This window comes from Pteronotus mesoamericanus, unplaced genomic scaffold (genome assembly GCF_021234165.1).
Source record: "Pteronotus mesoamericanus isolate MK-2021 breed Mesoamerican mustached bat unplaced genomic scaffold, CSHL_Meso_final contig_130, whole genome shotgun sequence".
Classification (NCBI taxonomy): domain Eukaryota; kingdom Metazoa; phylum Chordata; class Mammalia; order Chiroptera; family Mormoopidae; genus Pteronotus; species Pteronotus mesoamericanus.
This window is the reverse complement of record NW_026555060.1, coordinates 21,809,981-21,954,159: the sequence shown is the minus strand read 5'-3', so window position 1 is coordinate 21,954,159 and position 144,179 is coordinate 21,809,981. Positions and strand designations below refer to the sequence as shown.

Genomic DNA, 144,179 nt, shown 5'->3' with positions numbered 1-144,179 from the left:
ACAATTAAAAAAATGAAAAGGTAACCTACAAAATGGGAGAAAATTACTGCAAAAACATATATCTGATAAGGGGTTAATATTTAAAATATACAAGGAACTCATATGATTCAATAGCAAAAATAAATAAATAATCCAATTAAAAACTGGGCAAAGAATCTGAGTAGAAATTTATCCAATGAGGATATACAAAGGCAACAAGTATATAAAAAGATGCTCAACATCAGTAATCATCAGGGAAATCTAAATCAAAACCACAATGAGTTATCACCTCACAGCTGCTAAAATGGCCATTATTTTTTTAAAAAAATGAACAGGTAACAAATGGTGGCAAGGATATAGAGAAAAGAAAACTCTAGGACATTGTTGGTTAGAATGTAAATTAGTGTAGCCATTATAGAAAATAATATGGAGCTTACTCAAAAGAAAATTAAACTGCTATATTATATATCCAGCAACCTCACTTCTGGGTATAGAGCCCAAAGAATTGAAATCAAAATCTCAAAGAGATGTCTGCACTTCCATGTTCATTGAAGCATTATTAAAATAGCAAACATATGAAAACAATCTAAATGTCCATTGACAGATGAATAAGAAATTCCAGTATATACCTAAAATGGAATATTATTCAGCCTTAAAAAAGATGGAAATTCTGCCATTCGTAACAATATGGATGGACCGGCGAGAGGGGCATTATGTTAAGTGAAATAAACCAGACAAATACTGTATATTCTCACTTATCTACAGAATCTAAGATAGATACTCATAAAACAGAGTCAAATGGTGGTTGTCAGGAGCTGGGAAGATGAAGAAATGGGAAGGTGATGGTTGAAGAGTAGATTTCAGTTATACTTGTTAAGTTTTGGAGATCTGTACAGCATAGTGCCTAGAACTAACAATGCTGTGTTGTATACTTAAAATTGCTACGAGAGTAGACTTTTTTGTAAATGCTTTAGTGAGCTATAATTAATGTACTATGCAATTCACCCTCTAAAGTATACATTTCAATGGTTTTTAGTGTATCATACATTTGTGGAACCATCACCATAATCAGTTTTTGAACATTTTTATAATCCCTGGAAGAAACCCCATACCCTTTAGCTGTCACACCTCAAGGCTCCCTCCAACCACTAATTTACTTTCTGTCACTATAGATGGTACGTCTTATGTTAAATGTTCTTACAGAAAAATAACAACCAAAATAAGGAGAGAAGGGCACTTTGGGAAGTGATAGATATGATTATGGTCTTGGTGGTGATGGCTTCTCAGGCGTATACCTATTCTGAAACTCATCTAGATTAATAGATTACATATGTATTTTTATATATCAATCATACCTCAGAATGGTTTTAAAATAACTACATTTTAGAGAGTAAATAAATTTTGAAATTCAGAATCCACTAATAATGAGGATTGACTCTATTATCCTCATTTATAGGAGAAGAAACAGAGGTAACCAGGGTAAATATTGATAATTTGCTTAAGGTAATATAGCTAAGAAGACAAATAAAAGCCAAACTCTATAGCTTTCTGGATCCAAATTCTACATACAATATAAGCTATTATGCCACATGCTTCCCATGTCTTTCATCATTATTACACTGTCCTGTCATGTGACATCCTTTGTTTGGTCTTGATGAAAAGTAAAAACAAGCATTGGATATCCTGACACCCTCCTCACTTAGAGGCATGTTCTAGGTCCTTCCTTTTGTATTCTATAGACAGAGGAAACCTGTCTTCTGATGAATCTAAACTCCTGGTAGTGTGTTCAGAATTGCCATTGCAATGAATTAAGGGTTTTAGAATCACAGGTTTGTTTCTTAAATTAGCCCTTCTCCACACCAGTTGTATGATCCTGTGTCTCTCACCGTCCTCTGTAGAAGAGGAATTGTAATGCTGATTTCATTAGATTTTCCTAAGGGTTAAGTGCGGTAGCTAGTGTAAGAAGTCTAGTTCATAGCTTGAAAATTAGCATAAATTACTTACTCTTCAGTATTTGTTCTTCAGGAGCTTCCCAGAACCTGTTCACCAAAGGGACTTTTCATCACTTGGTTCTGTATACAGGCTCTTAAAAATTAAAAGCAAAACCAGCTGTCACTACTAATGTGGCTGTAATAACAGCAGCCACATTGCCGTGCCAAATTCCAGCTCTGCTCTAGCTGTGCTCCCCTCCTTGCCAAGGGCAATATATGTGTGTGACACATGTAGATAGCTCAAGGGTGAGGGTTCCAATATTCCATCATCAAACACGGCTTGAAAAAAACCCAGGCTCACTTAGAATTAAAGCTAAGTCTGCCACGAACAGTTGTTTCTAAACTTCCACCTCTTTAAAAAGAACTTGTGTTTTGATTTTCATTTCTAGTTCAGAAATCACTCCATCTGGCCTGGCCAATCAGGATGCACAAGAAGCACTGAATTTAGTTTATTTTATTTATATATATATAAAACCAGAGGATGTGTTAATGTAAAAAAATGAAACAAGGTTTGAAATAACACAGGGGACTAGATGGGAAGATTACGTGAACACTTCTCTAAACCGAGAGGGTTTAGGGTGAGACGGCAGACTCCTGTGCCTTAGAAAGAAAGGCCTCGATAGCCTCTTAAGGTATGCCTCAGGAACTTTTACTTCATGGCAGACAAGTTTAAAATAAGAGCAATGATGCCATTTTAAAGTACAAATCAACAAGACAAGGAAAGACGCTTAAGTCATCTGCTTTACCTATGTCTTCTGCGTAATAGAAAGATCATGAGCCTTGGATTTGAATCACCCCTCTTTTACTTACTGGGTGACCTGCAAGTTGCTTCAGTAGTGGAGCTGAAGATTTTATCCAGAAACATGCTGGGAATAATATAAGCCTCACTGCATTGCTGCAAGGATTGAAGTTAGAAAATATATGTGAAATTTTCTATAACAGAGATCTTAATTAATCTGAGTTTTGTTAAATTCATGAATTGTTGACTAGCAGTATGTATTTGAGATTAATTTTTTCATCAAAACATTTCAATACTTTATTCAACTTTTACTGACTGTCTTCAGTGCCAGGCACTGTAGGAAATCCCATAAGTCAAAAATCCTTGCTCTTTGTGTGTGAGTATGTGAGTGAGAGTGTGTGTGTGTGTGTGTGTGTGTGTGTGTGTGTGTGTGTGTGTGTGTGTGTGTGTTGATGGGGAACGGGGGGAGGTTGGGAGCACAGGAGAAGGTAGCATGATAGTGCACGTGGATGTCTCTTCAGAGCTGTATAAATCTTGTACTTTCCTATGCCATGAATTTGATGTATTAGCAAGGACTCTACTCATAATAATCTCAAAAGGAAATCAAATATTACTTCTTCCATAAAACTTTCCCTCATCACCCCAAGGAGAAGAGATCACTTCATACTCATAAGTTCTTATTATAACTCTCATTTTACTCATCTTACTCATTTTACAAGAACCCCATTTTACAATTTTCATTTGATAAATCCTTATTAGACTCCTACTATAGGTAAAGCATGAAATAGGCACCAGGAAGAAACAAGATGCCTAAAATTACTTGCTACCCTCCAGAAGTGTTACCACTATGTAAGGAAATTAAGATATACCACAAATAAATATTTTAATTCCATAAAAGTAGTAAATATTGCCATAAAACTACAAAAGGAAAAAAAAGTTCATTCCTCAGCAAGATCCAAGAAGGCTTCTTGGAGGATGGGCTTTCAAGGATGGATGGCATTTCAATAAATAGCACAAAATAAGGGTAGAAAAACAAGATCTTTTGGTTTCAACAGACATTGATTAAATATTACCTGTGTTGTTCATTATCTATTCATGCTCACATCTTATCTCTCCATCTCCTTGAAAGCCACAGGGATAATGCATTATTCTTTTCTGCGACTCCCACATCACATCACACACAAGGCTTTGCATGTATTGAGTGACTGAATTTTCAGTCCAAGTTGGACTAGCCTAGTTCAAAGAAAACTTGAAGGCAAGAATCTCTTTGGCTTTCTGAGATCCAGGGAAGGACATCCTACAACGTCCTTAAAGTCAGAGTACCTACATTGGGGTCATACAGCTACTCCCAACAATAAAGGACTTAGTTACCAATCATGACATGTCTGCATGCCAATACCAGAATATGTTCATATTATAGATGTGACATGCACCTCTTCTCATATTCTATGTTCTTTGTGGTCTCTTCTTTCTTTTGAGACTGACAAAATGCTTCAAAGGGATGTTGTTCACCACTGACCAGGAGATGGAGTCCTGGGCTCAGCAGGTCAAATTCAAGCCCTGTTTCAGGGCTGACTTCATTTCTAAGGCAATATCAACTCATGACGTTACTACAGCACTGAATTAACATACGCTGTTGCAAATTTTTGGCATAAACACAGTTTTCATGTAGTTAGAAAAGGTTATTACTATGGTTTTTGGAAGGGAAAAATAAATGGTTGGGGAAATAGGTCTGATATCTCAGCACAGAATATATGGCTCTGAATTTCAATGCATTTAGAACGAGGGCCCCGGCTCTCCGTGTATCAGCAGCCTTAAGGTCACGTCATCTAGTCCACTATCATGTGTTTAGAGAGCTGGAAAATACTTGCCACTGCTTCTTGGCATGCTCTGGGATTGTTTCTGTTTTATTATTTTCACACTTTCACATTGTTGTTCATTTCCTATTAGGGAGGCTAGAGATGAGAACTGATCTTTAAGCCTCAGGAAAATTATTTTGGAGTACAAACCAACCAATTTCTACATGTTCCGGTTTTAAGCAGAAAGAATGATCTCACTGAATAATTACAGACCAAGTTTCTAGCAAAGTTAATAGAGGTTAGTAGGTAGGTTTCCTAGGTCAGGTCAATGTCACCATTATCTCTGGTCCAATCAATTGATCACCATAGCTCTAGGACTGAACCTGTGGCAGCTAGTGTTGAAAAGATATTGGTATACATTGATCATAAATTTTTAATCTTTTCTACTGAAATCATATTTAAATAAAAGAGATTCTTGCCCTCTTTTAAAGTACTAGAATGTAAAGTGTTTCCTTTACATATTAAACAATCACTGTTAGAGTTAGAAGAAACTTTAGAGCTTCCCCACTATAACCCTTTTTTTCTCTAGGTCTCATGACTAGTTGGTGGCAGAGCAGCTCTCACGAGCCATGTGCTCTCTCTAATTTAAAGTCCCTGAATGCCTAGGAACACTCTCCATCCTGGCTCTCTGTTTGTGTAGTGATAGAAGCATAATTGCTGTTTTTATAGAGTAGCATCAACTTCTAGAGTCTCTATCTCGTAGGCAGAATAATGCCCCCTCTCCCAAAGAAAGGAAGGTCTGAGTCCTCAGAACCTCTAAGTCTGTTATGTTACATGGGAAAGGAAAATGAAGGTTGTAGAAGGAATAAGGTTGCTAATCAACTCACCCTGAGATGGGGAGATTAGCTTCGATTTTCCAGGTGAGCCCAACGTCATCATAAGCATCCTTGTAAGTGAAAGAAGGGAGCAGAAGGGATAGAGTGAGAGTGATGCAGTGTGAGAAAGACTCAACCTGCTGTTGTTGGCATCCAAGATGCAAGGGAGCCGTTAACCAAGGAATACAGCCCCCTCTAAGGATAGAACACCTGGGAAATGGTTTTTCTCTTACAACCCCCAAAGGAATTCATGCAAGCTGTCATGATCATTTTAGTCTAGTGGGGCACATTTTGGATTTTTGACTTCCAGAGCTGTAAAATAATAAATTTGTGTTGTCTTTAGTCACTGGGCTATATTCATTTCAATTTCTTCTTTGGCATGTAAGAAGGTAACAAATATGCTTCCTTCTACCAGGCACAGGAGAGAAAAATCCCCATCAATTATTCCCACCAGCAAATTCTCTGTAGAGCTCAACAAAGTCAGTCCCTAGGATATGAGTCCCATTTAGCTGCATCACAGTCATTCAGTCTCTCTGCACCCACCCTTTGCATCATAGCACCCAGAAAAAAGTTACAAACCTACCCTGTATCAGTCAGTGGCCGAGCGGGGGACAAAGGACTCATTGAAATATGGCAGTTGAAGACAGCTTACCAAAGTGACTGCGTGCAAAAAGGAAGGCAGGATTAAGAGTAACAAGAAGGGCTGATAATGCATCAGGGACAAGCAACAGAGAAATTGATCCTAGGACAAAAGGGGCAAAATGTGAAAGTGGTTCCTGTAACTTAGTGAATGCTGGTGCTGTAGAGAGGGACATCCAACAGGAGCTGTAGGCTTTTACAGAGAATAAAACCATTACCAATGACGATCAGTGGAGAGAGGGAGGCAGGGGAATAAACACCCTGATCTTTCTCTCTTCTTATACTGTAATTTCCTTCCAGTAACTCCCATTGGCTGAGACCTAATGGAAGTCAGAGGGCAAGCAAACGTGGTTGATAGAGACTATGAAGGTAAGCCTCTCTGAGCACAGACTATGGAGAGAAGAGGGGGGTATGAAACTAGAGAACCAAACAGAGAAAATACAATACCCACTTTACAACTCACTAGACCCTTCTCCACTTTCCCAAGTGTATTATATATCAAATTGGCTTGCTTATTACCTTATATAGCAGAAAGAGAATGTGATGGTAAATGAAAAAATATTTCAATAGAATTTAGAAATAAATCTCTCTCCTTTCATAAATTCATAAAATGATTTCAGAAAAAATAGGTAGCAATGAAACTCTCTTAAGCTAAAAACTTTTGGTACATATCAGATTGGTTTAAAGAAGGGGCACTACCCTGCACTACTCACAAAGAAAATGTGGGTTAGAATCACAACCAAAACACAGTGTTGGCTGGATGCTCCACTGGTCTGGCCCAGCCTGGCATTTCTAATGGTGCTATGATTTATGGGATTATGATTTTTTTTGGCCAAGAAACAGCAGAAAATTTACTAAAAGTTGTTCATTTTGCCTTTTAATGTTGTAGTATGATAGATTTCCATGGACTTGTTCCTGTTACATTTACAGAAAATAAAAGATAATGAAATTACCTAAGGACCAAAAATAAATCCAAGGCAGTAAGCTTAACTCACTTACGAGGAGTCTTAAATGGATCTGAAGACACTTATCCTTCCTAAAAAAAATTAATTTAGACAACTCTTTAGTCAAAAGTACCACTGATCTAAAGAGACTGCACAACTTCTGACCAGCACTTCTGGGTCCACATCCATCTTAGTATAAACACTGTGCCACGGCATAGGGAGGCAGATATACTAACATTGGAGTCATCCTGACTTCTGTCCCCCTTGAATACGGGATCCTGTTAACATTACTAATCCATACAAAGAAAAGCTCAAGGTGTGGGAATATAAAATCAGTGTATACAGCACCATCATACTAAAACATGAACCCTGAAATGCAATCCTTTCTTTTACAGATCCTCGATGGAGGCAGGAAGCGCTGCTGCCTTTAAGCCCTCCACTCATCCCCTCATAGATTTCATATTAACAGACACTAGTGAGAAGCAGCATCAAGGTCAGCCTGATCCCTGAACTCTTGGAAGCCTTTAATCATCATCCAATGGTCATGGTGATGACTGAAACCTTGTCTCATAATGTGTAAACAGACCCTGTGGGTTGCAGCCAGTTTTCTATCAATTACTCATGTTCTTGGTTTGAAAGGCTATAGCATCAGGTGCATTTACACATAGTACCAAAGGACCCAGTTTTGGTGGTGAAAATTGTATAAGGGTCATTGAGGTCAGGATTTGGCCTCGTATCAAATACATGCAGAGAGCCAACTTTACCAATATTCAATTTCCTAATTACCATTAGTTTCCAAATTGTTTATATTATTTACATACTGTCTTCCCATGTAGAAGAACCAACAATATTTATTGTCATATAAATGCTACTTCTAACCACACTAAATTTTATTTAAATCTTGATTTGACAGTTCCACAAGATATTAAGTAATGTCCAGTACTCTGTAAAATGCCTCTATTTGTCATTGCAAAAATGTTTGTAGAAGGTACTCACTAACCAAATATACAATGTAGTGAATGAGCCAGAAAACAATGTTCTGTTAATAAATACATAAACTGATATTAACATTAACATGTTCTGAAGGCATTATGAACCTCCGCTTTCTCCCACACATGTTTTGGCATAATTACAGATATAAAAACTTTGACATTTAATCTGCTTAGCAAAAATCTCAATTTTCCTATTAAAATCTTGGTATTCATTAGTGCTATTCACTCTTATTTACAGCTCTCTTCATCCTGGGTACATAGCAGGGTACATGTCTCCTTGAAGTCCGATAAAACCATCTAATTTATTTTTGCCAATGAAGAGTGAGTAGAATAATGCCTATCAGTTCTGGGCAGAGGCCTATATAATATATGCAGGGCCTTCTTTATTCCCATCCTCCTGCCATAGGTGTCAGTGAGACTCCAGTGGCTGAGGTCTTCCTCAGTCTGAGTCTCAGGGTGAGGACTATATGAAACAGGTCCCCTCTGACCTCAGATGAACATATAGCGTAAATGAGAACCACCCTACCTGCATTCAGCCTACTCCCTCTGCTCCCTCTAGAGAAAGATTAAACCCTTCTAAGAATCATCCAAAAAAAATGGCCCTAATACCTAAACGCCCTTCCACAGAAGTACTAAATTTCATAAGCCTACATTGTCACTTAATGTACTAGAGATAACAGGGTTATTAATACAGCAAAGCCATTCCTCTTGTGATGGATAAAAAGGCAACATTAAAATTGTCAGAATTAGCATCTCTCACAACAAAGGATCAATTTAGAGTGAAGTGGTGTCAGTGCATTTTAGTGAAGAAAGCATGAGTTTTGTAGTCACCTTGATCTGACTGAAATCAAGATTCATCACTTATTGTTTATGTGATCTTAAAAAGCCACTCAGATAGTTTGAACAATTTACTTTTCTTATCCATAAATGGGATTATGCTATATATTTTGCATAGTGCCAGAGAGGAATAAATTAGATAACTAATCCCAAGTAAGCTCAGGGTATATGATAACCATGTGTCTATTCTCTTGTTCTCATCTGATGCCTTCTGAAAACAGGGCAGTAGAAGCACTGACTAGATAAGTGATAGACAAGTTACAGCCCATAGGCCAAACCAGGCTCACTGCTTGTTTTTGTAAATAAAGTTTTATTGGAATACTACCATACTCATTCATTTATGAATTGTCTCTAGTTTCTTTCACACTACAAATGCACAGTAGTGGCACCAGAAACTGTATGGCCTAAAATATTTACTATCTGGACTACCTCAGAAAAAGTTTGCTGACCTCTGGACTAGATTGATTCATAACCTGGACAATTCAGTTCAATTTCTCATATGAATCTAGTCTTGGACTTATTTCGCCAGAACAGGTCAATATGGTATTATGTATAGTTGTAGATTACATTTCCCCTGCAAAGTGCCAACTGGAAACTTGAGGTCAGATTTCTGCCTTGGAGTGACATTGCCTGAGGTTTTCCAGTGAATTATGCAGCAAATGAAAGGACAGCCAAAAAGGACACTCTAAGTCTACTCCTGAATGTCCTAAATAAGCAGTTGTATATTTACTTAATTCATTCCACAAACATTTGTTCAAATGCCAGCTGTATGCCAATGAATTGTGCTGGGCACTGAGGACATGAAGATAATAAGATATCCTCTTGTACCAGAAGCTCACAGTCTAGCAGAGTGGGGAAATAAGGCAATAAGTAAGGAATTACAATATAGTGAGTTAACAGCTAATAAATATGTAAGCATACATATTGAGGAAACTGCAGGAAGAAGATAAGAGGAGGTGATATCTGAGCAGAACATATTTGAGCCTTTGACATAAAACATCCCAGAGTGGGAAGGTCAGAATATGGACATGTGGAAGCAAAAACCAACTGGAGCATCAACAAATCATCTAGCAGACCTCAGCGTAAGGGGTGTATACAGTTTCCCCACTCTTGTTTGAGATTCCAGACAGTGCATTGGTCTGGATCCTGTTTGGTTCCCAGCCTTTATTTCTGGGAATAGCATATGGCATCTCTTTTGACTTCAAAATTTGCTCCTTGATAATACCACAACTTGTTCTTTGTTAAACAGGACTTGCTTCTTGTTTCCAGGTCCGGAGCCATGCCTACTTTTCCTTCACCGCAAGCTTTAAACTTTGTCTTATCCTATCCTGATGTGCTCACCCTCATACTCACTCATACTCCCTCAGAGGTGCCAGTGAGCTTTGCTTTGCTTCTCTTACCCAATCCCAGCTTGATTTCGTTGAAAAGAAGGATTTCTCCAAGGAGCAAAAGCTGACAGTTACAGTTATGTAAAATAGAATGTTTCAAGTTGCAGAGGTCTCAAAAAGTAAGGGGTGTTTACTAACCCCCCAAAAACTGATATGGATTGTATATAGAGTACAGAGCAAAGAGAGGCAGAAGATTAAACTGAAAAACAGAGAAGGGCCAGATTGTGTAGAACCTAAAACAACATGGAAAGGAACATGTACTTCATTCTGTGGTTAACAGAAAACAATGTCAGACTTTAACCATATAAAGTACTATACTGCATATGTTTACTATGATGTAATTGGCTGAGTCATGTTTACTGAGGAATCACAGGGGTTGGGCAAGTTGTTTTGACTTCTATATATTGTATTACTTTTTATTTGTAGCCCATAGTCTTCTAGGAGAAGAAAAATGAATCTGCCTTTTACCCAAAGTTGCATCTAAATAGCTGGGGTCTTACAGAGTTGCTGGCATGGTGTGGGCTTCTCTGATTGTTAATGGACAACTAGCCTCCCTGCTCTACACTCAGTTCCCTCAATGGCCCTCATTCCTCAAGTCTCAATCACCCATCCACAGTGTTTGCTGCTGTAGTGTCCCTTGTTCTGAAGTCACAGTCTCTCAGACTGAACTTTTTTCCAGCCACTTCTGGGCCTGCCTCCACGCCTACCCTGGTCAGAGAACCCCATGGGACTAACCTTCCACTACAATTGTGTTACTTTTAAGTGCTTGAGAAATCATTGCACTGCTTCCTACAGTATACTATGAAGTAACTCATTCAACAATCTCAGCCAGAAAATATCTTCTGCATGCCAATTATGTTCCAGGCCCTCTACTAAATTCTTGGGAAACCTCAGTAAACAAAACCGACAAAAATCCTGGCTTCATGAAGCATGCATTCTGGGATGAGGAATAAATGATAAAAAGTAAGCATAAAAATAAGCGTACCATATTTTTCTGTATATAATGCATACTTTTTGCCAAAATTTTTGAGGGAAAAATAAGGACACGCATTATACATAGGTATAATAGTTCCATATCATGGGTAAAATAATCCTGCATATAATGCACACAAAATGTGGGGATGCAATATACATGGCAAAATATGGTAATTATATAGCACACTAGAAGTTTCTAAGAGCTGTGAACTAAAGTAGAGCAGGGTAAAGAGAATTAGGACTGCAGGCTAGAGGTGGTGGTTTGAAATATCAAATAGGCTTGTTGTCAGTATAGAGCTCACTGAGAAAATAATATCTGAGCAAAGACTTGAGAAAGGTGAAGAAGTTTGTCAAGTAGGTAGTTGGGAGAAGGATATTCCAGGCACAGGAAACAGCACATGCAAAGGACTGAGGGCAAGAGTGAGCCTACTAAAGGAACAGCAGAAATCACTGAGGCAGAGTAGAGTGAGCAAGAGTGAAAAAAGCAGGAGATGCCTTCAAATGTTGACTATTGTAAATAACACTGCAATGAACATAGGGGTGCTTATGCAACCCCTATGTTGCACTTTGCAACAGCCTAGATGGACCTGGAGAGCATTGGGCTAAGTGAAATAAGCCAGTCAAAAAAACAACAACAACAACAACAACAACAAAACAAAAAAACCAGTACCATTTGATTTCACTCACATGTGGAATCTAATAAACTAAATAAACAAACAAAATAGAAACAGACTCATAGAGAACAGACTGACAGTTGTCAGAAGGAAAGGGGCTTGTGGGCTGTGTGAAACATCTGAAGAGATTCAGAAAAAAAAAAACAACAACAACACATAGACACAGAAAACAACATGGTGATTACCAGAGTGGAAGGGGAGTGCAGAAGGTCAAAGAAGATAAAGGGGGATAAAAGGTGATGGAAGGAGCCTTGACTTGCAGTGGTGAACATACCATACATTATATAGTTGGTGTATTATAGAATTGTACACCTGAAACCTATATAATTTTATGAGCCAATGTCACCCCGATAAATTCCATTAAAAATCGAAAGTAAAATCTTTTTAAAAAGATGTATTCAGAAAGACAATGGGGAGAGTGAGGTTGGTTTGGGCTTTTACTCTTAGTGAAATGGGGAATTTGCGGAGAGTTTTGAGCAGAATGGTGATATAATCTGACTTAGATTGAAAAGGGACTGTTCTGGCTGTTATGTTGAGAACACTCTAGGAGGAGGATTGGGACAAGGAGCTACGCATTGGGAGCCATTGTGGTAAGAGTGGAGGTGGAGAGAAGTATTTGAATCTGGATAAAATTTGAAGGTAGCGCCAACAGGCTCTCTTGTTGGATTGGATACAGGGTTTGAGAGAAAGATGAGTTATAGATGATGACAAGGTTTTGTCCTTAACAGCAGAGGGTTGGAGTTACCATCAGCTGGACTGTGGACAAAGAGGTTTATTGAACAATCACTTTTGCCGCTAGGCCAATGTTTCCACACATTGGTATTCCCAATGCCTAACACTAGGTAGGCAAAAATACATGCTGAGCAGACAAATGAGTATATGGATGACTAAATGCAACCCCCACAGGGCAGGCAACCTGAGGTCTTGCTGCTTTCTTGGGTTCTAACCAAGAAGCACAGAGCAAAATTCCTCCTTGCTCACAGATTCCCTCAAACACTCTAATGACCTTTCATCCCATTTCATCCTCATCCAGGGAAGTTTGGCCTGGCATAGGCTGAGTAATGGCCCCATCTCAGAGACACATATCTCCGCTCTGTCGCTCTCATTCCAACTACCTTTTTTCATCCCTCAGTCCAGGCAACACTGACTATTTCTAGGAATAAGAAAAAGTGAGTAATTGTATCTTTTTCCAAATCAAAAGATTTTAGGGCTTTAAAATGCCCACATTAAGACATGTACTCTTACTCTCAGAGTTTAGATCAACTGACCCAAGTGTGACAGGACAATATTTTACCTTATTAACCAGTGGCATAGCACTGACTGAACCAGGGAAAAGCACGAGGTGCAAGGGAATGCCGGGAATGAAGCACACCAGTTAACGTGTCAAATATTATGCTGCTACTTTTTGATTGTTTAGATGAAACCCCTGTAATAGGCTTTGTCTACACAATCATCTTCTAATTGTTATGAGCTTGCCCATTGATCCAGAGTAAATTAGCCTGATGGAATTTAATTAAAACACATTGTGTCCATAAAATTATGCAAACTGGGACAGTGTTGACACTGGTCACACTGTGCAAGCTAATAATTAGACATTGTGTCATTTTCTGAACTTTCAGAGAGAACATTAAACAATAAGGCATTTATTAATGGAAGAACATTTCCAGGGGAAAATGGCTGGCAGGAGGATTGAGCGGTAGGACCAACAGTACACAGTGGTGAGAATGAAATGTGAAGGGCATTTCTGAGGGAAGAGAGGAGAAATGGGTACTTCAACAACAGGACAGTCCTCTCCTTTTAAATTCTGCCAGTGTTAATATCATATCTAATTAATTCTTTTTTACAGGTTGATCTCTATCTCTTGTTTGTGAAGGTGCCAAGTCTTTGTGAGTTCAATAAATAACAATAGATTCTTTAATACATGAAAGAGAATTACTGAAATGCTTGAAAATTCCATAAAGACCATTATAATACATAATTTTCCCTTACAGTGTAGTTTCATATCACTGCAAAATTATATGTAATGCTCCAACTCTCACTTGATGAGCAGCTTCTGTCCTGGCTGAAATACGTATTGAATCCATTTCACAAATTTTGCTTTTACTAATTTTTATAAAGAACATATGGCTGACTTGTTTATATCATAGATTATCATCACCATTGAATTTAATATTTTACTCTTTATCCCAAAAGTCTATTTTCTGACTAAGAACAAATACTTTTTATTCTCCTTCACTTACCTCATCATTCTACAGTAGAAGTTGTCTTCATTTCAGGCATCAGTTATCTATTTTATGGCAGAAGAAAAACTTTTTCATACACACATGAGATCATAAGTTGAGCCCCATGCCACCCCTCAACGCACACATCCAGGGCTGTGCAATGACTCTTGGCCACGTCAGTCTCTACACGTCTGCATCCTGTTCACCAGCCTCTAGAATTCAATTAATCCCTGCGCAAAACCGCAATTTCATGTCATGAATTTTTATATCACCAGCAAAGAGACAACCACAAATGTTAAATTCATGAAGAAAAGGCTCTATTCTTCTTTCCTCTGAAAATAAAGCAATTTATTTGAAGTGAGTACACACAAAATCCTATTAGCACAGGCTAAATTTGAAGAGCTCTTTCATTCATTGAACAAAAGTTCAAGATAATTTTTTAGGTACTAGGAATCATGCAGATATGATTCTCTAATGGCTCCTGTCCCCAAGAAGCATATAGTCTGCCTTGATTTAGCCATTCATTCACCCATCAAATGTTTGCTGAGCAACTGCTATGTGCCAACCATACCCATTGGTACTAGGAATATAGCAGTGAACAAGATAGGCAAAGCTCCTGCTTTACCTCAGGCAAACGATAAACAAACAAATGAATAAAAATAGTTGGTAGTGATAAGTATTATGATAAAAATGTAGCAGTGTATTGTAATAAACAATGACCACTTAACAATACACAATAGAAAATACAGATGACGTGTTATAGAATTGTATACCTGAAACCCATATCATTTTATTAATAAATGTCACCCCAATGAATTCCACTAAAAATAAATAAATAACTAAAAATTAAATATAACCCCTCCCATGAACTTTCTGGTGATAATTAAAATTTAAAAAACAAAAATCCAAAATCTTTCTGTTAAAGACCAAAGGGGCTAAAGTGCAGAATGTCCTGCTGTTCTTGTGCATTATTAATCCAAAAAATTAAAGTCCAAATTAAAAAAAAAAAAAAAAGAATGACCAGAGAATCTTTTAAAAATTAAATCAGAAATCAGGCAAATTATGGTCTATGCCAAACCCTGCCTGTCATCTTGTTTTTATATGGCCCATAAGCTAAAAATGATCTCTACATTTTTAAATGTAAAAAGGATCACAAGCTTTCCATAACAGTTGCTCGAAGCATTAAAGACATTGCCTCTTGGCCTACAAAGCCCAAATTCTTTGCTACCTGGCCCTTTACCAGAAAAGTTTGTAAACCCCTGGCTTAGGTGGCCAGCCAGGATAGGACTTTCTGTGGAGGAGATGCTCAAACAAAACTGAATGCCAAGAAAGAATCAGCCATGGGGAGACATGGGGAGAAACAATGCCAGTTCAAAACCTCATGGTGGAAATCAGATTGACATATTTGAAGAAGAAAAAAAAGGCTGATGTCGATGGAGGGTAGACAGAGAAAGAATTCAGAAATAAAGTAGAGCTAGAGTGAGGAACTAAACACTGCAAACCAGACAAGATAAAGGGGGTAAGATAAAATGATTCAATCCAAAATATGCAAAGGGAGAAAATGGAAATCCTTGATGGCTACATGGCATTTCATCATGTTGATGTTCCCTAATTTATTTTAAGAGTCTTCACTGGATGGTTCTTCAGCTGTTTTCGTATCTCTTAACCTACAGACAATGCTTCTATAATACCCCCACGTAAATGTCTTGACAAATTTCTGGAAGTCAACCTGTAAGGTCAATTATTGGCAGTGGGTCAAATACTATGGACGTTTTTAAGTGTGTTAGTAAAGTGGGTGTTATGGAAAAGACTGGGAGAAGCGAAAGAGGAGGGCATCTCTGGCAAAAATGATGTGAGCAAAGGGAGTGGGAACTTCATTGACATGCACAGGGCAGTGCCAACACTGGACAGGCTGGTGCAAAGAACGGGTAACGTAGGTAACATTGGATTATAGAACATAGAGATAGACCTGATCTCTATGGAACCAATTCAGAGAGTAGATAGCCATAACCATAGTGTTTACATGTTCCCTGCTTCTGTGACTAACCTGAAATTAGGAAGGAAGAAGTAATTATTCTTTTGAATTTCCTGATACTTTTCTTTCTCTTTTAAAAGGTGTCTTTTTTAAATTTTCATATTTTTAATTTTAATTTTAAATTTTTATTTAATTTTATTTACTTTTTTATTTTATTTTAATGTAGAGAGAGAAAGGAAGGAGGAAAGAGAAAAACATCAATTTGTTGTTCCACTTACTTATGCATTTGTTGGTTGCTTCTTGTAGGTGCCCTGAATGGGGATAGAACCCGCAACCCTGGGTTCTATCGTATTGGGACAATACTCTAACCAGATGAGCTACCAGGCCAGGGCCACCTGGTACTTTCCTTAAGAATAATCTTATCATCAGAAGATGTGGTAATGGGGAAAAATGGGAACTGTTCTGAGTAAAAGAACAAGTAGAAAGTGCTTAGATTGATTATGTAAATGTAAATGATGACATTTCTTACTCCTGACTTCCCACTTCCGCAGTTTGACACACATAAATTGAGTTCCTGTTGTGATATGGAAGTATAGTTCCAAAAGTAGGGAAAAATAAAGAAAGTGAGCTGCTGTCCTGGATTAGCTTACAGTCTAGTCGGTTTCCCCAGGAAGTGTTAGTGGCCTCCTCCTTGATACGGCCTCAGCCCATTTGCACCCCTCTGTTACAGCACTTCTCACACACATTTTATAACTATTGTTCAAAAGATCAACCCTCACTGTCAGCATCTAGAGGGTATTACTTCCACTTTATATATGTCCTCTTCCCAGAGCCAAGCCTAGTTGTTGCTACCTACAAGGTAGAAGATACATATGTACTCAATGAATAAATAGGCAAGCAAGTGATTAAATATGATCCATAGTCATTCTATGGATGCCACAGAAAATATACACACACTCACTTATTTCCTATCTACCTGGATTTTAGGTGACAACAAAATAACCTGTCAACTTTGCTCATCCTGTGGGGGCCAGATTGGTGGGGGGAATCAGTTTATCAAACTTGTCAAAGTTGATCAATCTGTACACTTAAACTGCTAGTCTGGTTTCACCAGAAGATAAACCTCTCTGGGCTTCAGTTTCTCATCCTGAGAAGCCACAAGAGGAGTTGGAAAGCAAACACTTTGGAGCCCGGGGCCAGGCCTCTAAGTGCTGCCCACCTCTACCCCAGGCAGATTTCTCTGCACCTCATTCTTAAATAAACTGAGGATAAGAACATCGACCTCACAAAACTGGGGTCTGATTAAAAAAGAATATGATTAACATAGAACCTACAATGTAAGAGACATGAATATTTAGTACATATCATTTGCATACTCAATACCTATGCCCTTCTCCATTTCTTAACTAGATGGGCAGCAGATCACAACTTTGTACCTTGTTTCCCTTCTGAGTACATGAAAGATGGTAGGTATTCAGTAACATTTGCTGAAGGTTAGAAGAAAGGACTTCAATAGGCTAAAGAGTTTCCTTTGTACATTTCTTTTACAAAATGAAATTTACCATCTTCCAGTCATAAAACATGTGATCATTGTAGGCAATTGAAAAAACAGATAAGTATACAGAAGAGAATTATAATCACGTATCATCCCAAACCATAACATAGAAATAATATCTGAAAACATCTTGGTCTATTTCTAGTCTTGTTTTTTTTTCATTATACATTTTTGCATGTATATATTTCTTTCTTTACAAAAATTGTCATATTTTTTCTATTGGCTTGTTATGTGATTTTACTTCTCTACTTAGCATTATATTATAAGTACCCTTGAATGGATCTGTTTTTTTTTTAAAAATATGATTTTTTACTGGTGGAATAATATATTGTTTCACCATATATTATTTACCATTTTTCACCTATTGGACATTTACTCTGTTTCACTAACTTTCACTAAGTATTTGAAATAATGCTAAACTGGCTAACCTCATTTATAAATATTAAACCACACCTCTGATTATTCTGTGATATTTTTGCATTCCGGGAGGACCACCTAGTATAGTGGTAAAATAAAAATTCCAGATTCTGAAGACACTTTACTCTAAGTTTAAAATGGATCTTTACTAGGGGCTACATCTGTGTCCTTGGCAGTTCCTTAATCTTTGTGAGCCTCAGAATGTGTGAAAGGAGAGGACATTTCTGTGGGTTCATATTTATGAGAGTAAGTTTACCATTGGATGATGTAATTAAATAAAACAAAAACCAGTGAATAGATCATGTTTATATATGCACACTAGGCCAGCCCTTGTTTTAAATATGAGAACATCTTAATGTAGTTGAAACATAAATAAGTATGCATTTTAGAGGTTTTAAACATTTTCTTCAAGGCGACAATTTCTTATGTGTTCAAATTAATGAGGACAGGTGAGACACAAATGGTATATTTCAGCCAGCCCTGGTAATTGAGTGATTTTGCCAATTAACATACTACATCTTAACTGTGGACAGAGATGTTGATTGTCTTCGTTACAAGATGGGGTTAATGCCAACGATTTGAGACAAATAGCACTTAGCCCCCTGAACTCTGGGTAAAGAAGGAGATGGATATTTGCTTTTGATCATTCCGGCCTTTTCATGATCTGAATCAATAATTACTCCTTATAGCTTTGAGTCATTGTTCTAATTAGTACTTCTCCTGGCCCTGGCTTACAAAGCAAAATATAATTCAAATTATATTTGTAAATTGCAACAAGCTTTCTGGGCTTATGCCATCTCGATAAAATAGTTTAAATGTCACTGCTTGTTAAAAATGCTTTCCATATGCCAAAATATTTATACTAGCAAATTTAAATTACATTTGAAAGAAAAGAATATTTTTAATCTATGAATATATTATATAATGCTATTATAAATAATGAGGGTATATGATAAGTAGTTCATAACTGAATAGAGAAAACATATCCATATATGTTAAAAGCTTCAAAATAAAAATTAATAGCAGAGTGTGATGATTATGAAAGGAGAGTGAGGTGACATGTTGAATCCAAAAATAATATATTCAGAAGAAAGTTACCCACAAAAATCCCTTGCTTTGCCAAAGCACTGAAATCAAAACACAGCAAAGTGAACATTGGCCCTGATTTTGCCAAAACATCTAAAATAACCACACAGTATTAAAGAGAACTTTTAAACCCCAAATGGTGAACTCCTGTATGTGAAATAGAAGAGTCTCTATAAGGGGTAGGGTTAGTGAGGGATCTTCTCTTTTGTTTGTGCAAAGCAGGTGGGACACTTCAATTGGAGGTAAACACTTCAGTCTAAGAATCACCAGTTCTCTGTTCTGGGTAAAACCGCAGTGCCTATTCAACATGTTGCTTGCATGAGTCATGCACATCTTTTGATTGGTTATCTGCTGTGCTGTCATGATTGCCCCACTAGGCTGTAAATGCCAAGGAAGCAAGGACAGGTCATTCACCTCACCTCTGTAATATCACCATCTGGAGCACAGTAAGTGTGCAGTGTATATATGCTGCCCAAATGAATGAATGACTGAGTTGGTGTGTGCTCCCCTTCACCCTCCCACCTGTGTATGCCAATGAGAAGATAATTTTTATTTGTCTCCTAAAGGTTCTTATCAAATTTAGACTCCTATTTTCTAAAATAGTCTCCTGAGTTTGTCCTGGTATTACCCCATTCAGTGACGGGCCTACAGTCTGCTTCTGAATGGGAGTCAGAGCTGGGATCAAAACGACTGGTCAGCATTTGATTAAACTTTTTTGGTTCTAAAAATAATATTGGGTATTGCAGTAATAAACTATGTGTGCAGTCCTTGATATAAAATAACAATATTGTATTATATGTGTATGGAGATATATATATATATATATATATATATATATATATATATATATATATATTGAACACATGTAAACTAACAACTCATTAATACAAACAATTAGTATCTTATGTCTGTTCAGTATCCACAGTAAAGTCTCTAGACTCCTGTGGGATCCTGAAGACCCATGAATTACTGAGCGCTGCCTCCTCCCCAGGCGGGAGATTGCGCGTAAGCAGGCAGTACATGCTTACTCTTGCTTGGTGTGTGACTCCGGAAGCCCAGAAGCATCAATTGCATGGATGTGTAAGTCAGGAAGACTGAATGGGCTGGCACTATGGAGTCCCCAGAGCTGCACAAAGCAGAGGAAAACTCCAGGATCCTCTTTAAAAAAAAAATCAAGTCACCTCCATTTTAGTAGCAACACATTTGCTTTCAATTCTTCACAGTCTTTACCCTCTTGTTCTGAACAAAAAGAATAATTAATGTGAATCTCAGCACAAGAAAAACTATTATCTAATCCTGGATATTTTGTTTCTCCTTTTCTCTTGTGTCACAGAGACCCACTTATTGCTATAAATGGTTTCTTTCTTTTTGATGCAACTTCATTGGCCAAAACTGCATAGTTACTTTATAAATATGCACTGTTTTTATTTAGAAAAAGATTATTAACTTTATCAGTAAGTAAAGAAATCATAATTCTTGTTTGTGGTAAAAACCCATTAGGAATCCTCAGCTTCAGCATGGGGGTGGGAGATGGAGGAAGAGTTTCTTGGACTCAGGATGGTGAAGAGAGATCTCTAGATCTCTAGTTTTGTTCTTATTTCTCCTTTTCTTGTCACCATGAAATCACACATCGCAAAATCACTGGACTCCTTTGTATCTCAGTCTCATTATTTCTCATATGAAAATAAGTTTACTTCTACTTATTTCACAACATAAGAGCCTAGAGAAAAAGTTTCTGAAAGGGGCTACTTTGTACTTCCAAGGGGTGCACCATGGCCTAGGGACAGTCTAGCAAATCCAGCTGAACGACTGTGTAACCATCCCACCTCCGTGACCATAGGTTTTCAAGTCTCTGAACGCTCTGGCTGTGTTGTCTCTGCCTCATCCTAACGTATGACTTCTCACTTTCAGTTTATTTATATAGGGGGCTGTATAGCCTAGGTTTTGAAGTTAACCAACCCATATTTAAAGTCGTATTTCTCATCACATGTTTGTTGTGTGATGTTAGACACATGGCCAACCAAAACTTTAGTTTCCTCATCCATTAAATGATACTACTAACACTGCATAGGAGTACAGAGGTTACCTAATAAATGATGACTTAATATTAATGTCTTTTAGCTAAGTGACACAGGTATAAATGATCTAAATACTGTTGGGATAATGAAGGGAAAATCAAAGATATTTTTGTTACTACTTGGGCACATGTACTACAGGTGTTTCTGGGTGAGTGAAACAATTATATGCTGCATCATTACAGGTTAAAGTCAGCAACAATGGAAAGATTAAAACTGCAACTAACAACTGGAAGTAGGTTTCCTTTTTTTCTGTCTACTTTTCAAATGGTCTAATCCATTATCAGCTGCATAATTAAAGTCTTTACTATATCCTGATGTCATGCTAACTGTAATAAAGAAATCTCAACTGGTATAAGACAGAATTTTACAAAAAGAGAAGGCAGATACACAAGCTATTAGAAAAAAAAACAGTACCTACAATAAGGTGGCTAAGAGTTTAGAACAAATTATAGCAGTTGTAAAGGCCTTTCAGTTTTAAAGCTGGCCCTGAATGGGGCCGGAGCTTCTTAACAAGAGAGAAGAAGGAGAGCTTTTAGCAAACAACAAACAAACAAACCAACAAACAAAAAACATTATGACCATAAACTTGTACAGAAACACCAATATTGAATATTTTGAGACATTGAGGCAGGAGACTCTGGCTATGCAGGTTGAAAGTACCGTTGTAAGGTTGTGGGACAACACTTAGATGCATGGGCTAAGGCAGTGTCACTAAATGCCTGCCTTTGATACACCATTAATTAAGAAAAGGGAGTCACTTCAGTTGCTTGGATGGAACAAGAGTTATTATCAAATATTTTAAGAATTATTTAATATGCAAAATGGGGTAGTAGCAGAAGAGGCAGAAAGTGGGAATATTTAGTAGTAGAGCTATAATTTTTTAGCTCACATCATAACTCATTAATGCAGAGAATATGTACTTCTAAATTTGGTCTTACTTAATTTGGCCTTTCTCCTGCACCCACAAGTTAGTGAAGAAAAGAAAAATTAAATGCCTAATCTGGTTTAAACATAGTCCCATCCAATCATCTGAACAGTTCTTACTAAACAGTTCTTAACAGCTATTGCTCAGTATTTCCTGCACAATGGCACTCAGTCTTTGAGACAGTCTCCCTTTCCCCTGCTTTTATAAGGTGGATGTTGAGATGCAGGAAGAGAGGAGGGTGACCTATGTGTCCCCCTGGCACTGGGGAAGAGAGAAAGGGCTCTGTGTTGGTCCTTGGGTGGGCACTGGCCCCACCTACTGATCTCAGTGCCAAAGTCTTCTGTCTACTATCTGTATGTCACTTGCCCAGCTAAATTTGCAGCTGACGTTTGCCTCTCATGTGCCTTGCAATCTGCTCTCAGCTTGCTCAAAAACCAGGAAGACGTGCCAGCTGACTTAGCATCATCTCTGACTAGCTGCAGAATTCTCAATGTCAGTTACACTGTCTATCAATCTACTTGCCTAGTGACCTGCCCAGAACCTCTGCTGCCCGGTCCTTCCTCCCCATCATGGTCAGCACAGTAGCAGGCCTTGACTTTCTTATCAGGGTTTAACAAAGCAGAAATTGAAAATGCTATGGAAGAACCATGAAAAGGCATGAGAACGCTAACCCTCAGATCTTCGCTGTCTGATATGTCATGCACCTTGTTTAATTTTGGTGGCTGCTCTCCAGGTTTACTCAAAGATGCTCAGTCCAGACTTAACTGTCAGAACCTAAACAAGACAATAAAGTATATGGACCTCAATTATTTTTTAATGGGGAAACTTACAAACTTTATTGGCTGACATTAGAGAAGACTAAATACATGGCATACCAGTCCATATTCATGGATATCAGAAAGAAATAGCATGAAGATGTTAGTAGTCGCCAAATTGGTTTATAAACCAGTTTATAAAATGTAAATAAAAATAAAGTGAAAATCCAAATGGAGCAGTTATTTTGTAAAACTTGAAAGCTCATTCTAAAATCAAACTATCAATGAGATACTACCACAATTGCCACATTAGCTAAAATTAAACTTCCTGACAATACTAAGTGTTGGAGAGGGCATGGAGACATTGGGCCTCTCATAAACCACTGGTAACAGTGTTAATTGGGACAGCCATTTGGGAAACTGTTTTCGTACTTTCTACTAATGCTAGATGAGTAAGTATGGTGGGTTGAATGGTGTTCTGGGGGAAAAGTATATTCAAGTCATCTCCCTAGGTATCTGTGAATGTGCTCTTACTTGGAAATAGGGTCTTTGCAGAGGTAACCAAGTTAAAATGAGGCCATCCAGGATTAGAGTAGGCCCTAACCAGTGACTGGTATCTTTATAAGAGAAAGGAGAGGGAGAGATATGGAGATAGAGATGCAGAGACACCGGCATGCAGGGGAGAAGGCCACGAGACAGCAGAGGCAGAGGCTGGAGTTACGCTGCTATAAGCCAAGGAATGCAAGGATTTCCAGTACACACTGGAAGTTAGGAATAGGCATAAAAGATGCTTTCCCAATGTCTTTTGGGGGGTCATGGCCCAGCTGACATTTTTATTCCAGACTTTAAGCCTTTAGACCATAAGAGAGAAATTTCTGTTAAGTCACTCAGTTTGCGGTACTCAGTTACGAAAGCCCTAGAAAACTAATATAATGCATGTACCCTATGACCCAGCAATTCCACTTCTTGGGAAAACTGTACAGAATAAGCTGATGTACATGTATACCAGGATATATTTAAAATAATGTTAATGACTCCTTCTTCCTAAGAGCATCAAACTGGAAATAACCCATATGTTTACTAACAGGAAATGGCTAAATTAATTTCATCAATTCATTCAACATAATGTATGAAGTGTTTACCATGTATTGTACTAAACACTGCATTTAGCCCTAGTAGGACATTCCTCCCATACATTCCAGTGGAGAGAGACAGACCACAAATACATATATCAAATTTTATACTATGGCAGTTGATCAGAACTATGGAAATAAAATGTAGCACAAGATGATAGAGATTGGAAATGCCATGTTGGTGCAAATTTCAGCTTTATATTAGGTGGTCAGGTGTTATAAACTTAATTTTGTCCCCCCAAAGTTCGTATGTTAAAGTCTTAACCCTCAGTTATCTCAGAATGTGACTGCATTTAGAAATAGAACCATCAGAGCGGTAAATTAAAATAAAACTCTTCTGACTGTTGTCTTTTAAGAAGAGAAGATCAGGTCATGCAGAGGACACACCTAGAGAGACATCGGGGATGCAAGACCTCTGGGATGTGCCCACATAGTGAAGAGGCTGTGTGAGGACACAACGAGAAGGTGGCCACCCGCAACCCGAGAAGAAAGGAAACCTGCTGATACCTTGACCCTGACATCTGGCCTCTAGAACTGTGAGAATAAATTCATGTTGTTAAAAACAACCAATCTGTTTTATTTTGCTAGGGCACCCCTCCCCTCTGACAGCTGTCATTCTATTCCATGTATCCATGCCTCTGTTTCTATTTTGTTCATCAGTTTATTTTGCTTGCATTGCATTTTGAGGAGCAGCAAGAAAGCCAGGCATCTGAAGGAGAGTCAGAGTATGAGCACAGGGGGAAATCATAAGAGTTGAGGAAATAGGATAACAGGCAATATTCAGGTAGGGCTTAGAATATTATTATGAGGACGTACGCTTTTATTCTCGATGAGGTAGGGAGCCATTTCAGGAAGTTATGGAGGAACGGTATGCCTTGTCAACTAATTATGGCAATGCAAATTGTTATAACCATTTTGATATAATTTAGGATTCAAAAGAATCATTCTGTGCCTTCTTCTTCTTTCCTTTTCTCCCTGAACAATTTCGTCAGAAGGCCATCAGGTAGCACAAAGCAAGGTGGCATTTATGACAGCAGAATAGAGAGATAGAGCCATGGTGACCCAGAATGGGTGTCAGGGCCCAAGTGAGAGGAAGAGGGCACTGGTAGAAGCCTGCCCAGCACAGGGTGTCAGAGCCTGAGTAGGATGAGGAGGACCACCTCACGTGTGGCCCAGTATGAAGAATCAGAGCCTGAGGGTCTGTAGAAAGCACCTAGAGGTGGTCTGGGGTAGGGAATCAGAGCCCAAGCTGAGTGAGGAGAGCATCTGCGTGTGGGAGGCGTGGGGTGCAGCTATCAGAGACAATTTGGGTGAGCAGGGTGTCTATGCAAGGGAGTGAGTGGTGGTGCAGATGGAAAAGTGGTTACAAATAGTGAAATATATTAGAGATAATGGGAGCCAAGTTTCTCATGGTTACAGAATGGAGTTATAAATATAAAAGAGAGAAAATTGGAATAAATCCCATGGTATTAGAAGATAATTGGTTAAAAACCAATTTTATATATATATATATATATATATATATATATAGTTATGAAAATAATCTAGATGTGGATGTGTCTGTATATATATGCATATGTGTGTGTATACACAATTCTATATACACAATCCCTAGTTCTGTCCACTAAGAGGGCTGGGAACAGTGACCGCACAGCAACGAACACTCCTAGCACCCAGATCATGACTTCAAATACTATATTTCACTATAAGGAACTAGGCCTCCTTGAAGAAATGGCTGATTCCAAAGCTAGTACAAGGAATATATAAGACGAGCCTGGAATAACTTGTATTAGAAATCACAGAAGTGTTAAAAGAATGTTAAAGAAGCCAGCTTGAAGGGGTTTGCGTTGGCCAAACATGGGGCAATTTGAGCATCACAGCAAGTAATAGGAACCGATTATAACGCATTGAATAAAATAGAAAATTATGTTTGTACAGATATATATAATTAATAAATGGAAAATTTGATGATAAACAGAATTTTTATACTTTAAAAGTACCTTCTCCCTGCACAGGTCTTGTTAATTGCATAGGAATGGAGCGCACACTGCCAGCTATTGAAACCATGTGTCATCTGAGAGGACACAACACTGTAATGTCCTTGACCATCATGAAGAAACATTGGATGCGCCAAACTGAGGGACTTCCTAGAAAATCTCCCTCCTATAATCTTTAAAAATATCAGTGTTAAATGAGTCAAAAACAAAGGAATTGTTTTAGACTGAAGGAACCTTAAAAAGATATAACAAGTAATTGCAACATGTGAATCTGCGCTGAATCTGTTAGCTGTAAGAGATATTATTGGGACAATTGACAAAATTTGAATGTGGCCTGAGGGCTCAATAATAGTAACATATTGATTCTAGTGACTGTGTTATGGTTACTGAGGAGAACGTCCTTGTTTGTCAGAAATATACACTAAGGTATCAGGCAAGGCTGGAGCATAAGAATCGCATACGCTCAAATGATTCAGAAAAATAAATGTTCTTTGTAATTTTCTGTAAGTTCATAATTTCTTTCAAAATTTAAAAATTATTAAATGTTAGTATTGGAAACAGGGACTCGGAGACTTCTGGTCAAGATGGAGGTTTAGGTAAACATAGCTCACCTCCTTGCACAACCACAGCAAAAATTACAGCTAAACTACAAAACAACTATCACCCAGAACCGTCAGAAAATTGAGCTGTATGGAAGTCCAACAGTCAAGGCGTTAAAGAAGTCACATTCATTCAGATGGGTAGGAGGGGCAGATATGTGAGGATGTGTTTGGGCTGGTCCCACAACCATCTGTGGTGGATAAATATTGGGAGGGATATCTCAGGAGCAAAGGATCGCAGTCCCATACCAGACCATGCTGCCCAGGGTTCCAGTGCCAAGAGGAGAAGTCCCTATAACTTCTGGCTACAAAAACCAGTGTGGTTTGGGGCAGCAGAAGAAACTTTGGGATTCTCAGCTGTCTCCTCTTAAAGGGCCCTCAACAGACTTAGGACTTACTCAGATTCACTGCCTCTGGGCTCCAGCACCGGGGCAACAGCTTGAAGGGCACCAGTGGCACACAGGGAGGAACTGAAGTGTCTGGCATCAGGGCAAGTATTAGGGGACAGCTTCCTCCCAGACAAAACCCAAGAAGCCAGGCAATGGCCACGGTTTGTTTTCTGATCACTCCCCCACACAGAGCCACAGAGTGACGGGACCATATCTGACAATCCATCAACCTGGTTCACATGGGTTGCCCCACCCTGGTGATTACCTAAGGCTTCTAATATTATCTAAGATTACCCCATCCAACCCACTGGTGTGCTTTTCTACATTAGGCCACACTACTAAGACAGAGAATCAAAGCAGCTCTACCTAATACATAGAAACAAACACGGGGAGGCTGCCAAAGTACAAAGACAAAGAAATATGGCCCAAATGAAAGAACAGAACAAAACTCCAGAAGAAGAACTAAATAAACTAGACATAAGCAATCTATGAGATGCAGAGTTCAAAACACTGGTTATTAGAATGATTAAGGAACTCGTTGGGTACTTCAACAGCATAAAAAAGACCCAGGAATAAATGAAGTTTTCACTGAGTGAAACAGATAAAAATTTACAGGGAATCAACAGGAAGTGGATAAAGTCGAGAACCAAATCAATGATTTGAAACATGAGGAAGAAAAAAAGCATTCAAACAGAACAGCAAGGAGAAAAAAAGAATAAAAAAAAATGAAGGTAGTGTAAGGAACCTCTGGGACAACTTCAAATGTACCAACATTTGAATCATAGGGATGCCAGAAGGAGATGAGAAAGAGCAAGAATCTGAAAAGTTATTTGAAAAAATAGTGAAAGAAAACTTCCCTAATTTAATGGAGGAAATAGACATACAAGTCCAGGAAGCACAGAGTCCCAAACAAGATTGATGCAAAGAGGCCCACTCCAAGACACATCACAATTAAAATGCCAAACGTTAAAGATAAAGAATATTAAAAGGAGCAAAAGAATAGCAGAGAGTTATCTAAAAAGGAGTACCTATAAGACTATTAGCTGATTTCTCAAAAGAAACTTTGTAGGCTAGAAGGGACTGGCAAGAAGTATTCAAAGTAATGAAAACAAAGACCTATAAACTAGATTACTCTATCCACCAAAGCTGTCATTTAGAATCTAAGATCAGATATAGTGTTCTCAGACAAGATAAAGCTAAAGGAGTTCATCATCATCAAGCCATTATTATATGAAATGTTAAAGGGACTTATTTAAGAAAAAGAAAATCAAAATTATGAACATTAAAATAGCAACAAATTCACAGTTATCAACAATTGAATCTAAAAAATGAACTAAGCAAATGAGAACAGAAACAGAATCATAGATACAGAGGTCATTTGGATGGTTACTAGTTGGGAGGGGGAGAATCAGGGAAAAGGTGCAGGGATTAAGAACTACAAACTGGTAGGTACAGAACAGGCAGGGGGTATTAAGAACAGTATAGGAAACGGAGTAGCCAAAGAACATATGCATGACCCATGGGTGTGGACAAAGGGGCAGGGTTGCTGGAGGGAATGGAGGCATCAGGTAGAGGGGTGCAAAGGGGAGAAAATGGAACCTCTCTACTAGCCTAATCAATAAAATATATTTTTAAAAAAGAATGAAAAACAGGGACTCAAATAAAAACTTTTACACAAATGTTAACAGCAGCACCTTTCACAATAGGCAAAAGCTGGAAACATACCAAATGTTCATCAGTGGATATACAGATAAATAAAATGGGGTATATACAAACAATGGAAGGCTATTCAGCCATAAACAAAGGAAGTACTGGCACATGCTACAAAATGGATGAACCTTTAACATTATGATTACTGAAAGAAACAGTCACAAAAAGTCATTTGTTGTATGATTCCACTTCTATGAAATATCCAGAATAGATAGATAAATACAGAGGCAAAAGGAACTGGGGGATGCCAGGGGGTAGAAGGAACAGGGAATGTAGAATTGTTGCTTAATGGGTATTGGGGTTCCTTTGAGGATGATTAAAATGTTTTGGAACTTATAGTAGTTACAGAACATTGTGAATGCATTAAATGGCACTGAATCTTACAGGTTAAAATGGTTAGTTTTAGGTTATGTTAATTTCATCCCAATTTTTTAAAATATTAAAAATAAGCAAATATAGAAGTAGTCAGTCTTGGGGGGAAAAGGATCATTCTAGCTGCTATATTGAAAAGAACTCTGTGTGGTGGATATAAGTGTTGACTTCAATTAGAACCCTACCATGGAAAGCCAGTTCAAGCTCATGATATACTGTACCAGAGTGCTAGCAAAGAACTTCATAAGAAATAGTTGGATTCTGAATATATTTTGGTGGCAGCACCAACAAGAATTCCATAGGGCCTGGACGTGAGATGTGAACAAGAAAAATGAACCACTAATAATTCTAAGGATTTTGGACTCAGCAACCGATAGAATATAGTTGCCTTTAATTAATACGGTAAGTTTGCAGCAGAAGCTGAATAATCATAGTTTAGTTTTGGCCAAATGGATTTTAAGATGATTAGAAGATAACTGAGTGGAGATTTGAATAGGCATTTGGATATACAAATCTAGAATTAGAGAAGAAATCTAGGATGCAGATATGAGATTTGGAAGCTGTTACTAGATACAAACACATTTAAGGGTGTTACAGGGTTTTTAAAAACAAAATCACTGTTTTATTTTGACATGTCCTTTATTTCTGATGTCTTCTTGAAGTGTGTCATCTGATATTAATATGGCCACATCAGCTTTATATAGTAGGTGACTGCACAGTATAATCTATTTAATCCATTTAACCTGTCAGTGCCCTTATATTTAGAGTGTATCTTATAAACAGCTTATTGTCAGATTTTGTTTTGTTATTCCAATAAAATCTGGCAAAGGAGTACTCATTCCTTTTGCACATACTGTAATTACTAATATGGTTTGTTTTAAGTCTACCACTTTACTATTTATCTAATTGTCCCTTCTGTTCTTTGTGCCTTTGTTCAAACTTCTCTGCCTTTTTTTTAGATTAAACAAATATTTTGTTTTTTCATTTTACTTCTTCCTTTTAGCTCTACATTTCTGTGTTTTGTTCAATGGTTATTCTTGACATCACTATATGCCTGCCTAACAGTGTAAGATTCTCACCCACAGCCCTGAGAAAAAACCAACCATGCCAAGACCTTGGTTTTGGACTTCTAGGCTCTAGAACTGCTGATAGAATAAATTTCGGTTGTTTTAAACCCACAGATTATGGCAAGTTGTTAACGTAGTCTTGGGAAACTAATACAGTAGTTAGTAAAACAACCCAGTGAAAGAAAAACAGAAAAATTTCTGGATTTGTTTTTTTTTTTCTTTATCTGATACTAATAATGATTTGTAGCAAAGATTTTTGCTTGCTTGTTTGTATTGGGTTGGCCAAAAAGTCTATTTAGTTTTTCTGTAAAATAAAAGACACATTTTTTTCATTTTAACCAATAACTTTATTGATTTGGATACTTTGAGTATGTCAGCTATCTTCTGCTATTGGCTTCTAGTGGGTAGAGGCCAAGGTGCTGCTCAACATCTTCCAATGCATGAAAGTCCCACAGCAAAGAATTATTTGGTCAAAAGGTCAATAGTACCAAGAAACTTTGAAAACCACTTTTGACATGTTCAATCAGTCACAGCACCTTCTCCTTACACTGTACAAATCTTTTCTTGCATTTTAATTATGTTTTTACCTTTTTGAAATAATAAAGCATAATAGGCCAAAAATATTGTGTATCTTCTTCCATGTTCAATATTAAAATGGCTGCACAAAAATTTACCAATTCTGATTTTTTAAAAATGCATGCTCATATGACAGCTGTCACAATACAATCTAACAAAATTGTTTTATTTTGTTTTTTTAATTTAATTTTAATTTATTTTTTCAAATACATTTGTCTCTGCCTACCCCCCACCACTTTCCCTTGCCCCCTCCCTCCTTCCCTCCCTCAGCTCTTCCCTTTTGGTTTTGTCCATGAGTCCTTGCTATATGTTCCTTGACTTTCCCCTTCCCTTCCTTTTCCCCGCCCCCCCCTTCCCTCTTGTCTCTGTTGATTTCTTTTCCTTTCAGTGTTGCTGGTCTTATTTTCCTTGCATCTTTGGATTGTTGGTTAGGTTCCGCTTATAGGTGAGATTATATGGTATTTGTCTTTCGCCCCCTGGCTTATTTCACTTAGCATAATGCTCTCCAGTTCCATCCATGCTCTCGCGAAGTTTAGTAGTTCTTTTTTTCTTTCTGCTGCGTAGTATTCCATTGTGTATATGTACCATAACTTTTTGATCCAATCATCTGCTGATGGGCATTTAGGTTTCTTCCAACACTTGGCTATTGTAAATTGTGCTGCTATGAACATTGGAGTGCATAGGTTCTTTTGTATTGGCATTTTGGTGTTCTTAGGGTATAGTCCCAGCAGGAGAATCACTGGATCAAAAGGCAGTTCCATTTTCAGCTTACAAAATTGTTTTGAATGAAGTTAAAGACAACTAAGCACTACTAGAGCCTTTGCATGGAAAAACTAAATGAACTTTTTGCCCTACCCAATATATTTAGTTATCATATGTATTTATACAAGATAATCAAATTTCTAACTATATAAACAAAAACAAATAAACAACAAAGAGTCAAAGGTGATACTAACATGTTTTGGTCGAACAATGTGACAATAAGAAAATATTCCAAAATATTAGGTCAAGGAGACTGACAAAGAGATTAGCTGGTTAATGAGTGCATCAAGCTTGAAAGGGCAACAAGATGTCAAGTGAAGAAATTGTACATGTAGTTAGAATAATACAACTCCAAATTACTACTGATACGTAGATACCATTTATTGAAAACTCACCAGCACTCTGTTAATTGCTTTACATCATCAAATTTGAAACAACTTTATGCAGTAGGTACTATCCCAATATTTGAAAGAGAAAAATTGAAGCTCTGGAAGTTTAACTTCAGGCATATCACACAGGCAAAGGGTGAACCAAAGATTTAAATTTCAAGTCTATAAATTGCAAAAACTTTGATCAAAGTCCAAGCTTTAATGCTCCACTGTCCCATTTCAAGGGGGGAAAAAAGCCCTGGATTATTGGTTTAGGTGGAAATGTAAGACTTTTCTAATTTTCTTTGGAGAATATTAAAATTATTTATATGATTTTTCCCTAAATCTTTCTTGAAGCTATATTTTACTTGATGTTTACTTTTTAATTTCTAATTCTCTTATAGAAATTGGAAACTTTACTTATTATGGGATATACACAAAGTGCTTGATGGGTCTGTCCTTAAGGATAATGAGAGACACAATGAAGCTTCTTTAGGAAAGTTAAGTAAGTAATGACAAATTGATAAAGTCAACCATTCACAACCATATCTTTTCATCAGAGAAAAGAAAGTCTTTGCAAGAAAAACTACAATACTTTGAGGCAAGAAAAGACATTAATTAAAACTCAGTTAGTTATCAAGCAGCAAGTGTTGAAAATGTTATTTTGAAAACCAGATATTCTTGCTAGTAGATTTTTTTCTTTGGTCTGATAAAGAAAAATATGGAGCTTAGTTTGGATTTCTTTAAAAATCCTTATCTTTTTCAAGGGAGGAAGAATATCTGTTAAAATTGTACAAATTACTAAGTACAACTGTGTATCCTTCCACTGAGTGTGAGGCCTCCTTCGGTCTGCCAAGATTTCCCCCGCATGGCTAGGGTCACTGATTATGGGTCACACAGCCTGGGGCTCCACTGATTCAGCACCTCAATTGACCAGACGTTGATATCTGCCACCATCCAGCTCTGACGAAGAGAAATAAATAGCTGAGTGCAGTCAGTGAGCCAATGAGTCTATTGCCAACAACATCTCATTTCTTGAGTGGTATCATAGCACATTAAACAGGAGAGGCACCTGAAGGCAGATCCCCAAAACACTCACTAAGACAGAGGCCACTAGACCAGCATTTCCATTGTTGAATGTTGTAATGTCCAATTAACTCTGGCAATTTCTCCAGAGTTGCTATTGTCACGATACCTAGGTGAATAAGCAATTCTACTGGCATGAAGTTCTACCATTCTCCTTGTATTTATAGAGATGACAGAATTGATTGCCTGAGCTCACATGTAAGGTCAACATTCAACAGTCACTCCACAAATATTCAGACATTTGGGATGAAGTCAGGGGAGGAGTAAATTGAAAAGTACTGGTTTCTGTTGGTCTAATGCTTTGCTCAGACTTTGAAACACACTTCTCTCTGGAAGCACAGAATGAAAAATACACCTCCATACAATTAAAAGACAATAGCCAGTGAATCTACAGTATCTAAAAATAAAAAGTTAATTTAAACAGATAATTTTGAGGCCCTTTTTGTTTCAGTAGTTGTTATTGTAGTTTTGGTCATTTGAAGTAGCTAATCAAGACTTTATTTTTCTTTCTGAATTCTTTCCTGCTCATTTGACATTTACTGTTGTTGATATAAATGATGTTTGAACAATAGTACATGCCTGGTCTGGTTTATAGTTATTTATAAGAATTTACAGTACTATAAGAACAGAGAGTAGCCCTATAAAATGATAATTAAAAATAATATGACTGGTTATGAACTGATTACTCATTCCCAATAAGTAAATTTTAATAAGTGCCTATGAATTAGTTAATGACTATAGGTGAAAGGTTTAAAATTAAGAAGAGCACATTTAAAAGGCCCTTTCTGCCCTGGCTGGTGAGGCTCAGTGGATTGAGCACCAGCCTGTGAATCAAAAGATTGCTGGTTTGATACCCAGTCAGAGCGCATGCCTGGGTTGTGGGCCAGGTCCCCAGTTGGGGGCATGTGAGAGGCCAGTTGATCACTGTATCTCTTGCATGTTTCTCTCCATCTCTTTCTCACTCCCTTTCCCTCTCTTTAAAAGTAATAAATTTTTTTTTCAAAAAGCGTCCTATCTTCCTATTAATATAGCACCAGTCATTTCTATTGAGTCTTATTTAGAATAAAATTCCTTGCTTACAGGTCATTTAGGCTACTTTGAGCTTCATGAAACACAACGCAACTCAGAATGGCATAAACAATGAGGATATTTATTGCGATGATTCAGGTACAGGTGCAGGCCTTTTGCAGAGCTGGTTAACTAAACAGCTTAATGATATTGCCAAAGACCCGGCTTTTCTTTCCAGGGATGACCAACTCATCCTGGTTTGCCCAGAACTTTCCTCATTTTAGTGCTTAAAGTTCAAAGACCTGGAAACACCCTTTGTCCCAGACAAACTGGGATGGTTGGTTACCTTATTGCCACTTCCATCCTTAGAGTGTTAGCCTTAGTCCTCAGGCTGTGCTCTGGTGGCTAAACATGATTACATTACTTCTAGATCTCATTCTAATGCATTCAGAGACAGAAAAGGGTTTTTGTCTTTTTGTGCCTCTATATAAGAGCCAATAAACTGTTCTAGAACCTGTCCAACAAATTTTTCCAGTGTCCTATTGGTCAGAAGAGTAGGATATCCCCTTTCCATAACCCCTCATTGGCAAAGGAAATGGGACTGACATGACAGGCTTCACCTAGTCAAGATTCAGCCCCTGAGGGTGGGAAGTCATGTCCCCTAAGCACAGTAGTGAGGACAAGTAAGAAAGATAGAGGGTGCTGACGGACTTGGGTAGTGTCTGTGTAGTAGATGTAGTTGGATTCCTATGGGTCTTGTTTCATAGTTGATGCTTGTCTCCCCTCCCCTGTAGATTCCTTGGGGTGCAGGGATCTCTTCCCCATCTACATTTGAGGATGTCTGGGGTGAGTGAGAACTGAGACTGCCCCAGGTGATTCTGAGGCTCCTTCTCCCCTCTCTGCATTTTGATGAGAAGCCACAGCAATACAAGCTAGACTTTCATGACTCAGACAAATGGTGCCAGTACTTTTAAAGCTTCCACGCTCCAGGAAAATGAGATTCTAGCTTTGCAGACCTGAGATTCTTTATAAATGAAAGCCTGTTTGCTTCCTTACACTGCACCCCTCATATTTTCTTAGTCAGCAACATCATTACCTCCGCCCATATCAAGGAGTTAAAGTGTCACCATTTAACGTGGTCTCAGAGACAGAGCAGCAAAGTGAAGTGGGTGTGAGTGCCACAGGGGTCTTTCACATGGTCTGGTGTTTATCTCATAAGCGACCTTAATATTTGTATCAGGGACAGGTATCAACAAAAGGCTCACAAGTAGACCCACCAATTGAAGTATGAAATAACCCTCAACTGGAGGAAATATTCAGTATTGTCTTCCGGAGCCAACAAGACTCATTTAGAATTCATTTTCTATTTTTTCCCGTATTTTCAATAGTCAAAAATGTTGAATTTAAGCTTCAATGCCTTTGAGCTATAGTGTTGCAAAGATAGACTGAAGTAGCATCTCAGTTAAAGGTGAAAAAAAAATTTTATACCAAACGTGTCAAATATTAAAGTAAGTCATTTTTCTATCTAAACTGGTAGATGTCTTTGTGAGACTTAAAATTGACTGAAGTAACACCTTCAATATTTTCAATGAACTGCAATACAGTGACTCTATTAGGTGCTTTTTCAGAATGTCTATGCTGAAGATTTTTACGGCACTTACCCCCCGTCCACAGAGGACCTTACATACCTCATCAGCCAAATCACATCAATGTCCTTTGCAATTGCAAATATTTGCAAAATATTCTTAAAGTAGGTGGGGACAGAGTTTGCAGCCAGTTTAGAATAATTAAAGAAGCTCCATGTGCAAATGTCAAAATAGAAAAATATTTAGCAGAAAATGGGGCAAAGTGACAATACAAGTGGCCAGATCTCCCTATTATCACTTGCTGTACATCTCACAAGACAGCTGACTCCCCGCTCTGTATGGGTTCCAGCATCCAGTGATTTATTGGGTAATTCAGCATTTGCCAGTATGTCTTGTGCTAATTAAATGCATCGCACTCTATTCAGAAATGTCACAATTGATTTGTCTTCTGCAAGCACTGACTTTATTTCAATCTTCTGAAAAAGATTTTATGAGCCCCAGATAACTTATCCTGGCACATTCATCTCCCGGGGTAACATCTGTGTGTGAGGGCAAGAGGAGAGGAAGCCCTCAGTGAACATTTGATACAAAAACATCTTATTTATCCATTATGTGCCATATATCTGAGAAATAGCATAAGTATAACAAAATTACAAACTGCCCCATTAACCTATAAAAGCATTTAAACGTGACAGAAGTTAACGTAAAATGATATTGACAGATCTTATTGGATGATGTTAAATCAATCAAAAAAGCATGTAATTTGAGAGTGTTATTTATTATGAGGTATTTACTTATTCACAAATTGATTTTGACTGAATTTTAGCTATTAACTAACTTGCATACAAGGGGAAATTGCATAGCATCGTTTCAGACACAGAGAGGAGAAAATGCAGCCAAGCAGAGTTTTTAGGAGACGTTAACACATCTCACACTTGTGTAGGATAACAAAGGTCAAAGACTGACTACCAGCCATTATTTAATTCCAGGTAGGTTTTCCCACCACATTTCACCTGTTGAACCCAGTTATAGCTTCCATGTTCAATGTCTTCATTAAGGATGAGCCACAAGAAAAGTATCTAGCTTAGTCCTGGGAAAATCAAAATTCAGCCCCAAACAGCCACTGCTTATGAATTGGTAATCAGAGGCACAGCAAGAGAAAGCTAGACCATATAAGTCCTATTGAAAAGAGCGATCACTGCACCTACGTGACCGGGAAAAGATTACTTAAAGAGGAGACATTATTCAGCTTCAGCAGGGAAATTTTAGAGGGCATTTTTCCGGAAATTAGTAACTCACTAGCTTGTATTATTTCACTTTTCTCCTTGTTTATATTAACATTTGGGTTTGGGTGCAAAAATGCACAAATGAATAGTAATAATAACTTGCAGAACCCATTTGGTCTTTTGGTAAAGATATACTTTTCTGCTGGAACTAAATGTAAGGCTACTCATAAGGACACAGCTCTTTATAAAGTTCAAGTAGGTGTTGTATTGAAATGGCCATTGCCTGTTAGCTGCTATCTATTTTAGGGAAAGTCATGTCTATGTAATACTAATTAATTTATTCAGAGGTCCCTAGAATCAGCTACTTCATCCTGCTTCTAAAACAGTGCAATCAAATATTTTTTAAAGTCACTCCATAGAATGTGGTTTGTGAATAGCTAAAGTTATTCTGAAAATGACTATAGAAAGTTCTTTAGCACAAAACACAAAAGGACTATGCAAGGTAACAGTTTATCACCTAATTTCTTATGCCTTTAAACTTTAAGATTCATGATTTTTTTTCCCATTGACTAGAATAGGAAACTGAGATGCAGATGTATTAAGTGTCCTTACCGACAAGTACACAAAGAGATGCACAATGGGAGAACTGAAATTCAAAACCAGACTTCTGTCTCCAAATTCCTTCTCTTTCTATCAGAGCACAGTTGACACCATGTGGTAGGGCACCAGGTAAAGAAAGTGAAAACATTCTCAGGAAAAATGGATTAACCCAGTTTTAAATTGTTTGGTTTAATAATGTATCTTCTTTTTTATTTAATACACTTTTTATTTTAGAACAGCCTTAAATTTACAGAATTATTATGAAAGAGTTTCTGTATACCTTGCACTCAGGTTTACCTACCTATTGTCAATATCTTACATTAGTATGGTACATTTGTCACAATTAGTGAACCAATATTAACATATTATTATTAACTAAAGCCTACACTTTATTCAGATTTTCTCATTTTTCTCCCTCACAATGTCCTTGTTCTGTTCTAGGATCCCATTCAGGACACATTTAGTTGTCATGACGACATAGACTCCTTTTGGTTGTGACAGCTTCTCAGACTTCGCTTGTTTATGATGACCCTGAAAGTTCTGGTTAGGACTATTCAGGTATTTTACCAAATTTTGCTCAACTAGAGTTTGTTTGATTTTTTTTTTCATGATGAGATATACTCCAATTAGATAATTTGAGGAGAATGTATTAAGGATTTTTTTTATTAAATAAAAGTATTTAAAAGACATGAACAGATTATTAAAAGAAAAAGAAAAGGGAAACATAAGAGAAAGTGCAGTTACCCAGAGGATTATCACCTTAAGACCAAAGGGACAAGAAGGGAATGGTTATCTAGATGTAGAAGAGAATTCTCTGGACAGGTTTGCCTTGCTAGGACTTTAAAGAGGGATGCCTCCGGCTAGGAACAACCTGCAGGAAGTGGTAAGGTAAGGGCAACAAAGACCCAGACTCACCCTTTTCCTTTCCTCCTGTCTTCGCTAGGGTTCCCCTTTGCTGAGCCCAGCTGGAAGCCAGAAGGTAAGGATGTTCAGTGATAGTTTGTACAAATCAGCCTCTTGGGTACAAAGCAGAGTGGAGAAGACTGAAGCATGAATGAGGACAGGCAAGTGGAATGTACATATAGCATGACTTCCAGGTCTCCCAAATCCTTCCCACTGTCCTCCAATTTTTATTTGGTAGGGCAACAGTGGGCCAAGAAATCTAAATTTTTAAAAGCTATACAGGTGATTTTGATAACCAGTAAGTACTTGGATCATTGCACAAAACTACCTCTCTGCACTAATCATCAACACATAAAATTTATAATATGGACACACAGACACTAATTTCATGAGATTTCACCCTTAATTATACTTACTTCTTAATACTTATTTGTATGTTCCATTTACCTAAGGATGTAAAAAGGCAATGACTATTTGCAATGCATGTTTTCTAAAAGTCTGAGTGAGCCAATACACAGGCGAAAAAGAAGTTGCTTCAGGGACTATTAGAAAATTAAAGTATTATGTCCTGGCTGGTGTGGCTCAGTGGATTGAGTGCTGGCCTGCGAATCAAAGGGTTCCCAGTTCAATTCCAAGTCAGGGCACATGCTTGGGTTGCGGGCCAGGTCCCCAGTAGGGGGTACATGAGAGACAACCACATGTTGCCGTTCCTCTCTTTTTCTTTCTCCCTCTCCCTCTTTCTAAAAATAAATAAATAAATAAAATCTTTTTTTTTTAAAAGAAAATTAAAAGTATTGCAACTGGGATACCTGGAAAAGTGGAATGAGGCTCCTTCCTCTGTGGGAATTAAGGAGCTTAGCTCTTTATCATTGAAACTTCCTGGAGAATGGCCCTAAAGTTCACAAGAAGCAAAAGAAGTCAGCAGTGTCAAGCTACTCAGCTGTTCAAGAGATAAGACGATAGAGTCATCAGATAGGGGCAGGGGCATCTTCTCTTAAGGAAGCAGATGTTGGGTTTAAAGGATTAATTTTGCTCAGGGCCATCCTTTAACATTTCTTGCAAGGGAAACAAGGGAGTGTCCAGTAATAACTAGGAGGCATCAAATCACTTCCCAGAGTTGTTCCAGAGCTCCCTCCATCCCTAGCCCTTTCCGGAATGAGGAAAGCAAAGAAGAGAAGGCCAAGTGCTTTCAGGTGCTAAGCGGAAAAGTTCAAGATATTTCCCTAAAGGCAAGCCACATGACCTGCCTTAGGACTCTCCACATTAATTTTACTGACAACATAGAGTAAGTAGTAAGATGAGAAAAATTCAGCAGATCTCACAATCAGCACAGACGCAGTCACATTTTCACAGATGTACTTTTTCTATAATACCAAAAGCCCTGTTTTTACTTTTAAAGTGCTCAAAAGGAAAAAAAAATAGAACTGAAATTATAATATGAATTTTGTAAAGAATGCACTTTGAATGTATTTTTATCTTGAATTCGCATAGTAACATTATGATTCGCATATCTCATATGAGAAGACAGTTACGCATCTGTAGCCTCAAAGATTCCTTTTTTCATTTAAATACCACGGTAGGTAAGAGCATCACATTTTTGTAAAGGAATAGTACATAAATATGTCCATTCCCAAAATGACACAAAATGTAAGCACCGTTTTAGGCAAAATGACATGTTTTAAACATTTCTAGCTTTTCCTACAATATGACATCAATTCCCCTTTTTCTTTTTTAGAATAGTGGGTATTATTAATTCTACCCTCTGACTCCTTTTTGTTCCCTAGATCAGTATTTGATGCAGACTACTAACAAAGGTTCTGTTTCTGTAGACAAGAGTTTCCAGCTAAAGAGGGCAGCTACAAAAATTTCTAAAGATCAAGTAATATGAATGTGGAAGCACAATTAACTGACAAAGAGAGATGCATGAGTCAGCTTCTATGAGGTCAGTATAGAGAAAGCAATGTCTGTCATGTGGCCATTAAGAACTTCTCTATAGCCATCTCTAGAACTCAGCAGGGAAATAAAGTAATTGTTTTCCTGTGGATGTACCACTTTGCCCTTAACCTTTGAGGTATTAGGGGTTAACATGACAAATACAGACATGAAGTATTATATTTGTCTAATATTTACACATTAACAATCAGGCTAAAACTATGAAATATGTTCTTCCACCTTAACAAACATTATTTTCAAATAATAAAATGGAAAAATGTAGGTAAAACTATGGCTTCTATAACACTAAAAATCAGTAAAACAGTAAAAGACTAAATTTAATTATTTTTGTATGTGTCAGGATATTTTGATGATGCACCAGTGAGTAGTAAGATAAAGACATATATCTCAAAAATAGAAGTAATTCCAGAAAGTTTTCTTATTTTTTCTTTCTACAAAGTCTATAATTATGTTGTTATAATGAAGATATGTATATAGTTTTTGTTCAAATATCAGTAATCATCTTAAGTTTTATTTACTGTAGTGATTGTAAGTGACATTTAAATATATTTTCATCCAAAATTTAAATTAGTATAAATGTATATAATTTAAAGCCACTTTTCATATGCTTTTTAAAAGATATTCTCTTCCATAATATTAACTAAAATAAAGGGAAAATACTAATTACATTGACTGTATAGCAAAATTTTTAATTTCATCAATTTAACTAAAATTTTTAAGCAAAATTACTTAAACATTTTTTGATAATTCAATGAAATCTCATTAAATATATTAAAAATGAAACTATTCATAATCCAGGGTTCAATGATCATTTAATTGTCATCATAAAGAATTGATACCATGCCTCACATACCTAGACCTACATATCAGCAAATTTAAGAGTGGGAGGAACTATCTAGTGTTGTCCCTCTGCCAGCACCAGCAAAAAACTGCGAATATTTAAAAACCTCGTGAGTAGCTCCAAAATCATGGATTGGAAAAGGACAGAAAGTTGAAAACTGGACTGTAGGTACTACTGGAAATTATACTTGTTATTCAAGAAACTATTGTATTCATGGAATCTTAGAGAAAAGATTTGGTAATTTAATTAGCCTTCTCCTCGATTAAGGGCTTCCACTATTCAAAGTGAACCCCATGTCCCAGCTTTTTCTCCAGCCCAGCACTGCACAGCCCACTCCAAAGCTGCAAACCCACAAACCTCCAGGGTATGCAATACAATGGCTTTTGTTTCCAGATGAAAAATTAGGAAATGTGGACAAATTTTTCCTCGGGTGTTAGCCACAATGACAAGTGTTTAGGATTTTATGGATTTAGCCTTGTTAAGATTGAGCACAAGCATTTGTCTGTGGTAGGTATCTGCAATTATATGGGGTATCCTAAAGTTCAGGGATGTGATTTAGACTAAACAACCCCACCCTTCTACCTACCCCACCACCACCATCACCACAAAAGTTTAAATTGAGGTGTTTGATAAAATTCACAACCTCTTTTTGTATGAGTACATCAGCGATTGGATAAACATGGAGAACTGAGTGAAGGGTAACACAGTAGGAATGGTGGGATTTGGGACAAATTACAAAGGGCATGCCTTCCTAAAGGCTTTACAAGTAAAAAGTGATTTGTCAACACTTTAGAATCAATCCTGAGTGTTCTTACCACACATACACAAATGGTAACTATGTGAGGTGATGGATGTGTAATGTACTTGATTGTGGTATGCATTTATTAAATCAACACATTGTATACCTTGTTAAAAAATCACATTGTACAACCTAAGTATATATAATTTTGTCAATCATATCTTAGCATGGCCAGAAAAATAAATTTCTAGGACAAATTGTACTGTTGGCAGCAGGCTTGAGACCACTGCAAGACCCATCCAATGAGATTGTCACAAAATTTTACAAAATAATTTGTTCTAAAATAACAAATATAAATGCTACAGATATAATGCTTATAGGTGCTTCTCAACTCCCAATCTCAGTTGAAAAACACAATTCAGTGAAATTCCAAAGCTTGCATTATGACTGCAGTGTTTTCTTGTCAAATTCAACAGGTCTCCAGTAAAAACAAAAACAAAAACAAAACACACACACACACACACACACACACACACACACACACTTCAATATCAATTTCTGCTTATTTTCGCCTGCTTGTATTTCCAGACATGGGGGCAATGCCTATGCTGATTTACTCTAAATTTTTTTAATTCGAAGCTAACCCAGGTTGAACTTAGTTTAAATATCACATAGAGTCAATGGAAACAGTGCTTCCTATATACCTCAGGACTGAGTCATGTTTCTGACTCTTTCTTGAGTTGTGTCCTTGACTCCTAATGAGCTTTCTAAACAAACCAGAAGGCTTTTATCTAAACCTCAACAAAGTGTAGAGTGAATAATAACCCCCCAAAATGAAATATTAGTAATGTTATATGCCAAGCATACTGCTAAACACTCTACTCATTTATTCCTCAGAAGCACACTGTAAAACTGTGAAGTATCATTATCACCTTTATTGTACAAGTTAGAAGGACAGGACAGTGTTAACTTACCTGTCCAAGGTAACACAGCTAATGTGGTTTAACCAAGACTCAAAACTATGTCTGCTAGATTTCAGAGCTCATTCTCATCTTTTCTTTTTGCCTGGTAGTCTACCTGGTGCTTCCAATTTTCTACTGAATAGGCTCTCCTCCCTTAACTTCATCTCTATTTCAATTCTGCCCATTCAAGTTATTCTTTTTTGTAAATTTTAATTTGAGTACAATATTTAAGCCTATTTATTAAAACCAATATGGCTTCATCTCTGATATAGATTGTTTTTAAAAAAGGATGATAAACTCTTTTCCACATCCTAACATTTTAAACATTTTTCAAGAGAAATTACCAAGGAATTTAAACAGAGAAATAAACATATTTCTCTGCAGAAAAGAGTTCATAATAATAGTTTGTATCTCTTAAGAAGATCAAGGAATGACTTGGAAGATTAATGGAATTAACTTTAAAAAGTGGTGAAATTTTCATAAGGTGAAGATTCTCATCATAAAGCATAAAGCAAACTTTAATGTGATTTAATGAATTTTTAGAGGTGAAACTTGAGGGCTATCTTGAAGCTACTCTTAGTCCAAAGAATCTTTTGATAAAGAAAAATAAAGGTGCATTTAAAAAATAAAACTGACTAAGGAACAAAGATCCAGGACTACAAAAAAAACTATTTTTTAACCACATTTCTGACCCATTTTTGCCCTGCCCATGACACTCTGCAACTTGACTCAATCAAAGTTTTAACCCAGACCAAACAGTTGACCTTTACTTGAAAAGGAAATAATAATGTACACAAGTTGGTGATTCAGAAATGACTCATTGGTGACCACTGTCCATGAGAACTGTCCCATATGGATGGACACCTGCTTCATGATTAACTTCTGCTATGGGCTCAGTTGACTTGGAAACTGAGCAATTGATTAATGACTGAAGAATGTTTTTTTTCTTCCTCTGCTACTTACAGTGTCTGCACCAAGAGAGAATGCTATGGCAACCAGAATATAAAGAAGTGATGGAAGGATGTTGCAGGGTCATGACAAAAGCATTTTTCAGGAAGTACTGAAGCTATAAAAAATAAATATGAAACATAAATTAAGTCAGAAAAAAACAGAAAATGAAAGAAGAAGAAAAATTCAAGAAACCTGGACCTTTAGGAGAAAGAATAAAACTTTACAGACATTAGCCCTGGTGGTGTGACTCAGTGGATTGAGTGCAAACAGAGAGGTCGCCAGATGAATTCCCAGTTGGGGTATGTGCCTGGATTGCGAGCCAGTTTCCTTGTTGGGGGCATGCGAAAGACAACCAATGTTTCTCTTGCCCGTTGATATTTCTCTCCCTTTTTCCCTCCCTTCTCCCTCCCTAAAAATAAACAAACAAAATATTTTTAAAAATATTTACAGACATTAAATGAGAGAAATTTGTAGATAACACAGAAGCAGTAATAGCAACAGAGTCCACTATTTAAAGAATGTCTTAAGGCCATCAAATAAAATTAGGTAATTTTTCAATCACATTTGAGCAGGTATAATTTGCTTACCAAATGTCATAAATCATCACCATCATCTTCCAGAAGCATCTAGTAAATGTCAATCGTGCATGACTGGGGAGGTTCTGTTTACTTTATCTTTTTTTTTTTTTACAAGAAAGTTGTATATTCTTAGTTTTTACCAAGCACCTCACTTTGGTACACATAAGTGCATAATAGTTTGCTAGTTGTTTTGTTAGGCTGACAAACGTTATTATGTATAGGTATATTGTATGTGAAAAAATGATCAAACATGGTCCAGAATATGTCACTGAGTAACTATTCAGATGAATGTATCACAGAAAGTAACCACTGAGTTCAACATGCTCACCTGAGAGGAAATGGTGAGCTTTATTCCCATCTCTGGGATGAGGGGAGGAGGAAATTGAAGAGCATTTCTAGTACTGGGTGAGTAAGAAACAGTTCAGTGTCTTGGGAAGAAGAGGACCCTAGGCGGGATCTCAACGGCCAGTTTAAGAAGGTGTGAATGCCTGACACTTTTATATGTGTCAGAGATAAGTGGAAGCCATGGCTGAGGTACAGGAAGGTATCAGGGAAGATGGAGGTAAAATGACTACAAAAGTCCACATTGGGGGTAGGGCTTTGGCTCTGTGGGTTAGAATATTCCAGAATGTGGTACTCTTTTTTTCCTGACAATCTTATTTTGGGGGGGGGCATGGAAAGCCAAATGGGAAAAAAGCATTTAAACACAAGAATCAGCAGAGTTGGAATTGTGTATTACTAGCCTAATCCATGTTGAAGTTGGAAATCTCAACAGAAAAAAATAGCAATCAAGGCAAATGCAATCCTATAGCCATTATGTGCACCTGATTTAAGGCAAAAAAACAAAAAACAAAAACCAAAAACAACAGAAAAACAAAAACAAACTTAATATCAGTCTTACTCCTTTCTCTAATTGGAGCCCCGCCCTGGAACAGTCTGAGAGGACCAGATTCTTGACTTGTGCAGGAAAGAATTCAAGGATGAGTCCAGGTGAAAGTAAAGGTAAGTTTATTGAAGCTGAGGAAAGTGAGGGAAAGGAAGTGCCCTTGGAGACAGGATTGGGGGTAAGCCCGAGACAAGCCACCACTGTCAGCTGTTCCCCTGGTTGCAAGTCTTGTTGGAACCCCTACAGCTTAGGATAGAGGAAGCAGACGTACGTGTCTGAGAAAGGGGCATTGGTGTGCTCAAAGACCAGTGCACACTGATGTTCTTTGTCCTGAGAGTTTTTATCTATTTTCTATGGGTGGGGTTTTTAGGGGTGGTCTCAGGGGAGGGTCTTAAAGGAATATTAACTAGATTTCCAAGAAAGGGGTGGAGACCTCTCAGAAGAGCTCTGTCAGCCATCTTATGACCTTTTGTGGATTTTCTGCTTCCAGTCATGGTACATGGGGTGTGTTAATGTATTAAAATAAGTGTATAATGGAGCTTGGGGTCATTCTCTGGCCAGTTTCACCTCCATCTTGAACTAGTTTGATTCAAACTAGATTTTGTTGTCTACCTCCCCGACTATGGTGATTTAAATCATCTGCTCTTTGGCAACTTTGGTTAGGGAGGGTAGGCTCTTGTGATTTATTAACTAGCGGTTGGTTGCTCAGCCATTCTGGCCATCCAAACACTCTTCTGTTTCAGTTTCCTCATTCCACTTGCCAGGGAATTTTTCCCAGTTCCTTATAAACTTGCTTCAGGATGACCATTCAAGGCAAGTCACTGATGACTTTTCCTTCAGAGTCTATAGATAGCACATAGAACAGCATGCACCAAATGGTAGAGAAAGTAATCAATTCATCAAGCCTATGACCCCACCTAAACTCTTATTAACAGCATAAGTATTCGCCCCGAAATCAGTGTTTGAAGACTGCCGTAGGAGCTCACGGAGGGCTGTGGAGCTCAAACCCATGGTGGATTTTCTGGTATCAGAACACAGTTGATTTGGTAATGTTTGAAAGGATAGGGGTGAGGTTTCTAAGGTCCAGAACAGTGTTCCTGAATAGTGAGTTCTCTATGGCAGGAGCTCAGCCAGAACTGAGCAGGGAGGCAATGCGATCTCCAGCCGGGCTGATGTCTAGTAATTGGTCTCAAAGAAGCAACAATTACTTTTCAGGTGTCCTGTCAATGAAGACCTAAATACACACCGTACTAAAAAAATGTCCCAACTATTTGTTATCTGCAAATCCATTACTTGCAAATAGCCTATAGCTTTTGGACCTAAAACACTGAGATTTACCTCCTTCTTGTTAAATACCTTAAAAGAGAGGAAAAGGACAATGGAGCAGAACACGACTAATCCATCAGTCAGGTTGCTTCTGTGACTATTTCTGAAGACCCTTTGTCCCCTCTCAGTCAGCATTAACTATACAGTCCAATTAAACCTAGCGCTGGCCGTCCACAGGGATTCCTTTCATACAAAAATGCAATTCTCTCCAAGGTTCTCGGCATTACCTAATGGCCTGCATAGAGTCAGTTTGATGGTCTCTGGCTGGTTCCTGGGGGACAAATTGATCACCACGGCAATAATCAGAGCCTCTCACCCTATAGAGGGGCAAGGTAAAATTCACAGCACCATGGAGGAAGCTTATCTGATTATCTCCAAAGGGCTGCCTCCTTGGAGCAGGCTGTGATTGCCATTAGGCTGTACACACACACACACACACACACACACACACACACACACACACACACACACACACACAGTCCCTGTGCCAGAACATGGAAGGAGGCATATGGTTGGAAACCGAGAGGGGAAAACATGCCAACTTCTGACTTGGGCCAGCTGTCCCTGCTCAGGCGGCCCGGGTCAGTGCTCCACAGATAAGACCTGCTCAGCCCGAGGAAACGGTACTGATGATCCCTGCAGAGCTACAACTGCATTGAAATCAGTAAAGCACTTGGCTAGCAATACAGTAGGATGCAAATCCAAGAAATGTGAACCTTTGAAATTGTTAGAAAAAGTGATGTGAGTCTCACTGAAATGCTACTATAATTACAAATTGTTATCTTTTGTGAGAGTTTACAATACTTTCACACAGACTATGACTACTAAAGGATGAACTATATCCATGTAACTATTTTTCTGCTATATTTCCCAAAAACAGATTTGTAACTTTAGTTTGAGACATCCTAAAAAAGAATAATTAGAATATGGATGAGGGAGAAATAGAGAAGAAAAGACACACCTGCATTACATAATGTCTATATTGTAACTTAAATGCCCAGTGGGCCAAACAAGACCAAAAATCTACTTTCCTACTCTTGTGTGAAGCTGGCCTGTTTACACTGCACAAAGTTGGGATCAAATTTTTCCAGGAGGAAGTTAATGTTTGCATTCTCATATTACCTATTGTTTTTCTTTATTACTCTGTGCCTTCAGAGGCCTTCAAACCGTGCATTCCTTCCCTTTAGTGTTGAGAGTGATGTAGGGAGAGTTCTCTATACATTCCAGGGAGAGAAATATTTCCTGAGGCCTCATGGGAAGTTCCCACACTTGCGAGGTCGGAGGCTGACATGCATTCCCATGCAATAGCAGTCCGACTGCTTCTTGCGGGGCTACACGCAGTGGGTTCTGGGTAGAGGTGATGCCTCACAGGACTTTAATGAGCTTGCTGAAACTCGCACTGAACCCAAACACAGAATGATTTCACACTTAGAAGCTGGACTGTCTGTTCTCTTACTATTCTGTCACTTTTTTTTTTGCACTGGATATTAAGAGGTCCGGTCCTTTCAACTCTTTAAGCTAACCCCTTAAATAGGCTACAGTTAAAAAATTACGATGGTGCTATACCACATAGGATAAACTATAGTTTGTATCTGTGAAAATAAAACTCTTGGTTTATTTTTCTTTTTTAGAAAGCCACTATTCTGAGTGAATTTGTGTTCAAATAAATGTGGATTTGACATGGTATTTTGCAGAAATTCTCTTTATTTTAAATTTCTGCTTCTTAAAATAAGTAGCAGCCTCTTCTTTGATGTGATACTAATAGAGATTTGTCCCATTTACTTAATCTCTGATTTTCAGTTTCCTCAATCGTTGAAGAAACTGAGATTTGTGCCTCTACACCATGGTTTGCTGTGAGGATTACGTGACAGGCATGTCACAGCTTCTCAAAAAATGTGAGTTACCTATCTCTTCTGTTCACTAACAATCTTTCTGTCAAGACTTTCTGTTAAATATTCTTAAATAATATGATTCTATTTTAGTTCTATTTGCTATTTCATAAAAATAAAATGCAAAAAATGTAGTTTTTAAATCCTTGGACTCAAAATTTAGTGAGTCTTTGGGAAACTGGTTAGAGGGACAAAGGCAGAAAACAAATGCCTATGAATCTCATCAGTGATATCTCTTCCAAGTCAACTAACTGTCCTTTCTCACTTCAAATTTCTTCGTTGTTCCTTGTCCTCAATTCAGGGTACAGAAGGACACTCTAAAACAAGAGGCCACCAAAACCAAGAGCAGCTGGGACCCATGAGTGCATTTTATTTGAAGAGATCCATTGTGACTTGGGGAAGTGTAACCACTGGAGTGGGCAGACCTAGGTTCAAATCCCATTCTACCCTATTTGTTTGTGTGATCCCCAGCAAGGTGTCCAAACTTCCTAAATCTCAGTTTTTTCAACTGTGCCACAGGTCATGGGAACTTATCTGTTAGCATTATTGAAGACCCAGGTGAATTCTCAGTGGAGCTTATGAAGCTTAATTAACTCCGGGACTGCTCACTTGCCTGGGCCTCTTCAGAGCCCTGTATTTGTGCTGTGTATTCCTTTTCTGAAACAGAGCTTCCAAACTTATACAAAGTTTATACCATCCTAAAGTATGCCACACCAAACCCTGCTGAGGTGCCTGATCCAACCGCTAGCAACCCATCGGGTTTCAACCTTGATATCCAATGTGTAACTATATTTGGATATATTAAGAAGTTAGGCTGCGAATGAATTTCAAGATAGGACAACATAAATGTTGAGAAAGAAATGTAAAAGTCAAGAGCAATGATGCCATCTGCAAGGATCCCAGGAGGAGACCTCATCATGGAGAGAGTGGAGAGCTAAGGAATAAGAGCCATGACTGGTGCTCTCCATGGATTCAGTGGGACACTATTTGTCCACATGTATTCTGTCATCCATCCCAACCAAACCACCTAAAGCACCTCGAGGAAAACACAAACTCTTCCCATGCCCTAGCCTACCACATTAGGACCTCTGGAGGTGGGGTCCAGGGTTCCGGACAAGCTACTCACCCAGATGATTCTGAATTCCAGTTAGTTGAAGATCCCATGCTTACACATTGAACCCAAAATAAGCAACTGATTCCATACAGGGTGGGGCAAAAGTAGGTCTACAGTTGTTTGTATGGAAAATAATATAATAATTAATAAATAATATAAGAATAAACTCTGTATGTCACATACTCAAAACTGTAAACCTACCTTTGCCCCACCCTCTATATGTTCCTGCCTGGCTCAGAAGATGACCAATTTTCTACTGACAGTATAACTCCTCTCTTCCCAGTAAAAGGCGAATGTCTGGTTTGTCCTTTCTCTGTCTTGACACGTCTTCTACAATTGTAGATAAAGAGCATGCCAGTCAGACATGTATCACAATTTCAGCAAGATCAGGCATTTCTTTAACATACTGTGGATGAAATGGTTTAATGTTAGCTGAAATGTGGAGCTACTGAACAGAAGGAAACAGTTCTTCTGAAGCAAGTGGATTACCAGTCACGAAAATCTAACCCACGGTTTGTAGGGCAAAGTCAAAATGCTTGCTCTCTGATTCTGACACCTTCAATCTTGTTGTCAATAATTAGACAAGACCTAGGAAACATGCTTACAAGTATGCGGACAATGCAAACTATGGAAGGAATAAATGTCCAGAAAAGGGTAATGATCAAGCTACAAAGGAATTCCAGCAGGCTGGGATGAGAACAAAAACAAGTAAGTTCTTGGAAATGGTAGAAACTAGGGCTGTTTCAGGATGGTATCAGGGATACAGCTTTTGTTTGAGGCAGTGGTAAAATACTGTTCATACTGTTACTGCTACTCTTACACAGGTATATTTTTTTCATTTCTTAGAAGAGAATAGCTCTATTCTGTGATGGTCAAACTATACGTTTTGGAATATTCATTTCTGAGCTTGACATTTTAAGAGACAACTCCTCAAATCACCATGCAGCCAAAAGGGGACTGCTAAGGCAGTGAGGAGGCTAGGAACTAATGTCTATTCCCTGTGATAACTTGAGGGAAAGAAATACATGTCTTTCTTCAAAGAATGAATTGTCCATAGAAATACTGCTGCTAGAAAAAAACATGAGAATGTAATAGTTGTAAGAAGGTATATTAAGTTAACTATTAAAAAAACACAAAACAATAGAACAGCTAAATCTTCCAAAATGCAATGGAAAAATTCATATGGAAGTGAGCTCACCATTCTGAAGGTAATCAAGCACATACTAAATGATGGCCCAGCCAGAATTGTTACAGAATGAATTCTTTCTACTGATATTATTTGCAGAGGGCAGTGGATACATCTGAGGAGCTTTGAACTCCATAGAAAGTTTTCTATGATTTGTTTTATCTTAGCTAGCTCTGGGTTTTGGCAGCAAATTGAATAGGAACCATGAGCAGAAGGCAACTAGGAGGGAAAAGAGAGAAAAAAAAACCCAGAAGGAGAATATAGACATTCAGTAAATGTGTATAGAGCCCTTGGTAAGTACTAGATCCTATTCTAGGCACTGGGGATACATTAAGAAAACAAATCCAATCCCTCCCCTCATAGAGATTCTATTCTATTAAGAGGCAATGACGGCAGGTGGTTTGTTAATTTCCTCCTGCTATGAGAATGCAGAATAAGGTAAAGAAGATATGGAAAGTAAAAGGGTATCATAATTGTGCCAATGAGGACTTCTTTGAATGAATATTTTTCAGTCTAAATAAATCCCAAATTGCATATTAATGAAATTTATCCCATATTAAGATTTCCCTGGATTTTCCAAAGCACTGCAGTCTAATAATCCTTTAGAGAGGACACATTTTCTGGCCACCTGCCCTTTTTGAACATTCCCAAATGACTATTTGACTCTATCAATATTGATTTCCTTATAGGAGGTCACCACCTACCAGATGTTACATCCATCACTGCAAACAAGTTCCCCTTGATATATTGATTATTTCATTTTTCTTGTCTTTTGGCCTGAACCTCCTTTCTAATTAACGTATTCTTGGTTCTATCAGTGTGTACACCTTTGATGTTCCCAAGACCATATGGTCTACCTGAATCACATATTCAGCTGCCTAACTCTTGCAGCTGCTGTTTCCTATCTCCTACTAAATGATTTTCTTGAACACTGGCTCTGTTACCTTGCTTTAGGAGAACTTCAAACACTTGCCAGATCCCAGTTGTAGTATTGTTTCAATTTCCTTTTGTATTTTCTAAGGTAGACTGTTCATTGTCCACAGGCACCTTTGGCAGTGAATGGCTCTAGCTCTAAGAAATCTTATATAATCAGATAAGCTCCCTACTTTCTCTCTGCCTTTCTTTCTGGTTTCTGTGCAGTTCTTTTCACCTCCAGAAATCAAGTTGCTGGGCCCTGAAGGTCAACTGCGAGGGCGTTGAGTTAACAACTCCAGCAAGCAAGCCACTCTACATTGATCTCTAGTCCCCTAATACACTCATATTTCTCCCCCTGGAATTAGATGCTCAGCTCTCTGCCAGGGGACCTCTTCCCAGACAGGCCCTGATTTGAACTGTCTAATGGCTCCTCACTAAGCTGTTATAGAAGACTAACAACCCACATAGCTCATGCTATGTACGCCACTCTTGGTGAAGGGCGCTGCATTCTTGCCGACCAATCAAACCAATATCTCAATCATAGAAGATTAATGTCCCTTTGCTTCTATCCTTGAGAGGGAAAAATAGCTAATGTGATTCTCTTTCATAAAGGCTTCTATGCAGTAAGTGGCTGGGATTAAATTATACAATCACGTCATCTATCTGTTCGAAAGCCTGTCACTCTTCTGCTGCATTTGCCAACTTGTCCCTCTAGCAAAGGGACTCAATACAGTGGGGAGTGGAAAGGGAGCATCATGGCGCAGGGTAATATAATTCTAAATACCATCAAGGCCATAAAATGGGACGTAAGTGATAAATAATTTATATTTATCAGAATGACTGACTCCTATTACAAGTTCAGCAATATGATATCCTCCCATGCAGCACAGACATGGATGGGGAAAGAGATCTGAATTTCAATAGTTTGCAGGGGTTGGATTGAATTCCTGTTTGAAGCCCTATGAACCTGGTGTGAACCTCATGACTTTGTTTTCACCAGTCCCTAGAAAAGAGAGTACTAGGATTCTAAGAAGGGAGTAAGCAAGTGGAAAAAGGAATCCAATTCAGCAAGCTAATTTGGAAAAGATAAAATAATGGCAATAAGCAACAGGGCTAAAATGTTATCATTGCTTCCATTCCTTTCTCTGTCCCAACTCCACCAGCATAAAGCAGAGAAATCCCTTCATTCCTTTACTAATTCATTTGTTTACTGTGTTAAACACCTACAATGTGTAAGATACTGCATTAGGGATTGCGGAAGATGCAACAATGAAGACTAGATAGCATTCTCACCCTCAAGTATTTTATCCTCAAATACAGCACCCTGGACTAAGATTGGGGAAGCATAACTCTAGCTTCACAAAGGAAAAGTGAGCATATGTGTGAGTTTAATAGAAATAAATTATCTTTTTTTTAATCCTTCTATTTTGATGGGATCTGCTTAAATCAGAGATGGTCCCACTTGAAAATGTTCTCCTGGAACCAGGTTCATGATTTGAAATGCAAAAATCCAGGTCCTCTTTCATTTAAGTGGTATAATCAGAGCAAAGTCATTTCTCAAATGATCAATTAAACTTTAACACATCATTTATCACAGACACAGAAATAACCAAAGGTCAAAGAAGCATATCCCCCTGAAAATAAACTCATCTCTACACACATGACCAAAACTCCAGAGTGCCTTTTTTTTTTTTTTTGGCAGGTTATATCTCATATATGAGCACCATGTAAGAAACAGTTATTTTTCATACAGGTATACCTCAAAGATACTGCTGGTTTGGTTCCAGACCACTGCGCTAAAGTAAATCTTGCAATAAAGCGAGTTATCATTGTTTTGCTGGTGGAGGGTCAGGACTTTAATTTGTAAAACATGCAATATTTGTGAAGTGCAGTAAAGCAAAGCTAAGGAGGTATACCTGTAAATACCTGCTAGTGTACTTGCTTGAAGATACCAACACCATTTTGCTTTTCCTGCCTAAGCAGCAGTGATCTGCTTTGAGCTGTGTATGCACTTTCCTGCCACCTGGCTATCTTTTCTTTTGCAGTTGGTTCCCAGAGTTTCTGGTCCAAAAGGGTTGATTCAATAAAGTAACACTAACATCAGAATACATTTTTTGCAACATTTATCCCCATCCCTGATGCTGCAAGGTGCTCTTGACAGACAACCGAGATGGGAAGACACAGCAACAGCCTTTAGGAACCAAATTTCAGTGACAGTGAGCAGAGGTGCTGGGTTGGTCCCCTTCTTTTAGGCAGGACACTGAGGGCTTTGGGGCACCTGGGAGAGGAAAGTAGCACTTTACCACCACAGTGACTTACAAATATACCCGCTTCTCCTTCACACCCATTCTACCTCATTCTCTCTCTGCAGCCCACCTGGACCAGAATCCCAATGTTCAACTAGCAAGTGAATTAGCAAATATCTCAAACTTGCTCAAACACACCAAGCTCTTTTGCACTTCCAACTCTGTTCTTACACTGTTTGGAATGGCGTCTCCTTCCCCAACCTTTCCCTGACTCCAGACACTAACTTATCTTTCAAAAAGCAGCTCAGGAACCACTCCCCATGATCCTTTCTACATCCCACTTCACCGCAGAGGTATGAACTCTTTCCCGCAGTTAGTTTCCTATTGTGGCTATAACAACACAGACTTATCATCTTACAGTTCTGAAGGTCCAAGTCCTAAGGTCCTGCCGGCAGGACTGTGCTCATCCTGCCGGCGCTGGAGGAGAATCCAATTCCTTGCCTTTTCCACCTCCTAGGGGCTGCGGGCATTTCTGGGTGCAGGATCCCTTCAAGAGCTCTGATCTGTGTGTCCCTCACGTCTCCCTCCCCATCACCAAGTTACCAAATCTCCTGCCTTCCTCTTCACCTTGTTAGGACCTGTCTGATTACATTGGGCTCACCTGGGTAATCCAAGCTACTCTCCCATCCCAAAATTCCTTCAATTAATCCCATCTCCAATGTCCCTTTTGCATGTAAAGTAACAACTCACAGGATCTGAGAATGAGGAATGAACCTCTTCTCAGGCCATTGTCCTGCCTACCACACCTCTTTTTGAAGGCCCACTCTCCTGTTTCACACGTCCATGTTAGCTGCATAACACAGGGATACATCTTGTTTATAAAAGTCACCCTCCAGTAGGTTATTTTCTCCCAGAAGGAGCTACATTGAGTCTACATCTTTTCTCCAGTGCCAAGAGTTTTGCTTCTTTGCAGTTGTTCAAAAAATCTAACTAATCTGTTTGTGGAAAACAAAGTCAGAAAAAGAACAGTAAGGACAATTTAACTGTAACACTATTATTTGACTATAAAATATAATAAATGGATTCTTGCATCTACATGGACATCAAAACAAAAAGTTAGAAAACTGCAGTCAAGTTCAGCATGTTGGCATAATGTTTCATAGCTAACAACAGAACAACAAAACCTGGTCTAGGTCAGGGATTGGCACATCACAGCCTATGGCCACCTTTTTGTTTGTTTGTCTGTTTGTTTGTTTTAAATCCTCACTGAGGATATATTTACTGCTTTTAGAGAGAGAGAGAACGAGAGAGAAACATCAATGTGTGAGGGAAACATCCTATCAGTCGACCCTGATCAAACCTGCAACCTTTTGGTGTACGAGGACAATGCTCCAACCAACCAAGCCACCCAGCCAGGGCCAAGGCGACCTGATTTTGTAAATGGAATTTTATTGGAACAATTTTGTCCATTTGTTTACTTTTTGGGATGCTTATGTGTGTCAATGGCAAAAATGTGTTGAGTTCTTTTGACAGAAATAGTATGTCCTGCGAGTGTAAAATATTTACTATTTGGATTTTTACACAAAACATTTATCCGACTCCTGGTTTAGAAAATAAAGAAGATTAAACCAGAATTTTGTTCCACGTAGGCAGGATTAAATCATTCTGAAACCTGAATTCACATATTCAACCATCATGGCAGTTGAATGCCTACCTATTTAGCTGGGCTTCCTCTGACCTATTACATTAGTAGGATGGTATTCTAATCCAGCCATGAAATTATAGAGCTTGTCAGTTGATTTCTTTTTAATATATTAATAAGAGCAGAGATAAGCTAGGGCTGTGGCATCCAATTTCTAAAGAAGATCAAACGCCAAATTTCTTAACTCCTACCTTATGAATGTGGACTGACTCATCTCGTCAGTGCTCAAGAGCGGCTCCCTTAGAAAATTACTCCAGCACTCAAGAAACATCATTTCTCCTTCTTCCTGCAGGCATTCACAGACATTGGGGAGAATTCACTCAATTCTCTTGAGTAGAAATTAACCCACTTGTAAGAGGAAATAAAATGAGGATAAGAAGTATAGTTCAGGAAATGTTTTCTAAAACATCACATTGTAACAAAGATGTCTTTGTATTTTATTTTTTTAAACCATTATTTTTGGTTGGCATGAAGTTAGAATGTTTAGTATATTTGGTTTGAGAGAAAATATTTATCGGTCAAATCATTTTTGCTATATCACTTTAACAAATACCCCTTTAATTTTTTGTTAAATGTAAGATTTAATTCAGAAACCGCTATTATAAAACTAACATTTAACCTAGTTCTTAATTCTCAGGAAGTAAAATTAAGAGCCTTGGTTTATAATTACAGTTCTGTCACTTGTTGTGTGAACTACAAGTCACATGAATTTCTGTGCCCTCAATTTCCCCATATGTGAAATTATAACAGTATCTTGCTTGCCTAATTCATAGTACTGCTGTTATGATAAAGGTGAGGTAATGTTTGTGGATTTGTGCAAACACTATACAGGTAAAAGATGTTATTATTTGATTGTTGCCTATATGTCTACACAAGTTATCTATGGTATTAAAAATGTTATGGTCATAAACACCTATAATAAGGCTCCATAGTTGACTATGTAATTCTCCTTGTGAATTTCATAGTTTAGATTTTATTTTGATGTAATAAATGGGCATAATTAACTTTTACTGCATGCACTATTTGTGGGAATGTCTTAACACATTAAGCACAGCCATCTTTCTCAGCAATACACAAGGATTACCAAACCGAGAAGTGCTATCTTTAAAAATGGGATGATTTCATTTGGAGATTTAAGTTTGGCTTTATTGCTGAGATTAACAAAATGTTGCTGTTTAAAATGAAACTGTTTTCTTTTTAGCACTTCATATTTTTGCTTGGTTAAAGAAACAGCCGTAACATGATTAGATATCAGTAATTAAATATCTTTGTAGGACAGTATCTTAATAGCTTATATTTAGAACACAACCATTCCAAATACATTCAATTACATAGATGCAGCTTTAATATTTAACAGCTTGTTTCTTAACTACCAGCCTTCTGGTGAGCTGATGTTGACTATGCATAAAGGAAAGCAAGCAGCTTAGTGTCAAATTAAGAGAAGTGGAATATATTATAATGGTACTTTTTATGTTTTGCCATTCTCACATTCAGCCAAGTACAATTTTTTCTTTAATAAATTTAAATATCGATTCATCTCTCTTATTTTTAGCAACAGGAGCCTTCAGTTTTCTCTCAGCAAAATGAAGGTTTATCTAGGAAACAAAGAAGCCAAAAAAGTTCACTTCCCTTAAGCATCACGAGCAAACATGTCTAAGATGCAATAGGCAGTAAACCAGGCCACCCCCCAAAAATTCACAGAAAATAAAGTGTTGATACCCCTGGAAAGCCATCTCAGGAGTGGAGATAAAGCCACCTATACCTCTCCCTTAGAGACAAGAATTGCAAGGGAGCCTCTGTGACTCTCTTTTACCCACCGCTAAGGATGAAGCTGTAATAAATAAAATCACCCCTAATTTATTTATGGTGCACTTTGTTTTTGAAGAAATAAAACATTTCCCCCAAATTTTGAGTTTGATTCCAGTTTCTCAACTTCTTACTGTAAGTCAGTGCTCACTTCTTTTTACTAAACAAAATTAAAAAAAAATAAAAAATGGAGAACTATCCATTCACTATAGGAAGTAGGGTGATCTTCAACAATCATGAGGGTAGGGACATGGCTCATATAAAGACCAGGGTGGTTCAGAGAGCAAGATGTCCATCTAATATGGCTTCATTTTTCTGGTTGGGTAGAATAAGCCTACCTGTCAGATAGCGTAGACATAACTGCGTCCAAAGTTAAAACCATAGGGGTTCAAAATTTAGTGCCACCACCGACTCCTGGTGTAACTCTGGGAAAGTTGCTGACTATCAAATCACAGCCTCTCACCTCTGAAATGAGAGCTTAGTAATAGTAGTACGCACTTCCTGGAAATGTCAGAATGCCTAAGCCTAGCATGCAATTAATGCCCAATACATATTAGAATAAAAAAGGTGAAACATTGTAGAGAAAGGTCAAGCAAAGGGGAAACATTGTATGGAAAGGAAGTGCCTGTTGGGATTAGAGCAAATCTTTTGGAGGAGGTGGGTAGGAGGGAGATGGAGAGGTGAATTTTACACAAGAGCAAATGAGACAATATCTCATTAGCAGGCCCTGCCTCTTTTATATTGTTTCAGCTCATGGGGTTACCTGGAAATGAGAAGGTTTGAATTTAAGTGCTTCCTCTTTACCTTTGATCCTTAAAATGGTATTCCTGGCCTCTGGCCTTTTGCACTTAATTATGACAACAATAACAATGGCTGTAGGTCTGGAGCAACCACATCCGTTGCAAGGGAACAACTGGGCACAATCCTCATTGTATTGTGCCTCATTATTACTGAGCGCTTTGTAAATATATGTTGAAGAGCTGATCTTCCTGGCCATTCCCCTCCATTATCTGTGGAGCACCAAGTACCTTGTCTAGGGATGGGGAAGGACAGAGGAGCGGCTCACCTTACTTGTAGCAAATGAGGACACGAAGCCCCCAGCGACATGCCACTGAGTGACTCTGCTTTGTGAAGGCATCAACTTGTCAGAGGAAAATGAGCAACGCAGCCAACGGCTCCCCTCTGTCCTGCTCCATTTTCTACCCAAGATGATAATCAATATCCGTTAGCACTGAATGGCATATCAATGGCCGAAATGGGGAAAGGAAAAAAAACAAACAACAACTTTATTTCTGATTTGTCTTTCAAGATCTCCAGAGGAGAGGATTTTGATAAAGAAGACCATAAACATCCTCCGTGCTGTGGAGCCGGGAGAGAACAAACACTGTTCTCATTCAATCTGTTAGGAGGGAGAAGGAAAGCTGTACTGGAGAAGCAATATTTCTACGAAATCCTCCCTGATCATTTCCACCAGGGGCTGCCTAGCTTAAAAGCCACACTATTGAAAAAAGAGAAGTGTGGGTATTGCTGTGAATAATGTGGGCATATTCAAGGAATAGCACGGGAGAATGTCAGAGAGATAGCATTAAAATGCCTTTTCTTATTTGACACAGAAGAAACCTTATCTTCAATAAAAATGTCTGATGAATATATGAGTTGCTAATATGCTACTATATCTAAGATTCCATCTTGAAAGGAAAAGGCATGATTTCATTATGTTGTTTTGAAAAGAAACCTCCAAAGAGTAAAGAGGAAGTGTCTCCACTTAAAGACTGGAGATGTGATATCACATTCTGAGAAGTTGTTTTCTGTCACCAGCAATAATAGCATCCCAGATATCTATAGGACTCGACACAGACAGAAGACGGGGTTGCAAAAGAAGCACTTTTTTTTTTTTTAATGTTTTTACCTCTGGTTTAAAAACAATGGGAAGAGTGAGGATGTTCCTTCTATTACAGGCATAGTGGAATGCTATTTTTAGGTTAGTAGTAACTTCAAAGTCATTAGAGTCAAAGAACATTTGGAGAAGATAAACTACTAAAGACTTTGCCTCTGTAGTATAACAGAGAATCAGCTATCAACCTGTTAGAAACGAACAGCTGAAAACTGCTTCATTCATTTTAAAATAATTTAAATCCAACTCATTAGAAATAATTAAGTGAAAATAGTTGGCCCCACCGAGAAAAATCAGTGGAGTGAAAAGGACCATATTGAGCAATATTCTCCCACTCGGATGCTTTCAAATCACCCTAGTCCAGGGTTTCTCACTACTGACATTTTGGGCCAGATAATTCTTTGGGATGGGGGGCAGCCCTATGCATTGTAGGATGTTTAGCAGCATACCTGCGCTCTAACCACTAGATGCTAGTAGCACCAAGCCCCACCCCCAAAGTTGTAACAACAGAAAATGCCTCTAGATATTGTCAAATGTTCCCAGAGAGGGAGAAGGGAGGAACCCAAAATCACCCCAATCTGAAAACCACTGCCCTAAACTGTATCTTGCTTCTCTTTGATCCATAGCCTGTTTTTTCGCTCAGATACCCAATAAGACTCATCTGACATCATCACCAACTTCTCAAAATATCTCAGGCCTGGACTTCAAATGTGCTAACCCATCCTATCCCTACAGACGACCTTTTATTTCTTCTTAGATGATCCTTGCAGAGACCATTTTGCTTTCTTAGGCACTGGCTGATAACCCCACCAAACTGCTTTAAGGCCTCTAATGAATATATGAAAGTTGCTGAGCCCTAGTTCAAATCCTGCCTCTGACACTTAGGCTCTGTGAAACATTTAGGCGAGTCATTTTTTTCTGGGTGTTTACTTTTTATATGTGCATATAAAAAAGAGAACAATTATATCTACCCTATAGCAATGTTGCTCATTAATTGATATCATATGTAAAATCCCTACTAGCATCTAGAGGTACTTATTTTATGATAGCTTATAAAATTGGAAACATATTGCCTAGACACAAAGAAATAACGTGAGGGTATAACAGGAAGCCAGTGGAGCTGAAGTAGTATTTGATCGTCAGCAGTGCTGGGGGTGAAGGTAAGTGCTGGGGGGTCAGGAAAGATAGGCAGGAACACAAGTGGGTACAGAAAACCCGGGCACTGGCAGGCAGCTTAATGGTTATGATAATCAGGGTCAGGAAATATAAAATATGATGAACAAAGATGGAAATAAAAGTAGCTAGTGTTGAGAGAATCAGGGGATATAATGGTGATCAATACCTTTTTTTTGTTGTTGTTTTCTTGTTTCACTAGCCAGCTACTTTCATCTCAATGGTTTTCTAACTAATTTGGAAGTGGCCAGCTGTTTGTAAAAGAACTCTATTTCCCTAAGATTAATTTTTAGCTGGTCAGTGTTTCTCTGATTGGTTCATTACTCAACATCAAAACAAAATCATAAGAAATGTAACATTTCTATAGCACCTATTTTTGTAACAATGCAAAAATAAGGTGACTGAAAATGTCTTAGTCACATATAAAGGTATTCTAGTCTCTGTTTTTAAAGGGAAGGTAAGTATTAAAAACTCAAAAGGTTTAGAGAATTAGGATTTCAGAAAAATATAAAATGCATAGCATTGTTAAATCCATTTGTAAAGTAGATTTATGTCTAGAACATTACACAAACAATAATTAGGTAAGGTTTAAAGATAAATGCATTTTCAGTCTTCCCTTTAACTCCAATATTTGTATAAAATTTTACTGTTGCTTAATGAGGGGCTTGAGCTAGTAGGCCAATATTTTCTTTTATGTAACAACAGTCAGGAGAGAAATTATTGGATAGCATCAAAATAATAGAGCAGTTGCTGGCAAATGAATTTTTCTATCAGATGCAATTCTAATAGCTCTATACAATCACGATTAGACCAAGTCTCAGTGAAGAGAGTCAGGAAAATTAAATCAGACAGGCACCTTTTTAAAGCACTTGGTACAATTTAGTTGGACTTAATAGGGTCTTTCACTGGGACTCTGAATAGGAGTACAAGCAGTTCCACCAAAATTTTCAGATCTTATTTCTATGAGAAATGTCAGCTGCTTTTGATCATATTAGTCACAGGGGCCTTTAATTTGACTTGTACAGAAGGTTGGACTCCTACAAGGTATTATCTTTTTTCTCTACACACCTAAATGTTTCTCTGCTTTCATTTCAGTTGAAACAAATGCACATCTGGTAACAACCCACCAAACTGTGAGGTTCCTCAAGTCAGTATTCTGTGCACATCTTTTCAGCCATGTCTTTGGCTGCTATGTACAGCTCTCCCTGTATCCATTTTTAGGTGTCATATATGTTATCTCTGTTATATCCTGTTTTATCACTCCATTTTTGAACAACCAAAGAGAACTTGCCTCTATAAAAATTACAAATAGATATAACTTATTTTCCATCTTAATAGAAGAGAAACCCTATAAATTTTATGATCAAATGCTACCTCTATTTTAAATGTTAAAATGACGAATTTCACTTTTATTACAGTGTCTGTTTCATTTTTGAAAATAGTTTAGGGTGTATATCCAGACTGTGAAACTTTCCATAGCAACAAGATATGAGAAAGGATATGGCTTTCTTTTGCATTTTCTAGGATGAACGGCTGTGTACTACTTTGATTTTTGCCTTTTAAAAGCATTCCTGCAACATTCACAGATAGGACTGGCCCCTAAACTTGTTGTGTATACTTCAAAACCAACTGAGTCAATTATTTTTATTTTCTAACTATATGTTTAACTATGACCGGCATTCTAGTGAATTTCAGGGAAGTAAAATTCCTGTACTAAGTACTATAAGACATAAGATTATTTTCTTTTTATAGAATCTGGAATCTGGGGGATAGAGAAGTTAGGTTTATGCTTAAGAAAGCTGATACCTCTCTCAGTCTTTCACACACACACACACACACACCCACCCACACACGAAGCCATATGACCTCCAGGATCTCAACCATAGCTGGGATTTGGTGAAGGGAGATGTGAGGAGTAGTGTGTTTGTATACTGGGTAAGATGGTGGCCATTGTTGATAGTCTTTAGACATAAGGAAAATTTCACAAATTCTAAAATCTCAGACCTCACTGTTTTCCCTACCTCACTAGATGATTTATCTTCTATGAGCCAAAAAACCTGGCCAGCTTCAGTAAGGGGGCACAATGACTCATTGAACATTTTCTTAAGCCTCAAAAGTCACTCCTCTACTAGTGGGAGACTCCTGAATTCAAGAGTGTAGACAAGAAATACAGACTCAACAGTCACACAAGCTGGTGTTGTTTTGAAGAAGAGTGGTGACTGGATAATGATATTTAAAAATGTATAATTGCATTTGTGACCAAGGAGACAGGAGGAATATGCGTTACTCAAAGGTAAGGAGCCAATAATGGCTCTAGAGGATGACGCTTTGGCAATCTGGCATCACATCTCTCTGTTTGCAGAGATGCGCAACTCACAGTCTGTGTTTACACAGTTCTGGTTTACTTTAGCAAAGGTACCTGTTACATATTTGTTGATGTTCTCTTACCTTGTGTTGTTGATGCTGTTTTGCTTTTATATGAAGAACTACCAAAGTACAACGTTCTGTTCCATGTTCCTTATAAAACATCTATTTACTTAAACACATAAATCTGTAAAGAAATAGAGAGAGTGGGGCAACACATACATACAGGAGGAAAAGTGACTATATATCAAGATATGTATGTTCTCAACTTATTTTTAGTTTTTATTTATTAAAAATTGAACAGATACGAAAGAATAACTATAACACATATAAAGTATGATGAATTATAATAAAACTGACAGCCATGTGCCCACCATGCAGGATAAAAAATAGAGTGGTTGTGGCACCTGTGAGGTCTCCTTTGTACCACCCCATAATGTCATCCTGCTTCCTCCTGGAGGACACCACGGCCCTAAATTTTGGGTTATCATTCCCTTGCTTTTTCTTGTAGTTTGGTGCATATGTTGGTATCTTCAGTCTGTAGTTCTGAATGTCTTGAATTGCTCTAAACAAAATCACTATCTGAATTCTTCGGCAACTCCAAGCTTTCACTCAATATTATTTTCTGAGATGCATCCAATTTGATGTGTGTAGCTATATTTTATTCTTTTCTACTGCTGTATAATATTGTTTCATTAAAAAAGAAACATAAGAAGGAGACTTGGCTGTAAAAAGGCATACATCTTCGGTATTTACTGTTTAAGAGAATTTCTATCTTCAGACGTACTGATTTTTAAGAAAAATGCAAGGACTTGATTGTGTAATGCATATTCATACTCTTAACAACAGTCATCCCCACTTATCTGTGGCTTCTCTTTTCCTACTTTCAGTTATCCATGTCAACCACAGTCCAAAAATATTAAATGGAAAATTCTAGAAATAAACAATTCATAAGTTTTAAATAGCGCAACATTCTGAGCAGCGTGATGAAATCTAGAGCCATGTCACTCTGACTCAACCAGGACTTGAATCATCCCTTCATCCCATGTCCGCACCCTGCAGACACTCCCTTGTCCATTAGTCACTTAGTAGCTATCTCGGTTCTGCGTGTGTGTGTGTGTGTGTGTGTGTGTGAGAGAGAGAGAGAGAGAGAGACAGACAAACAGACAGAGAGAGAGGTCACATTCACATAACTTTAATTGTAGTATATCATCTTAATTGTTCTATTATTTATTATTAATTTCTTACTGTGACTAATTTATAAAACTTATCATAGGTATGTATGTATAGGAAAAAACATAGTATACACGTATAGGGTTCAGTACTATCTGTGATTTCAGGCATCCACTGGGGACTTTGGAGTGTATTCCTTGTCATAAGGGAGGATGACTGTACTTGTTTCATTCTCTGTCATCCAAAAAATAAGCAATTTGTGGGTTGCAAAGTTCTTTTTTCCTATTTGCAATATAAGAATCTAGTGAGAAAAGTATGTTTTAAAAAATAGTATTTGAAACTTCAGTATGCATGAGGACTTTCTGAATATTTGGTATTGGAGGCCACACTCTGAGAAACTCTCAGATACAGGAGGACTGTGGAGGGGCCAGGATCCTTCGCTTTTACCAAGTCCCCGGGCAATCAAAAGAGCCATCCAGTAACCTTTGTGAGAAAATATACAGAGGAAAAGAGCTTGTACATTGTATTGGGAAGCATAGAGCTTCTTTTTTAAAAAAGAGAAGCAAAAAATAGAAAATAAGAGCAATTACAAATTTAAGTTCAGCAAATGTATGAGGAAGTAGAGAATAGCAACAGTGTAAAAGTTATTATTTTCTTTTTTATTGATGTTTAATTGACATATAACCCTATATTAGTTGTACAATGTATTGATTCAGTATGTGTACATATTGAGAAATAATAGTCACAATAAGTCTTGTTACATCCAGCATTATACAGTTACAAAATATTTTTTCTTGTGACAAGAACTTTTAACATTTATTGTCTTAGCAACCTTCAAATATGCAATACGGTATATTGTTAACTATAGTAAAGATACTGTACATTTTATCCCCATGGCTCATTTATTTTATAACTAAAAATTTGTACCTTTTGCCCCTTTCACCCATTTTGCCCACCTCCTCCCCAGCATCTCTGGCAGCCACCAATCTCTTCTCTGTATAGGTGAGCATGGGCTTTATGGGTTTTTTGTTTTGTTTTTAGATTCCACATACATGTGATTACATAGTACTTATCTTTCTCATTTTATTTATAATAATGCCGTCAAGGTCCATCCACGCTGTGGCACATGGCAAGATTGTCTTCTTTTTTATGGCTAAATAAGATTCATACATATATATCACTTTATATATGTATATATATATTACTTTATACGTGTGTGTGTGTGTGTGTGTGTATCACTTTTTAATGCATTCATTCATCTGTGGACACTTAGTTTTTTTCCATGTGTTGGCTATTTGTAAAACCAGAACAGATCACCCATTAAACTGGATAAGGAAATCAATTACTTACAGATTGAGAAGGCAGCTAGTCACACAGTGTGGCTTTAGAAGTATTGAAAGACTCTCTTAACTCCAAAATGCTCACCCAAGGTGCTGCCGTGGTATCTAAAATTCACACCATTACACAAATCACTACTTTGGATTAAAGAAATGTATTTTTAAGTGCGTTTGCCATGGAGCATTAATAGGTATTATATTAAGAAAAAAAACACACACAGATGATGTTCATTAATGTCCATTAATTTTTAGAAGAATCTCAGGTTTAAACAAACAGTTGTCTTCACTGTAGAACTTAACCATACTTCAGAAAACTACAAAGTGTTATAAATCGTCAATAATGGACATAAATAGGCAGTATCTTCCAAATGGGAGTGACCATGGGACACTTTTCTTTCTTCTTTTATAGTGCACCTTATGAGACTGGTTTTTCTCAAATCAGAAAATGCATCTTTCCCAGAGGACACTTAATAGTATGCAAATGTCCTAACTAGAGGGACAACGGCATGAGCCCATTATCATACATAAATACTTGAGTGTGCATTTCTTTTCTGTCAAAATAATTAGCTTCAGAGAAGAGAAGCTTGCAGGAGCAAGGGACTTACATTCTGGAGGGAGTGAAAGACCACGGGGGATGCTGGGAGTGGGGAGGGTGATGGGCAGGTCACCCCAGCTGCCGCCCAACCCGGTAGGAAGGACGGCAGATCTCAGAGCCCGAACAGAGGGCATACAGGAAAGTCCAGAGAGCATGGGTGCCAATCACCAAACAAGCTAAAATGGAAGTGAATAGGGAAAACGGTGGGAGGCATCACAGGCAATTTTTTGATCATGGTAATCTTTTTCCTAAGATTGCCCTCACTGGGGAAAGAATTCACCCTTGCATGTTTCCAGAGGCAGCCAAACATTATAGCCCTCCCTGCCTCTAAGTCCCTTGAATGTAATTCTTTCCACAAATATAAATGAGTGAATTACAGTGTGCGAAATAGGGGAGACTTTCAGGAATACAATGTTAATGCCTAATATTCAATATACTGTGATTCTCCAGTGCTCTGAAGTTTAACATCAATCACGTTTGAACTTCTCATTTCTATGAAAAATGGATTCATTTCATTATTTTAAAACTACTACACTAAGTCCTTACTTAACGTCGTCCATGGGTTCTTGGAACCTGTGACTTTAAATGAAAAGACCTATAATGAAATCAATTTTACCCAAGGCTAATTGATAGAAACGAGTTAAATTTCTAGGGCATATTTCAGGCCATGAAAACTGTACCAAATATCTAAATAAAGAACCCAAAACACTTCAATTAAAACTTTGTAGTAACTGTAAACTATCCATACATTTAAAGATTAATAAAAACAAGTAAGAATGACATTCTGATTCACTTATCCCAGTTCAGCGTCATGTGTGGCTAGAGCCTGGCCAGGCAGCTTAGGGAAAGACGCAGAACCTCCCCTGGACCGTGGTCCTCCCACTGCAAAGCTATGCACACCCACCCCCACACCTTGACTGCAGCGACGCAGACACGCCTGTGACCCTCACGTGCCCATCTTTGGGATGAGGAAGGAGACCAGAGTCCCTTGAGAAAACCCAGACCAGACATGGGGAGAATGTGCCAACTCCATAGACAGCAGCCCAGCCAGAAATTATTTGGGGTTTTTTTTTTCTCATCAACGTTATAGCAAAACAACTTTGAAGGAGACGACATTATTCGAGTACTCAAAACCACACAGATTTTACTTCTGTATTTTGAATGTATTCTTATGACAAGGGTTTAAGGTTCACCTCCTAGGAAAAGCACCTATAATAGTTCCACACTGGATACTAATTTCTACCGTAAAGTGAAGTTTAAGGCAAGACTCGGAACCAACATATAATCACCATTCTAATTGGAAAATCGAAGTTCTCAAATATTTTAAATAATTAGGGATCACTTTAAAAGCAACTTTTATACGTTGCCTGCCATTATAACTAAACACAGTTCAGAAGAAAGTGGTGCCCGAAGTTTTATTTTGGGAGATGAGCCAATCACGTCAGCACCACCATTCCGTGGAGGCAGGACACGCGTGTGAACGGTTACTCTGAACTGTGTCCTTTTCTGACGGAAGATTAAATGTGTCTTGCTTTAGCGATGGTTTTTTTTCTTCTTCTTCCCAATGAAAGTCATGTCTTCCACCTTAATATTCACATTCTACGAACTATTTTCATGTGAAGTTTCTACAGCCTGTCAACAGGCGCAATCTGCCTGTTACATGATATGCTAAGATATTTGTACCCTATCAACTGTTAATTAGTGTGACAGCCTGCAACGTTTTTTTTTTTAAATTTTTCAGTTGAGTGCAGCTCTTGGTGTCGAGGCTTAGGTTAAAAGTGTAGGCTGACATAACCACTCTCCTTTAACACTTCCTTCATGTTCTTTGGATGCTGACAGAAATATGTCTGATGCTGATAAGCCAGGATGTCCTGTTACTTGAAAGAGGAAAGAAGGCAAGCAAAAAGTTTTTTCCTAAATAAACATTTCCATGACTTCCCCCATGCCAGAAGGAAAGCAAGAATCTCATCTTTGAGAGGTCTAAGTGATATCTTGTTCCTATGTGACTTATTTTAAAATATTGTGTTTTCCAAAAGTTTGAAAGCTTGTATTGTTTTCTATTATTGTATCAATGACAAAGAGTAGCTTTTCTTTTAAATATGTCCCTGATTAATCTTAAATTCCATCTATTCCACCTTTTTTCCTCTTTGCCTTTCTGTTTGTCCCCCATTGTTTAGAAAGTCATCTTCAAATCGTGAATCAGAGCAGAACTACAGGAATTGCTCGGGGCAGGTGCATCTGCAAGGTCAGGTGTGAGCAATGAAGAACCAGGCTGGGTTTTTGTGCAATTTATGGGCAAGAAAGAACTTTTAGCCAAGGCAAAGGGACTTCGATCCAATCTGTGAATCAGACAGATGAATTTTATGGCATATTCTCAGTGGCACATGGATTCCTAGAAACCAAGCCCAACATAAACACCTGTCCTAGGGCAGGCTCGCGTTAACCCCTGGCACCTCCATTTCAAAAGTTTTGCCAGTGTCACCACTGGAACATCATTTCCAGAGACATGACCCTGAAGGCACATAGAAATGTGCCAAAATTGGCTGCAAAATAAGACACAACCAGCATCACCATGCAGACCACTGATGCCAAAATACTGCTTCAATCAAAATAATGAAATAGGTTATTTGACACCATTGCCTCTTTTGGAATACGACGTCCAGTATATGGTGGTGGTGGAGATGCCTAAAATATGGGGTGTGTCTAAGAATAGTAAGGAAATGATTAACATAAAATTCAGGAGAGTGACTGCCCTGCATGGGGTGGGGAGGGGTGGGTAGGTGGTGAGGTACTGAGACTAGAAAAGAGTGTGCAAGGGGCATCTGTGACAGCAGTGTTGGCTGGTGGGCTCACAGACATTGATTTTATTAGTAGGCTTTATATCTTCCATGGTATTTATTAAATACATTCTTCCGTGTCAGTTAAAATACCGTGTGCCCGACACTCTACTAAAACTGTCTATTGAAGCACTACTCATTTATACTCCTTCTGTTAAAAAAGGTAGTTCTTTATGAAAATGGCCCCACCATCCTCACATCTTATTGCCATCTAAATATCAGAATAATGATATAAACTATTTTGAGGAAACTTAAGACAAAAGAACACCAAAGCCTCACGTGGAAGTTTTCCTATCACACTGTTTACTATTAAGGACATTCTGCCCTTAACCTCACACATGCTCCATGACGATGGAGTGCTCTCTGATTCACTCTGCTTCTCTACAGTTCAAGCCTTTCTCTGGGACTTCAGATTCTTTGAGTTAAAAGTACTTTTGACTTGGCTTATTTCTCAGCAGTGGGTGCTCTTAAAAAAAAAATCCCTGTGAATGTCCTTTACCTCCTTCCAAGAGGAGAGGGTTAGATACTAGATTGTTTTTCAGATCTTTTGGTTCTAAAAGTCTCTGATTCTGTGACAATCAAGCAAAGAGTTCGCTTGTCTTTCCAGCTTCTCTGTTCTCAAAGCATCTAGTTCCTTCTTCCAACAATTGAAGAAAAAGTAGAATGTGTGGAATTAGGAATAACTGTTCCCTGACTCCTCATTTCTTTACTCTCTAACGGGAGTCAACTTCCCTTACTCACTGTCCTTATGCCTCCCCAGTGCTCCTGCCAACACATACACACACATGCACACGCACACACAGCATATAGGAAGCCTGGCCTCACAGAGTCGCTAGCTTAGCTCTAATCTTGTTTCTGCTGATCTGTGCCAGACACTCATTGCCTTATCTAGATAATAACAGCTAACGTTTATTGATCCCTTTGCTCTGTACTATGCTAAGTACTTGAATTGCTGGGTAGTTAGTGCTCAGCATTTGGGTTTTGGAGCCAGCTCGTCCTAGATTTGAATCTCAGCTATGAGACTTTCAGCAAAAAGACTTCACATCTCTGAGTCTCAGTTTCCACATCTGTAAAATGGGGATTATGTAAGTATAAAAATCTTTAAAATATTTATAAAGGACTATTAGAATACACACCGGCACACAGACTGTCACTAAATGGTATTTACTTTTGTTACTATTATTAGCATTATTGCCAGCGCCACTATGTTGGCCAACATCCCCAAATCCTACACTCCTCCCTAGAACTCTCATACCTGATTTTGCTGCACCAGCCTAGGTGTCAAATCCTACTCCTGACTCCCTTGCTTTTAGGCTTTTCTGTCCGAGGCTCCTCATATGGCTGATCTCTCAGAGAGCTGCACCCTGAGGCCCACCTACTCTCTTGTCGAAAAGCACACTATTTACCTCACTCTATTTGCTATTTCTGAGTTTCCTATACCTAAACTCTAATTACCCCTAATGTCTGGCCAATCTTCCAGTATTGCACTGAAGACTCCAGATAAGACTCTTTCACATAGCATATCACTTAATCCCCACACAAACCCTACAAATGTACATGGTCTCTTCCACCCTCAACATCCAAACTCCAAGGGGATGTCTGTAATTTTCACTGTCTCCCAGAAGGTTAGGGGATGTGTCAAATCTGCTAAGTCACATGGCCATGCCTAGCTGCAAGAGAGGCAGCAAAGTGTATTCTTTAACTAGGTGACCATGAACCCAGCTAAATTATTAGTGTGAAAGTAAAGGAGAATGGATATGAAGAACAGCCAGCAAGCTGCACAGGGGTGATAACAGTGTTGTCATTTTCTATGAGGACACCGTGGCTCAGAGGAAATTAAAAGGTGCCACACCAATAAAATAGAGGAGCCAGGAATTGACATCAGCTCTATCAGACTCTGGAGCTTCTTCCTCCCCCTCTTCTTCCTCCTCTTCTTCTCCTTTTTCAGATTTTTTTAAACTTTATTTTTATTGTTAGATCTACTTCTGAAGGTCCTGGTCAGTACCGTCAGACTCCCTGTGTTCACTGAGAATGCAGCTGCTCCTGCCAGGAGACGGGTTATAATAGAAGGCCCAGGTCCCCGCTCCCCTCGCCCCCATCCCGTTTTAGGTAGAAGAATGAAACGAACTCCTCTCTTCAGTTATTTTAGCTACAACATGACATTTATATACTTTAGTATATTATTACTTCTCTTAGCAATATTTACTAAGTAAGTGACACAGTTTTGCCAACGATTCACACAGAAGAGCGCTTTAGCAACTATGTTTTCAAAGGATGTGTTCCTTACATAGTACCAGACATTGTAGATGGGCTGTCATGATGAAGGACACAGTAACTAGCTGGACCAGGAAGTTCAAGACCAGCAGACGACTTCAGGGAAAACAAACCGTAATGGACGTCCTTCATCCTGGGAACACAATAGTACCCAAGACAGAAATTCAGAAAAAGCTAGCCAAAATGTGAAAGATCACACCAGATGTCAGTTCGTGTTTGGATTCAGAACCGATTTTGGTGGCAGCAAGAAAACCGGCTTTGGTATGATTTGTGATTCTTTGGATTACACAAAGAAAATGAACCCCAAAATAGACTCGCAAGACATGGCCTATTTGAGAAGAGGAAGACCTCAAAAACAAAACAAAACAAAAAACCCAGAAAGAAATGCAAGAACAGAATGAAGGAAGTCAGGGGACTGCAAAGGCCAATGTTGGTGCTGATAAAAGAAGGAGCAGAGATTCTTCAGTAACTTTTCCTGAGGTGATTGTGCAGATCTTTTCATGAGAGTGTTAATAAACTAAAAAACGTACTGCACCCAAAAGTAGGTCTGGCTGCCTGCAGCTATGAAATCCAATACTTGAGAGTCAGGTGCTGATGTAAAGGAAAGTATTTTCAGGTGCTGGCCACCTGGAGGATGGGGGACTCATGTCTCAAAGCCCATGTCCACATCTCAGTGGAGGTAGAGGTTTTTATAAGGAGGGAGAGGGGAGCAGAACAAAGAGATCAAGAGAGCGGGTTGAAAAGTTCTCTGTGTGCAGATGAGCACAGTCCATTCTGATAAGGCAAGTGGTGGTCTGGGGTGCGTCATCCTGGTTTAGTCATCCTGGCTCCGCAGGTGAAGGTCAGCAAATCTGGAGCTGGGATGCCTGAAGGCTGGAGTCTGGATCTTTTGGAGTTAGTTCCTAGGATTCTTACACAAATGTGCTGTTCATCTACAAGCTACGTATTAGTCAGAGTCAGTGCTTACAGAAGCAATTTCAAAAGAATGGTGGGGAGGGTTACAATTTCCCACTGTTACAACCTTCCACTGTTACAAGAACTTTAAAAAATGTTTTAAAAAAGGTTTCTGAATAGGAATTTAAGCTAATTCCATGGCAAACCTCTCTCTTTCACACACAATTTTAAAAGATCCTGAAATAAAAACAAATGAATTATCCATATTACTTAAAGAAAAAAAAATCAAGTTACTTGAATTCTAAATTTCAGTTATTCTTTTAATGTTTCCTTAGAGTCCACATTGTTTTGTTTTTCAACACTGATAAAGCTACCATTTGGTATTCTTCACAGACACACATACTTGGACTTACAGTTAATGAATAGCTTCCCTGCTGACTTTTTGGAACTTAATTTTATTCTCTTTAACTTAGCTCTCAACACTGGTTTTTATTAGAGATCAATAATCACATTATTATGTGCTAATAGATGCCTCTAACACTTCAATAATTCTCTCACAGATCTGGAAGCCATCGTGGAAGCCATTTAATGTTAGTTATCAATGACTGGCTAAAGGAGGGGCATTTTTAATTTGCATACTGAGCTACCCAATCCTCTTACCAGGACAATACTACATTAATCAGGATAAACTATCTGCTATAACAAATAATCCCTACATCTCAATGGCTTAAGACAATAAAAGTAAAATTTTCACTCACATTTTCTCATAGGATACATAGAAGGGCTCTGCTCTCCATGGCCATTCAGATACAGCCCCTGTGTCACTTGTGACTCTATTCTCCAAGTTCTAGGAATGTTCTCCATCATACCCATGAATGGAGAAAGACCGAAGGATGGTGGTCAGGTGGAAGGTTTTCTAACTGGCCAGTTATGGAAGGCACCTGTCGTTTGCTAGCACTTGCAGGACCACACCGAACTGCAAGGGAGGCTGGGAATTGTAGTGTAGCTTTGTGCCCCGGAGGAAGAGGAAGTGGGTTTAGTGAGCGCCTAGCCACCAAATACCTTTGGGTCTGTCACAAAAATCAAAAGAAATTGCTCGATCAAGAAAAAAAGGCAATTTAACTTAAACATCTTTAAAACTAATGACATAATTTAAGTTTTGAAAAGGAATAATAATATAGTTTACAATGATGACCTGTTATTTATATTAGTAAATCTAGTGAGAGAAATAACTTTTTACAAGTTATTTACAAATAGCTGTCTAAAGTAAAAATATTATTTATTGTGATAAAATATTCATACCCTAAAATTTACCATTTTAACCATTTTAAGCGGACAGTTCGGTGGCATTAAGTAAGTACACTCGCGTCATTGGACAAGTGTCACCACCATCCACCTTCACAATTTTTTCATCTTCCCAAATTAAAACTCCGTACCCATTAAACACTAACTCCCTCAGCCCCCGTTAACCACGACTCAGTTTTCTGTACCAATGAACTGGACTGACCTAGGCACCTCCTATAAGTGAAAAAATATAATATTTGTCCGTTTGCGTCTGGCTTATTTCACTTAGCATAATGTCTTTAAGGTTCATTCAAGTTGTAGCATTATCAGAATTTCATTCCTTTTTAAGGCTAAATAATATCCCATTGTATGAATCTACTACATTTGTTTATTCACTCATCCATCAATGGACAGTTGGGTTTTCTCCACCTTTTTGGCTGTTGTTAATAATGCTGCTATGAACAAGGGTGTACAAATATGAGTTTGAGTCCCTGCTTTCACTTCTTTTGGATGTATATGCCCAGAAGTAGAGTTTCTGGTTCATTTGGTAATTCTATGTTTAGTTTTTTGAGGAACTGCTCTACTGTTTTCCACAGCAGCTGTAAAGTCAGAATAGTTTTAAAGATAAACTTGCAATAGTCCCCTACAAAAGGTCATACTGACTCATCTGTAACAGTACAGTCCCCATTAAAATATTCCTTGAATTGGGGGATTAATATGTTTCAATATTGCTCTTTAAGAACTGGAATAGTTTTAATTTCATTCTTCCTTTGCCTCTAAGTGAAGTAATAAAATACATTGAGCAGTTACTTGTATTCTCTGGGCAGTATAAAAAATAGGAATTTAATAGAAAAAAAAAAATGTGTGTTGAAAGCTCTGTCCTGGCCCTCTTGTGACACTGGTATCTAATCAGTTTCCTAGAAATAACGGGAGTGGTTTAATCACACCATGACTAAAAATGAAAGCCAAAAACTCTCTGCAGCAATGTAAATTTTAACTTCCAATGAACAATTAAAACCTGACAGTGAAATGATAGCACTGTGGTGCTTTTTTCCTGCAATTTACCTGACAAATTATCTGGATTACTCTATGTTTTGCCCTCTCCAGGTATTTTGTACAGACTCTTTTTGTGCAGATATTTAAAACAACTAACTAGGCGATGAAAACCTGAGTGCTTTCCTGAAGTTTAACCCAAACGGTAAGGGGTTTTGGATGTTTGGTTTTGATGTCATTCTCTCTGCCAATTTAGTGTTTCTGAGTACAGGTACTGTCAAAATTCAAAGACAAGATGAAAATAAAAAGCAGATACTGTGGGAATGAGAGTGCATTTGAACTGAACCCTCAACTGAGAGATTCATTTGGAAGCCTTTGGTTCCTTAATAATGTGATTTTTAACATAGCTATTCCATCACAGACATTGATATTTTAGGGTTCAAAAATTCTCCAAGTTAAGCTTTTCCAGGGAGAAAGGCTGAAAAATGAAGGTGGGCACAAGGCTTGATGACAGATTATCATTTTTGACAGCAGAACATCGTAAAAGAACATTTTTATCTGTTCTTGTCTACCCAGCCTCAGGGCTAGTAGATTGGGGGGCCAGTACTACAAAATATTTATTTTGTATTTATTTTTATTTTATTTTTTATTTTTAGAGAGAGAGAGAGGAGGGGAGGGAGAAAGAAAGGGAGAGAAACATTGATGTGAGAGAGAAACACTGATTGCCTTTCACATATGCCCTGACTGGGGACCGAACCCAAAACCTAGGCATATGTCCTGACCAGGAATTGGACCTGTGATCCTTCAGTTTATGGATCAACCAACTGAGCCACTCTGGCCATGGCAGAATATTTTTAAGATTGTTTCTAAATAAGATAACATTTGATGCTTAGCTAACAGTAGTGCTTAAATCACTTATGATATGAAATGGAATTATAGCATATACTCAAATTCTATATACCACCAAATTTTTTCACTGTTGTACATTAGATTTGCATAAATTGCTCTCCCCTTGTTTGAAAAACACCTGTTCACAATAGTTTGATACAGTTCCTAAAACAAAACTCCTGCATGTTAGCATGATGTTTCTTTGAAGCTACTTCTGTCAAAGAGAAACAAAATCTACACTAGTTCTTCTTTAGCACTATGTTTTTAAGGAGTAAAGCCATAGAAATGAGAGCCTGAATGAGAAATCTTGCACAATGGGTATGATACAGGCAGTGTAGAATTTAGTAACTTCCATAAAAACAAAACAAAACAAAAAAAAGTCATTTTTTAACACAAATCTTGTGTATAATTTCATGGCTGTCAGCAAGGACTAGTAAAATACATAGCATTATAAATAATGGACTTCTAGGCCTCTCTTAACAACCATTGTCAGGTAAACATTTATCTGGATTCATGGCTGCGGTGCCTGTAATCTAAGTGGTAGCCAGCACTGAAATCACTCTAGAAGGCTTCCTCAATCCATCTATTCATTATACAATCTCAGTATGAGCCTCAGTCATTCCTGGTAATATTCAACTCTCTCACTGCTCATCCCTTTGGAGTTCTTAACCTCTACATTTTTTCTTGTCTCTCCCACCTCTAGGTCTTATTTTTATCCCCTTCTCTGTTCCTGGGATTTAAGCAGCCACCATCCTTTAAGGCGATTGCTCTCCCTCAATATTTTCTCCCTGCCTAGCCTTTACCAGCCAACTTCTCAATAACTTCTCATATTTTTACGTTCCTTAAAGAAACAAACAAAAAAGCACAAAGGAAAACAGTTATATCCTTTTATCTCTTTTTCTGACTTAACTATATTAATTTATTTCCTAGCCTCCTAGCAAAGTGCCAGTGCTGTACTGAGAGAAGTCTGGTGGAGTGACATCAACCAAACTGGGTTCTAGCCCTGGCCTTGGACAGTCTCCGTCTCTAAGACTGTCTTCTCGTCTGTAATTGGAGGAAACAGAGTTCCTACTAGATGTAGGTTGTTGTAAAGATTAAGCAAGATACCATATACAAAGTACTTGTTATAAAGCCTGGCAGAGTTGGCCCCAGGAAGCACAATATATTTATTATTATTATTATTAAAGGACCACCAACCTTTCAAATGACAGTTGGAGGTTCTTCCCATGTGAGTACTATTCTTCTTGTTTCTCAGAATTCAGGATAAAATTAATCGAATACACTGTAACACTTAAAAGAATTACCCTGCATAATGGTAAATGATCCTAGTGCTACGTTTTGTAGATAGACTCGCCCGCAGTCACTGCGCCTACTTCAGCGGCAAGCAGTGCTGGGGCCAGCTCAAGTGCTCTGCTACGGGATGTTTTACACTTTAGAAACCTCAGGCCCAGAGACAAGAGACAATGGGTGGATAAGCCCAAAGCTGTCTGCATTCAGAATGGTGATCCAAATCCTGTTCATGACAACAAATTGCCAGGGCAGCCCCTCCGATTTGTTAGCTTTGCACAAAACTCGAAGGGTTTTTGGAGCCACTAAAACCTCCACGTTCTCGGCTTTTCTACGCTGGGATGTGGGGGCAATGAAGTTGCTTCTTTTCCCCTCGGGATCTAGCCCCATTCAACTCAGCAGAACTAGACAGAGGTGAGAAATCTCTCCTTCCAGGATACTTGAGGACTATCTCCAACAGGTTCTTGTGCAGAAGTGGCTCCCCAGCCCCAGCGCAGCCGCTTAGAGGATCGTGCTGCTACAAGTTTGCTATTTTTCCCTTCTGAGCTAGGAACAGCTCGCTGGTGCCCAAACTTGGCCGGGAGGTGTGTGGGGCGGAGGAAGAGGTCCCCTGGGCGTGGCCTAGGGTCAGGTGAAGTGTGGTTGGGGCCGCGGGGCGTGGCCTAGAGCCGGGGGCGTGGCCAGGCACAAAGTCCAGCATTTGGGGGCAGGGAACAACTAGAAGGGCGGGAGAAGTGGAAGAATAACAGGGAGAGTGTCAAGGTCTGGGAAGCTGCCCCTTCTGAGGGTACCGGTGGAGAAGGCAGCACTCGGGGAGAAGACGGAAGGCTCCGGGAGCCAGAGCTGGCGCAGGAGCTGCGGGCCTGGTAGGAAGGGGGTGTCCCCCGCCGGGAGCTCTGCGGCGGGGTCGCTGCCCATCTCTGCCGAAGGACTCTTACTTAAGGCAGGCCGCCCCGGGCGAGTTGCAGCCTTTCTCCCAAAGCTCCCAGGAAGTTGCAAAGCCTGGGGATCGAGGGGCGTGAGGCTGAGCGAGGCTTAGGCTGGCCTTGGCTTGGAGGTGTCTATTTGCCCCCAAGTCTAAGATCCCCTGAAGCCTGACCTGAAACTCGAGGCTCAGAGTCACGCGCAGAGCGAGGCCCGAGGGCCCCGCATGGAGAGCACTTACAGTTGCGCCTCAGAAACGTTCCTGGTCGCCTTTGGGTAGCTGTGCTGGGGCAAGGGGCTCCTCTTCCCTTCTCCTCCTCCTTTAACAAGCTTTGAAATCATACCTCTGAGCCTTGGGCCTCAGCCTCGCCCTGTGTTTTACTGTGGTACCGTGGTTCTTGTATCATAAAGTATTCCAAACACACTTAGGTGCGCTTCTTTGGGAATAGTTGTGAGGACGCCTCAGGTGCAGTGACACCTCTGAGCATGTTTACAAATAAAAACGTCTGCCTTGTGCAGAAACACGAGGCCATTTGTCCTTATATCACCGCTACAGTGGAGAAAACTGACAAGCATTTACTCCTATCTTAAAGGATAATGGCATTCACTGTCATAGAGAAGGAACATCAGTAAGAAGAGAGCCCTAAGACTTATGACACCTACTTGTCTTGTTACATTTTATTTTACATAGACGGGGGCGGGGGGGGGGGGCCGGATACAGCAGTTATTCCACAGTCCTGATGTAATTCCAGAAATAACCAGCCCCCTTCAAAACGAAATCTCCCTGCGCACTGTGAAGATGGGACAATTTGCTGACTGTAGATAGCAAGGTAGCCACTTAATTATACAAAAGATAATTTGAACACAAAATTCACAACATGCTACTTTATGAAATTATGTTAGTATTTGTGGAAGCTAGAGGTTGCTTTCTTGTTATAAAGTTTACTAAGACATGTGTAATGTAGATATTTGGAATAAAATAGCAAAATACATTTTATTGTCATCCTTTGACCTTAGAATTATAATAGGAATGCGCAAGGCATTTTTTTTTTTTTTACAGTTAGTGAAAGCTAATCAACAGGGTTCTTCTGTGAGCTCTGTGTTCTCTAATTTAATACTTCCCACAGCCCCATGAGAGTCTCATGTTAGAGGAGGAAGGTAAAGCACAGAAAAGTGAGGCCACATTGCTGGGAAGTATAGAGAAAAAAAAAATTATGTCTTTCTAACTGTAAAACCTGTGCTCTCACCCCTTAGCCACCTGCATTTTGTTTTTCACAAGTGGACAGGGCAGTAAGAGAGGTTGTTGGTGAAAAGAACTCTGGACCCATGTGTACAGCGTAACCCTACCTAATTCTGGTTCCAGATCCTGACTTTGTACAAGTTACTTATCTTTCCTAAGCACATAAAGGTAATTGATGTCTAGCTATCTCCTAGATCTAAAAATCTACAGATTCATGCAAATAAGATTCTGCATTTACCAATTAATGATACTCTTGGTCACCTTTGGTGCTGAAATTATTACAGGGTGGTCAGAACATGCCAGCTGATTCAATCCATGGTTGTGTATCATGTACCTGGATAGCACTGGGCCTCCAGCAGAGAAAAGGGCAGGTGAGGGTTTATATTCTGATGGAGGCAGAGGGGCCTGAGGAAACAAAGAAGGAAAGGACAAACAAGTTAATTAACAAATAGGTGCAAATTGCAAACAAAAGGTGTGATAAACAGAAATGAGGTGGGGGTGGGGGGTCACATTGGTTATGGTGGTACGAAGGAGACCTCGCCGGGACCTTCTGATTTAGGATGAGATGAACCTAGTGATGTTTCTTCCTGCACTGGGACCTGCAAGGGCAAAGGAGGCATGAAAGGAGGGGGATTGGTCTAGAAATTGCCAGGTCTTTTGGGGTAGAGCTTGCGTAATTTGGTCCAGATGACGGTGGAGACACAGGGTAGGACCATGTCATGCAGGGCTAATTGGGGCCTCTAGCTTTTCATCTAATAGCAACGGGAAGCCACTGAAGGGTGGTAGGCAGGGCAGTGACATCAAGGTGGCTGTGGTGAAGCCCTAACAAAAGGTGATGGTGGCTCAGCTAGGGTAACGGCAGTGGAGACAGAATGTGGAGTTTTAGGTGTCACTTTATCAGTGGGGCCTTCCTGATGACCCTACTTATAATAACATTCTAACACTTCTCAGATACCCTGGCATTCCACATCCTTTTATTCACTTTAGCTTTCCTCTCCATACTACTTACTTCCATTGACATAATATGTATTTTGTTTGCAAATTGTTATTTATTCCCTCCCATGAGAATGTCAACCACTACACGAGGGCAGGGTTTCGTGTTTTGTGTACTGTTGTTTCTCCAGCACCTGTTGCGGGCTCTTCATTTTGGTGTATGAATGGATTTAATAAATGGTTTGGGTCTGGATTCCATAGAACTGGCTGATGAATATGATGTGGTGGTGAAAGAAAAAGAGGAAACAAGCGTGACTCTGAAACTACGTAGATGTTGATATCAATTAAGAAGAGGAAGGCTAGGAACTGGGGTAGGAGAGATAGAAAGTTCTACTTAGTACATATTAAGCTGTGGTGTGTAGATTAGTTATTTATTACTCCATTAAAACAATTACCCTGCAATTTAGCAGACTAAAACAGCACACATATATTATCTCATAGTTTCTGTAGTTCTGAAATTTGGGTGCAGGATGGTTGGACTCAGGGTCTCTCATGAGGTTACAGTCAAGCTATCAGTCAAAGCTGCAGTTAGCTCAAGGCTTGCCTGGGGCTGTAAGCTCAGCTTTTGGCTTTTTCCCATGGCTTTTGACCAGAGACTTTAGTTCCTTGCTATATGGACCTCTCCATAGGACTGCTTCCCCCAAGAATGAGAACCCAAGGTAGAAGCCACCATTTTATTTAGAATCTAATCTCCAGATGTGCCATCCAATCAGTTCTATGGGCTACTGGTCACACAGAGCACTCTGATGCGTGTGGGAGGGTGAGAATTCCAAGAGGGATGAAGTTGTTCGGGCTACTACAGAGGCTCTTGCCCACAAGGTGTATGAGATGTCTGAGGGGAAATGTCATGTAGGCTGTTGGGTATAATCTGTTGTCGCTCTCAGGAGAGATTGGGCTATGGGTAATTATTTCGAAGTCATTCATCGTGAGATATGAAGCTGTGGGGAATGTGTAAGAGGACGCAGGGAAAGACATAGATAGAGGAGGGAAGAGAACCCTGGACCAGTCCAGATGAGCCTGACATTTAGCCAGGAAAGGAAGATGGCCAGTGAGGCGGGAGGGGAACCGGGGCAGCGTGCATTCTTGGGTGACTTAGCTGGAACACAAGTTCCACTGGACAAGTTCTTTTTCCTCATGAAGGGCAGGATATACCCTGAAAGTGGCTGAACTGAAAAGATTTTTCTGAAAAAAGTCCAATTTAATATAACTTGAAGTGTGAATAGTTAAATTTTGACCCAGATAAAAGCAAAGAACAATAGAACACATATACAGATAGAATATATAAAGTCTTGAAAAGCCCATGCCCATGTATTTAGTGACCCCTTGGCTTGAGACTTGGCTATAAGCTCCCTGGGATTGTAGTAGTTGGTAGATAATCCCCATGTAAGGCTTTTAGAGGTTGCTCTTGGAAATTAAACTTATAAGACAAAATAATGAACTCTATAGCATGGGAGGAGCTACTGACCTTGGAAAATATCCATCCTTGCTTCCATGTGCTTTAAGTGTTATTATATGAGGAGTCTTTCTCTTCCAATGCCTTAAATACCCCAGAAACCATATAGTACAACAATGCTGAGAATTCTTGATTAAGCTGTGTCCTGCTCAGTGGTCATATGAACTTCACTGTTAGTAAGAGGACCTATGATGGTTGTTGAATATGTTTTTCATACACCAAATATGGCCTTCTGTCTCTGTTTTCTTTAGGTGCTCTTTAGAGGGTATTTTCAATGGTCCAGGGTTTTCTAAAGACTTTGATTTAAAAAAAAAAATAAACGCTTCTCATTCATAGACATCCCTCCCTCATTTAAAAAAGAAGAAGAAGAAGAAGGAGAAGGAGGAGGAGAAGGAGGGGAGGGGGAGGGGAGGGGAGGGGGGGAGGAGATGGAGAAGGAGAAGGAGAAGGAGAAGAAGGAGAAAGAAGGAGAAGGAGAAGAAGAAAATACCTGTTCCTATCTGGATACCTGACACAATCTGGCTCTGCAGTTCTGACTACTTGTTTCATGAAAACAGCATCGACCTGAGTAAAAATGCCTCTGCCCGCTCAGAATGGGAATCATGACTGTTAACCATTTCTTTGTCCCCTCCCAGTTAGGCATGACCATGGGACTTGCTTTGGTCAGTAAAATACAAAAGGAGTGATATGTATTACTTGCAAGTGGAAGTTTTAAAAGCCAGTGAGAGATTTGTCACACACTCTTTCCCTCCGCCAGAATCACCAATTTCTAGATTGTGCCTATTCTGTCAGCTTGGATCATGGGATGAAGACAATGAGGAGAGAGTCTGCCTGTCATCCTGTGTTAGATATAGAGTGTGAGTTAGAAATAAACTTTTATTCTCTTTAGTTCCTGAGATTTGGAGATTTGTTTGTCAATGCATCATACCCTAGCCTATCCCGACTAATATACTCAGGTGAGGTCTGAGCCAGATGCCTGCAAGGATTTCTGGTCTCTCCAGTTTACCAGATGCCTTGGGAGCCTAGGAGGGAGGTGCTGTATGAGGCTTGCTCTTACGACTAATGCTTCTCTTACTGTTGGTAAGCTGGCAGGTGCACTTGTTTCCATAATACTCAAGTCAGCTTCATGATTTTAATCAAAGGTGGCAAAAATAACATTTAGGTGTTTAATTACATTTTGTAAGGGCAGCTAGTGTAAAAGTGAAAATATATAAAGGTTCAATGCTCAGAAAGGATAGGATAGGAATTAAGGCTCTGATTTTTATTTTGAAAAACCATATCTATATACCTGGAAATCGATACACAAGTGTGTGTGTGTGTGTGTGAGGGTGTTTGCGTGTATATAGTGGAGCTGTGGTTCTCAAACTTAATGTGTCCCAAAAAACTGTTGGAGAAGTGATTTGTTTGAAAACTGAATCTTGTTTGTTGCCTGAGAGATTCATGACTGATCATACAGGTATCAGCATGAAAAGGTTGTCAGGTATGGAATCGAGATCCAAAGTTTTGTTAGACAATTAAGATATTTTTTGCATAACAACTTGGTTGAGAATCGAATTGTTTGAGAACCAAGATATTTGAGAACCGAGGTTTGACTGTATGTATATATACATGTATATTTAATCTTCAGCATCCTTCCAAGTTTTCCAATATATAGAGGAATATTCACAGGCTCATTGTTAAGAGACAATTCTTCCCAGATGTAGTTATCAATGGATGCATTTCAGAAATTATTTTGTCATCAAAGCACATTTGAAATGAATCATCCTTAGTTACCATTGACTAATTTTCTTAAAGCGGCTTCAAAGACTATTTTTTAAATGTGACTTCCTGGCTATCTAATTTCTGATCTAAGAGTATCAGACTTAGGTTTTGCTCTCAACATCCCGGAAGCAATGTGTTCACTCTTTTAGTCTGACTTAAACAAAAATGAACCAGGGAGCATTTAGCTGTGAGCAGAGTCATGCTGCCTTAGGGACGTTAGCTGTAAATTCACTCTCCCTAGAGGTTCACAATCAAAGTTCTCCCCCTCTGTTACTCACATGAGTGATATGATGATGATAAATTGCTTGGACATGACTGCTCCAAGCACTAGTGTGATGAATTATGTTGTTCAGGGCATGGCCAGAGATTCTCCATTGTTAGTCTGCAACCCTGAGTGTTGGCAGTATTCATAAAGAGCCTTCTGCCAATTGTGGTCTCCTCTGTGCATATTAAATTCTCTGTCTTCACCCATCATGGTTCTTAGTTCTTATCATCCTCTCTCTTCCCTTAAATTCACTTAACTAAACAACCTTTTGTTTTTTTCTATTCTCTACTCACTAAAAAGGTGGGGTATTCTCACAGTTGTGATCAGTAAACACGGAGTCTTTCTTCACAGAAATTACCTAGATAGTAATTATCCTTTTCATTAAGTCCAGATTAATAATAGCTTATCTTAATTGGATAATTATTTAGTGTTTGAAAGGCATTTTGAAAGGAATATTAGTAAATACTGTTGTTAATTTAGTGCTCCTTTGTAAAATTGAATGTCCACTGCAAGCACAAAATCTTCAGTATTATTGTATACCAACAATGATTTCTTTCTTAATATAGCTTATTATTTTCAAAATTATAAATGTATTGATTTCTGTAATATTTAAAATATTTTCATAAACCCTGAAGGTCATCATGTTTATTCCTCCACACTTCTATGTCTCATCTACTACCTAACTTACATATCTGAAAAGTCAAATGTGTCTTGGTCTCTAAAAGTTTGGAGGAAATATAAAGTGGGAGCCCTAATACAAGAGTACTTCATATTATACAGCTTCTACATATGTCCTTTGTGGAATCTGCTCAACTTTTCAGCAAGCTTTCCTATTAGGCCCTGACAAACAAGAGCAATAGTGATTTATTTACTCTGAGCCCATACACTGAACTATCACCTCATTGTCATCGAAATTCGTTAAAAAGGGTTACATTATATCTCATATACCTGGCCAGCCCTTTTGACAAGTTTTCTACTCATGTCATGCACCTAGAGCTTCCAGGTATAATGAAAGGCTACTCTGTAGCTTGAATTAAACACTCTATTACTGACTGTATTAGTTTGTTAGGGTTATCATGACAAAATGTCATCGGCTGGGTGACTTAAAAAACAGAAATTAATTTTTTCATAATTCTGGAGGCTTGAAGTCCAAGATCCAGGTGTTGGTAGATTTGTTTTTTTCTGAAGCCCCGCTTTGTGGCCTGCAGACGGCCGCCTCCTCTGCGTCCTCACATGGCCTTCACCCTGCCTGTCTGTGTCCTAATCCCTTACTGTAACTTCACAAAGTAGTCATATTGCGTTAGGATCTGCCCTAACAACCCCATTTTAATGTGCTAACCTCTTTAAAGACTGAATCTCCAAATACAGTCACATTCTGAGGTACTGGGAGTTAGGGCTTCAACATATGAATTTGTGGAGGGTCATATTTCAGCCCTTAATGTGGTCTCTGGGGAGTGCCATTTTTTTAAGTTATTATCAAATTATCAAATTTGAGCAAGCAAGTGATAACTGCAAATCTTTGAAGGTTCTAATCAGTTTAGGAACTTCTTGACATTACTTAGACCAAGAGCTTTATGTTTGTGACTTAAAATACTACATAATTAGATAAAAATTGAAGAAACTTTATTAAATTCTATATAGTTTATTAAGCTGTTAACCATAAAACATTCATAATCAAGTATGCCTCACCATCTGAGCAACTATCCAACTATATGTTATAACAGCTCACAAATATCTTTACCCAAAATTTCCACTCTGAATCAAAAACTTGCTATGACTCATCCACATACTGGGCCATCAAAAAGGGCAACAGGATAGAGAGTACACTGTGGTCTTATCTCCAGTGTCCCTAGAGGGGGATATCTCGTGCTAGTGGTGTTTAAATATGTTGTGCATTGTCTTCTCATTTTCAACTGATAATGTAAAAAACAAACAAACAAACAAAAAAAAAAAAAACGCAGAAGAGAGAGAAGAAGCCTAAAAAGCTAGAAAAGCTCTTACATTTAAAGACATACTGAGAAGGAAAGCAGCAAAGGCCTCAGTTTGACCATGACCTGTCCACATCTACCGTGCACACTATAGTTACTTCTGGAAAGCATTCAATGTTCCTTTAGACTAGAAGCACAGTATTTTTTTAATAGTCAAAAAATGTCTTTCATAGTAAATTAATAGCCAGGAATCCTTAGAGGATTGTCATGTGGGTATATAAGAGTAGGTTAGTAATATTTGGGATAATTGGTTGATAGTTTGGAATAAGCTACAAAACATTGTTTTCCCCTTGCAAAACTTTTTCGTTGGAATTTACCGTTGAAGCTGGGTGATGGAGGCAGGGGTTCACTACACTACTCTCTCTATGTTTGTGAACTTTTGAAAATACCCATATTAAAAATTGTTGATAAAATAATATTTTAAAATGAAGAAATGAGTGAAATATTTAGCCTTCTTCCATGCACATATTAGAGAAGACACGTGTAGGTGGAATGTGGTTTTTAATATCAATCGCTCCATAGAAAAGTACTGTGGAAGCTCTCATCCAGGAGAGGCTATGAGAGCATCTTTGCTAGTTTTGACCTAGATTATTTGACATGCTTTTATCTTTCCCTGGCGTATGGCACTTTATGAGTCAGTGTCTTTCTACCAGTTCCTGAGCTTCCCAGGCTGCATTTTCTCCATGTTCAGTGTTTAACTTCAGAGATTTTCCGGTTTGCCACTGCGCAAATCCATGTAGCACAGGAATTCATAAAGAGGCCACTTGCTTCCAAGGCACCCTGCCTGGCTCATACCTCCTGCCCAATACATTCTACACAAAAATTCTCCTTAGTTTCCGGAGGATTTTTACAAGCAGACACTTGTCGAGAAAACATCGCTGAGTGTACCTTAGAGGAAGGTTCCTCAAGGCCTGGCGCTGCCAGTGCCTGTCCAAGTGCTCCCAGCTTCCACATGTAGGATTAGGAGTGGCCCTGGGCCTCACCTGTGAGTCTCTCATTTCTGCATCTATTCCCTTTAGCTGTGTTGCTTTGATCTTGCCCCAGTATCATTTGGCAAAGTACATCTTCAAAGTGGACCTCTTACTCCTGTGTCACTAAATATTTTGGAGCAGCTCCGTGAACAAGTAATCAATAATCTGCCCTTTTCAGTACTGGCATTACTGAGACTGACTTTACAGCCATATTTTACCGGAGACGGAGAAGGTTCTTGAAAATCAAGTTGCAGGGCCCCTTTCTGACCTTCATTCCTCCCAGACCCTGCCGTTTCACTTTTTGTCTATGAGTATGCAGGTCAAAATATTTTGAGCTAAGAGATTCAAGATAAAAATGATCTCCATGACGATTCACTAAAGTTCTATATATTCTTATGTATTGAATTTAATTTAATTGTTAGATTTAAAATACTTAAAAGGACATATACAGTTTCTAGCATTTGGGCTACTTCATGGACCTTTGCTGCTACTTATTTTTGCTACATGAGGTCAAAAGTGCTTTGCTTTTTAATAGACCAATCAGGATAGTAAAAGATTTTTTATGTGGAATTTTCATAGTGCATTGTATAGGGATATGTAGTTATGTTTTTTCATTTGTTTGTTTGGAGAACCTGTTTCCACTCCTTCATTTTTATTTTTGTGTTAGTAATACCATGACTAAAATATGTCTTCAGTAGTTATTTGTGTATAATGTAGTGATTTTACAACATTAATATTAAAGGAGGGTTTCTTTATAAGTTGTTTCTATACAGAGAATGATGTATTCAACTTTAGAATTTTATTCTGTAAAAACTAGAAAGCTTACTAAGTGGCTGTTCTATGTCTGAATTTTCTTTACAGTCTATAACACTTATTATATTTTAAATATACATCATTTAAAATCTACATCAATTATAGGATCAATAAAAGGGTCCGAGAGTTAAAACTGGGTAATAGTTTTCTCTGCCTAATGAGAAGTGGAGATTATATTTCTGTTGAGTTGGGACGATATTATCCCCAGAACAGGAGTTAGTTTTTAACTGGCTATAAATAAATAAATGTGTTTCAGGGCATTATAGAGATGTTAAATGCACTTTAATTTTCATAAACTCAGTATAATATTCATCAGAATGAATGAATAACATCATTATTATTAATATTCATCAAACTGGTCAAATTTGATTCACTCTCATATCATCTTTAAGAGAGTTTGCTATGCCTCAGTACTACTGTTATTACTAATTACTTAACATTTTTCTTTAAATCTACCCATTGTTTTACCTCAGCCTCATCTGAAGCAATATCCATGAAATCACAGGCTTATAACATTTATTATCTTTTTTCATAAAAAACATTAAAATAAACATAGACTTGTTTAAAACATTTTTAAATGTCCATATATCACCTAAAATCAGCTTGAACCACCAGTGGGCTGTATAGCACACCTTCTGGAAACACTGACAAAAATCAAGCAGGTTATTGACTTTTTTACGTATCTCACCATCCACAAAAGAACGAAAAAATTCTTTGTTGTAAAGTTGGCACAAAACAATTTTAAGAATAGTTACTGTACTTGCACTGTGATGATTAGGATCTGTGAAAACTTCATGTGTGTGTAAAAACGCACATATATACATACACACATGCACACAGAAAGACAGTACATTGTTTTAGCTGTTATTTGGGAAATAACCAAGACTTTTCACTTCCTTACACAGTCAACATCATTTATTTGTGGGATAATCAAGCCACCCTTATTTTATGCTATTTTACTCTTATTCATAAGTAGTATAAAGAGTGATAATAAATAAGTAAAAATCTGGAACTTCTGGTTATTTTTATTTCATTAATCCATCTTTAATAATCAGAAGTTTAGAGTAAATACTGTGGTATGGTTTATGAGAGTTTGACTTGTCCTAATGGGAAATTAGAAAAAGAATTAGTGTAAAGAAAGATATCAATAGGTTTCACAATCTTTATAGAAAAACGTTCTGCCTGATTTTCTACAACATACAATGTCTGTCTGGAAAAAAATCAAGCCATTATTAACATAATGAGAACAGTTTGCAGGTCATTGATGTAACCTGGCAGAGGAGAGAGAACTGGAATGCGCATGCATGAACAATGACAACTTCACTGTACTAGTCAGTGGAGGCAGTAGATGTCATTGAGTGAGCATATGTACTTTGGGGCTGTCACATTCAAAATGACTGAGCCAGTAGAGCAATGAATCTACATATAATTTTGCATTACCTATGCAAAGCAATCCGTAGATTCAATGCAATTCCTATCAAGATTCCAGTGGTGTATTTCACAGAACTAGAACAAATATTTTAAAAGTTTATATGGAACCAAAATAGGCCCCACATAGCAACAGTGATCTCAAGAAAGAAGAACAAAGTTGGAACAATCACACTACCTAATATCAAACTATACTATAAGACCATAGTAATCAAAACAGCCTGGTACTGGCATAAAAAAAGACACATTGATCAATGGAACAGAATAGAGAGCCCATAAATAAACCCATTTCTTTATAGTCAATTAATATTCAACAGAGGAAGCAAGCACATACAATGGGCTAAAGATAGTTTATTCAATAAGTGGTATTGGGAAAATTGTACAGATATGTGCAGAAAAATGAAACTAGACCACCTTCTTATACCACACACAAGAAAAAATTCAAAGTGGATTAAAGGCTTAAATCTTAGACCTGAAACCATAAAAGTCCTAAAAGAAAACATAGGTGGCAAAATCTTGGACATTGCTTGAAGCAATTTTTTACTGGATAGATCTCTCCAGGCAAAGAAAACAAAAGAAGAAATAAACAAATGGGACTTCATCAAACTAAAAAGTTTTTGTATAGCAAAAGAAATCATTAACAAAATAAAAAGACAACCCACAAAATGGGAGAACATATTTGCCAATACATCTGATAAGGGGTTAATATCCAAAATTTATAAAGTACTTACAAAACTCAACACCAAAAAAACAAACAATGCAATTAAAAAATGGGCAAATGACTTGAATAGATACTTCTCCAAAGAAGACATACAGATGGCCAATAGACACATGAAAAGATGTCAGTGTTACTAATCAACGGAGAAATGCAAATAAAAACAACAGTCAGATACCATCTCACACCTCTCAGAATGGCTATCATCAATAAATCAAAAATCAACAAGTGCTGGTGAAGTTATGGAGAAAGGGTTCCCCTTATGCACTGTCGGTGGGAATGCAGATTAGTGCAGCCACTGTGGAAAGCAGTATGGAGATACCTCAAAAAATTAAAAATGGATTTGCATTTTGATCCAACACAGGGAATACATCCAAAGGAACCCAAAACACTAATTTGAAAGAACATAAGCATCCCTATGGTCAATGCAGCATTATTTACCATCACCAAGATATGAATGCAGCCCAAGTGGCCATCAATAGATAAGTGGATAAAACAACAATGGGACCTTTACACAATGGAATTCTACTCAGCCGTAAAAAAGAAGACACCCGTACCCTTTGCAACAGTGTGGATGGACCTGAAGAACATTATGCTAAGTGAAGTAAGCCAGTCAGAGAAAGAGAGTGCCGTATGATTTCACTCATATGTGAAATCTAATGAACAAACTGACCTAACAAGCAAAACAGGGACAGACTCATAGATGAAGGACAGATGACAGCTTGCGGGGATTGGGAGGTTGCGGGGTGGAGGGATTGAGCTAAAAAGAGGAAGGACTCATGGGCATGGACAACAGGGTGGTGATTGCTGGGGGGAGGGGCGTATAAGGGGACTAAATGGTAATGGAAAACATATAATAAAGATTATATATTAAAAAAGATGTTTTGTGTTATGCTTGAATATTCTTCCATGGAAGCTATTAGGATAATTCAGAAGGTTTTGGGGGACAATGCAATGAGTATAGTACAAATAAAAGTGTGGCATGAACGCTTCAAAGATTGTCAAGAATCTGTTGAAAGTGATCCACGTTCTGGAAGGCCTGCAGAATTTTTTGATGAAACATCAAATCACCCAGGTGACTCAGCCCCCTACAGCCCAGACTGGCACCCTGCAACTTCTGGCTTTTCCCAAAACTAAAATCACCTCAGAAAGGGAAGAGATTTCAGATGATCGATGCAATTCAGGAAAATACAACAGAGCAGCTGATGGTGATTGGAAGAGCGTCGTGAGGTCCCAAGGTGCCCACTTTGAAGGGGATGGAGGCATCATTGTCCTGTGTACAATGTTTCTTGTATCTTGTAGCTTCTTCAATAAATAGCTTTCATTTTCATAGTGCATGGCTGGATACTTCCTGAACAGACCTTGTATGTGTCTGCATTCATTTACCATCTAACCATGGTGAACTAATTAGTGGTGGAGCTACTTGCTGACGTGGTTTTAGAGGTCATTTAATGCCTCTTCACATGGAATCATAGAGTTTGCATCTGGAAGGAACTTAAGAGATCACCTTGTTTAACTCTTTTTTTTTTTAATTAGTGAGAAAACAGGCCCACAGAATAGGTCATTTGCCCAAATACACACTTTTAGCAAATTTACTTTTTGGATATATATTTAAAATTCTAGCTTTTCCTCCTCTTGGGAAAATAATTATATGTTGATACGAGCTTTAGGCTATCCCCTCTGTGTGCATTCTTCTATTTTTGAAATATGGTAAGTTAACATTAATTTTTGGTGGCACTCAAGATATTTTATAGCTAGTGACTCTTGTTTGTAGCAAATAAAAGATTAACCTACTGAATAATATTAGGAATGATGTCTGTTGCCTTTAATATATTTAATAGAAGAGGAAAACTAATATTTTTTAAGCAGTGTCAAGATATATTTACATAATAAATAAAATTTCTGTTCGTATGGTTAGTACGCTTGGATTCAAACACCCCAACTTTTGATTTTTAATCTATATGTTTAATAAAAGAGCAAATAATAATAAAAACTAATAATCAAAGGTAATAAAAGTAAGTTTCAATATGAATTCCTAATGAAAAATGTATGAAATGAGTTACCATGAAGAATAGGCCAAGAAGTGAGGGTTTAATTTAATGAGATCTCTGAACAGGGATTCAAGGAAGAAGAGGGTAGCAAGTGCTACAGACTTTACCTATAAAGTTAAAAATAACTTCTAAAGGAAGGACAGCTCATTTTATGTAATGAGTTTGTATTGCTCCACAGCCTGTTGGTAAAAGTAGCCTTGAGCACTTAGAGGGCATGTCTTTCTGCGCATTGTATTCCCATTTAAAAAGTGTTATTACTTCTTTTAGGAAACTGAGCCATGGAGCAGTTCTGAGATCTCCAGGCACCCACAAGTCGAGAAAGGGAAGATGAGCAGCCATTATCCTTCAGAGCCACTGCTTTGCCATAACCAAGAAGGCAAGTGGGTCTTTAATAGTTCCAGAGACATTGCCAGTTGTTAACTCCTCTGTTGTTAGTGCCTTGAGAGTTAGGATAATCCCTTTGCAATTCTCTTCTGGTATCTCCAGAGAGAACCAGAGGATTAGAGGCCCCTCAAATGAACACAATACCGTCACCCTCTGCAGTGTGTATCATTTGTCACGGACACAACATAGTCATTTTACACCATGGCGACAAACCAGAGAGAGTACTGAGGTCTGGGCAGTGCTTTTCTGAGCTGGAGTTTCCTTTATTTCTGGCCCTCAATCAGGTGCTTCCAGAGAACACTCCTGCTCATTCTTCTCTGAGCAATGAGGAGTGAGGTCCAGCTTCCATTCTGCACTGAAGGCAGCGGAGATCGTGCAGCGAGGTCTCCTCCCATAGCCTATCTTCTTGCTTTCTCCTTGGGGTGGGATGGGGTGGTGTTCACTACCAGTGTCTTTGGTGGCCTTCCTCTTCCCAGAATTAGTGAATGAACCCTGATGGCACACACTCCATTTGTGCCACTCAGTCTTTATGTTTAATATATTTAACTGTTTAGTTACTCATCAAACATTCTGTCTTCCGGAAAAGCTTATTTGGTTACCCTTACATCTATGCAATGTGTGTTCATAGGACTTTGTTTATCCTAAGTGTTTTTTTTTTAATTGATTTTTAGAGACAGAGAGGAAGAGGGGGAGAGAGAGACAAAGAGAAAACATCAAGTTGCTGTTCACCCATTTATGCATTCACTGGTTGACTCTTTGTTTTCCCTGACCGGGAATCAAACCCACAGCCTTGGTTTATTGGGATGACTAGCCAACTGAGCTACTAGGCCAGGGCTACCCTAAGAGTCTTAATTGTGTTTATGTGTATGATGTATATTATTTATTGTAATCCTGATTAAATTGTAAACTCCTTGCAGACAGGGGCCATGTCCACTGTTTCAATACCGCACAGAGGGCCTGACCAAATTTATTACTGTGCTGTGAGTCCTAAACCAACAAACAAAAAGGAAAACCATCCAAACAAAAACAACTTAACATCTTGTGAAAGGACATCTATTCAATTAAGGGTTGTGTGGTGAACCTGATTTTGAGAAGTGAAATGCTTTATTGCTGAGTATCATTTTTTTGTAAGCTTTCATATCATAACAACATGGCTCCATCACAATTAATCTTATATGGTAATGCAGTGACAATGAGATGATTTCTCTGGAGAATCTATGCTAATACTATTAAAATGCTCTTACAATGTCAAAATGATTGCAGTGGAAGCATGTGGGGACTGCGCTATGTGATTATGATATTATAGTGATGGGCGATTACCATAGGAAACTACTAATTCAACTCTGCAGGGACTTGCATTATGAAACCATTATAACATGAGATTATAATGACACAATAACTTGGATGCACTTTCGTGATGTGAAAACTAAAAGCTAATTGGAATGCAAGTGGCATTACCATTAAATTGTAATTAAACACTGAAAGCAATACTTGTTTAAATTTAAGACGGAGACATGCAATCCAGAAATGAAAACTGTGGGGAAAGAATTCATGGCAAATGTAAGGTTAGGAATGGGTAGGAACCATTTACACCTGCGCCCTTTAGTCCTGGGCGTGACAGCTCAGTCATGGTGGCCTCCCCAGGCTCTGCGCTCTCTGCTTGCCCTCCAAGTAACCCAAACAAGTAGCAGGACACAAGACCCTTGGGTCCAACTCCCACCTCCAGCACTACCATCGCTTAACATTTCAGGTCCCCTTGTTTCATTTCATAGCGGGCATAATTGTATCTTCCCTCCCTCAACCCTAAAACAAATAACCTTTTAGGTAAGAGTAACCTTTTTCAAAATATAACAAAATTAATTCATGTCCAAATTAGACCAAACAGAAGCACAAAGGAGAAAAAAAACACTTAAAATTTTACCCCCTAGAAATGGCCTCTATGAGCGAGCATCTCTGCATATTTTTTCCACACTCTTCCTTATGTATAGCATGTATTATTTTTTTTCAAAGATTTGTATTATACACTATCTTTAAAGCTTACTTATTAATTCATCCCACCTCTCCCCATTGCAACATCTATCTCTTATTCAAGAAAATCCAGTTGATATGTTTTTGTTTGTTTTTTAAAGGTCAGCTCAAACTGGAAGATTTTACATATCACCCAGGACACTATATTTTACTGCTAGCGAACAGTATTTGACAGGATTTATGCCTGCATATATCGGTTATAAGATGGTTCCATATTTTATTTTTCAGAGCCTGTTAGCAACACCATAGGTGGTTCGTTAATACTTCTCTCTGTTTAAGAATGAATAGTAGGTTTGTGAAGTCATAGAGCTCCAGTTTGTTCTCAGCTGATAGTCACTATATGGCTCAGGTTGACATAAAGACAGGTTATGGAAAACTAGGAAAATTTAAGTGGCTAAGCTTGTTAGATGTACCCCTGGATTAGCTTGTTCAGATGTTATAAGGACACAAAATAACTAACATATACTCCTTCCTAATTATGAGTTGGAGTGGTTGTTACCTCTTTTTTTAAATATAGTAAAGATCAGTTTTTTTTGTTATTATGTATTTAGTTCTTACTTAGATATGCTGTATGCTGTAAAGTTATTTTTATCCTCTTCTTGCAACAACCAATTTAAGTAGGAAAGTCTTAATTACTTGAGTCCTTATTTTTCTAATTAGGAAAAGGAAAGCACAGTGCAATTAAGTGGCTTGCTTCATGTTACCCGGTCAACAGTGGAGTTGGCATTAGATTTTTGGGCCTAGAGAATTGTAGCTTCTTCCTTAGACCAATGAGTGATGCCCCTTCTGACTAGTAGTAGCTCCATATCAATCGACAGCAGGGTCATTTATGTGGTGTTTATAGTAAATATCTCCACGGTTAAATAAAAGGAACACTTGCCTGACGAGTTGGGAGACTGGGTTGTAGTCTGGGCTACCTGGACTTCAAAGGATCAAGGACTCAGTGTTTGTGTCTAAAAATGAAGTTATTGAATTATGTCCTGTATATCACAGTCTCTTTTCAGCTCAAAAATTCTGAGGTCGAATAGCACTTAACATTAATTGAAATTTTTAGTGATACGTTATTGTTCATTTTAATATTTAATAAATACATTTATTGCACCTACTTTAAAACCTTTCATCTAAATTCAAAACCTAAATATCTTATTTAGATGCATCTCATAATTTGATGTGTTAGAGCAGTTTGTAATTTGATTTGAAAATGTCTTTTTTTTATGTAGGAAATTTATTGAAATTATTAAAGTTGCAGATGTAAATCTAATCCAAAGAAGAGATTAAAATTATAGTCCTGCCCTGGCCAGGTGGCTCAATTGATTGAAGCATCATCCCATACCCCAAAAGGCTGTGTGTTCAATCCCCTGGTCAGGGCACATACAAGAAGCAACTGATGGACGTTTCTCTCCCACATCCATGTGTGTCTGTCTCTCCCCCCAACCCCCCGTTCCGGCTTCTCTAATATCAATGAATATATCCTTTGGTGAGGGTTTAAAAAAAGGATATTATAGTCCTTTGGTGTACTTGCAATATTGTTAAAATACAGTTAAAACTACAATGAAAGGCAATTTTTGCATAATTGTACAAATATACAGATCAATAGTTATGTTGAATAATATTTAAAATATATGCTTTCTGTGAATTTTTAAGAAGCAGGGGATAGCAATGATTAAAATAGCAAATTAAAGTATAGTGCCAGACAAATCTTTCTAAATCTTTTAGGGCACCTTATTTTTCATGGGAAAATATATAAGCAATCAAATCCCCTTGATATTTAAATGCTTATATATGACAAAGTATTAGTTAAAAATGTATTTGGCCCTAGGGAATCTTCCCAATTTTGTAAGGATTTTTAATCTAGAGAATTTAGAATTCCATTAGAGCATTTTTATTTATCTATTTATTTATTTTGGCCATCTGAAGACAGGAGAAGAGGGATGATTGCTCTATGCCATGCATAGTTGTTACAAATTGCCCTTGATCCCATTGTAGTAAATCAGTGTTCAGGAGTGAAAATAAGCTTTTTGCTACTTTATTTGCAGTACATCACTTACTAGCTCCCCCAAAAGGACGTTCCCGTGTCAGGCGCCCCACTCTCTGTGGCCTAGGCAACACTTGTTATCTTGCCTTCTTTTCTAGGCCCAGTAATAAAGGCAATCTTAAAAACAAACTTTCTCAAATCTGAGGATCCACCAAATATCAACACAATTTTTGATTTTGTATTTTCATTTCTATAATTATCTAAACAATTTTAAGCATATTTTAACCTCTATGACCACCTGGCAATCAAATATTGCCATAGGATTACATTATTGGTATCTCAATTTGTTTTTCTGACTTCAGTGATACAAAATTATTACTTAAAATAACAACACGTCTCTTTGTATGATTTTTTTCCAGACTGGGATCTCTGTTTCCCTGGGAGCCGTGAGTGTATTTTCCAAGATGTCAGGGGGCGCGGTGGGGTTGAGAGAGTGGTGTCGCAGGCCTGTAGAGTGGTCTGGGGCTTTTCGTTTCCTTTATAAGAAGTGGAGTTGGTTTATCAGCTAGATCATATATGATAACTGCATGTATGCTTATTACTCAGAGGCTGACTTGAGAGTCTCTACCACTATCCCAAGGGTAAAACCAAGGGTCAAGGCTAGTTCAGTTTCCTACTACTTTGCATTTTGTCTAGGCCTACAATTTGTACTGTGTCTTCAACATAACCAACTCCATTCCCAGTGTGACCTCCTTAAAACTGGTGCCCACTCATGCTCCTGAACGGAGGGAATCATGGGGGTACAGGGAAGGGGTCTGTACGGAGAGGTCAGCCGTGCCTTGAGGAACCAAAGGAAGAGATTGTGCATCATACAAACTGGGATTCTTGTTCAGTGTTCTTTTGCAAGAAAAGGGTGATGTATATTTCCTTTGTTGTGTAGTTTAGGTGTTAATTAATAAGTGTTTGTAGAGCCCTGGCCAGGTGGCTCAGTTGGTTGGAGCATTGTTCCATATACACCAAAAGTTGTGGGTTGATCTCTGATCAGGACACATACCTAGGTTATGGGTTCAATCCCTGGTTGGGGCCCATTTGGGATTGCTTCTCTCTCACATCGATGTTTCTTTCTCTCTCCCTTCCTCTCTCTCTAAAAATATATAGAAACATATCCTTGGGTGAGGATTAAAGAAAAAAAAATGTGTTGGTCAATTCTCAATGGAGAAACCTGTGCATTTTATACCATTTTCTACAGTCTCCCAAGGGATGCTTACATAGCTTACAGCAGCGTATTCTGCCTTCAGTGAAAATGGAAGAGAGCTCACCATCCTTGTTTGGATAATAACACCATATCCTCATAAGTGAAATGAGAGCAATAATAATAAAAGTGGACTCATCCTGTGTCCTGCGGTCCATCTTCTACTTGGATACTTTTCGGTGACTCACCTTTTGCTGGTCCCTTGCTTACTTCATAGGGACATTAGGAGATTTAATTAAAGTGTGTAGAATGCCTTAAGCTCGTTAGAGAAACACACAGCATTCTTAGTGTAGATAATACTTTTAAATTCCATAATCTCTTGAATGTAATGAAACCAGCAATATAGGAAGCTGGGGCTTCAGCAGAATTAGCATTTTATGAAGACACATTCATACAATGGTATATTAATAGCAGTCATCACTGTGGGTTTGAGAGTTCAGAGTTCAATGACTGTGAACTTTCTTAATTGTAAATATTTTTATTTAATTTTCCCATCAATGAATAACACATGTAAGAGATCAGTAAGTATTCAATTCAAGCTGATTTTAGTGAGCTTTTCAGACTTTTCCATTTATTTTCAAACTCTCATTATAAAAAGGACCTTCCAGAGCTATCATTGTAACACTTTCGTACGTTTGAGGAGAAAAAGAGAGCGTTGTTTCAGCCTTCCACTGCCCTGAATTGTGGTCCTACCCTTAAAATCCCTGAGGAACAATGAAAAGCGCTTTAATTTCCTTACTCATCTCCTGGCCTCCTGTCTCCAGCATTCAGCCTGGACTTATGCTGCCCATTTAACTGCTATCATCCTAATACAGAGCTCATCCTCTGGGGCCAGCCCATGCATCTGTATTTTCCACCATAGACATACAGTGCAATCTGTGCATGAGCCTCTATAGACTGCTTACAAATTCTGAAATGCGCCCTTCATTGTTCATGCCACCAGAATGCCTCCTCGTAAAAATCCTCTGAATATTTCGTGGCCTCACCTGAACACCGTCTTTTCCAGGAAGCCTTCCCAGTCCCTCCAATATTGATGAATCTAATCCAGATGCAGTTCTCCAGGGCGCTTGCTTCATAACTCTTTTCCAACATTTCCTGCCCTCTGTTTTATGTCATAGGTGTCCCACTAACATATAAAAAATATCAGTCTTGCATCAAATGTTCGCCATATGCCAAGCACTGTCTTGGGGGGCTTTTCTGCTTCCTATATGGCAAGACTTTCTTTCTCGTCATTGTTTCCCGTGGTATTGTCCTTTGGACATAGTAGATCCTCAGCAAACATTTGCCACATTGAATTGAAACATATTCAGGTAAAACCTGTGGGTGCCTGGAAAGCAGATTTCTTTATGTTGTCCTACTAGGCTCTGAGAATATAAGGCTCAGGCTATCCCCTCCAACCTACAAATCAAAGCAGCTTTTCAAGGAGAATAACAATAGCTGGCCATAAGCCTATAAAGAGGCCATGATGCTAATGAAAATACCAGATTGCTTTTGGCTGGGATTTCATTTCATCAGTGTGGAACTGAAGGGTAGACAGAACAAAAATTGTTCCTTGGTCGAACAGGTATCTATTGAAGATGCACTTCTTTGCCAATGGCTCACGTAGCTCAGAGATGGTACCTATTTCTCCATGTGTGGAATGGAATTAAAGTGGTTATCAGAACAAAAGCTAGTTATACACTGTGGCTTCTCCTTTTCATTAAGCATGGGTGGCATTTGTCCTTCCGGTGTCCAGGTAGCAGCCGAAAGTCACTAAAACATGACAAGGAGGGCCAGAATCAGGCTGGAAGAGATCTCCTCGCAGTGACTCTCAGCCTTTTTCCTGTGTGATTACCATTTTTTACACCAAACAGGGTAGGCCTGACAATTCCAAAACATGCATGTGGCACTGATTCTTTATAACCGAATTACTTAAGCAGGGTAGTGAAAGTCAGGACTTTTCAGAGAGTCTACCATATGGTCTTCAAAATAAGAAGCCTGACTGATTTTGTGGGAAATACCTTTTATATATATAGTTATCCACGCAAGTAAATGATCTCTGTGATTTCAAGGAAGGTGGTTTAAAAATGAAACTTCCTTAAATAGAAATTAAGTTAAGAAGTTAAGTTGTGGATGGTCTTTATATTTAAAAAAATTAACTTAAGATCCAATATCTAGTGTTACTCCTATAAAGGAATGACTGTGGACACAAATCACCTGCAGTAATTTCCCGAAGTGTTCTTAGTTTTCTCTTTTATAATTGGCTTCCACCAATTCAAATAGGAAATGTCCTTGAAAATAGCCTCATACCATTATTTTTATATGCTCAGGAGCCTTGCTCTTACTTAAGGGGAAGATTAAAAAGTAACAAAATCATAGGTATTCCTATATGGTATTGTGTTGAGTGCAGGAGAAAAGTCTAAAAGGGCACATTCACCATCGTTGGAGAGCTTGGAGTGCAAAAATACAGTAAAGTCATAAAAACAAACATGGCTTCAAAATGTATAGCCCAAAAACTTTTGGAAAAATAATGTCCATGCGTTTTAATAATTTTCAGCTGTTTTGATTTTGGGAAATACTGTGATATGCCATGAAAGGAGGGTGCCATGATTTCAGAATTATGTATTATCAGAAATATATTGAATAAATATTCCAGGACAATTTTTTAGCCCTTTGCTAGCAACTGCTAAACTGTCTTTCCTTTCTAGTCTTGATTCTACTTCCATTTACATCAATAATTTCCTTGTTTCTGCTTTAATATTCGTTTCCTTCACTGTTACGTGTCTTTCCTGTGAGTTACCGCAAATCCTTAGTGGAATAGGCTGGATCAAAGCAAGGAAACACAGAAATGTTAAGTACTGACTTCATGCCAGGCTCTGCAGGGGCTGAGGACTGAGGGAGGACACATGGACTCTGTCCTCAAGGACCTCAGAGTCTGGTGGAGAGAGACATTAGCATACGAGGTGAATTTCAAGGTTAAACTTGGAGTGTTAGGAGAGAACCTAGAGTCAGCATCTTACGCAGATTGCTGGAACAATAAGGAAGAACATCAGGAAAAGCTTCTAATTGGAAGTGGTGTCAGAGCCCCACCCTGAAAATCTAGTAGAAGTCAATCAGGAGAAGGACAGGGTTGGAGAGGCAGAGTGAGGGCGGGTTGGGTTTGTAAAGCTTGGAGAAAAAGAGACAGAAACACATTCAAAAACATGAGACCAGTGCAGGCACGTTGAGTCCAGAGAAGGACAGGCACTGCAACATGGCTGGGGCCCAGAGTGGGTCCAGCGTGGGCACCACCAAGCTCCAGGTTCAGATTTATTTCTGAATGTTGGCCGGAGGGCTACAGAAGAGACGAATCCGGGTCTGTGTTTTAGAAAGAGCCCTCTATAGGCATGGTGAAGGCAGGTCAGAAAGGCAGGGGGCAAGTTTAGAAGCTCTTATTGTGATCTACGTGCAAGATGATGGTGGTTCTAACTCAGGTAGTGGCTATGAGGATGACGAAGAAAAGATGAATTAAAGAGCTATGACTGTGGTGGGGTTTGGGCCATGTACAAATCGAGTACTTGTGAGTGAGGCAGGAGCCTTCAATGAAATTTGGGTTATTTATTTATTTTTTTAACATGGGCAATTGGGTAGAGGTAGTGTCAGAGGAAAAGTAGAGAATGCAGACATCTAAATTCTGTCTAGGGACTAAATATAGTGACTCATATAAATTGCCACATGTAAAGAAATTATCCAACAAGGTTTCTAATGCTGTCATAATCATAGGATAAACTGATCTGATCAATCCTAACAGAACTTGCTATGAAGTGCTGATCATAATCAATATTTGGCATTCTCTGAGCAGACCCAGGTTCAAATTGCACCCTTCCAGCTCTGTGGCACTAGACAAGTTTCTTTACTTTTCTTGGCCTCAACTCATTTGTATAATATCAACCCAGCAGCGTTTTAGTGAGAATTTGAGATAAGAAAAACAAGGTGCTTTTGTAGCAGCTGTTACAGAGGAGGAACTCAGTAAGTGGTAGCTTAGTACATGAATAAAAGGCACTATTGTTGGTTCCCACCCTTAAAATGGGGTTGGAGGTTCTCTCATTTACCTTTGGATCTCCCATAGGCTCAACTTGGCTAGTACTTAGTTTTACACTGAAGGGATGCCCCCCAAATACTTATTGAATCAATGATAACTGTTTTTATTTAATCTTTCATATTGCTCTTCTGCTAACCTGACAAAGACTGTTAGCCCTTCTTTAAAAAAGGATTCTTTTTACGTTTTGTCCTTTTATCTTCACTTAAAATTTGTTTTGTTTGATCACTCCTTTTTTTTCCTTATAAATAATGACCCATACTTTATAATTTCTGACACTTTCCTAGGAAACATGTCCTTGACAACCCCTACCTGCATGCCTACCCCATACAGGACTGTATCCAATAGGGGAATCTTGATTCTGGTAAAAATTACTCAGGCTGCTGAACCTTTGCCAGAATTCTGATTGGGTTCCAGGGTTTCCACTAGAGTCTGGATCAGTCCATGAAGGACTCAGTCAAACAGCCTGAATTTAATCAAAGTGAACCATAGCCACTGCAAAGGCATGTAATTTGAACAGAAATATTTGCACACGAACAATATAAAATCTCAGGCATGACTGGCAAATTAGCAATTCTGTGATAATAAAAAAAGAATTTGAAATAGCTCTTGACTTCTTGCCTGCCTGTGTGTTTTAGTTGAAGGATTGTTCTACATCACTTTATATGAGGGAATTAAGCATTGGGGATTTTGGTATCTGTGGGGGTCATGGGGGGAACCCCCCTGTGATACCCAGGGACAACTTAGTTAAGTTTGGGGGGAATCAAAAGGTATACGTGGATTTTCAACTATGTGAGAGTCTGCAACACTAACCATCACATTGTTCAAGGGTGAACTATACTTTTCTCTCTACTCAGTTTAGTTCAGTTTCACAGATACAAACCAAATACTAGGTGCTATATAAGTATAGAGGAAAAAAGAGAGACCCCCCCATTCCCCTTCTACACACACACACACACACACACACACACACACACACAGACAAATCCCTTAATAGATCAATTAGACGAAGTGGCATGTGCTGTGATACACTGCTAAAGCTCATTATATGATATCTTCAATATGAGTGCTTCCAGCCCCAGTTAACAGGTTATATAGATAAACCAAATCTATGCATTAATAAACTGACCATTCAAAAGAGAATTCCCGTTCAAGCATTCCTATTTCCTTAATGCTAATTTCCGTTCCTGCCTAGCATCTCAGCATCTCTTTGTTCAGCTCTAGCCGACTGCTATAGATATTCATAAATATCAAGTAATAGGATATGAATAGATTGTTAAGTAAAATTGAAACTTTTGTTAAAAAAACTCAGTTTGTCATGAAGTTGGTGAAAATGATATTGGAGAAATCTAAACTACAGAGAAAGCCCAATGAGAATGTGGCAGAGTTAGAACCTTATAACCCAATAGGAGACCTTGGCATGGGAAGTACTAGGATATGTGCATCCAAAGAGAGTAAGTTGTGTAACAACTGGTTAATAGAGGACCTTGGTAAAAAAAAAAAAAAAAAAAAAAATATATATATATATATATATATATATATATATAACCTTTTTCATCACAGAGGTACAAAAGTCAAATAAAGTGTGCAATGTCATATAATTTTGTCCCCCCCAAATCCAACACTCAGTTAATTCTTTGTTCCAGCAATCAAGACATATTTATAATTATGATTTATTTTTATCATGTTCATCTTGTTTTTCTAATTTGAAATCTTAATCACGTTCTTTAAATGTGACTGATTTTTCAACATTGTTCTCCATATATTTTGGTTATCTCTTAGTATGTAACGAACCATCCCCAAAACACTAGTTTCACAACTATTGATATTTTATTATCTCCCATAATTCTGTGGGCTGGCTAGGCTCTGCTGGGTTGGCTACAGCTGAGCCTGCAGTCGTGTGACATTTTGCCTGGGTTAAAATGTTTAAGATACTCACCTTTCTGATACCATCACAGGGCTAACCACAGGCTGAGCTCAGTGGGGATCCTGGGGTGACTGGGGGCTCTCTCTCTCCATGTGATCTCAGGATCTCTCCTTTCCCTCATGGAGGAGGGTGTAGCCAGGCTCCCAGCATTGCAACTCAAGCTTCACCAAAGCACAAAGCCAAAGATTTTGGTTCCAAAGTGACATAGAGCATCACTTCTGCTACATTCTGTTGGTTAAAGCGAGCCGCAGGCCAGCTCAGGTTCAGCGTGGAAGGGGGCTGGCTGCACAAGGACTTGAATATTGGAAGGTGGGGTTCACCGAAAACCACCAATGTGTCCAGCTAAGACCCTGTATTAAGTGCACTCATTTAAAAAGGCATTTCCAGTATCAATTACCCATGGATAACAAGGACCTCCTGTAGCTTTAATCACTAGGGTAGGTCATGTCCAAAAGCCTCATGAGTTCTGATGTCAATTGCAACAGTGAATCTGCTTTTAACAATCACGGGCCTCAAGTGAAGGAGTTCATTTATAAGCAAAATTAGAGCTTCAGTTTCATTCATAAACTTCAGCCACTTATTGGTAGTTTTTTTAAAGAACAAGTTTAGGTTCATTTGCCTACAGATAGATACTCAGTGGATATTTGGAAAATAATTCAAAGTTTGGAGTATAGTATAATTTAGGTAGCGCTTTTACATATACTCTTACTTGTTTTTCATTCCAAATCTTATGCAGTAGATATTACTCCAGTTTAGGTAAGGAAACTAATTTATCGTAAGCTTTTACGTTTTCTAAAAACGTTTTCTAGTCACGCAGCTAGAAAACTTTGGAGTCAGTACTCCAAATTCAGGGTTACCTACCACTCGTAGAGTTTTCTTTTAAACTTAGAAGGATCTGCCACTTAAGTTCATTCACATAATTCCTCTCACCATGTACACATATCTATGCATCCACATGCATTTAAAAAACCATTCTTAAAGTGCAGCCATCATTGAGACTCATAGTTGATGAATGAAATTCACTCTTTCTCTCTCTCATTATGTAGATATATGTGTATGCACATGTATGTAAAAATATACATTTTAAAAAGTGTACTTAAAGTACAGCCTTCATTCATAGTAAAGGATCTATAGAAAGTCAATACTATCCCTTTCAAGTTAAAGGCTATCACAGAAGCATGGATGTATGGATGTCATCTGATTCAATCCCTTCATTTCACAAAATGGGAAAACATACTCAGAGTGGTTAAGTAACTTGTCCTAAGTCACACAGCTATTTAGCGGAAGAGCCAAGAGCTCTTGACTCTGAATCTACTGTTTCTCCAACTAAATAAAGCCATCTTAAGGATAGCCTTTCAAATGAAATTATGTGAGGAGTACAGATATTTTATATGTTTAAAACATTAATTTGTGATTTACCAGGAATTAAAAGTAACAGCTCTATGACTAAATATAGTTAAGGACCAACTGTGCAGTTTGCTCAAAATAGGGGATAATGAACCCACGGCTAGTAATCAATGGAAAAGAAAATTCCTTCTATAAAAAGCTGAGAATTAACTTTAATGTGAAGAGTTCTTTATGGAGGAAAAGAAATTGTAGCTGTTGTATCAAGCATCTTGGTATCATGTTTCACTTCCAGGGTTGTTATATGTGGATAGCAAAATTAAGAAATTTACATCAAACATTCTCACAGCACTGAATGCAGAACCTTCTTCTGAGAATAAGAAAGGCTTAGATGAGCTAGATCTCAGTTTTCCAAATGAAAAAAAACATAAAGGTCAGTTCTGCAGACAGTGTTTTGGCAATATTGCGCTTCTTCCAACTCTCGGATATTATAATGGTAAGTAGCGAGGAATGCTGCATTTTGACCTGCTTAGAAATACTGGGTTCTTCCTCCCTCCCCTTCACCCCCTCTATTCTCCCTTCTCCTCCCCCATCTCACCATTTTTTTTTTTATTAAGGAGAAAATATTTTCAGTTTATTGACTAAACCGATAACAAATTCGAGAAGGTTGTGGCACAGTCATGTACCACTAAATGACGAGGATACATTCTGAGAAATGCGTTGTTAGGTGATTTTGTCAGGGGAACATTATCAAGTGCCCTTACAGAACACTAGATGTTACAGCCTACACACACCCTGGTTATATATATAGTCGAGCCTATTGCTCCTAGGCTATAAGCCTGTGCAGTGTTTTGCTGCACAAATATTTAGGAGATTAAGTCAAGCCCAAGACAAAATGATGCCATCAAAAAACACAGTAAACACAAAATGCATGAGACTGCTACCAGCATAATGGCATATTGTGTTGCAGCCTTTTTTTATATAAGAAGAAATAGTAGACTCTAAATTAATGATTAAAACTATAGTAGAGCAAATACAAAAACCAGTAACATAGTCACTTGTTATCATTGTAAGGTATTATTTACTGTATGTAATTGAACGTGCTGTATTTTTATACGACTGGCAGTGCAGTATGTTTGCTTACACCAGCATGACCACAAACATGTGGGTAACATGTTGCACTACCACATTAGGATACCTATGCTGTCACTACATGATAAGACTTATTCAACTCCATTATAATCTTATGGGACCGCTGTGGAATATGTGGTCCATCACTGACTGGTATGTTGTTATGTGGCACATGACTGTAGAACTATTTACCAAAGTCAAAGTGTGGGCAAGGCAAAGGGCTGGCCAGTTGGCATGCTTTTGACAAAAGAGTCAATTAAGCCACAAGCCCAATGCCTGGGAGTGCATGTCGCGGGTCCTGTGATTGGCTTTGTTCAGGTGTGTCGTTTCCTGGGTACATCTCTACCGCCATCTTTATATCTGTTGTCTGGAATTTGGAAATATGCCTAGGTTTTCTCTCCTACTTCTTTAGTCAAATAGAATAAAAACCTCGGGAATAAAACCTACCACTTTCCTCTGAATACAAGATAAAAGCTGCTCATTTGTATCTCTCAGTGGTTTCGCTTGATTTATGTCTAAATTTGAAGAACTTGCTGGCTCCCATTATTGCTCTGTGTCCTGAAGTGGTTGGATTTCTTTCTCTTTATTCAGGCATGGTTATTGATTTTTTTGACAGTGTTTAATATGAAAAGTTGTAGATCTCCATGCATTTACCATAAATGCCGGGGCAAGCGGACACAAGGTGATGTATGTGAGAAGGAAGTCCTTGTGTCACCGTTGTTCAGCCACCAGACCAACGCTATTTGAGAGAAGACATGTCACAGGTTTGAACCTGCACATTATGTATTCAAACAAGCTTTAAAAAATATAATGTGGTTTTAGAAGGGTTTTGGTCACAAATCAAATGTCAACTTTAAGTGCAGTGTTGATAGAGTATCGCCACTCCTTGTGATGTAACCCATACAAAAAAAAATAGAAGTGCCCACACATTTGCACCAGCCGGCACTTATTTTTGTAGGAGTCCATTTATTTGGGGGAACTGTTATAGCACCAATGAGTCCAGTTGGAAACTTCCATCTGCTTACGCCTCACTGCTCTGCGCCCTTACCATCTGTACTGGTGTTACCTCAGACCAAGCCACCTCTGATTTTCTCCACATTCTAGCAATGCCCACTGAAACCCCTTCCTCCCGTTCTCTCCACAGCTGCCAGCTTAATCACTTCATACCTTCCAAATAAAACTCTGGAATGCCTTTTTTAAAGAAATCAGTTAAGGTTTGATCAGGGAAGGAAAACAACGGTAAAATAAATGGACTGAGGAGTTTATTGCGGGGATTAGAGCTTGCACAGTGGTTGCAGAAGTGAACTGAAAACTGTCACTGCATAGAAACTTCATTCCTTTAATATGATCATTTCTCTTTTCCTTCCTGTTGATTCGAACTGGCCTCAGCACCCTGACTCACCTGCCTCCTTCTCCCTTGCATGTCCACTCCCTTATAATCATTAAGCCTTCAGGACAATGAGGTTCTGATCAACTATAACTTAGGGACAAAGCCCCAGGTCTGTTGACTCCAGAGACAGTTTTGTTCAAAATAGAGATAACATCTAGGCCTCAGTTGTGCTTCAGCTCCAGGCCCAGAAAAGCTGCAAAACCAGACAGACAACACCATGGCTGACATCAGGACCATATGCACTGATCAACTACCCCTACACTCATGCTAACCAATCAGTGAAGACCATGACCCTAATTCCCTAATCACCATGATTAATGATTTTTCCCCTACATAACCCATCCCATGGAAGCCATCGGGGATCCAGGTCTTTGAGCAGTAGCTCACCTGTGTCTCCAGGGTGGGCCACATCATAAAAATTAAACCTTACTGTCTTTGCTGCAAACGCCTGTTCCTGTCTTATTGGGTTGATGCTCTCAGGCAACCAGACACTTTTAGTCCAGTAATAAAGCCGATTTACCAGACATCAACTTGCCAATTTGACCACTGCATCTACAACTGTAAAGTAGCATCCTTTAATCAGGTCTAGGACTGGATGCAGCACAGGCGGGGCACGGAAAGAGCACATGTCTATAACATGGGGGTGGGGGGGGGAGCATACTGCATTTAAGAGAAATTCCACTCATTCTTATGAAAAAGAGTCAGGAAGTCCTTCCCCCTCCAAAAATATGAAATATAACTGAAAGGGATATTCAACCCAAGTAGACATAAACATCTTAAGCATAATGGTCAGGGTGAAATCTCAGTGAAATTAACATTGTCCCAAACTACCCACCCACTAGCAAATCTCCAAAATTTGGTAAATTTGTTATGTATTTTATAAAAGTGAATTCATGCACGTATTTTTAAAAATGGCAAATACTACATACTGTCTGGTTTTTAGCTCACTGCTGTTGTACTGTTTTCTGATTCTCTTCTCTTTTTTTTTTTTGGTTCTTTTTTTCCTTTAAAGTTCTATGTTCTTTTTTGATTCTATACCGACTTGAATTAGAAAGGCTGTTTCCTTTGACCAGGCTGTAATAGTAATTGCAGCCTATCCTCAGTCTCTCCATCTGCTGAGATTTCATATTTGAAGTATAACTGTGGCAAACGTGTTTATAGCTCCAGTCACTCCTTTTCCCACCACCTTCTGTGAATGCTAATGCTGAACAAAGCTTCCCATGGATTTTCCACAGAGTATTCAAAGCCTGCTTTTCTGTTGTTGTTTTTGGGGGTCACTCCTGTCTGTGCACTGCAGCTCTCGTTCTTGTTCCATGAGCCCTCATCCCTGCGACCAAAGGCCATTAACAGCCCTGGCCTGTGCACTGAGAAGAGAACCATTTCCGGGCTGGATGTGGTCTGAAGAGTGCTTCCTAAGCTGCACAGTACTCCTGAATTCTACAAACATATCCCACTAAAAGACATAAACCAGCTTAGAGCTGTGGTGCTACAGTCCCTTTGGTAATCTTTTCTTATCCTTTAAGTATGGGTTACATTGTGTCTTATCACAGAGCACTGCCTAGTTCTGCCTGTGAGTATTTGAAGGAACTTCCCAGAGGAGATGACATTTCTTAAGTGATTTTTTTTTTTCTTCACAAAGACTCACAGCTTGTGAGCTTGAAACTTGTCAAAATTGCTCTTTCAAATTTATATCAATTAAATATGCAGTTTGGTGCTCTTCTAGTAAAAGTGATGGTATTTTATCAATTTGCCCAAGTTTCTGGCCCCCTGTGACTCTCTAGGAACACATGTGTAAAGCCATCAGCCAGATGGAAGGGAAGAGCGAATGAACCCCCATGGAAGACTGAATTGATTATTAATGGCACCATGGTTTCATCAACTGAAGGAACTAGCTACATTGTCTTTGCTTTCAGTAACAGGGAATAAGACATTATTGAACAGCAATTTCCTAGACATCATCAATGGAAGATACAGCCCTGTGTAGTGAGCGGGAGGTACATAGCGATGCTCTAAACATAATGCCATCATCTTTTATCATGATCCCATGAGAATTATTTAGATATTGGAAGCTTGATTGTTGAAGACCACTGTCAACCAAAACCAAATTACCACGCTAGCTTCTAAATCCTAAAGTTCCCTGTCAAGTGGTCTAAATCAATCATATACATGCTGTAGGCCAATATGCATCAAGAACCTAAATTCCAGATAATTGCAGTGGCTTGATGTAAATTGGCCTTTAACACAGTACTCCCTTTTCTCCAACCCTGACTTGTTTTTACCTTGCCTTATATGTGCACTGTGCCCATTACAAATTTATCCTATACCCGTTGCTCCCCCGAATGAACCCCTCTCTAATCAATCACTCTCTGAAAAGAAATAACCTAGGAGATACATAATTGTTCCTGAACTAGCAAAACAAAGCTACTATTTGTCAAATATGTGCTATGTGCCAAACACTTTTACAGGTCTTTCTATCTGTAGTATTTAATTCTTTTTTTTTTTTTTAAAGACTTTATTTTTAGAGATATGGGAAGGGAGGGAAAAGAAGAGGGAGAGAAACATCCATCAGTTGCCACTCTTACACACTCCATCCCCAAACGGGACCAAACCTGCAACCCAGGCATGTGCCCTGACTGGGAATTGAACTGGCTACCTTTTGCTTTGTGGGATGACGCCCAACCAAATGAGCCACAATGGTCAGGGGTCTAATTTAATTCTTATGAAAGTCTATGAAATGTGCATTGTTACTCTAATTTACAGATGAGAAAACTGATGCTCAGAAAGCCAGAGAAGGCCTTCAGAAGGATGTGACGAAAGTGATTTCAGAATGTCTTTTAAATGAACAGTTTGAGGACTTCTGAAGGCACTGTCTTTGCCCCAGTTCTCAGTCAGTGTTTTCACTGTCCTCTGAATGTGTCTGGTTGGTGCTCTGTGTGGAAGGAGCCGTGTGCCTGGCAGTAGCTTTGCTCTTGGCCACCAGATTCAGTAGTGCTTTTTTTCTTTCCTAGTGAAATTCCTTCACTTAGGAAGGGTACTTTTAAATGAAATTGCTGGGATAGAGGTTCCTGCTGTCACTGATAGAAACTTGGTTAAAACTTAATTTATGTTACAAATTAAAGTAAATAGAGGATAACTGAAAAGATATCTACGCTTCCTAGGGAGAGCACATTTCAGTTTCAGTAAATCAGAGTTGCTTTCATTATGAAGATTTTTAGTTATATTTTAGAAGTGTGTTTCTGACTGTGCACCTGAGATAAAATAAAACATCAAGAGTGAAGAGGTGTGTTTGGTTTTCCTTTTTATTTTCATTATTAAATCTAGATGTGCTGCCCCCAGTTGTTTTTTGGGGAATAATCTGTGAAATGATCAAAGTCAGAGATTTTGCCTTATTTTTTCTATCTTCAATTCCTGGCGTGGGGTGGACCTTCCACATGTTTGTTCCGTTGGACAGTGAATGAATAATGGAATGATCGGTAGCCCAGTATATTTAATTTAGCTGAAAAATGACAAATGAAACAGTTCTGATACATGATGGCTCGTTTTGGTAGAACTTCTCGATTATGAAGTTTTTTTAAATGGAGATTATTGTTGAATTGTCCAAGTAAGCAGAGCTATGACTAATGAGATAAAGGTAAACAAAAGAAAAATGTGAATTGAATATCAAGAAATATTTCTAGTAGATGAGGTCAGGATTTAATCAGGCAGAAGAGTCCCAGTGGCAGTGGTGAGGGGACATTTAACACCATGCATGTCACTTAGAGCTGCAATGAACTTACACAGTTTACACGGGGCAGACCCTGACTTTGACAGGATGATGAGCGAGATCATAGTTCTCGTTTCACGGGCTCTTACGCAGGTGGACATTCACGGCCTCCCGTCCCCTATGGAAAGAATTTATATATGTGCTAAATTAAAGTTTCTGATTACGGTTTTCTTTTTTCCAGAAAACACTCTTTTTAGAGCATCTCCTGGTGCCCTCGGAAATGTCTTCCTTAAGTGGCAAAGTCCAAACTGTTTTGGGCCTAGTGGAGCCACGTAAACTGGGCCGCACCCTGACCCATGAGCATTTGACAATGACCTTTGATTGCTGTTACTATCCACCTCCACCATCTCATGAAGCTACCTCTAAGGAACCTATCATGATGAAAAATTTGTTTTGGATTCAGAAAAACCCTTATTCCCATAAAGAGAATCTCCAGTTGAATCAGGAGACGGAAGCGATTAAAGAAGAATTGTTGTATTTTAAAGCTAAGGGTGGAGGGGCTTTGGTGGAGAACACGACCACTGGGATCGGCCGCGACGTGCAGACTTTGAAGTGGCTGGCAGAAGAGACTGGCGTCCACATCATATCCGGGGCGGGGTTTTATGTGGATGCAACTCACTCTTCAGAGACCAGAGCCATGTCAGTGGAGCAGGTAAAAAGCCCTAAGTTCCTTGATAATATTTGTATATACATCCAAATAGCCAGAATTCACATGATGCATTATTCCTACATGTCTCTACATTTGGAAATGTCATTGACTCACAGGTAGCTGGGAATTCTACAGAAATGTGCTAGATAGCAAAGACATCTTCCCATTGAGACCCAAATTGGGAACATTTCATTTCATAAAGCACAAGCATCACGGGTCACTGCAAAATCCGACTTAATACTGAGATTTATACATACTGCATCCCTGCTCAGTAGTGGCATCCCAGTCTGTTTGTAAACCTGTTTTTCATGATAAACTTCAGTTATGCAACCTGTTGCTGGATTTTATAATAACCAAATAACCAGCCATAAAAATTCACTGTAGGGTGAAATTTGGCAGACAGAGATGGGCACATTTGCAAATATGTTTCCTTCTCTTTTTACCAGACAGAAGGGAAGAAAATCTATTCCCTTTTTTTTGTCATAAGATTTTAAGCAAGAACGGGCAGAAGGAAGCAAATCTTTCAGGGACAAAAAGAACAAATAAGCAGCAAAACTTTGGGGCATGCGTATGTGCTCTCTTTCCAGACATACATGTTTACACATACGTGTGTACATTCATTTGGTTCTTCTATTGCCTGTTCGATAGGTATAGCATGTCAGCTACAGTTCTTACAAAGAATCAGTTCATCTTTCAAACACTTTGCATTTCAAAACTTTATCTGCATTACTTTTCAATCAGGCCTTTCCGTTTTCATATGTTTACATTATTTGAGTACTCTCATTATGTCAACTATTATTACACAGTCTTCTAAGCACTCTTCGCAGTAACTATACATCTGACAAAAAATGTAATGTTAGTATTATGTGCTTTGAGTTTTCTGTGCTGTATAGGATAAAGGAATGTATAAATAAGGAGGAATTAAAGAATTGCTTGATACAGTTGATGTAAATTGAAGGGCAATCTTTTTATGTCTAAATGCTCCTCAAATTAAATTATAGATTTTTTTCTCATCTGAATGTACTTTCATTAAGTCATTTTTTTTCCTCTATAGCTTCCTAAAGCGATAAGTTTCTGTTAAATAGTCACAATGAGATATTACTGAAACTTTGATTTAGGAAAACTTGTTGAATTTGAGATTTGGCGAGCAAAGTGCCTTTCTCCTTGACCAATATTAGTTGAATGAATGATGAATACATTTTTGAAGAATGAATGACTACATGGATAAGCTCATTAACACACTGTGGTGACTCTACATTGAGAAATTCCACATTCAGTAGCATATTTTTATTCCCACTCTTCCTTAGCTTACTGATGTCCTCATTAATGAAATCCTCCATGGAGCTGATGGAACCAGCATCAAGTGCGGCGTTATTGGGGAAATTGGTTGTTCCTGGCCTCTGACTGAGAGTGAAAGGAAGGTTCTCCAGGCAACAGCCCAAGCTCAGGCTCAGCTGCGCTGTCCTGTTATCATTCATCCCGGAAGGAATCCAAGTGCACCCTTTCAGATTATCCGAATATTGCAAGAAGCAGGCACAGACATCTCCAAAACAGTTATGTCGCACATTGATAGGTAAGCAGATTATGTACAAATTAAAGCAAAGCACCAGATGATTATGGACAATTAGATGTGTAGGGGACAGCAAAGGCGCTGACTATACAAGCAGATGTTGGCTGGAGTTAATCTCATGAATAAGCCTAACAATGTTGCGAAGGCTACACATTAGCCTTTATTTAAATTGAATCGATTAAGGAATTAGCACAGTCACAATGTGACTAATAATACATTAAGGTTCCTTCTAAATTGGGATTCCTGGATATGAGGATGTGTCTTTCATTGTTTCTGCAAAACCGCAGTCCTTGTCTCTTCAAATGTTGCTTCATCCATATTTTCTTTATATTTGTATCATAAACACCAACTTGATATATGTAGGATCTCGTTACCATCCTCCATGTCTCTTAACATCTTCTTCATATTTCTATACAATTTCATCTTTGAACTGTAATTTCTTCAATTCTTTCTTCCTATTTAATACTTCTCTCTCCAGTGAAAGGAATCTGTTGCTTAGACTATCAGTTTGGTTTCTAACACTAAAAACTGTTTTTTCTCTTTATTTCTGTAAGCTCTCTTTGTTACTTTTCAAATCTGCTTTGTTAACTTTGAGGTTTTTTCCTTTAACATGTTACATCTCATGTTAAAAAATATTATGCACAGAACGTTTACCTTATAATTAATCGATCTAATTTCTATTGTCCTTTTTTACTCTAATTTTATAGTTTGTTCACTCTTCCAGTTCTTATTTATGTGAGATTATTTTCTTCAATGTAAAAAAATGACTGTGATTTTTCAATTCCTTAGAAATTATTATGAGTCCTGGGTTGAGGTTAGGGTTTTTTTTCCCCTCCGTTTCTTGGTTGTTTGTTTCTTATAGGTAGTTATGGGGCACTACTCACCTGGTATTACTTTAAACTAAACTTTTAAAAAATTGTATGACTTGTGGTAAAATACATGTAACAAAATTTACCACCTTAACCATTTTGAAGTATGAAGTTCAACGGTGTTACGTATAGTCACGTTATTGTCCAACCAATCTCCAGAATTCTCTTCATCTTGCAAAACTGAAACTCTATACCCATTAAACAACTTCCTACTCCCTCTATGCCAGGCCCATGACAACAACTATTCAACTGTCTCTCTTTATGAATGTGACTACTCTAGGTACCTTATACAGTGTAATGATACGGTATTTGTCTCTTTTGTGACCTTTAAAACTAAACTTTTGGCTTGAAGAGTTTAGAACCACACAGATATTATGAATTCCGTCCCCTAAACTCAGCGAGTGCAGGCTTGTGGTTATGGATTCTCAGAGGAAGCTTTTTTCTCAGCCTGCCTCCCTTTTACCAGAAGAGAAGACTAAGAAAGACATAATCTTGAAAGACTCCTTCTGTGGGCCAGTTTTTAACTAGTCCCTCCACGTGGGTGTTTTAGGTGAGAGGGATGCTTCCTGCACACGCTGTCTGGCCGACGCTCTGTCTCCAGCTTGTCTCCTGCCCTGTTCTACCCATGGCTCTCTATTACTGGGCCCATTGAACCCCCCGGACAATGGTAGCCCTGGGTTCCCCTCACTTCTCATTTTGTCTGCTCTCTTGTTTCTGCCCCTGACCAAGCCCTTTACTTTCCCACCAGCTGAACCAAGCATTTAAAGTATTGCGCCTTTCGTTGTTGAATATTTTACTTACACTATCATGGAAAGGTTTTCTGTGAACGTTTAGTCTGCCATGCTGCCTGAAACTGATTCACAATTATTCTTAAGGAAGAGTCTTTCTATTCTATCTGTTTATAGTTAAACATGTAGGTAAGTTAGAGAATTATGCTTAGCAATAAGAGAAAATAAGGTTTCACTAAAAATTGTGAAATAAACCTTAACTCCTAGCAGAGTAGAACTCCCTTGCTTATAGAATCAAACTATATATATATATATATACACATACACATGTTTATTCCTTGCTCATAAAATCAATATATATGTATGTTCCTTGCTCATAAAATCAAACAACATATATATGTATACATAGATGTATATACATTTGTATATGCATTTTCTTTTCTACAATGCTCAGGATGGGATGGAGAAATTGCTGTGACATCAGATGAACTCCGAGCATCCTAGAAAATCCTAGAACAGCCACTTACTCTGGGTCTATATTAGGGATTTTTCAGGGTTCCAGTGCCTGGCAAACAAAGATATAGAAAGATGAACATTTCAGAGGACAGGCAACTGAGGAAAATGTAGCACATTTGGAAAAACAAATTAAATAAAGTAACAGAAAAAATTAATCAGGGAGGCAGGTGTAGGCAACTTTAGCTTTTCGATGTGACTGTTCACAGCAAGACAGTTGCCGGGCTGCCGCTGGACTAGGTCAGCCTTTCACAGACTCTCGGAGGTCTGCGGGCTACACACACAATCTGATCTTTACTGAAAGGGCAAGGGCTTCAGCTTTACAATGGCGACGAATCACAAAAGGGCATGTATTTCATGCAGCAAAATGCACAGACAACTCACAAGAAGAAAAGCATCCTGAAAACAAGGCCTCCAGAAAAAAAAAATCATTTTGTTCCTCCCGCCGTGTTTTCTCAGGCATAAAGGAGAAGGTTCTGAACCCAGAGGCTGTTGTTACTGTGACGTAACAAGTCAAGGCGCCGGCTCTGCCCTGCAGCCCCTTGACAGCAGTGGGCTTTCCAGCGGAGCTGACACTCAGCCTTGACTGTGTGTAAAATTGTTCATTTTTCCCCTTAAAGGTAGCATTTCTGTCATTTGAGAACACAAAATAAAATATACTGGGATGTCTATATCTCATTGAAGCAATTAAATGTTTTTTTTGAAAAGACACAAATCTTCACCAACATTCATGCATAAGGCATTTTACCTTACAAATATATGTACAGACACACTCCCACACACACAAGAGCAACAACACACTGCTCTGTGCCTGTCCGAAAGGAGCACTTGCGACCCTGAGAGGGAAGGGTTAACCCAATGGCCACAGCCTTAGCACACCTCTGAACCACATTGTTGTCATGTGATCATTCATGACCTACTTAAGGTCATTTACCTGGAGATAACAGCCTGACAAGATAAATCTGCTTCAGTGTCTGGGCCCTCCCCTCACCATCTGTTCTCTGTAAGAAAAACCGGCCTGAGGAAGTGCCCGTCACTGCTGCGGACTTAACCCTAGAGAACCGCAAAGGGGGCTGTCCTTGGCGGGCAGAGCCACCCAAAGTCAACATGTATTGGAAAACCACACCAGCATTTCTATTCCTGCTTGGGCTTTTAATCCACAAAGACCTTATGCCTTTTAATCACTTACTATAATTTTATTACCTGTTAAAAGTCTATCCACATTTCCAGGTGGCAAACAATCACAGCACTACCTCTTCCCTGGCCTAATATGGGCTGTACGTGGTCTAAGAAGACACTCCACAGATAGTCTTTTTGTGATTCACCTCCAAGGAATTTTCATCCTTCATATGCTCTGGAGTAGCTGTAGTTATTATGTCGCAACACACTTCTTCCATGACCAAGGGAAGTTGGGTAAAACAACAGGACTATTTACCAATTACATTTTGAACGCCAGAGAAGGCGCCAGGCAGGTGGTGGGCCTCAATGTTTTTTCTACTTAGTTATCTTTTTAACAAACTAAAGGGCTTTGATGGAAATCCAGGGCCTGGAGTTTGAGGACGGATACAATGGTAATGAAGTTCAGGAATATAGCGCATCTTCTATCTTTGAAAATTGTTCCCTGCAGAATTTGACCCAAGGGTTTCTGACAAAGGAAAAGGGCTAGCACATTTTATTCTCTTTACACTTGATTATCCACGCCTGATCTACCCACCTCCTTAAAGGATACAATTTTGATATGTTTTTCATGCTCTTAATTAGATGGAGTGGGATATTTCTCCCTCCCTCCCTCCCTTCCTTCTTCCTTCCACAAATATTTTTTGAATGCCTAATCACCATAAACCAGGGAGGTAGCAGGGAGCAAGACCCATTCTCTGCCTTCAAAATGGTTATTTAATTATAATTATGGTGACTCTTAACCTTAAGTTTTTCTTTGAAAAGCCACCAAAAAATGATTACCCGATATCCTTGGAACTGTACATTTACAATTCCTGTGAGTATAGTAAAATAATATGAAGTAATTAAAGAAGAATTCCAGGCAAATATTTGACAAACTTAAATCAGGCAAAACATCTTTATGTATCTAAACAGTATGGTAGCAGTTAAAAAAAAACAATTGGAATGTCATGCACATGACATGGTGTAAACATTTAGAATTCTGTGTGTATGTGCTGTATTTCTTAGCAGTTTATTATTAGGATTGTGTATATGCATTCATTATGTGCATAATGCATAGGATGCAGTGAAAAAAATGATGTGCATTGTATTGTATGTACATTGTGCACATTAAGTACAGTAAAGACAACTTACCCAGTCATATTCTCTCAGATCCAATCCCAGAATGAGAAATGACGGAAATTAGCTCAGGCAACAAAGCCGGGAGGGACCTGAAAAGCAAGTGAATTTTTTTTGAAGAAAATATTTACTAATAACACTTCTCTTTTCCCATTTACTAATGTCCACTGACATTTCTTCTGCTGTTGCTATGGCAGATGATAGGAAAATGTTAAAAAATAGACGCTTTTAAACATGTAATCATGGCTACTTGTATATGTACTTGGGTGTGACTATGGCTAAATTTCACATGAAAATCTACACTGGTTTGTAGAGCAACTCACTGACATAAAAACACAAACTTGGCATATGTTTCAGGAGTATGACAGGGGCAGCAGCTGTGCTTTCATTAAAGCCATGCCCAGTCTATGTCTGCACGGGACGGTGAGAAACAGGGGTGTCGGGGCCACGGCGCCTAATTCTAGTCCCGATTTGCTGTGTGACCTTGAGCAGGTCGCTTAACCCTCCCAGTCTTTTGCTCATCTGTCAAAACATGTTAAGAAAAATTATTTTTAACCTTTTAAGTGTTATGCATATTTCCCCCCATGATTATTAATCTTGGACTTCCTTTCAAGACAGGACCTATTTAAAAAGAAAATCCAGACAAATGTTTGACAAACTTAAATGCAGCAAAGCTCTGCAATAACGGTAAAAGTGCCAAATAAAATGCAATTAAGTTATGCCTGTAATTGATATTGGTTGAATAGCCCAAACTGCACTCTGTGACGGAGACGTTTGGGCAGACCGGCCCAGCGGCAGGGCCGGCGCAGGCACTGGGCGTGCATTCTCTCCGGTTCATTATACCTACCATACCCTTCCCTAGGAATTTTTTTCTTCCAAAGCAATATTTCACGACTTTGACACCATTCCCATGAAATGTGACATTTTAACAAATAGGATTGTCATGTCCCTGAGATTTATCTTCACTCTCCTCAATACCGTCATTCCTTGAACTGTGTGTCGCCTTACATGAAAAATGCAGCGTCTTTTGTGCTGTGTGGCAGCTGGAAAGTTCATATGGTAAAAAGGTCCTCCCAGGGTGTATAAACCACAAAATGTATTTTAATATAAAGTTTTAATTACATTTCACAATTCAGAGCCAACTTCTAGTTTTAGTGTAATTCAAATAAGGTTTTTCCTCTCTCTTCCAGCCATCTGTTCCTTTGGTGTAAGCCTGCACTTAAGCCATAATATTGAAAATGTGACATCGTTCCTTCCTATGATGTCATTGAACATCTCTGTATGGTATGGACCCAAGCAGTCAGAGAGTAATGGGGGGGGGGGATATGCTTGTTCAAATATAGATAAAAGGAAATAAATGCATGCAATCTGAATTATTTTTCTCTTGTTTTTCATTCCCAGTTATTCTCTAATGTGGAAAAGACTGTTCCATAAAAGTAATGCCTTGACACAAAAAGATAAATGAATCTTTAAAGTGCCTACATAAATGGGGATAAATCAGTGTATAATGTGAATGTGCCAGTTTAACTGAACGTTTTGAGTGTGTATGAAACCAAAATTTCTGGCAAATATTTCATTGAAGTAGCAGATTATACTTTCTAACCATAGGCAATGTTTAGGTCATCATTAAAAACATGTATCATTCTATATAGTAGTTTCTATTTTGACATTAAAATAAGTTAAAATTTAGCAATTAAGAGTTTTTCAGATTTTATAATAAAGATGGAACTTCCATTTGCAGTATAAGAATATACATGAGTAATGTTTTAGAATTATATTAACATTTAATTTATTAGGTTATAATGATTTATGTATTAATTTCCTTTAGACATTGCATTATAAGTATTTTAAAATTCATTTTAGATTATTTCATGAATAGTATTAGGTGAGTTTAGTTATGCTTTTGAGCAGCTGTTGAAAAACTCTTAAAATAACAAAGAATCCCATAACACTATATGTACAAATATTCATTAGTTTTAAATTGATGGTTTGAGCTCTGGCTGGGTGGCTCAGTTGGTTGGCGTGTTGTCCCATACACCAAAATGTTGCAAGATCAATCCCCAGTCAGGGTACTTACCTAGTTTGTGGGTTCGATCCCCAGTCGGGGCACATATGGGATTGCTTCTTTCTCACATCAATATTTCTCTCTCTCTAAAAATCAATGAACCTACCCTGGGGTGAGAATTTTTAAAAAATGAGGAATTCAGTGGGGGAGAGGTGGTAAATAATTTTTTATATTAATAAGTCATTAAAATTCAACATTGTGGTTAATAAATCAGTTGTACATAAGCATCCACTTATTATTGTCTTTGTATGCCAATTTAAAAAGTTATTTGGTCAAGTTCATATGTTTTAGCATTAACTGTATTCTACGCTTCTGCCTGTGTCAGGCCCTGAGCTAGTCTGGTCTCAAGCAGAGCTGCCCTCCTGGTCCTCTCCCTCTAGGCTCAGGAATTCACCGACGGGTGTGGGTGATGAATGACAAAGTGACAACACGGTCACAGCGGTCACAGTGCAGTAGGGGAGAGTGCAGGTGACTAGGAGCAGGAATGCCTGGGTTCTTGATCACTTAAAAGATTCAAGCTTTTGTTTCTTCATTTATACAATAACGTTAATATGTGGCATAATTATTTCACCAGTTCATTATGAGTTTCAGAACGTGGTCCTCCCATATTCTTGGTACCATTTAAGGATGCCAATATCTAATCCACTGCCCAGGAATGTCCTTGATTCTCCTTCTCCAGCGCTGTCACCATGGGGACAGTGCCTCATTGCTTACTCTTCCTCTTGCTTGCCCTATTCTGGTTAATGACAGCATTATTCACCCAGATGTCAGCCTAGATTCCTCCCTCCGCTGTACCCCCATGTGATAGGACCTGTCTACCTCACTAAGATCTCAAAATACAGGTCCTCCTATCCATCCTCTGTTGTTAACTTAATTCAGCCCCTTGTTTGTCACCTAAACTGTTGTAACAGACTCCAAACAGGAACCTCTCCCGTAGCCTCGCTCCCTCACCTAGCCGCCACACTGCCACCACTCTGATGGGTCCAAATTCAAATCTGACTACGGTCCTCCACCCTGACGTAAAACTGTTTAATGGTTCCCCTTGACCTTCAGCACAATATCCAAACGCCTTGGTCATCTGATCCCCACCCATCCTTCTACCTCCGCTCCCATTCTCTCTAGTACAGATAGGGAACTTGGGCTAAAGCCACACTGACCATGACCTTGAGTGCACTGTACTGACTGTTCTTACATGTTTCTCACGCAAGCTAGTTAGTCCCTTGGCTGTGAATGCCCCATTCTCCCTGTCCATTTGCCAGTCTTTCTTCAAAACGCGGCTCATCAGAGGTTTCCTTCTCCGCAAAGCTTTCCCTGAACTAACCAAGCAGTGTTTGCTATCTTCCTCCAGTTCCTAGTAGGACTTCTGTTCTTACACTCAGTATGGTCTGTAAAGCAATTATTTGATTCTCCGTCTCTTTTCCCTAATAGACACTGAACTTTTTGAAGGATGGGTCTGTGTGTTATTTATCTTTGTTTTCCTAGCTCATATCTCATAGTAAGTAGATGACCAACGATTTATTATTGGATGGATGAATGGGCGGGTGCTTCTCCTCTCATACACTTTAGCTCTGATAATTACTTCCTTATCTTCAGGATCAACAAGTTTTTCCCCCTCTCTCAACAGTTTCTTCTGTGGCATCATCCGTCACCCACACCTGAATCCCGCCCACTTTGATCTGAATAGTCTTCTTCAAGACTCGACTCAAATGAGTCCCTCCTTTAATTATTCTTTCACAGTACTTTGTATTTATTGGTACTATAAAAAACTTTTAACACACTTAATTGTAGTTATTAGTTTAAATATCTATCTCTTTCCTTAGCCTTTTAGTTCCTTAAGACAGCAGCTTAAATTTCTTACTCATATCGGTATTCCCATTACAGAGGTTAACGCAAGGTATGTGATAGTACAAGACAGCAGATGTTTGATGGATTAATTCATGACGGTGTGCTTGAATGTATGAGAGCTCTTTGAAACTGTAAAGCCCCAGACAAATGTGAGGCATTATTGCCATCTTGATCACACCCAGGCATCAAATCCTTCCCTCTGCTCCTTAGTTCTTTTCACCTAGATAGCCCACAGAGCCTGGTCTGAATTACCGCTTCACGCAGACGTCCTGGCTCCCGCTCAGAGTGCACGTTGACATTACACGAAACCCCTCGGCACTTGGATAAGATCTAGACTATAAAGAGGTATGAAAAAGAGAATCGACTGTCCTGCATTTTAGTACCAACTTTAAAACATTAATAAGTGATAACCATATTCTGAAAACAAAGATAGCCAGATCACTTTAGTCACCATTTTCTTAGCCAATGGCAATATGTTTGTCATAAATTTATGCCTGTTCCTTAGAGAGACAGAATTTGCTTATTAGTTGAAGAGTGAAAGTGTCAAACGTGCAACAAAAGAAATAATATAATATGAATGACAAGAACAAACACTTGATACAAAAATCTCAACTTCTGCCTGGGAAATCCCATGATATTGAATGCAATGCAATCACTTCGTGCACCTGGAAGAAGGGACCCTGTCTGGTGAGAAATGCAGAAGCTCTTCTGCGTCTCACAACCATCTCACTGACTGCTGAGGGCAAGAGGTGAAAAGTAGTTACCTTAAAGGCTGGGGGAGATTGGAATAAGAAACAACGTAATTATTCATGGGTAGAGAATATGGAATGAGAAGGACTGGCTGAGGTTGACACCTACACTTACAGGAGGAGACCTTCGAGATTATTGATGCCTGGGAGGGGCAGGACCTCTGTTTAATCCTTATCTGAAAGACGTCAAGCAGAATGCATTTTCCCGTGGTACCCTTCTGACATCTGGGGTCAATCCTTTCTCCAAGTGAAAAAAAAAGGCACTTGCATAAATGCAACTTCAGTAGCACCTTGACAGTCCCTGGAAGTCATCCAACTGAGTGTCAGTTTAATGTGGTTAAGTCACCTTGTTAGACATCCCTGGTGCGGGATGCTCTGACGTTTTTGTGATGGGCTGGATTTCTCCACAGGTGAGCGCTGGGGAGGAGGAAGGGAGCGGTATGGATGGGTGGATGCGCAGAAGGGGCAGCACGGCCTAGGAGCATGGCATTGGAGGACAAACACAATCTGGATTTATTCACACTCCTTCGGAGTAACTTAACTTTTCCAAGACGTAGTTTCCTCATCTATAAAATGGGAGCATCATATCTTCTTCATAGAGTGTTTGTAAAGATTAAATGAGACAGGGCTGCTTTGAATACCTGATGACAGTTAAGTATTTATTTTTCCTGTTTTACCTACCTCTCCCCTTCTACCCCTTATTAACCCCCAATACCAAATTCTGTTTTTTTCAGGACTCATACTATGAAAAATATGCATGATCACTGAAACTGTCCTCCCCCACACCACCCCATGGGTTTTGAACTTCGATAAGGAGATTTTTAATGAGTTAATTTCTTAATTTCTGCACACTAATGTTCAGTTATCCAGAGGGTATCTTAACATTAAATACCAGTAAAAATAATTGATATATTTACATAAATGGACTTGTATGTACTGGATTTTTAATGACACCAAGTTTGCCTCCTTTTTTAACTGCATTTTCTTAACATCCAAAACATCAGCATAATTGCTTTTCTTCTGAGGAAATCTTCTCCCTACATGTGGCTGTAAAATTTTAAGTGTTTTGCCATGGGACCATTTCCCTTAGAGTCTCACTCCTTCCTGTGTGCTGCTCTACAGGATAAGAATTCCCAGGGGTGACTCTTGCAGTTTACACGTTTATACGAATCTTACTGAACATGCTCGTCTTCCCCTAGAAAGGTATCTCTACCTATGGTGATATTCTTCAGACAACATTGATAATATAAGTAGCATTTACATATAATTGGCATCTGGAGATCTGGATAACTGCATTCCCCATTCCTCTCTTAGATGAGGCTGCTGCAAGACCACATCCAAAGAGACCACGCAGGGCCTCATGGCCACTGTAAGGCCCTGGATTTTTCTGAGGGAAATGGCAAGTCTTTAGTGGGTTTGGAGCAGAGGAGACACCTGCTCTGACTTAGATGTGGAGATAGACTTTGGTTGATGTATTTGAATCGACGGCAGTAGAACAAAGGTAGATCTGAAGAGAGCAATTGAGAATCTATTACAGAGATCCTGCTAGAGATGATGGTGATTTGGACTAGGAGGGTAGCATAGAGGTGGTGACCTGTCTGGATTCTGGTCATATTTGGAAAGTTGAGCCAAAAGTCTACCCTAATGGGCTAGATGTGGACAAAACAGTCAAGGATAATGACAAGGTTTTTGGCCTGAGCAACTGGATGGATGGAGTTGCCATCAGCTGAGATAGAGAAGGGTGTTACAGCAGCTAGGTCAGAGTGGTAGACCAGGGGTTTAGTTCGAGACATGTTAAACTTGAGATATCTATTAGACATCCAAGTGGCTATGCCAAGCACACAATCAGACATGAAAAGCTGGACTTCAGGAGAAAGATGGACCCTTAATATGCGGCCTTTAATATTTGTAAGGGGTTTAGAACAATATCGGCCTCCTAGAATGAAAGTAAGCAGTGGTCATAATTAACATAGTTCCTACTCCTCTGACCATGTCATTCAAATTGTCTGAAGTAACTGCAGTGGTCAAATCCTGCCTATTATATGTAGTTACGCTCTGAACTAGCAATTAAGTACCTCCATAAAGTAATCCTTTCTTACTTTGGGGGTTTATCACCCCCTTTGATGGTAGATTCTCCATTTTCAAGTGCAGTTTGAGGGTACTGTGGGGAGGGAATTAAATTTCAAAATAAAAATTAAAACACATGATGTGCACAGACAGTCAATGCAATTTTGGAAAATGTTCTTTGACTACAGAATACTTAGCCATAGGAGAATTCATATATTAAATGTGATAGTTAAGAGAGTAGACTCTAGCCTTGAAATGAATTTATACTTTAGCTTATCACCTTGAATATCTAATATCTCAAGTCCCAGTTTTCTCATCTGTAAAATTGAGACCTGATAGGATTGTGGAGAATATTGGATGAGATAATAAATGTAAAACATTTTGCATAAAGCTAGACACAGTAAGTTCTTCCAACTTCTAGCTATGATGATGATGATGATGAAGATAATCAACTTTATTTTTGTTTTCAATTGGATCTAAAGCTAAAGATTTTTCTATGGTTTGTTATTTACTATGGACATTTCACTGAATATATTTCTCAGTATACCACTTAAAATTTAGAAAACTTACTCTCAAGGCATTATGCCAATAGAAGTAAAAAGATATTAGGAGTAGAAGTCAGGGTCTGATCCAACACATTATTGGTACTTTCATTCTCCTTCCTGACACCAAACCACCCCTCCCCAGACCCTTCCTCACCTTATGAACTTGTCCCTGTTGATAAGTAACAAACTGAATGAACTGACTCAAAAGGAAAAATACTAAACTTATCTCTTCTCCTTACGTTATTTTAATTGTGTATACTTTGTTTTTAAGCATGGTTCTTTGGGGGAAAACAGAATATGTTTACTACAGCAAAACACATATTCTTTTAACCCGGTAATTTTGGAAGCAAAGGATGGTCTCCATGGTAAGAAGATGGAAAAGGAGTAGTATTAATAGAAAATAGCACAGAGCTAATGCACATTTTATAGTATGAAAGGAAAGGAGGCTATTTTAGCCTCCCTGCCTAAAACAACACTGTGAACTCTAAGTTATGCTAAACTGGTGAATAAGACAAAGAGGAGGCAGCTCCAATGTGATTGCTTAGAGTGAAAGTCAATAGTGAACTCCCGGAAAGCGTCTCAGTGCCACAGAAACCTCCTGCTCCCGTGACACACTGAGGCTTAATTGGTCCTCCTATGGTTTGGTAGGAAGAAAGGCTTTGAAAATACTTCTGACCTTGTACAAGGAGATTTATAGACGTATAATAGTGCTTTAATCCTAACATACTGAAGTTGCCAAAGTAATAGTATATATTAGAGTAGATCAAAGCCTAATGATACAATGATTGTCTGACATTCCAACTCTTCTCCAGGCCAATCTTGGGTCCCAAGCAATTATCCTTTTTCTAGGTCCTTAATTACCTTTCACAATGTCTAATGGGGTTCATTTTCCCTCTCATCTTTTTCCATATTCATTGTCTTTTAGTAGAATGTATTTTCTTTTCTTTCTTTCTTTCTTTCTTTCTTTCTTTCTTTCTTTCTTTCTTTCTTTCTTTCTTTCTTTCATTTCTCTATGTGTTTGAATTTCTACCATGGTATTTTGGGATCTAACTTAATGCACCCCTTTTTACTTGTTAAAATTGGAGTTTCTTGAGATCCTCTACTCTTGCTCCAGACTCTACTCCTCTGTACTGTTTACTGTACATTTTTCTCCCTTTTCCCATTCATTTGCATAGTCTTGCAACATAAAGCAGTGGTATTCTTACTGAGCTATGTATCGCATGAGAAGATGTTCACAAAAATCAGCATAAAATTATAAATTATATTGAAAAAATAAGCACGCCAAAACATAAATATCCATAGTATTGCCCCTTTTTAAAAAGTTGCAGAGATATTCACATACACTTTTTTAATCCACACCCGAGGATATATTTTTATTGATTTTAGAGAGAAAGAAAGGGGAGGAGAGAGAGAAACATTGATGCGAGAGGGAAACGCAGATCAGTTGCCTCCTTTACGTGCCCCGACCAGGGATCAAACCCACAACTTCTTGGTGTACAGGACAATGCTCCAGCCAACTGAGACACCCAGCCAGGGCCAGATAAACTTTGAAATTAATTTTAGAACCAAGTCATGAGCTTCATAAGAAACCGATCCTATTATTTTACCTTAGTTTCAGGTTTTACCCAGGTTTGTGTTACTCACCTAATGCACAGCACCTGATGCCAAGTCGCCTTCGACGGTTTCCACAGTTCACAGCTTTCCCACTGAGGACTTTCAAACATACACGGACCTTATTCTAAAGACAATTCTGTAGGAGAATTACAAAATTGTTTTTCAGTTTTGGCAATGGAATTAAAATGTCCGTAGTTTCCAAGTACTTTAAAAAGGGAAAAGTCCCCTTTAGATGGGTCAATTCTCTTATTTCTGGTAACAAAGTGAACTTACTATTTTATAGTCATATCATAAGAGCCAATTCAAAAGCCATGTTACTTTACTTAATCTATGTTCCAGTACATAATATGCTTAAGACTTTTACTTTATATATGTGGGAAATAGGCGCTTGATAATAACAATATGCCTGTCTTATTTTCTCTAGGACTATACTTGATAAGAAGGAGCTACTGGAGTTTGCTCAACTTGGCTGTTACTTGGAATATGATCTCTTTGGTACTGAGCTCCTTCATTACCAATTCAACCCGGATATTGACATGCCCGATGATAATAAAAGAATTAGAAGGTAAACATGATTAAATCACTTATAGTGTTCCCTTTTACCACCCCTTTTGATTTTCATTTCTGGGTGGGTATTAGCAAAGATTCAGAAAACAGAAAGCAGGCAGAACTAGAGACTTGCAGAGAAAAATATATCAATGCTGTTTCAGGGAGAAAAATCTCTATATGTTATTGCAAGAAGAGAATGAGTCATCCTAAGTAGGCAGAAGTTTAGCAGAGCCTTAGAAGTTCAGTGCAGATGGGCAGCTGACAAGAAACATAAATAACACTCAGCCCATCATGACAATAAGAGAACAAATCATGTTTTCCTCTTTTTATCTCTCCATGAAGTAAGATGTTTCTTTGCCAGGTTGAACATGCTCAAGTAATAACTTCATAAAATATATATTTGAAATGCTGTATTAAAAGTATTTGCTAAAGAGTTGACTGCAACTTAAATGCTGTATAATGTCTAAAGATCAAACATCATATAAACTCTAACTCTTCAAAATTGTCTAATATGCAGTGAAAGCAAATAACAGTGCAAGTCATTCTGTGCCACCAGCTGGAAAATTTTGGGAGTCAAAGATGAATGGCCACCTGGTTTATCTTGGTTACATGGTGACATGAACACTGAAGGCAACACGTAGGGAGCCTGGGAGGAGAAGTAGATTTCAGATTGGAAGGATCGATTTGTTGAAGAATATCTAACTGCTGCTATCCAGGGGGAATCTTGGATAGAGTGTGAAGCTCAGGCTAGAAATTAGAACTGAGACATAAATATAGACATCATTGGTTTGTACGTGGTATTGCGGGGTGAATAAGATTGCCCAGAGAAGAGCATGAGGACAGGACCCTGGGCAAACACACATTGAAGAGACGGGCTCAGGAACAGTTACTCAAGGACAGGTTGAGAAGTTTTCAAAGAGATAAGAATATCAGGAAAGCGCGTTATTTTAGAAGTTGGTGGAGAAGTATGCTGACAGCAGAAGGGCTTGAATGCGTGTTATAGATGACGTAGCAATTGAAATAAAGACTGAACAGCATCCATTGGATTTCAGTCAGGAGGTTCACATCTCACAATTAGTAAGTACAGTTTTGGTAGAAAAAGCCTGAAGAATAAGAAGGAGGTGAGTAAGAGAGAGGATGTAGAGGTTATTCTTTCAAGAAGCTCAGTAGTAAAGGGAAGCAAGGGTGTAGGGCTAAAGCTAGAATACAAGGCAGGATCAAGGGAAGTTTTATTTTGTTCTACACGTTTAACTTACTGGCCCAGGAGCACCATTCAGTACTGGCAAACAGGTGTCCCTAGGGTTCCACTAGTTTGCGCCATACTCAGAGGTGAATATTGTCTGGAATTTAAAGTGAGGTGGTATGGTAGGTCTTCATCATCTTTCATGACCTCAAAACCATGATTTCTTGATGAATAATGTTAACACATATTTTACAATTCATCTTGGAAATAGGAAGTTAGCTCCTGGGACCTGCTTCCCTTGTGGCAGTGAAGGGGATCTTAGCACCCCTTTGCCTTCCATGAGTTTCCTAGACCTTCTGGAATAGGAAACAGGAGAACTGCAGAGGGAATCTATGAAGGAGACAAGGGGAAGGATGACCACCAGCTCTCCCAGTATGCCTTCTTAGCTCCTGAATCTCAGCTATTAAATCAAGGACAGGGACTTAATTTGGCCAGCTTTTATTGTGCCAAATGTGACCATTCTAGATATATGAACATACATAAAAATTACATATACACATGTGTTTGTGTTTTTGTGTCTCTGTGTATATGTGTATGTGTGTATACTCAATCTTCCTTAAATTAAAACCACACACTAGGTCACTGCCTCAAGCACAGCCCACAGTAATTACTGAACGCACTTCTGGATTGTGTGTGCCCCAGTACATTTGCCCCCCACCTCCTGGGCACTTGATTTTCATCGTTCATTTGCAGTCCTCTTCTGAGCCCTAGTAGTCATTAAGCTCTGAAATGCAAGGCAGAGAAGCACGCTTCTGCCTACCTCTGGCTTTCAGCACCAGAAATTCTGTGTCTAACACCTGTTTTCAATCTTATGCTCCATTTCTCAAATCTTATTATATCTCTGCCTTTTCACACTTTGTAGTCTCTCTCTAATATTTGTTTGCAAAACACTAACTCATTTGTATTTCTATAATTACTGTGATTTTTTGTCTTCTCACATGTAGTGGTTCATTCCTTCTGGCAGCATCTCTAGAACTACTGTTCTTCCATACAATGCACAGTATGAGAGACGATCTCATTTTAGCAGTGACCAGGCAGTTTTCTTGATGGGATGTAATTATGTTTCTAGTGCCATAACTTTATCTTTCTCATGAAATAAACAGTCTCCAGAATCTTGACTTAATGAGTTCTAAGGGTTGCCATTTTCAAACATGTGTCTTATCCATTATGTTCTTACCTTTCTACTTCACAGTTCAGTCAGTTTGCATCTCAAGGTAGGGCACAAGGCCTCTTACAGGAATTTGTTTATCTGTACGATATACTTCTGTAATAATGAAATACCACTTATATTTTTCTCAAAGAAAAGAAACAAAAACTTGGGGAAATGGTCAGAAAATATTAGGGGGAAAGTATACCCTAAAATTTCCAGAATGTGATACTCCTTTTCAGTTGTGAATCAAGGTTCGTCACATTAAGTTTCAATATTGTATATTACTTCTCTCAAGTCTTTCTCGTCTTCATAAATAATTGATAACTCTCTTAGATAATTCCCTTAGAGTTTTTTCCAAAAGCAACTTTAGAACTTTTGAACATTACCCAAATTTTAAAGAGGCAAAGAACTGTGGTGGCACAATTAGCATTCCATGTACTTATAATAGGACATGCATGGGGTATGCACGACAGGAATACAGAGTTCTAAACAAAACGCCCAAGTTGGCTCCCTTTTACCTGCAAACATAAGATCTACTCTTCAATTGTAATTTATTTATTAATTTTGTTTTTATTTTTATTGATTTTAGAGAGAGAGAGTAAGGAATAATGAGAGAAAGATTTGTTGTTCCTCTTATTTATGCATTCATTGGTTAATTCTTACATGTGCCCTGACTGGGGATCAAACCCACAACCTTGGCATATTGGGACGACACTCTAACCAACTGAGCTACTTGGCCAGGGCTAATTTATTTTAAAATGTATGTTCTCAGAGGGCAGGGATTTGTACTTGAGTTTTCCTTGTAGTGTCCCGCGTTTTGCTTACTACAGTAATTATTAAATATGACTCATGCACTGTAACAGTGATTTTCAACCTTTTTCATCTCATGGCACACAGAAAATAATTACTAAAATTCTGTGGCACACCAAAAAATGTATTATATTTTTTGCCGATCTGACAATAAATAGGTATAATTTTGATTCATTCACACCGCACAGCTATTATTGTGTTGGCTCTTGTCATTTTTTTAAATCTGACAGTCCAAGGCAGGGGTCCCCAGCCCCTGCGCCACAGACCTGGATCAGTCAGTGAGCAATGGACAAACAAGTAAAGCTTTGGCCTGCTCTCCTTCGGTCACATTACCCCTTGAGCTCCATTCCCATGAAACCAGTCCCTGGTGCCAAAAAGAGTGGGGACCGCTGATCTCAGGGAAAAGAGGTCAGTGACTGACTGAATAGTCAGGTTTTAAAAATTCTTGCACCAGTGTGCTGTGGCACAAGGGTTGGAAATCGCTGCAGTAGGAGGCCAAGAAATGTTATTGAAACAAAAATAAAACCTAGATGCATTTGGGAATCTAGAGACTGATGAAACGATACAGCAAATGCCAGAAAAGAGGCACTATCTCCAGGTTGCATCTCCTGTCATCTGAGACCTATGAAAGTCACTGCAGACACTGCCCAGAGTCCAGACACACACAGATGGTGGCTGTCAGGAGGTGACTCACTGTAGATTATGGCATTTAACAAAGCACAGAGGATGAGATATTTAGACAATAGCCAGGAAGCCCTCCTTTAGTCAACTGACTATAAATTTAAAGGAACAGCTTATTATTTATACCAATCTTGTTGAAATGGAAAGAAAGTAGAGTAAATTTTATGGGTCCACTTAACCCAGTGCTCCAAGACTAAGTCAAAATTCACATAGACTTCAAACGGACAAATGCTCAGAATACAGACATACCATTGCTGACCTCCTCAAAACAACTATCGAGCTATGTCATACGCCCTTCACTTCCAAACTAGCCCATTCTACTCTCAGAATATTTTATTCGTATGTAGATGCCTTTTGTTTCCCTACTTTAATAACAAATAGACATTGATGTTATCTGCTAGAAAAAAAGAAGACTGAGATCTGAAAAGCAGGCCCACTAAGAGAAGCATTTTGAGAGTAAAGAACCAGCTACTAACGCAGAACCGAGTTATTTCGTAAAATGCTAAAGTGGCCATTCATTCAAATGGGCATCTCCTGTTTGGGGCTCTTTCACGCAGTACTGCCAGGCATCGTCATAAATACCACAGGCTAAAATTTTCAGCGTTCATAGAATAAGGGTCATGTTCCCACCAAAGCGCAGCAGTATCTTTATTATCACCACGCAGTGTTTATTAAGGGTCTCCCAGTATACATGCCACAGTGGAGGGTGGGATCTCTATGACAAGCAAAAGAGGTTTTAGGTAAAAAGTTTAAAGCACCCTGAAAATGTGCTTCAAATGCAAGACAGATGCCATAAAATGAGTTAACATTTTTTCACAGGGTACGTCTCCTGGTGGATGAGGGCTATGGAGATCGAATTCTGATGGCACATGACATACACACAAAGCACCGGCTGATGAAATATGGAGGGCACGGCTATTCTCACATACTCACCAACGTTGTTCCCAAAATGTTGCTTAGAGGTATAACTACGAATGCACTTGATAAGATACTGATAAACAACCCTCAGCAATGGCTAACTTTCAAATAGGATGGTTATAAATTCACACCTTGAATATAAAGCTCACAGAGAACATTCAGTGATTTTTCAAACCCGCTGTGAGATGTTAATTAACCAGAGCTACATAGTAGTAATGACGGATCATTTCCTTTTTGTAAGAATTAGAAGCATTTTGCCTTCTCAGAAACTGCCTCTTACATCTGCACCTTTAGGGAGTCATCGTGCGTCATGGAGCCCTATTGCTTCGCTTTAACAAAATAAATACAGAAGTACCAACTTTCAAACAATGATTTACAGTTTAAATCCCTTCAGTGAAGTTTTGTTTTGTTTTCTTAATTTATCAGCCGTCCTATTTGAGAATTTTAAGTGTTTTTAGTTAAATTACCCCCTTCTGGAGCAATCCAATGCTTCTTGTGATATTGATGATCCAGCTAATTATCCTGCTGTTCTTTAATTAATGCTTAATGAATAATATGGCACTTTAAAAAACCTTCTTCAGCAAGGGAAGATGAATTTTAAGATTTTTTTTCCCCCAATGGATACTGTAAGACAATTACCAACTTACAATGGTAAAAATATTGTGGAAGGTTAATTATGTGCTGTCTACCTATCTATATATACTTATAATAAATCAATTGTGTTGCCTGCGGCTTTCTGGCATCCATTTTTGCTATAAATTTTGTTGTGTTTTGAAAAATTTGTATAAGGGGGCATGAACACATACCGTAATGCTGAATTATAAAAATTCAATCATGAAAGTCAGAATATATTACATAATATAGTTTAATGAATCATTACATTTAGAATAACAAAGGCCACAATTTAATTAATAATGTATAATGCAAAAAAATGTTTGCCATATATATATACATATATATGTATTCCCTTTACTTCCTTTACCTTTTCTTTGTTTTTCCTTGGGCCTAAATAGAGAAAATAATGCTTATTTACCTGAAGAAAAGGTCAGATCTACTAGAAATGACAGTCTGATTCTAAAGCCTACTCTCTAAAAGGTTCCCAGCCCTGATGATTTATGTAAATAAAGCCTTTTAAAAAAACTCTTAGTTAAAACTCTTAGTTGATATGCAGTGCTGTTTATAAATTAATCTTTTTGTTGAATCCTCAGTATGCTGTTACCTAAAAAAAATAAGAAGAAAAAGAATTCTCCAAACCCTGTTGCCAATTCCTCTTTAATAAGTATATATTGTTAAATTGAAATAAAATCCATTGCAACTCTTTTATGAGTTATCTTATATATTACGAAAGTCAGAGATGGAATTAGTCCTTATTCTTGAAGAATGGGCTGAGTATTTGTAATCCTATAACCGTGACAGTTACCCAGACTAAGGCATTTAAACCAAGCAAACTGCACCTTCAGACGGGAACACCATGTAACTCTTTGGGAAAGGTGAGGTTTGCTAAATGAAAGATATTTCTGTGGATCAAAGATGATCAAGTTTTCTGTGTGTAAGAACAGAAAGTACCCAAGAGGAAAGAGCCAGGAGAACAAACTAATTCTTTAAATGAAAAAAATGCAAATATCCTTCACTAGGAAAACAAGCAGATTTTTGAACCTCTGGTTTTGAAATCTACTTGTCAAAGAGTCTTCAAAGGCAGCTGAGAGGGGAACAGATTTTTCCTTGTAATAGTGGAAGTTGTCTGATAGTTAGGATCTATCAATATGCATTGTTAATCTTTTTCTTAGTTTTAAAGAGATGGCTTTTGGCAGTATATTTCAAATAGAAAGGATTTGCACTATTCTCAAAACCTACTTTACTGTCAGCTTCAATCCACCTGAGGAAAAAAGAAAAATTGATAATTCAAATGCATATAATTCATAAACACTACAAAGGAGAGCCACTTTGTTTCAGCAATCCTAGTGCTAACAGTCTGCCACAGAACGCAGTGAGAAGTATTGATTGGCAGAGGATAATAGAGCAGCCCTAGGCTTAATTTACAGACATGTGATGGATAGGACCTAATACAATTCAATTGTCTGGATAACTCTTAAAAGAGAAGTCATTTAAATTATTTTGCTATTCCATATATTTTTGTCATCCAAAATATATTTCAATCCAAAATAAATCAGATAATTTATGTGTGTGTGTGTGTGTATGCATACACATATATATTTTTTAAATTAATAATTTGAGGCCATATCAGCCACTGTGCCTATATATAGGTCTGGTCTGAGGCCATATATATATATATTCATCTCTCTCTCTATGTGTGTGTGTGTGTGTGTGTGTGTACACACACACACATATGTGGCAGGTATTTCTATAAAATATATACACTTTGTTGTCATACTGGTTATATGTGAAATTGTTCATTTTGAAATAACCTCAGGCCACGACTTACATTAACTATTGGAAGGCCTTACTTTGCGTCCCCTTGGTGATGCATGCAGTAGCTCAAATTAAAGCTTTATGTGTTGGGTTATGAATAATCTTTTGTTCCAAAGAAGGCAAAAGCCTCAGTCTGTTTTAACACCAAAGAATACATTTCTCTGACTTTCCAAGTAAATCTAAACACATTCTATTGACAAAATGGACACTTAAGGGATTTTCTAATACCATACATAGTACACATTTTCACACTTAGAGGGTAAACCTATGATACAATTTCAACCTCTATTTTTAAAGACTATCACCAGAAAAGAGAAAAGAAAATTCATAAGAAAAGAAATGGGAAAATGACCATAGGCTTGGGAATTCGCTCAAATCCAGAAAATTCCAGGTTAAGGCTTGAAGTTGAATCATTCCCAGGTCTAGCTCTAAAGTTCACAAGAGTACAAGGCAAACAATTTCTTTGGGGACAAGCAGCATTGTTTCAATTAGACCTTCTCCTGCAGGGTAAAATCATTCCTCCCCACACTATGAATGGACTCCGAGTATCATAATAAGCAGGTACACTCACAAGAACCAAAGCTGACATGGGTAAGAGCAGCAGGGTCACGGCACACCAAAGTATCATAGAGATTGAAGAAATAATTCGTGTCTTAGATTTTTCTATAAAAATTTGTTATCTATATAGGACTTCATTCACATGGACACTAACAATAAGGAGTATTTGCTTTGGCGGTAGTGGATCACACATCTGCTTATCTTGCTTTTAATATTTTTTTTACATAATGTTTCTGAGACTACAGATGTGAGTCAGGTAGCATTTGAATCCCCCACATATACACATCGGAGGGGCCCCGCAACTGGCATTCCCCTGGGATCCTTGATTCAATGATGTTAGCCGTACGAATCCAGTGTCCAGACTCAGAACAGTAAGCTCAGTTTCTACATTATCAGTCAGCGTAAATGATAAATCCAGAAAATGTGCTGTATTTGTTGTTGTTTCCTCCGTGGGCTTTTCCACCATCTAATTTGATGTAGACTTCATCTCCTGGCTCCAAATGAAGGACCACACTGTTACTGGCATAGTCGTAATTCTGGTCCGCATCCTGGGCGATCGCACTAGCACGCACCTATGGGAAACATACAAGAGTTAGAATTTGGCAAAGAGAATCTTCAAGTTTTCTTTTAGGCCATTTACACAGCATCACAAGCCGATGTGCTTCCGTAGCACAGAACTGACACGGAAATGTCCGTCTTGGCCGTGGACCTTTATGAGGATATTTTGCAGTTGTTTCAACCATGTTATTGGAAAGGAGGAATGAAAAGGAGAAAACTGCTTTTGTGAGAGTCATTCCAGCAGTCTTTCCTTATTATATGTTATGAAAAGTGCATGCCAATTTATTCTCTTCCTAAATCACTACATTTTCTAAGTCTTGGAATCTCTGTGCCCAATCACTTCTAGAAATTGAAATAATATAGTAACATTTTGCACTTTAATTTATCCAAATAGTAATATTGTAAACAGGTGTTGATGAACACAGGAATTCAGTCCAAACTTCAGCTGGTCCTCACAATTATTAGAACGCTGAAGTACACAGTAGGTGCAACTCAGAAAAATACTACTCTAACTCAACTATACAGGGGAGGGGAAAAGGAAGAAAGTCATTTGATCCGGGACTTTCAAAATTTAAGTCAAGTCCCCTTTACCAGAAGTTTAACTCATACAGACATCGGTGGCTGTATCACCCAACTTTTCAGGATTTTTTTTCTAGTTGTACCTTTTGATCACTTAATTGTGATGCATGCAAATAAGTCATTTAATTACAACATATCTAAATTATAGAAGGAACTAAATTTCTATGATTTGAAGTCTTTCAAATTGCTAGAATTTTGGAATGATCTCATTATATGTGTGGCTTGCTTTGAAGATGGAGCTTGCTTACAAATCCACTCTGTGATCTCATTAGTGAGTTGACAGACATTTGCAAACAGTCAAATTGCCTATCATGTCAAGTAACGTGGACATTCTGTCACATCCTAAACTCAAATTAGGCTTCATGTCCATTTAGCTAGATTTCGATTCTGCCTTGGAAAAAAATTTTTCAATAGGCAGAGTTATATTTGTTTTATTTCAGTAAAGCATCTACTTTGTGGCTTGTTTCTATTCCAGTATAATGATATTTCCCTGAAAAACATAGCAAGTGATTTAGTGGTTTTGTAAACCTGCACTATGTAATAATGCATGACTTGGGGTACAATATGCCAGATTTTATCACTTGGTAAAATGAGGGAGATGAGACATAAGTCAAGAATTTCCATGCATGTCTTTCAAAATGTAAATGATAGGTTTTCAAATTAAATTTTCATGTGATATATTCTCACATTAATGCTGAAATGTTAAAAAAAAGGAGAAGGCTCTTTGACACTGCTGAACTTGTAAAATAATTTAAGTAGTATTTTAAAATTTCCTTTCTGAATATCATATAGCAAAAGGAGAAAAGGGCTTGCAGGATTTATTATTCTTTAACACCTTGCTAACTGACACTAATATACTAATAGCAACATACCATGCAATTATGCTCAGAAGCACTGACTGAAATGTATACACCAATTTAGTGAGGTGATCTGTTTCGACCATTAAGTTATAATACAACTTAATGTCATAATATTTCCTAGGAATTAATCATAAGTTTGTAGGAGTTTAGTGCTTTGATTTATTAATTTCATCTTGCCATTAATTCCCAGGGAAAAAAATATCTACAAAGAAGATAGTGCTATTATGACCTGACCTTTTTTATGTGTGGACTTTTAATGTGTGAGAAAAAGTAAAATACAAAATAGTAATTAGCCATATTAATAGTATATTAATTAATTACCAATCCATAATATACTTCTCAGCTCTTATTTGTAACCAGACATATTTTATTTACTTTAGGCATTTACTATGTGTTCTATGGGTATTGTGCTTTAAGACTTTTCTATATGAAGGCATTTGGGAACCAGGACTCATTAAAATTACTTGATTCAGCAACACTCATCTTAAAAATACTGAAATGCAGTTTTTATTTTTTTAGGGTATAACCACAAACCCATGTAATTATTACCATTTTTATTCAGTATGGATAACCACACAAAAAAGTGTAATCTCACAGCCTGGAAGCTACCCTTACAGTTTTGCTTCCTTTGTGAAAAAAAGCCAGTGTGATTGCTTTTTAATGAAAGTGAATCTCTAAGATTCTAACCTGTATGGTACCATAAGACTTTCCCAATTAGATAACTGCCATATTCAAGTGTACTTTGTGTGATCTTAATATTCCTGCTCACCTGATCATACTCTGAAGGTGTAATGGCACTTAAAACTTCAAGCTCTGGTCTCTCGCTCAGTGACTTCCAACAATTTCTCCTTTAAGCCATCAAACTATTGAGGAAGGTAATGCATCCGCCCTGGAGGCTATTTTCAGGTTCCTAAATGTACTCTTATTTTAGCATTTTCCCTGGGAATATGATGCATCCTTTCCCTGGTTCACTATATCCATTTCTATATAAATGTACTCTAATATCTTTTCAATATTATAAGTTAAGTATTTAGATTCTGCTTGATCTTTAGTGCATGTTTCATGGCCCCTAAAAAGATAATTAATTTGACATTTTATTAATCTCACTAATAAATGAATTATCAACCCACAAACTATTCACTGTTCCCAATATACCACTTGTTCACTGGTGCCGTAACTAATAAGTTGTTAAAGCAAAAATTGGCCTTTAATGATTTCACAGTTTTAATCTTGAGCCTGTTTAAATTTTTATCATAGTGGCTGGTTACAGTAATATCATAATGATTGTATTCAAATAGCAATATTTTTATTCAAGTTTTCTGCTAAAAATATAGAAAAATATTAAAAATATTTTCTGTTTCTATGTAAAGCTATTTGAGTCCAATTTTTACCTTTAATATGCACTGTCATGGGCTCTCAACAAATAATAACATTAAATTTAGGTTGATGGTTTCATTGGGAATATGAGAAGTGCACATATTTGTGAGAATATAATAGGTTGGGTAGCTTTAGCATTATCATATTAGTGAGGGTTTATCATTAGAGACAATATTTATGGTAACATTTGCTAATTTAATTAATTGCTACTGATGTTCTCATAATTTCATTTTCATTGTACTTCTGTGGAATCATAAACAAAAGGTTAAGTGGTGCATCAGGTTAATTTACTGGCCTTGGATGTTTCCATCTGTGATCCTGCATTAACACAAAGCATAAATAAAATGTTTCTCTTCTGGTAATGGTCCAGAGGCATTTCTCTATCCTACAGTGAACTGCATTTTTAGTGCAATTTTTGTGTTTCTCTAATCTGCTTAATCCACAGAACATTACACTGACATGGATCTCTGAGTTTCTGTTTTATGAAAACAAATTAGGTCAGTTCAGAGCAGGAAACTGTCATTCTAAGAAGTGATCAGACAAGAGCCTAATTGAAAATCAAGGTAAAATATTTATTCAATATTAATCAAGATATATAAGATTTCTCATCTACAACTGTGTGCAGACCAGACTTTGCAAAATAGTTTTATTCTAGAGAAAAACTCCCTTAACAGTAATATTGTAGTAACCATTTTCCAAAATACCCCATGCGGAACTCAAAAATGTATTGTTTGTTACTATATTTATTTTTCTGAATTATTTGTTGCACACCTTTGTAGAGTAGCAGGTTAATAATGACAATGAAAAGCCTCATACACGTAAGGTCAGCTGTTTTGCCTTGTTCTTTTTTCCTGACCCTTAAGAATGTATACACTAGGGTGATACAAAGCAGCAGTCCACACTCCAAACAATGAAATAATTTAAAAACCAAATGCACAGAGGATACGTATGTGGAATGGTTTTCTTGGAATCAGTGTAACATACCTGGGCTCGGCAGTCTAGAGATCAACATTTAAAGTAATTTAAATGTATAGGTCCCTGGTTTCTCATGCAATTGCAATTTCCACATATTTAAAGATGTGAGCACTTTTATACATTGGCCGATTAAACTTGAATTTTATTCCATTTCAATGAATACCTCTAAAAACAATCTCTGTAGCATGATAGTAATTTCCAGGCTTAACCTTTGAGTCAGAAGATAGCCAATTTGTAAATAAATGGGTGACTCTGCCCGCCACCAAGGAGCTGTTCACAAACCCTTTTGCAAGGGTGACACAATAGCTCCATATTGGTAGGTGAGTCATGCCCCTTTTTAGCCATTTACCTATTGCTCTGCAGATAATTTTTATTTATCTTACTATTATTTTTGTGCATAATAACTATCATAAACAGCCCTTTCAGTGCCTCCTGGTGGACATTATTTCTCCTTTTGTTCTATAGAGTACTGACGGTTCCTTAAGCAATTTATTTCTAAATTCCTTTAGAGGTGAGGGGTGGTAGGAAAGGGGAGGGATGGCATTTTTTTGTCCTTTCTCCTATACATTTAGGATATTTTTCTTTCATTTCGGAACAATTCTGACCCTGAATTAGGTTTCTTGAAGAAATCCAGCTTCAATGCTGCTTCATAGAAACCTGAGTTATGGCTAAAAAGGTCTGAATTTAGGAGGCGAGTGACCAAGTCACACAGACTTTGTTAAATCAGAGCTGGCCATGGCAGGGTCGCAGACCATTCACTGTCACCCAATAAACCAAGTTACAGTCCAAGAACTCAGTCCAGACTGCAGGCTGCAAGGCCTCACCCTCAGCGTCCACCGATTCTGTCTGTACAGAGGGTCTGATTGCACTTTCAGGCAGTTACAGATATTTTCCTCTTGTGACTAAAAGATAAGACACACTTTGAATTTGCAAAGATTGCAAATTTCTCCAGCAAACTGGAAAGTTGGCCCAGTATAAAATTGCAGCCATGTGGCTCTTGTGGCAGCGCCAACGAGCTCAGGAGAACAGCAAGTCTTCCTGGCCCAGGGCTAATCTGAGGCTATTTCATAGTCAAGGCCGTGAAGGCTGCTTCTGTGAACTAGAGAGCTAGGGTTGGAAGGACCACCACGCCGGCGCTCCAGGGCTTTCTGGCTGTGAGGCCCGTGCCCCGAGGCTGGACTGGGCTCCTGCCCTCCTTTCCACACGCCTGTGCGTCCTAGCACCAACTCCAGAAAGCGGGGTTTGGGTTCTGTGTTTGGGAGTCTGTTTTACAGTGTTAACTCATGAACCTCAACTTTTCCTTCCATTATCAGCACTCATTACCTCTCCCCCCTTCCTCTCCCAGGCTGAAAACTAAACCGGAGTCTGTGTGTTGAGTTCGACTATACGAGAGTTTCCCGGTCTGGGACGCAGGTCCCAAGGTCCCGCTGGAACTTGCTCCTTTGGGACACTCCTTTCTCCCTTGGGCCCTTGTCTTCCCCCGCCCCGCCCCAACCTCCCCGAGCTCGGGTTTGTCGCCCTGGGACGCTGATGCTGGACTCCCCCAATCCTCCCATTCCCGCCAGAGCCTGCGAGCAACAATGCTATGGTGCTGAGAACCCCACAGCCGGGTCGCTTACTGCTGCTCTCGGACTTCCCGGTACACAAGCTGTTCCGGGAACCGAGCTCTCGGCTTCCCGCCCCTCGGGGGTCACACTCACATGCGTAAGCACCGAGCGCAGGTCCTAGGCTCGGAACCGCCCTCTCGGGGCCGCTGGGAGCCAGCCCCCTTTGGCTTACGACCCCCGAATCCCCAGAGTGGAATAGTGTACTCTCTCGCATTGCTCCGGAGAGCCCCCGCTGAAGTGCCCTTTCTCCGCAGACTCCCACCCCATTTCCGGGGTCTCCTCCCTCTCGCCCGCACCTTCCAGCGCTCCTTCCCCGCCCTCCCTCCCGCTGTCTGTCTGCACTCACCTGGTTGTTCTTGCAGAGATCAGCCCACATGCTGGTGCCGTCCCCACCGCGCATCAGGACGTGGTAGGTGAAGAAGTAGATGCCCGGGATAGAGCAGGTGAACTTGCCCGTGGTGGGATCGTAGTGGTTACCGAGGTTGGTGACCACGTCGTCGAACTTGAGCACCTCGTAGCCTTCATGCTGCCGCTTGAGGCCAGCGTAGAAGGCGATCTTGGGCACCGTGCTGTAGGTGGCCGCGCTGATGGCCCCGGCCGCGTTCAGGCCGGGCGCCCCGGGCGGACCCGGCAGGCCTTGGCGGCCAGGCTCGCCCTTCTCGCCCGGCGGGCCCACGGGGCCCGGTGGCCCAGGCTCACCCGGGGGGCCACGCGGGCCCGCTTTCCCGGGCCTGCCGGCCTCGCCTTTGGGGCCCTGGATGAAGGTGGGCAGGGACTGCATGAGGCCGCGGTCGGGCGTGGCGGCTGTGCTGGGTGCCTTGGTGCCCCCGTAGGGGTCGCAGACCATGCGGCAGGTGCCCAGCATCTCGTAGTGCGCCGACGTGCCGGCCGAGCTCACCAGCACCGGGATGAGGATGACCAGCAGCAGCACCATCACCACCCCCAGCGCCCCGGCGGCGATCAGGCGCCTCCTGCTGCCCACCAGCCGGCTCAGCGCGGGGCGATCCTCCTGTCTGCTTTTGGACAAAATTTTGAAGGTTGGGCGGGGACCTCTTCAGAGCCGAAAATAAGCCCCTGCGAACCCCAACTCCCCTGGGCGGGCGGGCGTCGGCCGCTCCTAGGCTGCTCCCGCTCCCCCCGCTGAGGCTGCGGCTGGGGAGGGAGCTCGGACGCCTAGTGACTTGAGCTGAAGTCCCGAGCTGGGGGTGGGGGCTGGGGGAGGGGTGCGCAGTGCGCCCTCTCGCCTCTTCCGAGCCCCTTCGCACCTGTGGCTGCCGACACTCCGGGAGGCCACCCGCCGCTAGGAGGGCAAAGCCAGCCGCTGCCTCTCCCGCTCGCCAGGGCCCGCTCACACTTTTATGCCACTGACTGCGATCGACTTTTCCGTTTTTGCAGACTGCGCCAGTTCGCACCAACTTTCCCTCTGAAGTTGCCTTTTTCTGCCTCCTTCTTCTCTTCTTTCGCTTGCTGTGTTCACCCTTCCTCTGCCTTTTTCCTTCCTCCTTTGCAACCACCGCAACTCTAGTAGACGCGCACCGCCAAAGACTCGCGCGGGGCGCGCGAGCTGGGGCCAGCCGCTCCCGCTGTGCGCGGTGGGGCGGGCACGGTCGCTCGGCGAGGCTCGGGGCTGGAGCGGAGGAGCTAAAGAGAAGCTAAAGAGCAGCAGCGGTGAGCGCCTCACGGCCGGGAGCCGAGGGAGAGAGAGACTGAACGTAGAATTCAGCCTGGGTACCACCTGCCAGCAGAAGAGGAGGCTGAAAACGCGCGCCGGAGCAATTTATAGGCACCCAAGGCACAGAGGAAGGGGAGCCGCTTTGGCATCTCATTGCAGCATCTGCTCTGCTCATCCCACTCAGGGAGAGTTTGGCATTACTCTGACAATGTGGGATTTTTTTTTTTTCCCTCTCCCCTCACCCTTCTGCACATGGATGAACAGTGAGATCCTGTATATTCCCTTGCTGAAGCCAGATGATGGCAGGGCTCTCGCTGGACAGACCTGAGGGGCGGGAGACAGATGTGCAATAGCCTTCAGAACTCAAGGGTCACACCTAAGCCCCCTGTGTCACCACTGTCAGCAGCCCCAGTTGGAGGGTGGAGAAGGTTGAAAGGAGGATGGCTTGGTTGACAGTATTTCTCTACAAGCTCACCCACAATCAGCGCTTCAGGTGTTTTTTCAAAATGCCATTTTAACATAACGAGGGCCCTTTAGAATTTTCCAGATGGTAGGGTGTGTGTGTGTGTGTGTGTGTGTGTGTGTGTGTGTGTGTAACCTTACGGTTTTCCTCACCACCCTTCTAAAATGAAATAAGATGTTACCCAGAGAACAGTAAAGTGTGTTGAAAAGCCAAAGGACATTTCTCAATGATTTTAAATGAACATGCCCACCACATAAAAAGGGGAGGGGTTGGTTCTTTTTACAACTGTTGCAAATGGTGAGTGTATACAGATATACTCCACTTACGGGTTTACAATTCTAGCAACCTTTCAGGAGATACAGCCGTCGGAACTGAAGCTGAATTTACTTAAGGGTGCTACATGTATAAGATATCATCACTTGTCAAAATGCCTTCAAAAGTCTTAAGATAAAGTAAGCAGCATTTACCAAGTGCTGGGGAAGATCTTTTCCTAAGCTATGGAAAGGGTCTTATAAGCTCCTAGCACATTTCCTGCCTGTACATGGGGGGGGGGGATGGGCAAAACAGAAAAATATAAGAAAGAAGAGCCCCATTTACTGTGGGAGAGCGGGCGAAGGAACAGCCTGGATTTATAATATTAACGGAAAGCCTGCAGAGTAGATATTAGGCAAGTTATCCTACCAGCACATACAAAAGACACTCAAGAATGGCTTGAAATAAACAAGTGGCATTGATTCGTAAATCATACTTTTGCATTCAGGAGCAATGGATGTCAATCAAACATGGGTGACATTTGCTTGTCAATACGGGGATGATAGCTGGAAAGACAGAGACTTATTACATCAGGGCAAGAATGTGAAATGAGAAGCAAGAACAAATAAGACTAGGGCAAGCAAACAAAACAGTAACATCTGGGTGACAATCTTGCCTCTGGGCCCCCCAGCATGGACCCCTCCTTTTCTGCTCCTTCTGCCTACCCTGACCCCACGCTATTAGTTTCATTCTTTCTTTCCTTCTTTCAAAACTGAATAAGGTCAAATAAGCAGGCAGAAGGAAACAAAAGGTCCATTGCTTCTTATAAGAGAAATGTCAGCAGCTCCTTCAGGTCTTTCCTGGGACAACTGACGCTGAGTGTCCGGCAGCGGGGCGGAGCCTGGCCCAGGTCCCCCCAGTACCTCCCAGCCTGGCTGCTGACACACTCCTGCTACTGGGGACACCCCTTCCCACGTCTCCAATGTGTGTCTAGGTCTTGGGCATAATTATACATCCATTTCAGAATATCTCTATTCATATGAGCTGCCTTATTTTCACATGTTTAAGCAGCAGACACAGTTAAGTTCTGTCCTGGACATAACATCTATTTTCCTAACACACCTTCTGGGTTGCTTTGCAAAAGTCACCTTTCTTTTGAAGGACAAAATGGTAAAAAAGATGTGGTGTCAGCAATACAGAATAGTGAGTTGTTGAAAGAAACTCTTCGGTGATAACACCGAAGTATCAAACTTCCTAAAACCTCTTTATTGCTAAAGGGAGTTTGGTGGGGGATAAAATTTGGGGTTTTCCAAATGTAGAATTGTATAAACAAATTCTCATCAAAAAATCTCAAGATGCATGGCGTCCCTCTTTGAAGAATGCTCATCTCATAGAGAAACCCATCAAGGATAACATAAAATAGCAGAGTTGGAACGGACCCTAGAAAGCCAGCCTCCACCTGCTCACTTTGCAAACGGTGAGACTCAGACACAGAGCTCAGAGCACAGCCAGGCCATCCGATGTGAGTACGGCATGCCTCATTTTACTGCACTTCATGGAGACTGCATTTTGTGCAAATTGAATGTTTTTGGCAACCACCAGCGAAAAGGTGATGACTCGCTGAAGGCTTAGATAATGGTTAGCATGCTTTCGCAATAAAGTATTTTTAATTAAGTTATCTACATTGCTTTTTAGACACACTGCTATGGCACACTTAATAGACTACAGTATAGTGTAAACATAACTTTTATATGCACTAGGAAACCAAGAAGTCCTTGTGACTCGCTTTATTATAATATACACTTAATTGTGGTGGCCTGA

General features: G+C 38.9%; 2 protein-coding genes across 2 annotated transcripts; one reads left to right on the top strand and one right to left on the bottom strand.

The window, feature by feature from the left end:
* The first annotated feature begins 77,035 nt into the window (after positions 1-77,035).
* Positions 77,036-131,802, top strand: PTER (phosphotriesterase related). Its single transcript, XM_054593157.1, has 5 exons — positions 77,036-77,180; positions 110,349-110,819; positions 112,124-112,389; positions 126,101-126,241; positions 130,929-131,802. Exons 2-5 carry the CDS (start codon positions 110,388-110,390, stop codon positions 131,137-131,139), a joined length of 1,050 nt encoding a protein of 349 aa, XP_054449132.1. The 5' UTR covers positions 77,036-77,180; positions 110,349-110,387; the 3' UTR covers positions 131,140-131,802.
* Positions 131,803-133,334: 1,532 nt separating this feature from the next.
* On the bottom strand, positions 133,335-141,056 carry C1QL3 (complement C1q like 3). Its single transcript, XM_054590561.1, has 2 exons — positions 140,318-141,056; positions 133,335-134,587 (listed from the first exon to the last, which is right to left on the bottom strand). Exons 1-2 carry the CDS (start codon positions 140,903-140,905, stop codon positions 134,408-134,410), a joined length of 768 nt encoding a protein of 255 aa, XP_054446536.1. The 5' UTR covers positions 140,906-141,056; the 3' UTR covers positions 133,335-134,407.
* Between the last annotated feature and the right edge of the window lie 3,123 nt (positions 141,057-144,179).

What these genes read in the sequence shown, in the direction of transcription:
- PTER (XM_054593157.1), top strand. Translation starts at nt 110,388, where the DNA reads ATGTCTTCCTTAAGTGGCAAAGTCCAAACTGTTTTGGGCCTAGTGGAG. An exon ending in GTTATGTCGCACATTGATAG is followed by an intron (nt 112,390 to 126,100) that starts GTAAGCAGATTA and finishes TATTTTCTCTAG; the next exon opens with GACTATACTTGATAAGAAGG. An exon ending in GATAATAAAAGAATTAGAAG is followed by an intron (nt 126,242 to 130,928) that starts GTAAACATGATT and finishes ATTTTTTCACAG; the next exon opens with GGTACGTCTCCTGGTGGATG.
- C1QL3 (XM_054590561.1), bottom strand. Translation starts at nt 140,905, where the DNA reads ATGGTGCTGCTGCTGGTCATCCTCATCCCGGTGCTGGTGAGCTCGGCC. An exon ending in ATCTCTGCAAGAACAACCAG is followed by an intron (nt 134,588 to 140,317) that starts GTGAGTGCAGAC and finishes TGTTTCCCATAG; the next exon opens with GTGCGTGCTAGTGCGATCGC.